Source organism: Dendrobates tinctorius, unplaced genomic scaffold (genome assembly GCF_039654945.1).
Source record: "Dendrobates tinctorius isolate UK_male_01 unplaced genomic scaffold, ASM3965494v1 ptg000308l, whole genome shotgun sequence".
Taxonomy (NCBI): Eukaryota; Metazoa; Chordata; class Amphibia; order Anura; family Dendrobatidae; genus Dendrobates; species Dendrobates tinctorius.
In genome coordinates, this window is record NW_027361975.1 from 939549 (window position 1) to 1083523 (window position 143975).

General features: G+C 45.0%; 2 protein-coding genes across 5 annotated transcripts; both read left to right on the top strand.

Annotated features, from left to right (window-relative positions):
- Positions 1 to 14623: 14623 nt before the first annotated feature.
- Positions 14624 to 106325, top strand: LOC141073605 (oocyte zinc finger protein XlCOF7.1-like). Of its 4 annotated transcripts, none has more exons than XM_073560899.1 (6): positions 14624 to 14793; positions 40059 to 40180; positions 40258 to 40440; positions 41502 to 41622; positions 56098 to 57252; positions 105501 to 106325. In XM_073560899.1, the coding sequence occupies exons 2-6, from the start codon at positions 40103 to 40105 to the stop codon at positions 105542 to 105544; spliced, it is 1581 nt and encodes a 526-aa protein (XP_073417000.1). In that variant the 5' UTR covers positions 14624 to 14793; positions 40059 to 40102; the 3' UTR covers positions 105545 to 106325. The 4 variants fall into 4 exon arrangements, 2 of the variants coding, with proteins under 2 accessions (XP_073417000.1, XP_073417001.1); XM_073560900.1 differs by lacking the exon at positions 105501 to 106325 and adding an exon at positions 81690 to 83207; XR_012227016.1 differs by lacking the exon at positions 105501 to 106325 and adding an exon at positions 81690 to 83207 and having other exon boundaries at positions 14625 to 14793; positions 56098 to 57812.
- A 9252-nt stretch (positions 106326 to 115577) lies between these two features.
- Positions 115578 to 122098, top strand: LOC141073607 (uncharacterized). Its single transcript, XM_073560902.1, has 2 exons — positions 115578 to 120884; positions 120997 to 122098. The coding sequence occupies exons 1-2, from the start codon at positions 120667 to 120669 to the stop codon at positions 121892 to 121894; spliced, it is 1116 nt and encodes a 371-aa protein (XP_073417003.1). The 5' UTR covers positions 115578 to 120666; the 3' UTR covers positions 121895 to 122098.
- The last annotated feature ends 21877 nt before the right edge of the window (positions 122099 to 143975 follow it).

Sequence of the window (143975 nt, forward strand, 5' to 3'; positions counted from 1 at the left end):
TTGCAACCACGGGGACACTAAGAGTTGCCCGGTCACCAGGGTAGTCTTTGAGACAGGCTGGGATATCGAGGACAGGATGTCGCGATAGTCCCGGATTTGTCCTGTTCAGTGGTTATAGGCCGGGATTCTAGACTGTTCTCTGGCTTGTGGGAGAGGGGTGTTCCTCTACAGCAAGGGGATGGAGACGTTCCGACTGTTGGGCTAGCAGACAGTGAAACGGTAACGCTTGCTAAAGTGGACAAGTCAGTCGTACAAGTGACCGGAAGAAGGGGTACATCTGCCCATCTTTCAGACCTGATGTCTCGTGACATTGTAGGATAGGCGAGGAGAGTGCTGATCCAAGGGAAATGGGGGTGACCCACTGCTTGCCGCCGATAGACACGAGACTGAGACAGGGGTATTATTCAACAGATCCGTTTTTATTGGCCGCCTCTCTGATGACCACCGCAATTCATCACAGGAATTTCACAGTCCTTTTGTTCACAGACCCGGGTACCTTCACTTCTTATTTTCTCCGTCGTGGCGTCCTTTGTGGCTCTTCCCACTGTGGCTGCCCTAGGCACATCCACCACAGCGCTTCACCATTCAAAGTACACCGTCCACTTGGTACCCCCAGACCGTCTCCGTCTGCGGCTACTGTCCTTTGGGCCACCCCCCGTGCCCGTCTCAACTGTCAGTTTCTCTCTGATGGCTTTTTAACGTCTTTCTTTCTACGGCAGATCCTCCTCACTAGTGAGCTCCCCTGGCTGACTGGACCTTCCAGAACCTTCCCTCAGCCTTTATACTCCCAGTCCTAGTAGCTCCACCCACTATCACCTGACAGTTACCTTGACCAATGGCAGTTACACAGTCACTCTCCTACACTCCCCACTGTCCTCTAATGGTCAAACTGCAACACGGCACCCCTTTCTCTTTATCTCAGCGCCCCTGTACCTACACTGCTCTGTCCCTCTGCCTCTCACCACAGGCAGACCTGTCCGTCAGTTCAACCTCCCCACAACATGATGGATGGTGGGCTGGGAGATGAGACGACTGGAGCGGACACACGGTCAGAGGGTAACTAGAGGGTTCACTCGGATGATCAGGGTGACTCAATCTCTGGGGGTGACTGTGGCTCTGAGAGAGAAAGGAAGCACAGACCAGAAGAGCTAGAGAACAAAGTCTCCGAGTTCAAAGGTCACCTGGCAACGTGGCAAGGTCTGAATAAGTCCTTCAGAGAAGAGGCACGAGTACTAACAGAAACGGTAAGAGGTCTTCTGTGGGAGAAGAATTGGGACGAAGGCTTAGAGGTCAGGCCAAAGTGGTGAACAGAGTGAAGATAAGAAGAAACTGAAAAGCCTGGAAGCAGAGATGATCCCAATGCAGGAGGAGCTTGCTGCTGCAGAGCATGCTAAGACGCAAGCACAGCAGGAAAGAGATGAACTGGCTGATGTAATTGCCAACAACAGTGGTAAAGATCCTCTGGCTTTGGAAGAAAAGAGGCGTTTAGAGTCTCGCATTGCTCAGCTTGAAGAACAAGTGGAGGAAGAACAAGGCAATGTTGAATTAGCCAATGACAGGCTGAGAAAGGCCACACTTCAGATTGAGCAGATGAATGCTGATCTAAAGGCGGAACAAAGTAATGCTCAGAAGAACGAGAATGCCCGTCAGCAGTTAGATTGCCAGAATAAGGAGTTAAAAGCAAAGGTTGCACAACTGGAGGAACAGCTGGAGGCTGAAACGAAAGAGCGACAATCTGCAAGCAAACAAATATGTCGTGTGGAGAAAAAACTGAAGGATGTACTAATGCAAATGAATGATGAAAGGCATAATTCTGAGGAGTACAAAGGCCAGGGGGAGAAAAATAATGTTCGGCTGAAACAGCTGAAGCGCCAGGTGGAAGAAGCGGAGAAAGAGGCTCAACATGCCAATGCGTTGCAACATAGATTACAGCGTGAACTGGAAGATGCAACAGAAACAGCAGATGCAATGAACCATTAGGTTAATGCACTGAAAAGTGAACTTAGATGTAGTGATGTGCCATTTGTTACCAGACGCATAGACAGAAAAGGTGGTGACGGAGTGCACTGGAGGAGTGTGATGACTAAACAGTGTCTGATGACGCAGACAGAATGTGACTGGAGGGCCAAAGATCAAGGCCGATATTCTGACAGCTGGGGGCGGGGGAGGCCTAACATAGAGATGAGGCCATATGACAGACAAAACAGACGGAGACGGTTCTCTCAACCTGTTGGGCAAGGTGACATGGGTGCCCGGTCTCGAGATCCCGGGGTGATGTTGTGTGTTCAACCCCACAAGCTTGAACAAAGGGGGGAGGTATGCGGTGTAGTGACCACTGTGTCCGCTAGGGGGTGCTGTGTGGGTGTCCCAGGACGGACGGATAGCCATGTCCAGAGTGGTAACAGGAGCAGGGTGCTAAAGGATCGTTATGTATCCCAAGGTGGGTGGCCTTGGGAAGAAGGCTTGACTATGTGCTGATCAGCAGAGCTGATCTTTCGTGCCAATGTGTTAGGGAGAAGCCTTCAGGTGATTGGTGAGACGGGTGGAAACAATCACCTACAAACCCACCTAGGGGCGGGTGTCTAGAATGCCATAGTAAAGTATATGTGTGTGTGAATGATTGAAGGACCTGTAATGAGGTCATAGCCATGTGATCCGGTGGTGGGCGTGGCTACAGACCATATAAGGTGGCCAGGGTAGGTCACATGAGTGAATGCTTGGACCCAGTTGGTCCATATGGAAGGTCTCGTCTGGGCTGATGTGGATGCCTTCCTGACAGCACGTGGAGAGGCTGTGTATAATGGCTGCATATGTCTGATAGTTCCCTGGAGGGAATGAACGTCTGCACTGAGAAGCAGCTATGAGAAGGTAACCCGAACAAGGGATGTAACTGTGAGGCTAGAGAGGCTGTGTATCGGACATAGCAAAGCCAGTGTGACCACAGGGTTAACAGAGGGGAGCTCTGTCATGGACGCTATGCTGATCTGATATGAACTTTATGTTGCTGTTGATGGTTTATGATGAATAATAAACCGCATGGACTGAGTTTATGTTTGAGAAACCTGTGCTGGACCTGATTTATCGGCTGCCTAGCGAGTATCCCCTACCCTAATGACAAGCGCTACCTTATATATATATATATACATATATACAGTACAGACCAAAAGTTTGGACACACCTTCTCATTCAAAGAGTTTTCTTTGTTTTCATGACTATGAAAATTGTAGATTCACTCTGAAGGCATCAAAACTATGAATTAACACATGTGGAATTATATAATTAACAAAAACATGTGAAACAACTGAAAATATGGCTTATATTCTAGGATCTTCAAAGTAGCCACCTTTTGCTTTGATTACTGCTTTGCACACTCTTGGCATTCTCTTGATGAGCTTTAAGAGGTAGTCACCGGAAATGGTTTTCACTTCACAGGGATGCCCTGTCAGGTTTAAAAAGTGGGATTTCTTGCCTTATAAATGGGGTTGGGACCATCAGTTGTGTTGTGCAGAAGTCTGGTGGATGCACAGCTGATAGTCCTACTGAATTGACTGTTAGCTAACATTTTCTTGCCATAATACAAATTCTAAGTAAAGAAAAACTAGTGGCCATCATTACTTTAAGAAATGAAGGTCAGTCAGTCTGAAAAATTGGGAAAACTTTGAAAGTGTCCCCAAGTACAGTGGCAAAAACCATCAAACGGTACAAAGAAACTGGCTCACATGAGGACCACCCCAGGAAAGGAAAACCAAGAGTCACCTCTGCTGCGGAGGATAAGTTCATCCGAGTCACCAGCCTCAGGAATCACAGGTTAACAGCAGCTCAGATTAGAGACCAGGTCAATGCCACACAGAGTTCTAGCAACAGACACATCTCTACAACTGTTAAGAGGAGACTTTGTGCAGCAGGCCTTCATGGTAAAATAGCTGCTAGTAAACCACTGCTTAGGACAGGCAACAAGCAGAAGAGGATTGTTTGGGCTAAAGAACACAAGAAATGGACATTAGACCAGTGGAAATCTGTGCTTTGGTCTGATGAGTCCAAATTTGAGATCTTTGGTTCCAACCACCGTGTCTTTGTGCGATGCAGAAAAGGTGAACGGATGGACTCTACACGCCTGGTTCCCACCGTGAAGCATGGAGGAGGAGGTTTGATGGTGTGGGGGTGCTTTTCTGGTGACACTGTTGGGGTGTTTTATTCAAAATTGAAGGCATACTGAACCAGCATGGCTATCTCAGCATCTTGCAGCGACATGCTATTCCATCCGGTTTGCGTTTAGTTGGACCATCATTTATTTTTCAACAGGACAGTGACCCCAAACACACCTCCAGGCTGTGTAAGGGCTATTTGACCAAGAGGGAGAGTGATGGGGTGCTACGCCAGATGACCTGGCCTCCACAGTCACCAGACCTGAACCCAATCGAGATGGTTTGGGGTGAGCTGGACCACAGAGTGAAGGCAAAAGGGCCAACAAGTGCTAAGCATCTCTGGGAACTCCTTCAAGACTGTTGGAAGACCATTTCTGGTGACTACCTCTTGAAGCTCATCAAGAGAATGCCAAGAGTGTTCAAAGCAGTAATCAAAGCAAAAGGTGGCTAATTTGAAAAACCTAGAATACAAGACATATTTTCAGCTGTTTCACACTTTTTTGTTAATTATATAATTCCACATGTGTTAATCCATAGTTTTGATGCCTTCAGAGTGAATCTACAATTTTTATAGTCATGAAAATAAAGAAAACTCTTTGAATGAGAAGGTGTGTCCAAGCTTTTGGTCTGTACTGTATATACAGTATATACATATATATATACTTTATATATTTTACTTTCTCTGCCTTTTTTCAGAGAATGTGAATGATAAGACCAAAACTTTTTGTCCACTCATGGTTAGTGGTTGGGTGGAGCCATTTATTGTCAAACTACTGTGTTTTCTCTTTTTAAATCACAGTAACATCCCCAAACATCCAAATGACCCTGGTGATTTTGGCCTGATAACATGCACAGAAGTTGACACAAATGGGTTTGACTGGCTACTAAAGGTGTTAGGAACGGCAGAACGCACTAAATAAAAATAATAAAGTGCATTCGCCGCTCGGGGTCCACCATGCAGTAGGTGATATAACCGCTGCTAAGTGGTGGCAGGAGCAATATGGCGGTAATGTGCACAGGGTTAAACGTCACCCAGGTGCGCAGAGCAATCTCTGTTAAGTCACTGAGATGCCAAATAAACACAAATACACAGACTGAGCCTGTTGAGGTCACAGTACTCAGTAACAATACACACACGGTATCAGGTCACAGGAGTAGCCCAAGACGGCGGCACTACGTCCATCTAGACGCTAAGGAGAGCTGCTACTGCAGCACGGCGTGGACACTGCCGCTAAATGACAAAGCTATGACGCAAGCGCAATGTCGGACGCTAGCAGCTGTGGATGTTGCAGCAGAGGAGCGCAGGCGCTGATTCTAACTCAGTCCCTAACCACATACGTAATATCAGAGGGAAGGGGTTTTATAATGAATCATTCACCAGAATCATACATCCGTCCTCATACACACAGCAGCAAGTAAGTCTATACTAGCGCATGGCGGAACAGCCATGCGTGCCTTTTATAGCAGCCGGGACCTTCTGCAAGCCTCCAGAGCTCTGAGATGGACCAATGAGATCTGGAGCAGGACCTGAGCACATGACTCCCGATCTCCAATGGGAGATCGTCCCATGAGCATGCTCAGTAGGAGGGCAGAAGGACTTAGCCTCAGGAGAGATTTGCTGCAAGGCAATCTCCTCTGCAGTAGATAAACAGCAGGAGACTGCAGAATGTGAGTGTCTGGATCCCTGCAGAGTAAACGCAGAAATCCGACGCCTAACAAAAGGTAACATCCTCACCTGTGCAAAAAAGAGGTGAACCGGCTTCCAAAAAAATTCCAAAATTTATTTGTTCACAGATAAAAACAAGATAAAGCAGGACATAGTTCACATGACCAAGTGTAGCAGCTACGTGTTTCAAACACGCTGTTTTTTTAGAAGCTGGTTCACCTCTTTTTTGGATCTGTCACATGTGAGGCTATGTGCACATGGGAATTCCGCAACTCCCTGCCGCGGGAAATACGCTACAATTCCGCATGCATAATTCCTGTGTATTTCCCGCAATAAACTAGCATTTTGCAAGCGTAATTTGCTTGCAGAATGCTAGCATTTTCCAAGCGATCTGTAGCATCGCTTGGAAAACTGAATGACAGGTTGGTCACACTTGTCAAACATAGTGTTTGACTAGTGTGACCAACTTTTTACTATGAGGCTGCATATGCAGCATAAGTAGAAAAAGATATAAAGTTTAAAAGAATAAAAAAAATTAAAAAATCATGTTATTCTCACCTTTCGGTGTCCCACGCAGTGTTCCCGATCCTCGCGAGCGAGACCGCTACGTCATCAAAGGTCATTGTCGCAAGGCATCGCTGGAAACGGGAGTTGGCGGGAGCATCACTGAGGCCTGGGGACGCTGCGGGGGACGCGAAAGGTAAGAATATCACCATTTTTTATTTTAATTCTTGTTTTTTACAGGGATATGATCTCCTCTCCTCCAGACCCTGGGTACCATCCGCACATTTTCTGCTTACTTTGCGCATGGTGGGCATAGCCACATGCGGAAAGTAAGCGGAACAATGCATTCCTATGTGTGCGGAATTCCCGCAATTCCGCACAAAGAATGAGCATGCTGCGCATTTTTCCGAGATGCGATTTTGCTGCGGAAAAATACGCAGCATTAGCACAGCATGTGCAGAATGCTATTGAATTCAATGGGTTGCTTATTTCATGCGATTTCGCGGCGAAAAAACGCGGCAAAAACGCATAAAATACGCGGGAATTCCGGACGTGTGCACATAGCCTGAAACTACACAAGTTTAGTGCTTAATCACAACACATGCTGCAGCAGGTGAGCTGGTTTTTTTCTTTTCACTTTGCATCCTCACCTGTGTGACCTGTGACAAATGGCAGGAAAATTGTTCAGGTTGCAAAGAAAAACCCACAAATAACATCAGCTGAAATACTGAAAACTAGTGGTCTGGCTGTTTCAAGATGCACAATAAGATGGCACTTGAAGAAAAATGGGCTGAATGGTTGATTCACCAGAAGAAAGCCATTACTGCGCAAATGCCACAAAGTATCTAGCCTACAATATGCAAAACAGCACAGAGCTACAAGACTCAAAACTTCTGGAACAAGGTAATTTGAAGTGATGAGACCAAAATTGAACTTTTTGTCCACAACCATAAATGTTACATTTGGAGAGGTCATCAAGGCCTATGATGTAAAGTATACCATATATATATATATATATATATATATATATATATATATATATATATATATATATATATACAGTCATGGCCAAATGTATTGACACCCCTGCAATTCTGTCAGATAATACTCAGTTTCTTCCTGAAAATGATTGCAAACACAAATTCTTTGGTATTATTATCTTCATTTAATTTGTCTTAAATGAAAAAACACAAAAAGAATTGTCCTAAAGCCAAATTGGATATAATTCCACACCAAACATAACAAAGAGGGTGGACAAAAGTATTGGCACTGTTCGAAAAATCATGTGATGCTTCTCTAATTTGTGTAATTAACAGCACCTATAACTTATCTGTGGCACCTAACAGGTGTTGGCAATAACTAAATCACACTTGCAGCCAGTTGACATGGATTAAAGTTGACTCAACCTCTGTCCTGTGTCCTTGTGCGTACCACATTGAGCATGGAGAAAAGAAAGAAGACCAAAGAACTGTCTGAGGACTTGAGAAACCAAATTGTGAGGAAGCATGAGCAATCTCAAGGCTACAAGTCCATCTCCAAAGACCTGAATGTTCCTGTGTCTACCGTGCGCAGTGTCATCAAGAAGTTTAAAGCCCATGGCACTGTGGCTAACCTCCCTAGATGTGGACAGAAAAGAAAAATTGACAAGAGATTTCAACGCAAGATTGTGCGGATGTTGGATAAAGAACCTCCACTAACATCCAAACAAGTTCAAACTGCCCTGCAGTCCGAGAGTACAACGGTGTCAACCCGTACTATCTGTCGGCATCTGAATGAAAAGGGACTGTATGGTAGGAGACCAAGGAAGACTTCACTTCTTACCCCGAGACATAAAAAAGCCAGGCTGGAGTTTGCCAAAACTTACCTGAAAAAGCCTAAAACATTTTGGAAGAATTTTCTCTGGTCAGATGAGACAAAAGTAAAGCTTTTAGGGCAAAAGCATCAACATAGAGTTTACAGGAGAAAAAAGAGGCATTCAAAGAAAAGTACACGGTCCCTACAGTCAAACATGGCGGAGGTTCCCTGATGTTTTGGGGTTGCTTTGCTGCCTCTGGCACTGGACTGCTTGACCGTGTGTATGGCATTATGAAGTCAGAAGACTACCAACAAATTTTGCAGCATAATTTAGGGCCCAGTGTGAGAAAGCTGGGTCTACCTCAGAGGTCATGGGTCTTCCAGCAGGACAATAACCCAAAACACACTTCAAAAAGCACTAGAAAATGGTTTGAGAGAAAGCACTGGAGACTTCTAAGGTGGCCAGCAATGAGTCCAGACCTGAATCCCATAGAACACCTGTGGAGAGATCTAAAAATGGCAGTTTGGAGAAGGCACCCTTCAAATATCAGGGACCTGGAGTAGTTTGCCAAAGAAGAATGGTCTAAAATTCCAGCAGAGCATTGTAAGAAACTCATTGATGGTTACCGGAAGCGGTTGGTCGCAGTTATTTTGGCTAAAGGTTGTGCAACCAAGTATTAGGCTGAGGGTGCCAATACTTTTTTCCGGCCCATTTTTTGAGTTTTGTGTGAAATGATCAATGTTTTGCTTTTTGCTTCATTCTCTTTTGTGTTTTTTCATTTAAGACATATTAATTGAAGATAATAATACCAAAGAATTTGTGTTTGCAATCATTTTCAGGAAGAAACTGAATATTATCTGACAGAATTGCAGGGGTGTCAATACTTTTGGCCATGACTGTATATATATATATACAGGGCCGTATTTAGAGTTTATGCTCTCCTAGACACTTTCAGTGCTGCCTCCCCCATTGGGGAGTACGACTAATGCAGACACTTTGGCAAACATCGCTGATGTGAAAGTAGCCTTTCTCCCTTGTGCAGCCATCTCCCTTGTGCAGCCATCTCCCCAGTGCAGCCATCTCCCCAGTGCAGCCATCTCCTCAGTGCACCCATCTCCCCAGTGCAGCCATCTCCTCAGTGCACCCATCTCCTCAGTGCACCCATCTCCTCAGTGCACCCATCTCCTCAGTGCACCCATCTCCTCAGTGCACCCATCTCCTCAGTGCACCCATCTCCCCAGTGCAGCCATCTCCTCAGTGCACCCATCTCCCCAGTGCAGCCATCTCCTCAGTGCACCCATCTCCCCAGCGCAGCCATCTCCTCAGTGCAGCCATCTCCTCAGTGCACCCATCTCCCTAGTGTACCCATCTCCTCAGAGCAGCCATCTCCTCAGTGCATCCATTTCCCCAGTGCAACCATCTCCTCAGTGCACCCATCTCCACAGTGCAGCCATCTCCCCCCTCCCTCTTCTGTGCTCATTCTCATCTCCCCCCTCCTTCCCTGCTGGGCTCATACTCATCCCCTCCTCCCACTCATACTCATCTCCCCCCCAGGCTCATTCTCATCTCCCCCCTCCCTCCCTGCTGGGCTCATACTTGTCCCCTCCCCCCTCCCTGCTGGGCTCATACTCGTCCCCTCCCCTCGCTCATACTCATCTCCCCCTCCCTCCCCTCTGGGCTCATACTCATCTTCATCTCCAATCCCCCCCACGCTCATACTCACCTCCCCCCCGGGCTCATACTCACCTCCCATCCCCCCCCCCCGCTTATACTCTTCCCCCCCCCGGGCTCACACTCATCTCCCCCTCCCTGTATGCATGGCTGGGCTCACCTTGCGCGGTCCCTGCATGTTTACAGCTCCAGGCGCTGGCAGTGGCATTCTTCCTGTATCACACAGGCTGTGTGTGTTAGCGGTCACGTGATACCGCTCATTAGGCCCCATGAATATGGACGCCACGCCTATGGAGAGGGGAGAGAAGTGGCGTCCATATTCATTACTGTAATGAGCGGTATAACGTGACCGCGCACACACACAGCCTGTGTGATACAGGAAGAATGCCGGCGGCGCCGGAGACCATCGTAGCCACAGGCACCGCTGGAGCCGAGGAGGTATGATTTCTTCAAGAGGGGAAGGGAGGAGAGGGGAGGATCCGAGCCGGACTTCCATTTAAAAAAAAAAACAAAAAAAAACCTTTGCCCAGGTGCCGCCCCACCGCATCGTCCCGCCCTAGGCACGTGCCCGCGGGTGCCTAGTGGAAAATATGGCCCTGTATATATATATATATATATATATATATATATATACAATACAGACCAAAAGTTTCGACACAGCTCATCAAGAGAATGCCAAGAGTGTGCAAAGCAGTAATCAAAGCAAAAGGTGGCTACTTTGAAGAACCTAGAATATAAGACATATTTTCAGTTGTTTCACACTTTTTTGTTAATTATATAATTCCACGTGTTAATTCATAGTTTTGATGCCTTCAGAGTGAATCTACAATTTTCTTAGTCATGAAAATAAAGAAAACTGTTTGAATGAAAAGGTGTGTCCAAACTTTTGGTCTGTACTGTGTATGTATATATATATATATATATATATATAAACACACACACACAGGGCAGAGCAAATTCCTGCAGTACTGCAAGCGCTGGGTGTCTCTGACCTTTCTCGGCGCCTGCGCACTGCAGTCCTTTGCTCTGCACTCAGCAGGGCAGATACGTACGCCTGCGCAGGAGCGTGATGCCGGGGAGCCTGTAAAGCAAGCAGGAGGGCGGTGGCACAAGAAGATGGGAGGAGCCGGACCCAGACCTGCGATTATAGAATACTGTAGATAAGCCCTGAAAGGCAGTGGCCGCATCTTATAGCTGCCAAAACTGCTGACAGGTTCGTTTTACACATATGCTACTCTAACAAAGAGAAAAAAAAAAAAAAATCGGAAAACCCTGCTAGCTTGGTTCTTCAACACAAATTTTGGTTTGTTTCACAAGTGTTTCTTTACTCCTTGTTTCCCATGTGTTCCCTTATAGTTTTGCAGCCTTCATTCTGAATCTACAATGTACACATTCATAGAACACCAAAGCATCAACAGATGTGACCAAACTTAACTGGTACTGTACTTCCTGTGAATCCATCTATCCATCCATAGCAATCTACAATAATTACACCCATCACTACTGACAAATTCCTTTTAATATAAATTAACAACATGTTATGGTGATTGAATTATTCCAGTCCCAGTCCTCTCTCTGATTTATTAACCCCTTAGTGACAGAGCCATCTTGCAGCTTAATGACCAGGCTAATTTTTACAATTCTGACCACAGTCACTGATTCTGAGATTGTTTTTTCGTGACATATTTTACTTCATGTTAGTGGTAAAATTTCTTCGATATGACTTGTCTTTAGTTATGAAAAAAACGGAAATATGGCAAAATTTTTATGTCCTTAAATTAGAGAGATATGTCACACAAATTTCTTAATAAATAACATTTCCAAAATGTCTACTTTACATCAGCACAATTTTAGAAACAAAGTTTTTTTTGTTAGGAAGTAATAAGGGTTAAAAGTTGACCAGAGATTTCTCATTTTTACAACGAAATTTACAAAACCATTTTTTTTAGGGACCACATCTACCCATATTTAAGTCATTTTGAGGAGTGTACATGACAAAAAAATACCCAAAAGTGACACCATTCTAAAAACTAGACCCCTCAAGATGCTCAAAACCACATTCAATAAGTTTATTAACCCTTTATGTGCTTCACAGGAACTGAAGCAATGTGGAAGGAAAAAATTAACATTTAACTTTTTTTTGAAAAAAACTTACTTCAGAACCAATTTTTTTTTAATTTCACAAGAGTTAAAAGAAAAAATGAACCAAGTGCTTCACAGAAGTTTAAAACGTAGAGCCGTGAAAATAAAAAATCATATTTTTCCACAAAAATTATCTTTTTGCCCCCAAATTTTTATTGTTACAAGGGTAACAGGAGAAATTAGACCACCAAAGTTGTTGTGCAATTTGTCCTGAGTACGCCCATACCCAATATGTGGGGGTAAACCACTGTTTGGGCACATGGCAGAGCTTGGAAGGGAAGGAGCACCGTTTGACTTTTTCAATGCAGAATTGTCTGGAATAGAGATTGGACGCCATGTCGCATTCGAGAGCCCCTGATGTGCCTAAACAGTGAAAAAAACCCACAAGTGACCCCATTTTGGAAACTAGACCCCTTAAGGAAGTTATCTAGGTGTGTGGTGAGCACTTTTACTTTTTTTTTTTATTTTGATCACTGTGATAGCTTATCACAGTGACCAAAATGAATGAATGGAATCTGCCAGCCGGCAGATTCGCGGTGGGCGCACTACGCATGTGCCCGCCATTTTCTTCCAGGACCAAGATGGCGGCGCCCACCGGAGGAGGCAGGAGGGACCCAGGACCACCGGGAGAGGACCCAGGACCACCGGGAGGTATCGGGGGGGGGGGGGGGGGAATCAGTGACTCTGTTTCTCTCTCCTCTGATGTGCGATCACATCAGAGGAGAGAGAAATGCAGAATTGTGGGGTTTTTTTGCGATCGCCATTATAGGGTTAATAACGGCGATCGCAAAAGCGGGGACAGTAAATTCAGACCCGAATCATGTTCTCTGGGGTCTCGGCTACCCACAGCAGCCAAGACCCCGGAGAAAATCCGACGCTGGGGGGCGCTGTGCTGTGGTTTAAGTACCCTTAACTACTGCCGTTAAAAGGCGTATCAGCAGTCGTTAAGGGGTTAATGTAGAAGGCAACTCATTTTCATAAACTCAGAATCCTACCTCTCTAATCACCAGGCAGATGATCAGCACAGTTCTCAGGTCATCTGGCTCATACGACATCTCTTTCCCTAATGCCACATATGATAGACATATGAGTTATAGACCCCAGAATGAGTAATTGTGTACCCCTCTGCATGATAGTATGCCTGCAAAGAAGTTCTGCAATTACTGTACATATTACAATTCTCCAGAAGTCTAAAGTGTTGTCAGTGAATACAAGTAATCACCTACAGGTGCATCTTACAAAATTCAAATATCAAAAAGTTAATTTATTTTAGTTCTTCAATACAAAACGTGAAACTCATATATTATATAGAGTCATTACAGACAGAGTGATCTATTTCACATGTTTATTTCTGTTAATGATTATGGCTTACAGCCATTGAAAACCCAAAAGTCATTATCTCAGTAAATTAGAATACTTTATAACACCAGCTTGAAAAATTTTAAAATCTGAAATGTTGGCCTACTGAAATGTATGTTCAGTAAATGCACTCAATACTTGGTCAGGGCTTCTTTGGCATCAATTATTGCCTCAATGCGGCGTGGCATGGAGGGGATCAGCCTGTGGCACTGCTGAGGGGTTATGGAAGCCCAGGTTGCTTTGATAGCAGCCTTCAGCTCGTCTGCATTGTTGGGTCTGGTGTCTCTCATTCTAGATATTCCAAGGGGTTAAGGTCAGGTGAGTTTGTTGGCCAATCAAGCACAGTGATACTGTTGTTCTTAAACCAGGTATTGGTACTTTTGGCAGTGTAGACAGGGGCCAAGTGCTGCTGGAGAATGACATGTCCATCTCCAAAAAGCTTGTCGGCAGAGGGAAGCATGAAGTGCTCTAAAATTTCCAGGTAGACGGCTGCGCTGACTTTGGTCTTGATAAAAACAGTACACCTACACCAGCACAGGACATGGCACCCCAAACTATCACTGATTGTGGAAACTTCACACTAGACCTCAAGCAGCTAGGATTGTCTGTCTTCTCCACTCTTCCTCCAGACTCTGGGAACTTGACTTCCAAGGTCTAGTGTGAAGTATCCACAATAACTTAATAAATTAACTTTTTGATGATAGTCTAATTTTGAGAGATGCACCTGTATCTGCAGGTGTCCAACTAAAGGGACTCTACAGATTGGCAGAAACTTTTATTTCGGTTACCGGATGGTACGGCAGGTCGGTCGCCAACTGTCGCTCCATTTATTCTCAATAGGACTGTAGTAAAAACCTGAGTGCAACGCTCGACAGTCCCATAGGGAATTAACTGACTGGCTGTCGAGCATGTGTATTGCTGTTCCATTCTAAAAGGGATAAAAGTTCCCTGATCTATTGATCAATGAGGGTCCGAGCGGTGGGATAAGCGCTGATCAGCAAGTGATCACCTACACTGTGGATGGGGCATACACTGCTTTTGATAAAGTTCCTGGTGTTGCCATGTCTGTTATATGGGTCCTGAGTATCAGAGAAAAAAAAGAGCAGATTCCAAAGGCTAGGAGCTTAGAGTTCTGCCCCATGTAACCCTGAAGTAAAGCTCCAGCAGCAAATTCCGTCCAAGAAAACAGAAGATAAATATACTCCAAGCCAGGGAGAATATATCAGAAGCTGGAAGATAAGGCAGTATAAGGACACGCTCCAGATAAGAATGTCAGCCTGGCTGTCTGACACCCCACAGCTAAGCACGACTGCTGCAGAGTAGGGCCGGAAGTCAGTGCCAGGAAGTCACGTGGTACTGAAAGGCCGGAAGCTAAGCGGGACTTACCTCAGATGGAACGCATCGGTGAGCTGCATAGTCCGGAAGTGATATGTGCCGCGACATAAACTTCCGGTCAGGAAGCATGCTGAGAGTGAGAGACGTCATTATTGATGGGACCGGAGTCGCGCTAGGTAATGGTGTTGTGTGTGTTCCGGCAGAGGGGGCGGATGGCACGGGGTGGTCTCCAGATGGTGTATGTGTACACATGTATTGCTTGGGCTCTTATTGCTGCAGAGTGCTCATGGTGGTCTTATTGGAGCAATTAGAATAGTTGTCATCTTTACCCCCAGGACTGGATGCAGTTTCTTGGTTTAGAGTGGCCATTGTTGGAGCAATTAGGGCGATGTGAGCTGATAAAGAAGTGTCTGTGCAGCCCCCAGCTTGCGCTGGCTGCATTAACCCCTTCACCCCCAAGGGTGGTTTGCACGTTCATGACCAGGCCAATTTTTACAATTCTGACCACTGTCCCTTTATGAGGTCATAACTCTGGAACGCTTCCATGGATCCCGGTGATTCTGACATTGTTTTCTCGTGACATATTGTACTTCATGTTAGTGGTAAAATTTCATTCAAATAACTTGCGTTTATTTGTGAAAAAAATGGAAATTTGGTGAAAGTTTTCAAAATTTCGCAATTTTCCAGCTTGGAATTTTTATGCCCTTAAATCACAGAGATACAGCACACAAAAAACTGAATAACTAACATTTCCCACATATTTACTTTACATCAGCACAATTTTGGAACCAAAATTTTTTTTTGTTAGGAAGTTATAAGGGTTAAAAATTGACCAGCGATTTCTCATTTTTCCAACACCATTTTATTTTTAGGACCACATCACATTTGAAGTCACTTTGAGGGGTCTATATGATAGAAAATACCCAAAAGTGACACCATTCTAAAAACTGCACCCCTTAAGGTGCTCAAAACCACATTCAAGAAGTTTATTAACCCTTTACTTGTGTCACAGGAATTTTTTGAATATTTAAAAAAAAATGAACATCTAACTTTTTTAAACAAAAAAAATACTTCAGGTTCAATTTTTTTAATTTTACCAAGGGTAACAGGAGAAATTGGACTGCAAAAGTTATTGTGCAATTTGTCCTGAGCACGCTGATACCTGATATGTGGGGGGGAACCACTGTTTCAGCGCATGGCAGAGCTCAGAAGGGAAGGAGCGCCGTTTGACTTTTTCAATGCAAAATTGGCTGGAATTCAGATCGGACGCCATGTCGCGTTTGGAGAGCCCCTGAAGTACCTAAACAGTGGAAACCCCCCACAAGTGACCCCATTTTGGAAAATAGACCCCCCAAGGAACTTATCTAGATATGTGGTGAGAACTTTGAACCCACAAGGGCTTCACAGAAGTTTATAACGTACAGCGGTACAATTAAAAAATCATATTTTTTCCACAAAAATGATCTCTTCAATTCTGATTTTTACAAGGGTAACAGGACCCTAAAAGTTATTGTGCAATTTGTCCTGAGTACGCTGATACCTCACATGTGAGGGTAAACCACTATTTGGGCGCATGGCAGAGCTCGGAATGGAAGCAACACCATTTGACTTTTTGGCTGAAATTGAGATCGGACACCATGTTGCGTTTGGAAAGCCCCTGATGTACCAAAACAGTGGAAACCCCCAACAAATGACACCTTTTTGGAAACTAGACCCCCTAAGGAACTTATCTAGATGTGTGGTGAGCACTTTGAGCCCCCAAGGGCTTCACAGAAGTTTATAATGCCCGGGCATGAAAATAAAAAAAATCGTATTTTTTTCCACAAACATGATCAATTAGTCCCCAATTTTTTTATTTTCCCAAGGGTACCAGGGAAATTGGACGCCAAAAGTTGTTGTCCAATTTGTCCTGAGTATGCTGATACCCCATATGTGGGAGAAAACTACTGTATGGGCACACGTCGGGGCTCGGAAGGGAAGTAGTGACGTTTTGAAATGCAGACTTTGATGGAATGGTCTGCGGGTGTCATGTGCGTTTGGAGAGCCCCTGATGTACCTAAACTATTGAAACACCCCACTGACCCCATTTTGGAAACTAGACCCCCTAAGGAACTTATCTAGATGTGTGGTGAGCACTTTGAACCCCCAAGTGATTCACAGAAGTTTATAACGCCCGGGCGTCAAAATAAAAAAATCATTTTTTTCCACAAAAATTATATTTTTGCCCCCAATTTTTTATTTTCCTTAGGGTAACAGGAGAAATTGGACCCCAAAAGTTGTTTTGCAATTTGTCCTGAGTAGGCTGATACCCTATATGTGGGGGTAAAACACTGTTTGGGCGCATGGCAGAGCTTGGAAGGGAAGGAGCACCATTTGACTTTTTCAACGCAGAATTGGCTGGAATTGAGATCAGACGCCATGTTGCCTTTGGAGAGCCCCTGATGTGCCCAAACAGTGGAAACCCCCCGACTATAACTCCAACCCTAACCCAAACACACCCCTAACCCTAATCTCAGTCCTAACCCTAGCCCTAACCCTAATGGGAAAATGGAAATAAATACATTTTCTTTTAATTTTATTATTTTTCCCTAACTAAGGGGGTGATAACGGGGGGTTTGATTTACTATTTATGGCGGTTTTTATTTTTGGCAGCTGTCACACGCTAAAAGACGCTTTTTATTGTAAAAATAGTTTTTGAATCACCACATATTGAGAGCTATAATTTTTTCCATATTTTGACCCACCGAGTCATGTGAGGTCTTATTTTTTGCGGGACGAGTTGACGTTTTTATTGGTATAATTTTTCGGGCACGTGACATTTTTTGATCGCTTTTTATTCCGATTTTTGGGATGCAGAACGAACAAAAACCAGCGTTTCATGAATTTCTTTTGGGGGGTGCGTTTACACCGTTCCGTGTGCGGTAAAATTGATAAAGCGGTTTTATTCTTCGGGTCGGTACGGTTACAGCGATACCTCATTTATGTCGTTTTTTTATGCTTTGGCGGTTTTATGCAATGAAAACTTTTATATAAAAAATAATTATTTCCAGGACGTCCACCTGACAGCACTATGGAGGACGTCCTCCTCCTCCTTACAGGGACAGGAAAGCACACGAGAGGTTAAAAGGCCATGTCCCACCCCCTTTCCCTCAGTGTTTTTTCCTGTCCCTGCACGGAGGGACACGCGAGAGCTTACCGGAGGGACCCAGGGGATCGTGCGGCCGGTCCAATCCTTCCCCTGTCAAGAGGTCCCGGGGCCGAAACTTCCCGGTGGGGAGTCCCTCGGCTCCAAAGGCCAGGAGCAGGACGGCGCTCCTGGAGGGAGCCGTTCCTCCCGGTGGGGGGGCTCTCGGCTCCAGGACGGGTCGGCTCCCCGCAGGCGGCTGGCCGTGCGGGCACCGACAGAAGTGGGCGCAATCGGCCGCGGCGGGCCGAGTACCCGCAGGACGACGCCGACGTCTGGGCAGTGGAGGCCGGAGCGCCATAGCAGGAATGGCTCCCTGCACGCGCCGAGCGCGGTCGCGCGCAGATGCCGGCAGGAAGTGGAGGCGCGGCTTACCAGCGTCACATCCGGTGACGTCAGACGCCGGTTTCAAATCCAGGGCGCGCGCGCTCCTGGACCAAAGCGTTCTCCAGAGTCGTCACAGGTTGTTCCAGGCTGTGTGACTGCATCGGACGCCAGGGGATGGAAGGCAACACTGCATCTGGTGGAGGGGTAAGTGCGCATAGCGCAGACCACCCTCCCCACCCGTCCCCACAGCCCAGATCTGATGAGGTGCCCCTTATGTTATCAGGAAAAGGGAACCCCGGCTGAGTCCCCCTCGGGGAAGGACCCGGCGAAAGCCACCGCCAAATCAGTCAGATGTCCGGTGTGCAGAGTAAAGCTGCCAGACACCTATAGCAAGACCCTATGCGGTCCCTGTACCTCCAGGGTCATAGGCGAGGAACAGCCATCTCTACTTTCCGAAATGAGGTCGCTGATAAGGGAAGAGATTCAGGCCTCTACATCCCGGCGTCGATCCCCCAGCCCTGGGCCAGGTCGCAAGCGTCCGAGGTGGGAACCAGTCCCAGTATCAGAGGCGAGCCCTAGCGAGGAATCCGATTTCCGGGACTCAGATCAGGAGGAAGAAGGCGAGATCCTGGGGGATAGTCAGGAGCAGAACAGAAAGTACCTATTCAGACTGGAGGATACGGACGAGCTGGTACACACGGTCAGAAATACCATGCAGATGGAAGAAGTCCCTAAGCCACAGTCCAGACAGGACTTAATGTTTGGAGGACTGGTGTCCCGCAAACAGGTGGTGTTCCCTGTGAGCGAGCACATCAAAGCAATGATCCGGGAGGAGTGGAAAGAAGCAGAGCGTCGGTTGACACTCTCCCGAAACTTTAAAAATAGACTGCCCTTCGATCCCGAGGAAACTCGGGCGTGGGAAGAAGTCCCTAAGATCGACGTCCCGGTCGCCAAGGTTACTAAGAAGTCGGCTATCCCAGCCGAGGACTCATCCGGTCTTCGAGACCCGATGGATAGAAAGGCGGACGTCTTGTTAAAAAGAGCATGGGAGACGTCGGCGGCCCTGATTAGAGCCAACATAGCAGCCACCTCGGTGGCCAGGTCTATGTTCCTGTGGTTGGGGCAGTTGGAGGAACACCTAACCAACAAGACCCCGAGGTCAGAGATACTAGCATCTCTTCCTCTCTTGAAATCAGCCACGGCGTTCCTGTCGGATACGTCGGCGGAATCAGTTAGGTTTGCGGCCAGAAACAGCTCCCTCTCTAATGCGGCCCGGAGAGCAGTCTGGCTTAGATCCTGGTCGGGGGATAACCCTTCTAAGGCCAAGTTATGTGCCATCCCTTTCTCGGGTCTGAGGGTGTTTGGTCCAGCCCTGGATAATATCCTTGAGCTGGTGTCCGATAAGAATAAGGGATTCCCTGAAGAAAAGCCCAGGCGGTCCCAGTCCTTTCGGAGAGGCTCCTTCAGAGGACAGTCAGAGTTTAGGGGCCGGGCGAGGTCTAATAGAAGGTCCTACAAAGGCTCTTTCAGCCAAAGTGGGAGGAACAGAGGTCCCCCATTTGCATCGACATCTAGATCGAGGAGACAATGACGCCATAGGCATTGGGGGGAGACTTCGCCACTTTGCAGCAAACTGGTCACGAGTCACCAACAATCAGTGGGTCCTCAGAACCATCAGAGAAGGTTACAGGATAGAGCTCTATTCTCCTCCCCCCGACAGATATATTGCCCCCACTGTCGTCCAGGAGGACTCCGCAATGTGGTCGGATCTTCAGGACATGTTAGACTCAGGGGTCATAATACCAGTTTCACCGTCAGAAAGAGGGAAAGGGCACTACTCTTCCCTGTTTGCAATCATAAAGAAATCCGGCGAGGCCCGCACCATCATAAACCTGAAGCCACTAAATGCTTGGGTCAGATACAGGAGGTTCCGGATGGAATCAATCCGATCCGCAATTCCTCTGATAGACAGGGACGCAGTTATGTGCACCCTAGACCTAAAAAAGGCATACTATCAGGTTCCTATTCATCCCTCATCCCAAGGCCTACTAAGGTTCGCGATCAGTTCACCAGCCCGGACCTGCCATTTCCAGTTCCAGGGTCTTCCATTCGGGCTGGCCTCAGCTCCCAGGATCTTTACAAAGCTGGTGGTAGAGGTGGTGGCCTACCTGAGAGATCAGGGTATTGTGATTGTGCCGTACCTGGACGACTTCTTACTGGTGGCAAGATCCAAAGAAGCGCTCATCCGAGACAGGATCCGAACAACTACTGTGATGGAGTTCCTGGGCTGGGTGATCAACTGGGAGAAGTCGGACCTCACACCAGACACCAGAAAGGTATTCCTGGGAGTCCTCCTAGACTCAGCCGACAGAATATCCTGGCTACCCGAGCAGAAGCAGAAGTCCATTCAGGCCAGAACCAGAGGCCTGTTGAGGCGTCAATGCTCCATAAGGGAAGCAATGGAGGTCCTGGGCCTCATGACGGCCTGCATCCAGTGTGTCCGTTGGGCCCAATTCCACTCGCGGTTGTTACAAAGAGAGATTCTCGCGAGATGGGACAGGAGTCAGGCGTCGCTAGACAAACCCCTAAGGCTCTCAGGACGAGTAAAGGAGTCCCTTCGCTTGTGGTTACAGGCCAGGAATCTTCAGGTGGGCGTGCATTGGACAACCTCTCCATACGTGGTAGTCACCACAGACGCAAGTGCGTGGGGATGGGGAGCCCACATAGAAGGGAAGATCTTCCAGGGGAAGTGGCCAGCAAGCATCAAGGCCAGATCCTCCAATTTCAAGGAACTCTTCGCGGTCTGGGAAGCGTTGCGGAGAAACCGGTCGGTACTAAAGAGTCGTCATGTCCGCATTTTATCCGACAATACAACGACAGTGGCATTCCTGAAACACCAAGGAGGAACCAGACATCAACCACTACAGGCACTTGCGGAAAAGATATTCACGTGGACAGAACGGACAGTTCGATCCGTGACCGCTGTACATCTAGAGGGTTCCCAAAACGAAGTGGCAGACTACCTGAGCAGACAACAGATCCACCCGACAGAGTGGGAATTGAACGTAGAGATCTTCGACCAGCTTTGTCAGCGCTGGGGGAACCCCAGTATAGATCTCTTCGCAAGCCGGAAGAACTCGAAGGTTCCCAGATTCTACTCCCTAAATCCGATGGACCATCCAGAGGGTGTAGACGCCCTGAGTCAGACTTGGGGAGAATCCCTCTCTTATGCGTTCCCACCCCTGGCCCTCATACCGGCAGTGCTCAGAAAGATACGCAAGGACCACGCAAGAGTGATATTGATAGTGCCATACTGGCCGAGGAGAAGCTGGTTTTCCCTTCTGGGAGCCTTGGCAGTAGAAGATCCAGTCGAGCTGCCCTTGTGGGAGAACATCATCCACCAGGGCCCGATCCACCACCCGGACCCAGCAAGACTCCATTTATCGGCTTGGATCCTGAGAGGGACATCCTGAAGGCAAAAGGATTGTCGGAGCAGGTCATATCCACCCTACAGGCCAGCAGGAAGCCGGTGACGTCGGCAATTTATCGGAAGATATGGAAGAGATTCTGTCTGGAGGGTGGCAGGTCCGAGCTCGTGGCAGGTACCCCTGATCTCCCTAACATACTAGGGTTCCTGCAGGCAGGTTTTAATAAAGGCCTCAAGCCCAGCACTCTAAAAGTCCAGGTTTCAGCTTTGAGCGCCTTCTTCGATTATCAGTTAGCTGCACATCCCTGGGTGATAAGGTTTATAAAAGCCACACAGCGCCTGCGCCCCACGATTAGGCAGCTCACCCCGCCATGGGACCTGGGCCTGGTACTTCGGTTCCTCTGCTCGGACACTTTCGCCCTTAGTGAGAAGATAGCCATCCCTGCTCTCACTCGTAAAACGGCCTTTCTAGTAGCCATTACCACGGCCAAAAGAATAGGGGAGATCCAGGCCCTATCCACTAAGGATCCATACCTCCAGATAAGAGAGGATAGTATAATCCTAAGGTTAGACCCGGCATTTACCCCGAAGGTAGCCTCTACAAGAAATCTGAACCAGGAGGTAGTGTTACCCTCTTTCTGCGATAATCCCCGAAATGAGAAGGAGCGGCGGCTCCACTCGCTAGACTTGAGGCGCGCAGTTATAGAATACCTAGAGGCCACCAATAGTTGGCGTGTCGACCCGAACCTGTTCGTTCTCTTTGGAGGTAGGAATAAAGGGAAGAAGGCCTCTAAGGCGTCCACAGCGCGTTGGATTACCTCAGTAATCTCGGACGCCTACCAGGCTGAAGGCGCCAGCCCGCCTGATTCCTTAAAAGCCCACTCTACAAGGGCGGTATCGGCCTCATGGGCCGAGCGGGCGGGGGCGTCAGTTGATCAAATTTGTCGAGCGGCAACCTGGGCTAGTCTTAATACATTCTGCAAACACTACAAACTAGATGTGTTAGCTGGCCAACAAACCGCATTTGGGAGAAAAGTTCTCCAAGCAGTAATCCCACCCTGAGGAGGTGCTTTGGTACTCTCCATAGTGCTGTCAGGTGGACGTCCTGGAAAATAGGTATTAGACCTACCGGTAATGATGTTTCCAGGAGTCCATCCTGACAGCACGGGTAGTTCCCTCCCTGTTATGTTATACTATGTTGTATTACGTTATGTCATATGCTGTAATATGATTGTTTCATTAAACCGTTACTAGCATCATCCACCTTGTGGTACTTGTCAAATCACTGAGGGAAAGGGGGTGGGACATGGCCTTTTAACCTCTCGTGTGCTTTCCTGTCCCTGTAAGGAGGAGGAGGACGTCCTCCATAGTGCTGTCAGGATGGACTCCTGGAAACATCATTACCGGTAGGTCTAATACCTATTTTTTGCATCGCTTTATTCTGCGAGCTATAACTTTTTTATTTTTTCGCTGATGACGCTGTATGGTGGCTCGTTTTTTGCGGGACAAGATGACGTTTTAAGCGGTACCATGGATATTTATATGCGTCTTTTTGATCGCGCGTTATTGCACTTTTTGTTCGGCGGTATGATAATAAATCATTATTTTTTGCTTCGTTTTTTATTTTTAATTTTTAAGGGGTTCGCTAAAGGGGTTAACTAATGGGACAGTTTTATAGGGCAGGTCGTTATGGACGCGGCGATACCAAATATGTGTACTTTTAGTTTGTTTTTGTTTTCATTTCCAAAAAATGAATTTATTTGGGATTTTTTTTTTCTAATTTATTTAGCAATTTTTTTAAAATTATTTTTACACTTTTTTTTTTTTAACTTTATTATGTTGTCCCAGGGGGGACAACACTGTCCTGTGACAGATCGCTGATCTGTCACATCACAGATCACTGTGACAGATCAGCAATCTGTCAGAGGCATAGACGCAGACTTCCTCATGCCTGCGCTTTGCAGGCACTGAGGAAGTTCGCTCCCTACAGGCCCCCGAAGGTCCCCGTCGCCATCTTGGCTCGGGGACCTGTAGGGAAAGAGACCCCCGCAGCAGCGCTGCACATTGCGCTGCTGTGGGGGGCTCAGGGAAGCACAGAGGGAGCCCCCTCCCTGCCGATGCTTCCCTTTAACCCCCGGTACACCGCGATCGTGTTTGATCGCGGTATGCAAGGGGTTAACGTGTCAGGGGCGGTCCGTGACTGCCCCTGACACCTGGCCGCGATCAGTGGCGCTCACCACGTGGGCGCTGCTGATCGCATTAGACGTAATATTCCGTCCATGGGACTTAGGGCCCAGGTCACATGGACAGAATATTACGTCCAATGTAGGAAAGGGGTTAAAGGGCTCCAGCTTACAAAGAAAAATCTCCAGGTGCAATTTAAAAGACTATCCTTTACTCGCTCTCCCCAGGTCCATTGTTGAGCCTTGGCTTCCGTTCCCGAAGTCTGACTGTCTTCAGCGCTGATGGCATGAAAGGAGCCAATCGGTGAGCCCGACTGCTGTTCCGGTGTAGACGGCACTCCCTGATTGGCTGCTAACGTAACGTCGGCGATGCAGACATTATCCGACTTCAGGAGCAGAGATGAAGACTCAATGCTGGACCTGTGGGCGGTAAATAAAGCTAGCTTGTTTTTATAACAAATTGTGCCCACCGACTTGGGTGTAATGACAGTGGCTAACACCTTTTGAGGTGCCCATACACCTTAGATAGCTGAGGCTGATATCTCCCATACACATGAATGCTCGACTCAGCCATGCATTCCTGTGTATGGGGTGTTGTGAGTAAGCAGGCGTTTCTCGCAGCCGGGAAGTATCTGGCATTGTAATTCACAATTCTAGTGATGTTCACAAAGCCCAGATCTAATAATGGGGCTAGGAACATTATAAAGCCACAGTATTTAACCCCTTCCCGACCTGTGACACAGCGTATGCGTCATGAAAGTCGGTGCCAATCCGACCTATGACGCATACCCTGTGTCATGAATTCAAAGCCCCCCTGCGGGTCGGGTGACCGGGGTCAATGAAAGGTCACCTGACCCGCAGATACAGGGGGATTTGTAATTCACCACAGGGGGCGTGGCTTCGCCCCCACGTGGCTACGATCGCTCTGATTGGCTGTTTCACTTTTAACAACCAATCAGAGCGATAGTAATATTTCATCAATGAAAATTGATGAAATATTACAATCCAGCCATGGCCGATGCTGCAGTAGCATCGGACATGGCTGGAGACACTGATTTGACCCCCCCCACCGGCGATCGCCCCCCCTGCCACTGAATGACAGCGGCGATCTGCCGCCGCTGTCATCATCTGCCCCCCCTCCCATTCTCTTCGCTCCCCGCCAGCTTCCGATCACCCCCTCTCCCTCCCCCGGCACCTTCCAAGTCCCCCCGTCGCTCCCGGTGTCCGGCGGCTCCGGTTCATGGGCGCCGCCATCTTAGAAAATGGCGGGCGCATGCGCAGTGCGCCCGCCCGAATCTGCCGGCTGCAGATTCCATTATTTCATTTTGATCACTCACAGAGTGATCAAAATGAAATAAAAAGTAAATGAACCCCCCGATTATCACCCCCATAGGTAGGCAGAACTAATAAAATAAAGAAAATATTTTTATTTTTATTTTTCCATCAGGGTTAGGGTTAGGGTTGGAAAGAGGGTTAGGGTTGGAAAGAGGGTTAGGGTTGGAAAGAGGGTTAGGGTTGGAAAGAGGGTTAGGGTTGGAAAGAGGGTTAGGGTTGGAAAGAGGGTTAGGGTTGGAAAGAGGGTTAGGGTTGGAAAGAGGGTTAGGGTTGGAAAGAGGGTTAGGGTTGGAAAGAGAGTTAGGGTTGGAAAGAGGGTTAGGGTTAGAATTAGGGTTAGGCTTGTGGTTAGTGTTATGGTTAGTGTTGGGGTTAGGGGTGTGTTGGGGTTAGGGTTAGGGTTGGGATTAGGGTTAGGGATGTGTTGGGGTTAGGGTTGTGGTTAGGGGTGTGTTGGGGTTAGGGTTGGAGTTAGAATTGAGGGGTTTCCACTGTTTAGCCACATCAGGGGGTCTCCAAACGCGACATGGTGCAACCTTTGATTCCAGCCAATTTTGCGTTCAAAAAGTCAAATGGTGCTCACTCCCTTCCAAGCCCCGACGTGTGCCCAAACAGTGGTTTACCCCCACATATGGGGTATCAGCGTACTCAGGAAAAATTGCACAACAACTTTTGGGGTCTAATTTCTCCTGTTACCCTTGGGAAAATAAAAAATTGGGGGCTAAAAAATTATTTTTGTGGGAAAAAAATGTTTTTTTCATGTCTCTGCATTATAAACTTCTGTGAAGCACTTGGGGGTTGAAAGTGCTCACCATACATCTACATAAGTTCCTTGGAAGGTCTAGTTTCCAAAATGGGGTCACTTGTGGGGGGTTTCCACTGTTTAGGCACATCAGGGGCTCTGCAAACGTAATGACGACTGCAGACTATTCCATCAAAGTCTGCATTTCAAAACGTCACTACTTCCATTCCGAGCCCTGACGTGTGCCCAAACAATGGTTCCCCCACACATATGGGGTATCAGCGTACTCAGAACAAACTGGACAACAAGTTTTGGGGTCCAATTTATCCTGTTACCCTTGTTTAAAAAAAAATTGCGGGCTAAAAATCTTTTTTTTTTGAGGGAAAAAAATGATTTTTTATTTTCACGGCTCTGCGTTATAAACTTCTGTGAAGCACTTGGGGGTTCAAGGTGCTCACCATACATCTAGATAAGTTCCCTGGGGGGTCTAGTTTCCAAAATGGGGTCACTTGTGGGAGGTTTCTACTGTTTAGGCACACAGGGGCTCAGCAAATGTAACATGACGCCCGCAGACCATTCCATCAAAGTCAGCATTTCAAAATGTCACTACTTCCCTGCTGAGACCCAACGTGTGCCCAAACAGTGGTTTCCCCCCACATATGGGGTACCAGCGTACTCAGGACAAACTGGACAACAACTTTTGGGGTCCAATTTCTCCTGTGACCCTTGTGAAAATAAAAAATTGCGAGCTAAAAATTCATTTTTTGAGGAAAAAAAAAGATTTTTTATTTTCATGGCTCTGCGTTACAATCTTCTGTGAAGCACTTCGGGGTTCAAGGTGCTCACCACACATCTAGGCAAGTTGCTTATGGGGTCTAGTTTCCAAAATGGGGTCACTTGTGGGGGATTTCCACAGTTTAGGAACATCAAGGGCTCTGCAAATGTAACATGATGCCCGCAGACCATTCCATCAAAGTCAGCATACCAAAACGTCACTACTTCCCTTCCGAGCCCTGACGTGTGCCCATACAGTGGTCATCCCCCACATATGGGGTATCAGCGTACTCAGGACAAACTAGACAACAACTTTTGGGGTCCAATTTCTCCTGTTACCCTTGTGAAAAAAAAAATTGCGGGCTAAAAATCATTTTTTTTGAGGGAAAAAAATGATTTTTTATTTTCACGGCTCTTTGTTACAATCTTCTGTGAAGCACTTGGGGGTTCAAGGTGCTCACCACACATCTAGATAAGTTCCTTGGGGGGTCTTGTTTCCAAAATGGGGTCCCTTGTGAGGGGTTTCTACTGTTTAGGCACACAGGGGCTCAGCAAATGTAACATGATGCCCGCAGACTATTCCATCAAAGTCAGCATTTCAAAATGTCACTACTTCCCTTCCGAGCCCCGACGTGTGCCCAAACAGTGGTCTCCCCCCACATATGGGGTACCAGCGTACTCAGGACAAACTGGAAAACAACTTTTGGGGTCCAATTTATCCTGGTACCCTTGTGAAAATAAAAAATTGCAGACTAAAAAAAAATTTTTTAGGAAAAAAAAAAGATTTTTTATTTTCACTGCTCTGCATTATAAACTTCTGTGAATCACCTGGGGGTTCAAAGTGCTCACTATGCATCTAGATAAGTTCCTTAGGGGGTCTAGTTTCCAAAATGGGGTCATTTGTGGGGGAGCTCCAAAGTTTAGGCACACAGGGGATCTCCAAACACGACATGGTGTCCGCTAACGATTGGAGCCAATTTTCATTTCAAAAAGTCAAATGGTGCTCCTTCCCTTCTGCGCCCTGCCGTGCACCCAAACAGTGCCCCCCCCCCCACATATGGGGTACCAGCGTACTCAGGACAATCTGGACAACAACTTTTGTGGTCCAATTTCTCCTGTTACCCTTGTGAAAATAAAAAATAGCGTGCTAAAAAATCATTTTTGAGGAAAAAAAAATGATTTTTTATTTTCACTGCTCTATGTTATAAACTTTTGTGAGGCACTTGGGGGTTCGAAGTGCTCACTACACATCTAGATAAGTTCCTTAAGGGGTCTAGTTACCAAAATGGGGTCACTCATGGGGGAGCTCTAATGTTTAGGCACACAGGGGCTCTCCAAACGCGACATGGTGTCCGATAACGATTGGAGCTAATTTTCCATTCAAAAAGTCAAATGGCGCTCCTTCCCTTCCGGGCCCTGCCCTGCACCCAAACAGTGGTTTATGACCACATATGAGGTATTGGTGTGCTCAGGAGAAATTGCCCAACAAATTTTAGGATCCATTTTATCCTGTTGCCCATGTGAAAATGAAAAAAACTGAGGCTAAAAGATAATTTTTGTGAAAAAAAAGTACTTTTTTTTTTTTTTTTTTTTACAGATCAATTTTAGAAACACCTGGTGGTTCAAAGTGATCACTATGCATCTAGATAAGTTCCTTGGGGGGTCTAGTTTCCAAAATGGGGTCACTTGTGGGGGAGCTCCAGTGTTTAGGCACACAGCGACTCTCCAAACGCGACATGGCAACCGCTAAATAGTCCAGCATATTTTCCATTCAAAAAGTCAAATGGTGCTCCTTCCCTTCTGAGCCCTGCCGTACGCCCAAACAGTGGTTTATGACCACATATGAGGTATTGGTGTACTCAGGGGAAATTGCCCAACAAATTTTAGGATCCATTTTATCCTGTTGCCCATGTGAAAATGAAAAAATTGATGCTGAAAGGAAATTTGTGTTGGAAAAATTAAAATGTCCATTTTTTCCTTCCACATTGCCTTAGCTGTTGTGAAACACCTGAAGGGTTAATAATCTTCTTGAATGTGGTTTTGAGTAGCTTGAGGGGTGCAGTTTTTAGAATGGTGTCACTTTTGGGTATTTTCTGCCATATAGACCCCTCAAAGTGACTTCAAATGTGAGGTGGTCCCTAAAAAAAATGGTTTTGTAAATTTTGTTGTAAAAATGAGAAATCGCTGGTCAACTTTTAACCCTTATAACTTCCTAACAAAAAAATATTTTGCTTCCAAAATTGTGCTGATGTAAAGTAGACATGTGGGAAATGTTATTTAGTAACTATTTTGTGTCACATAACTCTCTAGTTTAACAGAATAAAAATTCAAAATTTGAAAATTGCGAAATTTTCGACAAATTTCTGATTTTTTCACAAATAAACGCAAAAATTATCGACCTAAATTTACCACTAACATGAAGCCCAATATGTCACGAAAAAACAATCTCAGAATCGCTAGGATGCGTTGAAGCGTTCCAGAGTTATTACCTCATAAAGGGACACTGGTCAGAATTGCAAAAAATGGCCAGGTCATTAAGGTCAAAATAGGCTGGGTCATGAAGGGGTTAAAGGAGTTAACATATTTTCACCGGACATCTCCTAAGCATAGGATAGGTGACAACTTACTGACAAGTAGGGGTCCGATCAGCATGACTGAGGACTCTTACCCCAGCACATGCATAACTTGTGCTACAATCATTCCAGAAGCGGGGTCATAAATTTGTGCAACCATAAAGGAACCCAAGAGGTAAGGGGGCCCACTTACACCCCCAATGTAGTTGATATTGTACATTATAATGAGCTCCTTGATTGCAAAGGGCTCATATATTACTTTTGCACAGGGCCCCTGTTCTGTCTGTGGCTGCTGCTGATTTATTCCCTATGGGACTGGCCTGTGCGTTACTACTTTTTTTTTTTTTTTTTTTTCTTTGTTAGTAGAGAATGGAGAATGACCAGGTAAAGGTTGGGAGCTCGACCGGCTGCACAAATTTTGTAATAGGGATAAATGTGCACTCTTTCAATTTAGACCTTTTTTTTTTTTCACTGCTTGTGCACATGATACGACATTGGTGACAACAAGTGTAGATGGCATGAGGAACGTATTACAAAGTGTCAAGATGAAAACCTCGAACGTGGCACTGCTACTCAATACAAGGAAGGCAAAGATATTGACTTCTGCCAGGTACGACCGAGACACGCGAGATGGACAGCGACTGGAAGATGTGAAGGACTTCAGCCTACTTTGATCAATGATCACTCAAGATGCAGGGATGACACCAGAAGTCAATAGGAGTATAGCTGTGGGCAAATAATAAATGAAGTCACTGGACAAGGTCTTCAAAACACGGACCATTTCATTGGCGACGAAGACATGGCTCGCGCATAGTCTGGTCCTTTTTGTAGTAACATATGGATACAGAACCTGGACGATTAAGAAACAAGACTGAAGAAGAATCAACGCCTTTGAAATGTGGTGCTGGAGAAGGATGTTATCAATACCATGGATGGCAAGAACAAACAAATAGTGCTGAGCGCACATGCTTGGGTAAGGTGTTACCTGAGCATGTTCGTGTGCCAGTAGTGACTTCATCGCTCGAAAAATATGTTCGAGTCCTTGCGGCTGCATGTCTCACAAACGGGCTTTTCCTGCATGTGTTGCTTCTGTCGAACAGCTACGAGACATGCAGCCGCGGGGATATAACGTATTTTTTGAACACGCCGAAGATACTATTGGCACACGAGCATGCTCGGTTAACACGTTATCCAAGCACATTAGCTCATCACTATAAACGACTGAGAAGACCTTGGTGGACCTATCTAGATTTGCAGAAGATAAATCTTTCTACAGAGCGTTCATTCATCAAGTTGCCATGGCTCGAGATTGAGCTGAAGGCCATTAATTACTGCTTGTAATACATTTTTTTTTTTTAATTGATTAAAAAAAGGGTCTGTTTTTATTGATTTGGTAGTGTGTTTTCCATCTAGATGATGGGATTAAACATGCCTCGTGCTTCTTTTCCCCTACTTCCTGAGCCAGGAGGCACCCATATACATTGGATGGATGGTCCAGCTGGAATCTGCAGGCTCAGCTGACATTTATTGTGTCTGTGGAGCCTTTCCACTAACAGCTCACTGATTTCTTCTTTGATGCAGCAGTGGAATTTAACCCCCGGAGCTTTTTCCGGTTTTGCTTTTTCGTTTTTTGCTCCCCTCTCTCCCTGAGCCATAACTTTATTTTTCTTCAATATGGCTGTGTGAGGGCTTGTTTTTTGCGGGACGAGTTGTACTTTTGAACTGAAAAGAAAAAAAAAAAAACAGCTCACCTGCTGCAGCATGTGATGTGAGGAAGCACGGGACTCGTGTAGTTTCACATGTAACAGATCCAAAAAAGTAGTGAACCAGCTTCCAAACAAAAAATTCAAATGTATTTGTTCACAGATAAAAGTGCTACACTTGGTCGTGTGAACTATGTCCTGCCTTATCCTGTTTTTATTTGTGAACAAATAAATTTTGGTATTTTTTGGGGGAAGCTGGTTCACTTCTTTTTTTGTACTTTTGAACGACACCATTGGTTTTACGATGTCATGTACTAGAAAACGGGAAACAAATTCCAAGTGCAATTCCCACACTTGTTTTTTGTTTGGCTTTTTTGCTAGGGTCACTAAATGCTAAAGCTGACCTGCCATTATGATTCCCCAGGTCATTGCGAGTTCACAGACACCAAACTTGTCTAGGTTCTTTATTATCTAAGTGGTGAAAAAAAAATTGAAACTTTGCTAAAAAAAAAAAAAAAAAAAAAAAAAGTTTGCGCCATTTTCTGATACCCGTAGCATCTTCATTTTTCGTGATCTCGTGTCGGGTGAGGGCGTATTTTTTGCATGCCGCGCTGATGTTCTTAAGGATACCATTTTGGATACCATTTTGGTGCAGATAAGATCTATTTATCACCCGTTGTTGCATTTTAATGCTATGCCGCAGCGACCAAAAAAACGTAATTCTGGCGTTTTAACAAATGTGTGTTTTATTCTATTTTTGTTTTATTTTGAATGGGGTGAAAGGGGGGTGATTTGAACTCTTATATTTAAAAAACTTTTTTTTTTTTTTTTTTTTTTTACTTTTGCTATGCTCCAATAGTCTCCATAGGAGGCTAGAAGCTGGTACAACTCGATCGACTCAGCTACATAGAGACGATGAGCAGATCGCCTCTATGTAGCTGAATTACTGACTTGCTATGAGCGCCGACCACTGGGTGGCGCTCATAGCAATCCGGCACTGACAACCATAGAGGTTTCCAGGAGACCTCGGGTTGTCATGCCGACACATTGGTGACCCGTGATCACGTGACACGGGTCACCGGTGTGCGTATTTCCGGCCCGATGGCCAGAAGCGCCATTCGTACAATTCAGTATGTACTGTAAATGTTTTCATAATAATCTGGGAGAGTTATGAAATGTCCTAGAAATGTCTGTTATGTTCCTGATCTGAGCTCTTAGTTGAGATGAATCTGTGCTGCCCTTTATGTACATGCTCAGTAGTGATCAGTGCTGTGGGGTCAGGGAAATGTCCTATAAATGTCTGTTCTGTCCCTGATCTCGGCTCTTAGTTGAGATGAATCTGTGCTGCCCTTTATGTACATGCTCAGTAGTGATCAGTGCTGTGGAGTCAGGGAAATGTCCTATAAATCAGGGCTGTGGAGTCGGTAAGCCACAGTTGCGACTCCGACTCCTGGATTTTATCAGGCTCCGGCTCCTTCATAAATGGCCAATTCATAACAACAAATTTACTGTTGTAAAATATTAAACATCGTGCTTATTCAGTTTCTCACCATCATATAAGTAATCAGACCACTTAGAGCAAAAACTACATTTATTAGAATACAATTAGAATATAGCAAATACAGTTTAGAAAAGTTTATAAAAGTTAAGTAAATATGCAATAAACACTTTTATGCAGTTAATAAGAAGAAATCTATAAATTTGTCCTCAGAAAAAGTATTGACTCTGTCAGATCCTCCTTCATGGATGTCCTCAAATCTGATCTAATTATTTTGAGAGCAGAGAACAACCTCTCTACACTAACTTGTGTTGGTGGCAAAGCAGTAACCACTTGGGCAACATCTCTGACAATGTCAGGATACAGAGGAATCGCTTGTTGCACTGTTATTTTTGATGAACTGTCAAATTTCTCAATTTCTTTTAGTGCACATGAAAAATTCTGCTGAAATGTACTGGCTGTGTTTCTTGATGGGGATGACTCTTCTATGCGGGAACGCTTTGCACGGTCCTTGTGATCCAAATATTTTTCGAAATTAAATTCTTCATCAGTTGATGATGAGGGTGAAGATGTGGCAGGACGACCAAATTCTTCTTGTTCCTCCTGACTGTTCTGCAACCCTTTCATCCTTACTGCTATTTCAAGCAGAGCTTCTTTTCCTTTACTTAGCTGTTGATCATCTAGAAGAATCCGATGCATTGGGTCTGCATAAACAGCTGCCAAAAGAATGTTATTTTGTAATAGTAGCTCCTCTCTCCGTTTCATTGATGTAGCAATGCCACTTGCAATTAACCCTCCTCTTTGGGACAGGCAAAACATCAGGTTCTTCCACTCCTTTAAGAAAATACCTGGAGTTAAGTCCTCTGCTTGTAATTTTTTAGTCACTGTAAATGGGTGCTCTAGCAATTTTTTCAGCTCAGTCACCTGATTCCACTGACTTTCATTTAGCGTCAGTTGAGGTTTAGCCATGTCTACAAGAAAGGTTTTCAGTTCAACCAAGCGCTGAATCATTAAGTAAGTACTGCCCCATCGTGTGGCTTGATCAATAATTGCCCCTTTTCCAGCACGTCTCTTCAAAATTGAGTCAACTTTAGGGGTTCTGGCAACAGTAGCCAATTTTCTCACCTTGCCAATCAGTGCAGCAGCATGTCCTTCTTGCAGACTGTGTCTTATAGCCAGCTGTAGCATATGCACAACACAGTGCATGTGATGAATGAAAGAACATATTGACACAGTTTCAACAAGATCATCTAAACTATCATGTTGCTGTTCATCTGAAGCAACTTCAGTTTGCTCCTCAGTTACAATACTGTGTTCCTCTATTTCAAACATTTCTGTGTCTGTGGACCCAGAATGTTCTTCTAGCTGCTGGTCACCATCATTACTCTCATTCATTAGCTTAATAGTACTTATCATATTTGAAGCATTGTCAGTTACGACAGAAAGAACTTGCTCTTTTTTAAGTTCATAGTCTTGCAGAACCTTTTCCACCAAGACCTGGAGAAACTCACTGGTGTGATGAGCTTTGGTGTCTTTTACTGCCAATGTCTTGGTAAATATTTCATTTTTGTCACAAACAAATCGGACATTGATGGCAAAATAGTTCACTCTGTGACGTGTGCAGGCATCCATTTTAAGAAACAGAAAGCGTCTCTTGAGAGTTTTTTTAAGTTCTTCCTTTTGTTTAAAAGCTTCTTCGATTACTAATTTTCTAATACTCTCTCTCTCCAGAGAAACACCAAGCTTGCGGGCCATTTCCCCATTCAGACACACAAAAGCTGGTTGTGAAAATAATGAAATAGGCACACTATCCTTTACAACAAGCTCTATGATCTGTTTTTTAAATGTATCTACTGTCATTGTCACAGTAACTTTGTCACTGACAAAATATCTTGCAACTGATGGCTGCAAAGTTCTCTGCTCCTTTGTTTGGCTGGAAGAGCTGGGCACTGGTTCATTGGTTTGGATGCAGTCTTACTCATCCACTGCTTTCAGTACTTCTGGATGAAAGCGCTGTAAATGTCTCTTTAGATTAGAAGCTCTGGTAGGAGCATTTTTATCTTTGCCTGAATATGCACTCATCTTGGCTTCACAGCATTTGTTTTCCTCTGGATCATTTGTCATACACTGACAGACATAATGTTTTCTATCTTGAGTGATGGTGAAATGTTTAAATACAGCTGATTTAATGTGATGCTTCTTTGACATTTTCAGGTTTTTAATTCTGCATTCACAATCCAAATGACAATTGTTTTTCCTAAAAACAATTGTACAAAATTATTGCCAGGTCGTACAACTGATATAGTGGTCAGTAATACTGTTATTATTCCTCATGTACTCACAGTTAACTGATGCAAAGTTTGTTGAAAGGATAAAACTTCTTACAGTTTTCCTCTTCTGAGTAGCAGGCAGCTGTGAGATGCTTGGAAAACGCACACCTAGTATGATCTAGTCTAGAGGAGGAGCTTTACTACTAAGAATTTGCAACACATTTTCACTTTCAGTTTCATACATTGTAAGTAGGGGGGTTGGGGCAGCATGCGGTTAACCAAGTAAAAGATTAGATAAGGGCAGTGGAGAACAGTGACACACAAGAAGTAAGAAATGTCTCTATCTCCAGCAGAACTGCTTATCACTGTTGTTCATAGTTTGATAGAACATATATATTTGAGTAACATTTATAAAATTCATATGAAAGTTCAATTATGAAATATTAATACATTTTTTTTAAAGCTGGAGTCGGTACATTTCTACCGACTCCGACTCCAACCAAAACTAACTCCGACTCCACAGCCCTGCTATAAATGTCTGTTCTGTCCCTGATCTCGGCTCTTAGTTGAGATGAATCTGTGCTGCCCTTTATGTACATGCTCAGTAGTGATCAGTGCTGTGGAGTCAGGGAAATGTCCTATAAATGTCTGTTCTGTCCCTGATCTCGGCTCTTAGTTGAGATGAATCTGTGCTGCCCTTTATGTACATTCTCAGTAGTGATCAGTGCTGTGGAGTCAGGGAAATGTCCTATAAATGTCTGTTCTGTCCAGGGCTGTGGAGTCGGAGTTAGTTTTGGTCGGAGTCGGTAGAAATGTACCGACTCCGATTCCAGCTTTAAAAAAAATGTATTAATATTTCATAATTGAACTTTCATATGAATTTTATAAATGTTACTCAAATATATATGTTCTATCAAACTATGAACAACAGTGATAAGCAGTTCTGCTGGAGATAGAGACATTTCTTACTTCTTGTGTGTCACTGTTCTCCACTGCCCTTATCTAATCTTATACTTGGTTAACCTCATGCTGCCCCAACCCCCCTACTTACAATGTATGAAACTGAAAGTGAAAATGTGTTGCAAATTCTTAGTAGTAAAGCTCCTCCTCTAGACTAGATCATACTAGGTGTGCATCTTCCAAGCATCTCACAGCTGCCTGCTACTCAGAAGAGGAAGACTGTAAGAAGTATTATCCTTTCAACAAACTTTGCATCAGTTAACTGTGAGTACATGAGGAATAATAACAGTATTACTGACCACTATATCAGTTGTACGACCTGGCAATAATTTTGTACAATTGTTTTTAGGAAAAACAATTGTCATTTGGATTGTGAATGCAGAATTAAAAACCTGAGAATGTCAAAGAAGCATCACATTAAATCAGCTGTATTTGAACATTTCACCATCACTCAAGATAGAAAACATTATGTCTGTCAGTGTATGACAAATGATCCAGACGAAAACAAATGCTGTGAAGCCAAGATGAGTGCATATTCAGGCAAAGATAAAAATGCTCCTACCAGAGCTTCTAATCTAAAGAGACATTTACAGCGCTTTCATCCAGAAGTACTGAAAGCAGTGGATGAGAAAGACTGCATCCAAACCAGTGCCCAGCTCTTCCAGCCAAACAAAGGAGCAGAGAACTTTGCAGCCATCAGTTGCAAGATATTTTGTCAGTGACAAAGTCACTGTGACAATGACAGTAGATACATTTAAAAAACAGATCATAGAGCTTGTTGTAAAGGATAGTGTGCCTATTTCATTATTTTCACGACCAGCTTTTATGTGTCTGAATGGGGAAATGGCCTGCAAGCTTGGTGTTTCTCTGGAGAGAGAGAGTATTAGAAAATTAGTAATCGAAGAAGCTTTTAAACAAAAGGAAGAATTTAAAAAAACTCTCAAGGGACGCTTTCTGTTTCTTAAAATGGATGCCTGCACACGTCACAGAGTGAACTATTTTGCCATCAATGTCCGATTTGTTTGTGACAAAAATGAAATAGTTACCAAGACATTGGCAGTAAAAGACACCAAAGCTCATCACACCAGTGAGTTTCTCCAGGTCTTGGTGGAAAAGGTTCTGCAAGACTATGAACTTAAAAAAGAGCAAGTTCTTTCTGTCGTAACTGACAATGCTTCAAATATGATAAGTACTATTAAGCTAATGAATGAGAGTAATGATGGTGACCAGCAGCTAGAAGAACATTCTGGGTCCACAAGACACAGAAATGTTTGAAATAGAGGAACACAGTATTGTAACTGAGGAGCAAACTGAAGTTGCTTCAGATGAACAGCAACATGATAGTTTAGATGATCTTGTTGAAACTGTGTCAATATGTTCTTTCATTCATCACATGCGCTGTGTTGTGCATACGCTACAGCTGGTTATAAGAGACAGTCTGCAAGAAGGACATGCTGCTGCACTGATTGGCAAGGTGAGAAAATTGGCTACTGTTGCCAGAACCCCTAAAGTTGACTCAATTTTGAAGAGACGTGCTGGAAAAGGGGCAATTATTGATCAAGCCACACGATGGGGCAGTACTTAATGATTCAGCGCTTGGTTGAACTGAAAACCTTTCTTGTAGACATGGCTAACCCTCAACTGACGCTAAATGAAAGTCAGTGGAATCGGGTGACTGAGCTGGAAAAATTGCTAGAGCACCCATTTACAGTGACTAAAAAATTACAAGCAGAGGACTTAACTCCAGGTATTTTCTTAAAGGAGTGGAAGAACCTGATGTTTTGCCTGTCCCAAAGAGGAGGGTTAATTGCAAGTGGCATTGCTACATCAATGAAACGGAGAGAGGAGCTACTATTACAAAATAACATTCTTTTGGCAGCTGTTTATGTAGACCCAATGCATCGGATTCTTCTAGATGATCAACAGCTAAGTAAAGGAAAAGAAGCTCTGCTTGAAATAGCAGTAAGGATGAAAGGGTTGCAGAACAGTCAGGAGGAACAAGAAGAATTTGGTCATCCTGCCACATCTTCACCCTCATCATCAACTGATGAAGAATTTAATTTCGAAAAATATTTGGATCACAAGGACCGTGCAAAGCGTTCCCGCATAGAAGAAGAGTCATCCCCATCAAGGAACACAGCCAGTACATTTCAGCAGAATTTTTCATGTGCACTAAAAGAAATTGAGAAATTTGACAGTTCATCAAAAATAACAGTGCAACAAGCGATTCCTCTGTATCCTGACATTGTCAGAGATGTTGCCCAAGTGGTTACTGCTTTGCCACCAACACAAGTTAGTGTAGAGAGGTTGTTCTCTGCTCTCAAAATAATTAGATCAGATTTGAGGACATCCATGAAGGAGGATCTAACAGAGGCAATACTTTTTCTGAGGACAAATTTATAGATTTCTTCTTATTAACTGCATAAAAGTGTTTATTGCATATTTACTTAACTTTTATAAACTTTTCTAAACTGTATTTGCTATATTCTAATTGTATTCTAATAAATGTAGTTTTTGCTCTAAGTGGTCTGATTACTTATATTATGGTGAGAAACTGAATAAGCACGATGTTTAATATTTTACAACAGTAAATTTGTTGTTATGAATTGGCCATTTATGAAGGAGCCGGAGCCTGATAAAATCCAGGAGTCGGAGTTGCAACTGTGGCTTACCGACTCCACAGCCCTGGTTCTGTCCCTGATCTCGGCTTTTAGTTGAGATGAATCTGTGCTGCCCTTTATGTACATGCTCAGTAGTGATCAGTGCTGTGGGGTCAGGGAAATGTCCTATAAATGTCTGTTCTGTCCCTGATCTCGGCTCTTAGTTGAGATCAATCTGTGCTGCCCTTTATGTACATGCTCAGTAGTGATCAGTGCTGTGGAGTCAGGGAAATGTCCTATAAATGTCTGTTCTGTCCCTGATCTCGGCTTTTAGTTGAGATAAATCTGTGCTGTCCTTTATGTACATGCTCAGTAGTGAGTCAGGGAAATGTCCTTTAAATGTCTGTTCTGTTCCTGATCTCAGCTTTTAGTTGAGATCAATCTGTGCTGCCCTTTATGTAGTGATCAGTGCTGTGGGGTCAGGGAAATGTCCTATAAATGTCTGTTCTGTCCCTGATCTCGGCTCTTAGTTGAGATCAATCTGTGCTGCCCTTTATGTACATGCTCAGTAGTGATCAGTGCTGTGGGGTCAGGGAAATGTCCTATAAATGTCTGTTCTGTCCCTGATCTCGGCTTTTAGTTGAGATCAATCTGTGCTGTCCTTTATGTACATGCTCAGTGGTGAGGTAGTGCTTGGAAGTCGGGATCAGGAAAATTGAGGAGTTGGAGGGTTGTCTTACTGACTCCACATCCCTGGTCAAGGCAACAAGACATTTTATCTATTTGTTTTTTTTCTCTTTTAAAGTACCCTTTGGCTAAAGGAGATCAAAAGTGGCACAACCCCCTCTAAACGTTTACCACAAAATGACAACTAGTGTTTAATAATTGTGTCTGCACAATTACACCTGGGGTGTTGCTGTAAGAAACAAATCACACCTAGCAGTGAAGGCTATAATGCAAAAAAAAAAAAAATCCCCAAAAAACATGCTTTGAGAATTGCGTCGTTTTTGAAATCTGAAGCATGGCAATTCTTTCAGTGTTTTTCTCCTATAGAAAGCAATGTAAGAAGCAAAAATGTAATAGTGTATTTCTTTGCGTTTTGGTGTATAAAACTAACTTTGTTTTGTACACAGCCTTTTTAGTGCCAAGAGAGCAGTCTAACAGTTAATGGTGAGGGACATCTGGGGAGATACTTTTGTGGCCTTTGTCTGACTGCAGCTAAATTGCTACTTTTGTATTAGAGGAAACCTGGCACCAGTTTTATACCTTTTATAAACCATGCACATCACATTTTAAAAGCATGTAAACGGGGTTGCTGTATCCCCTTCATATCTTCATAGGTGCCCTTGCATACCTCTTGAAAAAGTGTTTAATTCATATCCTAGCTGCATGCAGACTGCGCAGTTCAGTCCAATGGGTGACTCCCAAATGCGATCAGCGCCACCCCAGTCCCTTCAAATGCTGCCTCTTCTATCTGGATGGAAGTGGATAATGTCTCAGTCATCCACACAGTGCTAGTAGGTTTGCAGCTGTGGAGTGGAATTTGAGGCCAGCAGAGTTAAAGGGGTTGTGCATTACTAGGACAACCCCTTGTTGATCAAAATGTTTGACCCTGTATAAATAATTAGATATTGAGAAGAAATGGTATAGCGCATGCAAAATCTATAATAAGGCATGTAAGATGGGAGTGATGGATGCTAAAGTGTAGTTAGTCATGGCTGTGATGTCTTCTCCAGGACCATGGTTTAATATGAATTAGCTTTCTAGAAGAGGAGGCCATTAACAGCCACTATTGGGATATTAGTGTTTGAATTGTGCATCTTTGTAGATTTTACTGAAAGGTCATCTAAACGTTAAATTTACAGTCAACGTGAAAAGGGTGCCGAAAATCTTTTGATGACATTTGAAGATGGACAAAGGCAGAAGCCACTTGACTAAAAAAATCTTAAATCTCACTTTGGAGATCATCTACTTTCTGACTGGAGAGGTGAGGAATCTACATCTTGCAATAATTATCACAGTAAAGGAACCCCTAACAACTCTGATGTTTGTCCTCTTATTTAGGATTATGGACCTTTGAAGAAGTCTGGTCTCTGCACAACACCCAAAAACTCTCCCAGTACATCGGGATGTGGCGACACTCAAAACCCTTCCATGATGCCATTACCTCATTCAAAGTTTCGAAAAGAGCAGGAGAACGTGATTCTAGACCTCACAAATCAAATCATTGAACTTCTGACTGGAGAGGTGAGCGCTCCTGGAAATATTGGTCAAATAATACATACCGTATATATTCGTGTATAAGCCGCCCCCCCTAATTTTGCCACAAAAAAACTGGGAAAACTTATTGACTCTTATAAGCCTAGGGTGGAAAATGCAGAAGCTACTGGTAAATTTAAAAAATAAAAATAGATATCTATAAAAGTAAAATTAATTGAGGCATCAGTAGGTTAAATGTTTTTGAATATCCATATTGAATCAGGCGCCCCATAAGATGATACATACAAAATACACTCCATATAAGGCTGCAGAAAGGTTAATAATAGCCCCATAAGATGCTCCATAGAATAATACGCCGCATATGCTGCTCCATATAGGTTATGGCCCCATAAGATGCTCCATAGATTATGCCCCATATGCTGCCCCATAAGATGCTCCATAGAATAGGCCCCATATGCTGCTGCCGCTGCAAATAAAAAAAAAAATGACATACTCACCTCTTGTCGCTGGGGGCCAGGTGCCGGTGTCCTGAGCAGGCGGGGACACTGGCGCACTATAGGGGGCAGGTGCTGGTGTCACTGCTGGCTCAGGGCCCCGGCACCTGAGATATTCACCTGTCCACGGTCCACCGCTGTGCACCGCTCTGTCTTCCGGGTCCCTCTGTCAGTGACTGTTCAGGCAGAGGGCGCAGCGCTCACTAACCACGTCATCGCGCCCTCAGACCTGAACATCACAGCCAGAGGATGCGAAGGACAGAGCGGCGCGCAGTGGTGGAGCCGGGGATAGGTGAATATCGCATATACTTACCCCCTTCTGGCACGGTCTCTGCAGCCCCCCAGCTTCTCCCACAGTCTTGGCATATATGTGCATATTCATGACTTTAATGAGCGGTACCACGTGACCGCTGAAGGAAAGAGCCTGAGACTGTGGGAGGGGGGCGGCTGCAGAGACATATATGACTCGCGTATAAACCGAGAGGGGGACTTTCAGCCCCCAAAAATTGGCTGAAAATCTCGGCTTATATCTGAGTCTATACGGTAAATCCCCAATAGAAACTGTATGGATGTTAATGTATCCCTGTTTGTCAGATTCCTGCAAGGTGTCAGGACGTCGCTGTCTATTTCTCCATGGAGGAGTGGGAGTATTTGGAAAACCATAAGGATCTTTACAAGGATGTTATGGAGAATCATCAGCCCATCACAACACTTGGTAAGACAAAGTTCCACCATCATCCTGGGCATGGCGTTAGGAAATCATTTGTGTACAGTGTTGGGGTGAATTTTCTGTAGCTGTTTGATTTCTTTTATCATTATCTCATTGTAAATCAATTGGAATTGATTGATTTGCAACAACACATTTAGCTTGAGAAAGGCCAAGATAAAATTGGGTTTGACAGCACAACAGAATAATTGTTTATGGTCGACCCAGATTGTTGGGATTTAGATGACTGTTAGTTTTGCTGGAAATGTTTATTAAGAGTTGGCTTGACAGTAGTATGACTAGAAACTGTTTAATTCAGGATTAAAGCCTATCAAAATTAAAGTGAACATGTTACCAGGTTTTCCAAGTATAAAACATGGCCATCACCTTATGGCTCATTTTACAGTATTCTAAGTAAGCTGTATGTAAGTCCCCAACCACCTCTGCATAGTAATAAAAAAAATTACCCCCATATTGTGAGGTCCGGCGTCTTCGGCGCCTCCTCCTACCGATCATGTGGATGACACACTCCACGTCATCCACTTAGTGTCCACCAATCGCACTCCTGGACAGGCGTACTTTGCTTTACCCTCAGCGGGGCAGAACAAAGTACTGTAATGCGCCAGATTTATATCTCGGTCATTGGCGCCATTTCACCTCTCCCGGTTCGTGCACACTACAGTACTTTGATCTGCCCTCACTAGGAACGAAGTACACGTGTAGGAGTGTGATTGGGGGACATTGGAATTACGTAGGACCCTTCATCCACATGCAGCAGGGTAGTAGGACTGCACTTGAGACAAGGAAGGAGGTGCCGAAGCAAGGACTGTACATTGGACTGGACCGCATTGTAGGGGGGTACAATAAAAGGTATTTTTTGTGCTATGCACAGGGGTTTGGAGACTTGTATACAGCTTACTAGAATACTGTAAAAGAGACTTTAAAGGTGGTGGCTGTACTTTTTATAGGGAAATCCTAATGACAGGTTCCCTTTAATCCTTTAATACACTGACTTTTGTATACCCTATTAAAGGGGTTGTCCACTACTTGGACAATCTCTTCTTAAATGCTTTAGTCCCCTGAGTAAAACCAGAAAAGATTATACTCTGCTCCAGCACCCACGCCATTATAACATTGTTGAAGCCTGGTCTGCCAACGCACATCATAGGCTATGACGCTCACGTGACATAACAATTAGTGGCCACTAATGGATTCTGCTTTATTCACGCTACCCTCAGATCATGCTCAGATGTCAGGGGGAATTGTGAGCAATAACGCTTGTTAGCAGCCATTGACATGCTGCTGCACTTGCATGAAATACCATCATGATGTGAGCACCATGATGACCTTTTAGTTTATTTGGGGGACCACAGCATTTAAAGAGTTTTCCAAGTAGTGGTCAACCTTTTTTTTTTTTTCCTTAATTATTGCCTGGCTCAGTGCCAACCTGCATCTTCATAAAGATGGGAAAATATCTTAATTCAGCTTTTTTTTTTTTTTTTTTTATCAAAGTTTTAAAGAGCAAAAAAAAATTCAGACCCTTGTTTACAAAAGTGTGACGTGTGTTTTTCCCTTTTTTTTTTTTTTTTTTATGTATACTATATTTCTATAAAAGCATAGCCTCAATTTTTGGGAATTGAGGCATTTTCTTTTGATGTTACACAAGGGATTACATTAAGGATAGCAGTTACACACTTAGGAAAAGGAAAAACAGAGAACCTGAGTTTATGCTAGTTTATAAAGGTAATAAATTTTATTCAGCATATTAAAAAACCGTCATAAACATGCAAAAAACACTTATTTAGAATTTATATGGCAGAGACAAATATAGAAAATCTAAACATCAATAAGTGACTTTTTTTACCCTAGATCATGAGTACCCTGCTTCCATATTCATACATGTGGGGTATAAGAAAAATATATAAATAGCGCTTGTAACGTGATTCCCAATTATTGGCTGCTAAAGTAAAACAAAAAGCCAGCATACTTTTTACACTGGTCCTATGCAGTAATCAGGGCAAACCAAAAAAGTAGGGATCCATCGAGTTAATAAGGGCCAAAGGTAGCATTGAGGTAAATAGCAAGTGGCATTTCTCAATAATTACCCGTCATGTCTGAGTGGTCGGCGCAGGAGACCCGGTCCCCGACGTACGTTTCGCTACAGATTTCCTTCCTCGGGGGCGTGGCTTAACAGATCCCGTGTCCCATGTATATATCCGGTTCAACTAATCATGTGGCCAATTATGCGTCACCAGTTTTTACGTTTTGTCAACTAAAAACTATCACCTTATTCAGCGCCTGTGCGGCGTTCCATAAATGGTTATTTATCCCCCTGTACACCCACCAAAAATCTTTTAGTTCTCCCGTGCTGTATGTTGATATTATCGGTCCGTTCTGGGCTGTCTATCACTCATCCTGGCTGCTGCTTGCATCCTCCTACTTTGACAGGTGAAGTCCCACGCCTGTGCAAAGAAATTGCCGGCTCCCGCTTACTCAGAATGCTCGGTCCTACTGTGGGTAGAGCCGAAAACATCAGTGCACATGCGCCAGCACTTGTCTTTCTGGCTCATGTACCGGAACTATTTTGCTGCCATTGTTCGCATGCGCACTGATGTTTTCGGCTCTGCCCACAGTGGGGAAGAGTCGGCGATTTCGTCTGGCTATGTGGATGACGCAGGAGGCTTTATTCACGTCCATCAAAGCAGGAGGACGGCGAGCAGTACATGAGAGATGGGATAGAGAGCCCAGAATGGACGCCTCTCAAACAGGACCGACAGGATTAAGATACAGCGTGGGAGAACTTTAAAAGGTTTTTGGGTGGTATACAGGGGAACTTAGGGGGTTATATAAACCATTTATGGAATGCAGCACAGTTGCTGAATAAGGTGATTGTTTTTGTTGGCACATGGCAAAACTGATGATAGGTTCCATTTAAACAGAATCTGTCTGTAGGATCAATCCTCCTAAGCCGCCTGTATGGGCATGTAGGTCATAGAAAGCTGAATAAAACTACCTTGATATCTGCAATGCAGTGTCTTATTCAGGAGAGATCCATGTTTTTTACGTGTAAATGAGCTGTTCAGGACTGTGGGCCCGACACTGATCTGCATGAGAATCTGCCGCCAGAAGTTTTTTTTTAATTAAGAGAGCATTACATAAGTGAGAATCCTAGAATGTTAGAGTTGGAAGGGACCTCCCAGGATCATCGTGTCCAGCCCCGTCCTCAATGCGGGATTCACTAATCCATCTCGGACAGATGTCTTTTCAGCCTCTGTTTGACGAATTCCATTGAAGGAAAACTCGCCACTCATAACTAAGACAGAACAGTAGAACTGAACTTTGTCTCATATCAAACATGTTAGCAGCAGGGCTGTGGAGGTGGAGTCGGTATAAAATGGACCAACTTCTACAATATATAATAAATTGGGTACAGTAGAACAATGCAGGATGTGCTGTAAATGTTTTCATAAGAATTCTGGAAAGTTCTATAATCCTATAAATGTTTGTTCTATTCCTGATCTAAGGATCTCATCTTTTAGTTGAGATGAATCTGTGCTGCATGTTATGTACATGCTCAGTAGTGATCAGTGCTGTGGGGTCAGGAGTCAGGGAAATGTCCTATAAATGTCTGTTCTGTCCCTGATCTCGGCTTTTAGCTGAGATGAATCTATGCTGCCCTTTATGTACATGCTCAGTAGTGATCAGTGCTGTGGAGTCAGGGAAATGTCCTATAAATGTCTGTTCTGTCCCTGATCTCGGCTCTTAGTTGAGATGAATCTGTGCTGCCCTTTATGTACATGCTCAGTAGTGATCAGTGCTGTGGAGTCAGGGAAATGTCCTATAAATGTCTGTTCTGTCCCTGATCTCGGCTTTTAGCTGAGATGAATCTGTGCTGCCCTTTATGTACATGCTCAGTAGTGATCAGTGCTGTGGAGTCAGGGAAATGTCCTATAAATGTCTGTTCTGTCCCTGATCTCGGCTCTTAGTTGAGATGAATCTGTGCTGCCCTTTATGTACATGCTCAGTAGTGATCAGTGCTGTGGAGTCAGGGAAATGTCCTATAAATGTCTGTTCTGTCCCTGATCTCGGCTTTTAGTTGAGATGAATCTGTGCTGCCCTTTATGTACATGCACAGTAGTGATCAGTGCTGTGGAGTCAGGGAAATGTCTGTTCTGTTCCTGATCTGGGCTCTTAGTTGAGATGAATCTGCTACCCTTTATGTTCATGCTCAGTAGTGAGGCAGTGCTGTGGAGTCAGGGAAATCTTTATACATAAAACTGAATGTATCACCAACCAATCACGAAGCATCTTTCATTTCACCAGAGCTGTTCAAAAGAAGCTGAGTTGTGATTGGTTGCTATGAGCAAGTTTTCCCACTTGACAACACCTCAGCAGACACTGACATGGTGGGAGAAATCTAGCATCCCTGGGAACATAAGCTCCCAGCCATTGTCTTCACTCCAGAAAGGAGCAGCGAGCACGTGACAGAAATGAATCCGCCCTCCCGTGCCCATATACCCATCACACATCCTCCATACCAAACCGTCAAAGTGTGAAAAAATGGATCCGTTCCAGATTTGCAAAAAACTGATGCATCGGATCCGGTTTTTGGATGGATCCGTCGCAGCAGCCAGTGTATGAGATTTAAAGGAACAGAACTCTTGAAAAGGGGGGAGAGAGAGACCCCAGGGTCTCATTGGTATGGAAGTTAGGGCAAATCCACACTGCGCTTTGATACTGACCCCAGCCCTTTCTTAAAGGGATCTCCGGTATGGAAGTCAGGGCATTTGCCTTCAAATTCTCTGGTACTGACCCCAGGCTCTTAAAGGGATCTCCTGTATGGAAGATGGGGCAAATCCCTCAGCGCTCTGATTCTGACCCCAGAGTTCTATTAAAGGGATCCTTGGTATGCAAGTAAGGGCAAATCCACTCAGCGCTCTGGTCCTGATCCCAGGCCTCTCTTAAAGGGATCCCCGGTATGGAAGTTAGGACCGTTCCACTCAGCATTCTGGTCCTCAGACTGACGGGATGATGTGGGATATTAGGGGTAGTAGTCCGGTGGTTCTGGTTGACTGGGTGATGTGGGATATTAGTGCTAGTAGTCTGGTGGTTCTGGCGGACGGGATGATGTGGGATATTAGGGGTAGTAGTCCGGTGGCTGTGACGGGATGATGTGTGGGATATTAGTGGTAATTGTCCGGTGGCTCTGGTTGATGGGATGATGTGGGATATTAGTGCTAGTAGTCTGGTGGCTCTGGTTGATGGGATGATGTGGGATATTAGGGGTAGTAGTCCGGTGGCTGTGACGGGATGATGTGTGGGATATTAGTGGTAATTGTCCGGTGGCTCTGGTTGATGGGATGATGTGGGATATTAGTGCTAGTAGTCTGGTGGCTCTGGTTGATGGGATGATGTGGGATATTAGGGGTAGTAGTCCGGTGGCTTTGACGGGATGATGTGGGATATTGGGGGTAGTAGTCCGGTGGCAATGGCTGACGAGATGATGTGGGATATTATGGTGAATATGGCTATACGGAGTGGGTGGGGCTCTACACTCAGCTTTATAGATATAATCATTATAATTTGTTATAACTAACCGTAGTTAGTTACTGTGCCCAGGCAATGCCGGGATCTTCAGCTAGTGTCCAATAAACATCTGTTCTGTTCCTGATCTCGACTCTTAGTTGAGATGAATCTGTGCTGCCCTTTATATACATGCTCAGTAGTGACCAGTGCTGTGGGGTCAGGGAAATGTCCTATAAATGTCTGTTCTGTCCCTGATCTCGGCTCTTAGTTGAGATGAATCTGTGCTGCCCTTTATGTACATGCTCAGTAGTGATCAGTGCTGTGGAGTCAGGGAAATGTCCTATAAATGTCTGTTCTGTCCCTGATCTCGGCTTTTAGTTGAGATGAATCTGTGCTGCCCTTTATGTACATGCTCAGTAGTGACCAGTGCTGTGGGGTCAGGAGTCAGGGAAATGTTCTATAAGGTGTGTGCCCACGATGCGATTTTTAAGCGTTTTTGCCGCGATTTTCGGCGCGAAAGCGCGGCAAAAACGTTTAAAAATCGTGTACAGAATGCACCCCATGCATTCCGCACATGCTGTGCTAATGCGCTTTTTTCCGCGGCGGAAACGCATCACGGAAAAAAATCGCAGCATGCTCATTCTTTTGTGCAGAATTGCAAAGAATTGCCGCGATTCCACACCCATAGGAATGCATGAGAATCGCTTACTTCCCGCATGTGGCTATGCCCACCATGCGGGAAGTTAAGCGTCTCATGTGCGGTTGGTACCCACGGTGTGGAGGAGAGGAGACTGTCCTCCAGGCCCTGGGTACCATACCCCTGTGAAAAAAAGAATAAAAAATAAAAAATTGGGGTATATTTACCTTCCGACGTCCCGCGCTGCATTCCCAGACTAAGCATTCCCAGTAATGCCTTGCGGCAAGGTCCTGTGATGATGTAGTCTCGCGTGACTCTAGCGGTCTCGCAAGATCGCTATAGTAACGCGAGACCAACGTCATCACAGGTCTCGCAAGGCATTACTGGGAACGCTGAGGCCCGGGATGGCAGCGCGGGACTTCGGAAGATAAATATACCCCAATTTTTTTTATTTTTTTAGCATTTTATCTTTTACTATTGATGCCGCATAGGCGGCCTCAATAGTAAAAAGCTGGTCACACTTGTCAAACACTATGTTTGACGAGTGTGACCAACCTGTCAATCACTTTCCAACAGAATCGCGGTGAAATCGCATGGAAAAAATCGCGCGATTTCTGGGAAGGAGTCCGGTTTTCAGTGTGCGTTTTAACACGCAACGTGGGCACATAGCCTCAATGTCTGTTCTGTCCCTGATCTCGGCTTTTAGCTGAGATGAATCTGTGCTGCACTTTATGTACATGCTCAGTAGTGATCAGTAGAGTTGAGCGACTTTGGTCGGATCGGGTTTCGTGAAACCCGAATGAAACAAAATAAGTTTCAGATGAAACTCGTCCGACTAGAGCAAAACAAAGTCGGAGTTTCGTCCGACTTTTATTTCCCATTGACTTGCATTGGGGTCGGGTTTCGGACGAAACTCCGACTTTGTTTTGCTCTAGTCGGACGAGTTTCATCTGAAACTTATTTTGTTTCATTCGGGTTTCACGAAACCCGATCCGACCAAAGTCGCTCAACTCTAGTGATCAGTGCTGTGGGGTCAGGGAAATATTCTATAAATGTCTGTTCTGCCCCTGATCTCGGCTCTTAGCTGAGATGAATCTGTGCTGCACTTTATGTACATGCTCAGTAGTGATCAGTGCTGTGGAGTCAGGGAAATGTCCTATAAATGTCTGTCCTGTTCCTGATCTCGGCTTTTAGTTGAGATGAATCTGTGCTGCACTTTATGTACATGCTCAGTAGTGAGGCAGTGCTGTGGAGTCAGGGAAATGTCCTATAAATGTCTGTTCTGTTCCTGATCTCGCCTCTTAGTTGAGATGAATCTGTGCTGCCCTTTATGTACATGCTCAGTAGTGAGGCAGTGCTGTGGGGTCAGGGAAGTGTCCTATAAATGTCTGTTCTGTCCCTGATCTGGGCTCTTAGTTGAGATGAATCTGTGCTGCCCTTTATGTACATGCTCAGTAGTGACCAGTGCTGTGGAGTCAGGGAAATGTCCTATAAATGTCTGTTCTGTTCCTGATCTTGGCTTTTAGTTGAGATGAATCTGTGCTGCCCTTTATGTACATGCTCAGTAGTGAGGCAGGGAAATGTCCTATAAATGTTTGTTCTGTCCCTGATCTCGGCTTTTAGCTGAGATGAATCTGTGCTGCACTTTATGTACATGCTCAGTAGTGATCAGTGCTGTGGGGTCATGGAAATATTCTATAAATGTCTGTTCTGTCCCTGATCTCGGCTTTTAGCTGAGATTAATCTGTACTGCCCTTTATGTACATGCTCAGTAGTGATCAGTGCTGTGGGGTCAGGGAAATATTCTATAAATGTCTGTTCTGTCCCTGATCTCGGCTTTTAGCTGAGATGAATCTGTACTGCCCTTTATGTACATGCTCAGTAGTGATCAGTGCTGTGGAGTCAGGGAAATGTCCTATAAATGTCTGTTCTGTCCCTGATCTCGGCTCTTAGCTGAGATGAATCTGTGCTGCCCTTTATGTACATGCTCAGTAGTGAGGCAGGGAAATGTCCTATAAATGTTTGTTCTGTCCCTGATCTCGGCTTTTAGCTGAGATGAATCTGTGCTGCACTTTATGTACATGCTCAGTAGTGATCAGTGCTGTGGGGTCATGGAAATATTCTATAAATGTCTGTTCTGTCCCTGATCTCGGCTTTTAGCTGAGATGAATCTGTACTGCCCTTTATGTACATGCTCAGTAGTGATCAGTGCTGTGGGGTCAGGGAAATATTCTATAAATGTCTGTTCTGTCCCTGATCTCGGCTTTTAGCTGAGATGAATCTGTGCTGCACTTTATGTACATGCTCAGTAGTGAGGCAGTGCTGTGGAGTCAGGGAAATGTCCTATAAATGTCTGTTCTGTTCCTGATCTCGGCTCTTAGTTGAGATGAATCTGTGCTGCCCTTTATGTACATGCTCAGTAGTGAGGCAGTGCTGTGGGGTCAGGGAAGTGTCCTATAAATGTCTGTTCTGTCCCTGATCTGGGCTCTTAGTTGAGATGAATCTGTGCTGCCCTTTATGTACATGCTCAGTAGTGACCAGTGCTGTGGAGTCAGGGAAATGTCCTATAAATGTCTGTTCTGTTCCTGATCTTGGCTTTTAGTTGAGATGAATCTGTGCTGCTGTTACTGTTATTGTGAAAAGTTAAGCAAGTTAAAGATGAAATGATCTCTAAAAGGCCTAAAGTTATTTAAGATAACTTTGAAGATTACACATTTCCTTTTGCATTTTAAAAATTACAAAAAGGAAAATGTACTGATGCAAAAGTTTTGGTACCCTGCATGGTTATTACCTAGTAACACCCCGTTTTGAAAGTATCATGGCTTGTAAAGGCTTTTTTTTAGCTATCCAAGAGTCTTTAAATTCTTGTTTGAGGGATTTTCATCCATTCTTTCAGTTCTGTGAGATTCCTGGGTCGTCCTGCATGCACTGCTATTTTGAGGTTTTGACACAGATTTTCAATGATGGTCAGATCAGGGGACTGTGAGGATCATTGTAAAACCTTCAGCTTGTGACTTTTTGAGGTAGTCTATTGTGGATTTTCACGTGTGTTTATGATCATTATCCATTTGTAGAATTCACATCCTCTTTTCAACTTCAGCTTTTTTACAGATGGTATTATGTTTTCATCAAGAATTTGTATAAATTTCACTGAATCCATTCTTCCCTCTACCCATGAAATATTCCCTGAGCCAAAGCGCGATTGATTCAGCCCCACACTTCTTCTTTCCTTCTAGTTCTTTTATCCAGCCTCATGCTTAATGGTTAGTGAGATGTTCTTTTCCTGAAATTGAGTTCCCTTTTTTCTCCACACATACCTTTTGATGATTGTGGTTCTACCATTGCTCCCCAGCAACATGCCCGCTGTCTTGGGGTTATACTTGATTTAGAGCTTTTATTCACCTCCTATATCCAAGCACTCGCTCACTCTTCTTATCTGCACCTCAAAATCATTTCTAGAATTTGACCTTTTCTTACTTTTGATTCTGCAAAAACTCTTACTATTGCCCTTATTCATTATCGTTTGGACTATTGTAAATCTCCCCTCTCCAATCTGTTTTGAATGCTGCAGCCAGGAACATGTTCCTCACCAACCGTTTCACCGATGCCTCTAGCTTGTGCCAGTCATTGCACTGATTGCCCATCCACTGCAGAATTCAATATAAACTGATCGCTCTCACCCACAAAACACTCCACTGTTCAGCACCACCCTACATCTCCTCCCTCGTCTCAGTCTACCACCCTACTCGTGCCCTCTGTTCTGCTAATGACCTGAGGTTAACATCCTCAATCCTCCAAGACTTACGTGCTGTGCCACTACCCAGGATAATTCGATTAATCCCCAATACCCACAGTTTTAAGCGTGCCCTAGAAACACATTTCTTCAGACTGGCCTACCGCCTCAACACATTAAACTAACTATCTCTGTGTTGCATATATATATATATATATATATACACTCACTGGCCACTTTATTAGGTACACCTGTCCAACTGTGTGTTAAGACTTAATTTCTAATCAGCCAATCACATGGCGGCAACTCAGTGCATTTAGGCATGTAGACATGGTCAAGACAATCTCCTGCAGTTCAAACCGAGCATCAGTATGGGGAAGAAAGGTGATTTGAGTGCCTTTGAACGTGGCATGATTGTTGGTGCCAGAAGGGCTGGTCTGAGAATTTCAGAAACTGCTGATCTACTGGGATTTTCACGCACAACCATCTCTAGGGTTTACAGAGAATGGTCCGAAAAAGAAAAAAAATCCAGTGAGCGGCAGTTCTGTGGCCGGAAATGCCATGTTGATGCCAGAGGTCAGAGGAGAATGGGCAGACTGGTTCGAGCTGATAGAAAGGCAACAGTGACTCAAATTGCCACCCGTTACAACCAAGGTAGGCAGAAGAGCATCTCTGAACGCACAGTGCGTCGAACTTTGAGGCAGATGGGCTACAGCAGCAGAAGACCACACTGGGTACCACTCCTCTCAGCTAAGAACAGGAAACTGAGGCTACAATTTGCACAAGCTCATCGAAATTGGACAGTAGAAGATTGGAAAAACGTTGCCTGGTCTGATGAGTCTCGATTTCTGCTGCGACATTCGGATGGTAGGGTCAGAATTTGGCGTAAACAACATGAAAGCATGGATCCATCCTGCCTTGTATCAACGGTTCAGGCTGGTGGTGGTGGTGTCATGGTGTGGGGAATTTTTTCTGGGCACTCTTTGGGCCCCTTGGTACCAATTGAGCATCGTTGCAATGCCACAGCCTACCTGAGTATTGTTGCTGACCATGTCCATCCCTTTATGACCACAATGTACCCAACATCTGATGGCTACTTTCAGCAGGATAATGCGCCATGTCATAAAGCTCGAATCATCTCAGATTGGTTTCTTGAACATGACAATGAGTTTACTGTACTCAAATGGCCTCCTCAGTCACCAGATCTCAATCCAATAGAGCATCTTTGGGATGTGGTGGAACGGGAGATTCGCATCAGGGATGTGCAGCCGACAAATCTGCGCCAACTGTGTGATGCCATCATGTCAATATGGTCCAAAATCTCTGAGGAATGCTTCCAGCACCTTGTTGAATCTCTGCCACGAAGAATTGAGGCAGTTCTGAAGGCAAAAGGGGGTCCAACCCCTTACTAGCATGGTGTACCTAATAAAGTGGCCAGTGAGTGTGTATATATATATATATATATATATATATATATATATATATATATATATATATATATATATATATATATATATATATTATATGCGCCTTATCGTGTCTGTCTGTAACCGAAATCGACGTCATCAGCGGTCTAAGCCGCAAAGCATTACTGGCAATGCGAGGCCGGGCGCGTGGAAAGAAGACAGGAGGCCGTCGGAAGTTGAGAATATCTTTTTTTTTATTTTTTAATATTTTTGTACAGGGCCGTGGCAGTGATTGGTCGCGGCTACAGGGCCGCGTTGCTGATTGGTCGCGGCTACACGGAAAGGGGGTTGAGGGGACCATGCATACCAGGATTGGGGGGTGAGGGGACCATGCATACCAGGATTGGGGGGTGAGGGGACCATGCATACCAGGATTGGGGGGTGAGGGGACCATGCATACCAGGATTGGGGGGTGAGGGGACCATGCATACCAGGATTGGAGGGTGAGGGGACCATACATACCAGGATTGGGGGGTGAGGATACCATGCATACCAGGATTGGGGGGTGAGGGGAACATACATACCAGGATAGGGGGGTGAGGGGACCATGCATACCAGGATAGGGGGGTGAGGGGACCATGCATACCACAAAAAGGGGGTGAGGGGACCATGCATACCAGGATAGGGGGGTGAGGGGACCATGCATACCACGAAAATGGGGTGAGGGGACCATGCATACCCCAAAAGGGGGGTGAGAGGACCATGCATACCAGGAAAGAGGGGTGAGAGGACCATGCATACCAGGATTGTGGGGTGAGAGGACCATGCATTCCAGGATTGGGGGGTCAGGGGACCATGCATACCAGGATAGGGGGGTGAGAGAACCATACATATCAGGATTGGGGGGTGCATTATTGCATTATTATTAAATCTTCAAAAATAAACTGCATATATTCTAGAATACTCGATGCGTTAGAATCGGGCCACCATCTAGTTTAATATGTTTATCATAACCAGCTGAAACAAAATAAGAATCTTGTGGGTATGATACCTTTTAATGGCTAACAAATAATAGTGAATGTTGTTACAAAGCAAGCAAAGCAAAGCAGTCCCGAAAGCTTGCTTTGTAACAACATTCACTATTATTTGTTAGCCATTAAAAGGTATCATACCCACAAGATTCTTATTTTGTTTCTCTCACTGAGAGCACTTTATATATTTTTTTTCTACTGGCTAACACGGTACCAAACCACTTTTTTCGTTTTATCATAACCAGGTTCCCAGTTTCATGTTTTAACACGCTTTATACCTTTAATAACCCTGTGTGTCTGTACTTTTACATATTCTGGCTCTCGTTGCTGAGCTCTCAATCTGCGCCTGAGAAATCAATCTGGCCTCCAAGAAAATGGCCTCCGGCGGCCATTTTCCCAGTGGCCACAGCATTGAGGCAATAAAAGTGCGAAGGCTTCAGGCTTTCACAAACTGTCAAAGTAGCCCCCGCATCACCGAGCACAGCCGAACCTGCAGCACCAGACTGAGATGGGATTTCCCAGAGACCACCGCATCGCAGCAATGGATGTGCGTGGGGCTCTGGGCTTTCAAAAAATGTCGCCGTAGCCCCCCCACACCTCCAAGCATTGCCGAACCTGCGCACCAGTGTGTATCATATCATCGCTGGACCACCAAACACCCCCTGTGACTCTGCTCCACCAGTGCTGCCGATTCCCCCCAACCCCCCCCTCCCTCGGGTAAGCTGAATTCAGGACTGAAAGACGGACCCCCATTTTACGCATTAATTTTTATCCCCCATTGTCCTTCTGAAAATTTGGGGTGCGTCTTGTGGTCTGGTGCGTCTTATAGTCCGAAAAATACGGTACATTTCGAACTGAGGAAAGAGCAACTTAAAAACGCTTTGCTTCCTTCTTACAGCCTTCTCCTCCTTTGGGGGCCTCCATCATTTTTAGTGTGCTAGTCAGCTGCTTACCAAAACTTATGGCTGCTGTTTTTTTGACACTGTTGGAGGAGGCTGGGATTTTATAAAGCTGGGAATTTTGCATCACCTGGCCTTTCCTAACGATAACAGTGAACAAGCCATAATGCTAACAGGATAATTAAGGTCTGAAACCTTGGTCAAAGTTATCTGAGCATACAAATCTCCAAGGGTGCCCAAACTTTAGCATCGGCCCATTTTCCTTTTTGTAATTTTTAAAATGTAAAAAATGAAGAAATATATTTTTTTGCCAAAGGAAATGTGTCATCTTTGACTTGAGCACTTTTAGAGATTATTCAACTTGCTTAATGAGGTTGTCCACTACAATGTGTAGTGGGCAGATCGATGTAAACCTTGGAAATAAGGCTTTCTTCATATACCTTGCATTTCCAAATGTACTTGTGTGCGGTGCTATCGCTGTCCGCTCATCCCGCGTGACCCCTGAGTACAGCTGCCTCTGATGTCCGGTGATGACTCGTCAACTTCCGGAACTGGAAGCTGATCCAACACCACCGGGGCAGGACCAAATCTCCCTGAGTGACTCGGCGGAGTTTCACTGCACTTCACAGCCCAGCATCGCGCGCGCTTTCTCCTGCACTGCTTTCGTTTACATAGCACAGCAAACCCGCCGCGATTCCGGGCTGTGACGTGCGATGAAGCTCTGTCCAAAGCCCAGTCAATCGGGGACAGCAATAGCGTTGCACACAAGTACATTTGGAAATGCAAAGAAAAATGTGAATTTCTCTAGAATAAGACATTGGATTGCATATATCAAAGCATCATATTATTCTCTGTCCTATGACCTATATGTCCATATAAACCACTTAGGAGGGTTCTTCCTACTCACAGATTCCCTTTAATGAATCTGGTCCTATTTCTTTACTTACCTAAGGTCCTGCAATGCCTGCACATTTGGAAATGGACATAGCGAATCAGAAAAACTATACTATGTTTCTAATTGGAGGTATTTGCTAATAATATTATTATTATTATACCTACTACATATTGGGATAGGATCTTGGAGATGGGAAATACCCCTTTAAGGAGCAGGATGAAAATTGTTACTTCTGTGATTCTTTGGATGAGGAATTGCTAACTGATAAATAAGGTAGCAAATATCTAGAGTCTTCAGCCACCTTTCAACTTTAGTATGTAGACTTTAATCTATTAAGTATTTTATTTCTCCCAACAGAATTATCTGAGTCTGTGAACATATCTCAAGGGGTACCAAGTCCATCATGTGAAATGAGTATTATTGACACAAATTCTACACCGCATTATCCAGTTGTCAGCATTAAAGAAGAACCTCTCCCATTTGATGAAGGAAAGCTTAAAGTGTCTTATTCTAAAACAGCATTGGAAAGTACACAAGACCCAACTACTCCTATTAATAAGGACTCCTTACAAGAAGGGCACTCCTTAGACTCTTACTCTGTTAAAACGTGTAAAGAACAATTAGTATCTTTTACAAAGTTGCCAGCCTTCTGGGCGAAAGAAGATGTCACAAACGCTTCCACCGGTCCAAATGAAGCTCAGACACCATACAAGTCGTCTTGCATGAAGAAGGGCACTCTGTGTTTGGATAGAGGAAATCTTACAGTCAAGAACATTTTTAGTGCCACAAATCCTACCCAGCAATTATCTCTAAATCTGAAGGGCTCATGTGGAGTGCACCCATCTGCGGCTTTTTACAATGAACATCTTCCTGATCCAATCGAGGAACATAAAGTAAAGGAGAAACCACATTTGTGCATAACGTGTGGAAAATATTTTAGATGTTTTTCCGAACTCCTTTCACATCAGAGATGCCACACAGGGGAGAAACCTTATATGTGCTTTCTGTGTGGGAAGGCATTCTCCCTAAAACGTAATCTCTTAAGCCACATAAGGTTTCACAGTGGAGACAAACCATTTAGTTGCTCGCAGTGTGGAAAGAGTTTTATAAGCAATTCCCATCTTATTGAACATCAGAGAATTCATACAGGTGAAAAGCCGTTTTCTTGTACTGAATGTGGAAAATGTTTTATCACCAAGTCCGATCTTATCCGACATCACAAAATTCACGTGGTAGATAGACCTTATCCGTGCTCGGAATGTGGGAAGAGTTTTAAGCGTAACTCTGATCTTATTCGGCACTTGAGAATTCACACGGGAGAAAAGCCGTATTCGTGCTTAGAATGTGGCAGGGCCTTTACTCTTAAATCAAATCTTTCAGTTCATAAAAGGGTCCACACAGGGGAGAAACCTTATTCCTGTTCAGAGTGTAGGAAGTCATTTGTCAGCAAATCCCAGCTTCTTATCCATCAGAAAAGCCACACAGAAGACAACCCTAGCTCTTTATCTGAAGGTGGGTCAAACCCCATTGTGGTCATACATCCAAACGGTTATACAGAAGATCATGTTCCGTTGTACTGAAGACAGTATATGCAGATCATATTTCAAAGGCTTAAAACATAATGCTATACTATGGGACATGCAATGTTTCACCAGACTGGGTGATCTGCTGCGTTTTATTATGCTACCTTCTTTTAATTTGATATGTGGGTAGAAAATAATGGAAGTATCTTCTGTAACAACAATACTACACCATTATGTGTAATTGGGGGGGCTTCCATTCTGAAGCATACTCCTCCAAATGAAACCCCACCCAAATCCAGGGGCCGTGTGATTTTGCTCATAATACCTAAGTTTTTCTCTTGAAATTGTGCAGCCGTTGGCAACTACCATGCAGATGCAACAGTGTGGATATTCATTCTTTGTGCTTACTGACATAAAACTGTATAGCAGCTTTATTTTCTGGTCTGTTACAATTCCCTGCCCAGTGGTGGATCTCCTGACCTGAACTGACTCATAGGCATATATGAGGCTGTTTGCTTCAAGAAACCCGCAGCGTTGCAGTGTACAATCGTGAGTAAGCAGTTAAGCTTCGCCTCTAAATTGACTATTTGAATATCTTTAAAAATATTTAAGTTGAATGATCCCAGCAAAGAGCAAACAGATGAACGGCATTCTAGGGCACACAAATCACCACATTAACAGACGGAGCTATTTATCTGAAGTATTGCGGTATACAGTCATATGTTAAAGTTTGGGCACCCCTATTAATGTTATCCTTTTTTCTTTTATAACAATTTTGGTTTTTGCAACAGCTATTTCAGTTTCATATATCTAATAACTGATGGACTCAGTTATATTTCTGGATTCAAATGAGGTTTATTGTACTAACAGAAAATGTGCAATCTGCATTTTAACAAAATTTGACCGGTGCAAAAGTATGGGCACCTCAACATAAAAGTGACATTAATATTTCGTAGATCCTTCTTTTGCAAAAATAACAGCCTCTAGTCGCTTCCTGTAGCTATTAATGAGTTCCTGGATCCTGGATGAAGGTATTTGTGACTATTCCTGTTTACAAAACAATTCCATTTCAGTTAAGTTTGATGGTCGCCGAGCATGGACAGCCCGCTTTACATCATCCCACAGATGTTCAATGATATTCAGGTCTGGGGACTGGGATGGCCATTCCAGAACATTGTAATTGTTCCTCTGCATGAATGCCTGAGTAGATTTGGAGTGGTGTTTTGGATCATTGTCTTGCTGAAATATCCATCCCCTACGTAACTTCAACGTCGTCACTGATTCTTGCACATTATTGTCAAGAATCTGCTGATACTGAGTTGAATCCATGCGACCCTCAACTTTAACAAGATTCCAGGTGCCGGCATTGGCCACACAGCTCCAAAGCATGATGGAACCTCCACCAAATTTTACTGTGGGTAGCAAGTGTTTTTCTTGGAATGCTGTGTTTTTTTAGCCTCCATGCATAACGCCTTTTTGTATGACCAAACAACTCAATCTTTGTTTCATCAGTCCACAGGACCTTCTTCCAAAATGTAACTGGCTTGTCCAAATGTGCTCTGTTTGTGGCGTGCTTGCAGAAACGGCTTCTTTCGCATCACTCTCCCACACAGCTTCTCCTTGTGCAAAGTGCGCTGTATTGTTGACCGATGCACAGTGACACCGTCTGCAGCAAGATGATGCTGCAGGTCTTTGGAGGTGGTCTGTGGATTGTCCTTGACTGTTCTCACCATTCTTCTCTGCCTTTCTGATATTTTTCTTGGCCTGCCACTTCTGGGCTTAACAAGAACTGTACCTGTGTTCTTCCATTTCCTTACTATGTTCCTCACAGTGGAAACTGACAGGTTAAATCTCTGAGACAACTTTTTGTATGCTTCCCCTGAAAAGCTATGTTAAATAATCTTTGTTTTCAGATCATTTGAGAGTTGTTTTGAGGAGCCCATGATGCCACTCTTCATAGGAGAATCAAATAGGAGAACTACTTGCAAGTGGCCACCTTAAATACCTTTTCTCATGATTTGATACACCTGGCTATGAAGTTCAAAGCTCACTGAGGTTGCAAAACCAACTTGGTGCTTCAGGAAGTCAGTAAAAAGTAGTTAGGAGTGTTCAAATCAAGAAAATGATAAGGGTGCCCATACTTTAGCACCGGTCAAATTTTGTTTAAATGCAGATTGCACATTTTCTGTTAGTACAATAAACCTCATTTGAATCCAGAAATATAACTGAGTCCATCAGTTATTAGATATGTGAAACTGAAATAGCTGTTGCAAAAACCAAAATTGTTATAAAGAAAAAAGGTTAACATTAACAGGGGTGCCCAAACTTTAACATATGACTGTATATTTCAGTCAAAAAACGGAGGTGCTTGGATGAAAAAACATGAATATTTCAATGTTAACTGAAAAAAGGAGAAATATGCAGCACTCGCCAATATAGCTGAAAAACTGTGCGTCTTTATTTCACATGAATTCCATCAATAAATATGTGGACATGCAGGACGTTGGAGGAATGCTAGGGGAGGGAGGTGCCGGACAACGGCCGTTTCGCGATTACTCGCTTCTACGGGTCTCACCTGGACCCGTAGAAGCGAGTAATCGCGAAATGGTCATTGTCTGGCACCTCCCTCCCCTAGCATTCCTCTAACGTCCTGCATGTCCACATATCTATTGATGGAATTCATGTGAAATAAAGACGCACCGTTCTTCAGCTATATTGGTGAGTGCTGCATATTTCTCATTTTTTCGCTTCACATTAAAAATATTTAAAAGCGACCTGACCACTGTATAGATATTTCACAATTGTTTGCATTGCTAGAGGTGCATTTGTAGTAATATGTTAGTAATAAAAGTCTATGTTAATATACAGTTAAAGTAGATATAGAACCAGAAAATGTCTTCACGTTGGCTTCAATGTTTAAAATTATCAAGCCATGTGACAAGGCTTGTTAAAGGGTCGATATTTACTTTTAGGATGGCTACATCCAATAGGTGGAACTAGAGACCAAGTCTTCTCTCTCTCTGAAGAGGGTATTTGCACATTTAAATTCCCAGAGGAGCATTGCATGGTCTTTCTCATTAGACTGGCTTGGCACTCTCCATAAGGAGAAACTTTCCTCTTTAGACCCCCTGTCAGAGGCCTCTCGCCCAGCCAAATCGGATTTCCTACTTTGCACTGATGAGGGGCAAACACCCCGGCACATGTCTGCAAATGGAGTGTCTTCTTTGGCTTGTGGCAAGTCTTTTTAAAGGGTCAATATTGATTCTTAGGATTGTTACATCCAATATGTGGCACTAGAACATTTCTCTAAAATGCCCAGCTTTCTTAAAACTAAAAAATAGACCATGGATAAGATTAATGTATACCAGATAAGATGTAAATGTTTAGAACCGGGTGCACAACCTTTTCTGGCCCGAAGGACACATTGTCATGTGGAACCACTCTCAAGGCTGCTGAAAACCTTAGAGAGGTATTACCAGCTGAGACCCTTCTGTCATATCAAAATTATGCCTGATATATGGTAATTCACAAAGTGGAACCTGTACCTCTGGGAATAATAATGGTCCCTGTTACCTACAGTTAGCACTAATGAGAGGGAAAGGCCATGTGTGAATGTGGCTCTTCCCTTTGTTATCTTAAATGCCATAAACTACTACTACTAAGTATAGGGCAGCACGGTGGCTCAGTGGTTAGCCAAGGACAACATCTGCACGTAGTTTGTATGTTCTCCCCGTGTTTGCGTGGGTTTCCTCCGGGTACTCCGGTTTCCTCCCACATTCCAAAGACATCAGTATGGGGAATTTAGATTGTGAGACCCATCGGGGACAGTGATGATAATGTGTGCAAACTAAAGCGCTGCGGAATATGTTAGCGCTATATAAAAAATAAAGATTATTATAGCGCCACAAGTGTAGATAACCAGGTGTAAACTCAAAATTTTCTGGAGTAACAAGGCGTGGTAAAGGGCCTCCATTCTAAAATTCATGGGCGACATAGATGATGTGCCACCCCACTTTCCTTTTTTATGTAAACTATATGCAAACAGTCAGGCATGGGCCTCAGGTTGTCCACCTCTGGTTTAGAACACTTATGAACTTGGGAGAACCTGTTTTCAATCTCTGTTTACCAATCATGTTTGTTTTGTTTCTTTGCCATGTGTTGCACAAAACTGCTTTTGTGAAAATCACAATAACAGCGTAGACATGTTAAAGGGGTTGTCCCGTCTAAATCGATAAGTCAACAGTCACTCTGTGTGACTGCAAACTTATGAATTACCCCCCCAGTGTACATAATGTGCACTGTGGGGATTCGCAGGTTTGTGACCGGAGGACTGCAGGGTATGGTATGAGTTATACATACTCCTGTTAGGGCCCATCCCAAGGGGGCATGGCCTTGCTCAATATACACGCGGACATCCAGTCTGCGTGGACGACCTAGAGTGCGCAGCTTCGCTCCATACAAGTGTATGGAAGCAAGGCCGAACCCACTGGCCAGGAGTAAGTATAACTTGTACATACCCTCTGATTCCGGGTCACAAACCAGCGAATCCCTCCAGCACACAGTGCGTGCGATGGGGGGGGATTCATAAGTGATGAAGAATTATCGATTTAGACCGGACAACCCCGTTAACATTATGTGAACATACACTCCCTGACAGAAGTTATGTCGCTTATCCATGTTATGTAAATAAAAGCTTATAACCTGACGTTAAATTCATCCATTAGTTGTATAAATTATTCTTTTGAAAGCTGAAACCCTCCGAAATGTGGTTTAGGTTAAGAAAATAAATTGGCATCAATGCAGAAATATTGATCATTTAATGGACACAGAATGGTCAGATTTTGGCAAGACAAAAGTTTTGCCGCCTGGTCATATAATGCACCCAATCCTAGTTTACATCCTCACCTGTGCTCAGTAAATGATCGGTTAATTAGTGGGTGTGTATAAAAAGAAACCCAGCACCCCAAACCTTCACTTGAGCTGCAACTTGAGCTCTGACAACATGCCAAAAATCCACCCTGCGGCCAAAGCCTGGGTTATCAAGAGGCTGAAGACCAGATCCACTGCAGAGGTGGCTGGCACCTTTAATGGGTCGCAGTGTCAAGTACAAAGAATTAAAAACAGATTTGAAGAGACTGGAGATGTGTTTGACAAGCCCAGGTCCAGCAGACCCCGCAAGACAACTGCTCAGGAGGAGCGCATGTTGGTTAGAAAATCCAAAGCAAACCCCTCTTCCACTGCAGCAGAGCTCCAACAGGCCTGGTCACCTTAAGTCCCTGTGTCAACTAGAACAGTTTGTAGGATTCTGTCTCGAAATGGCCTCCATGGTCGAATCAGTGCCCAGAAGGCAGCACTAAACAAAAGGCAAATAAGAAACCGTGTGGCATTTGCAAAGTCCCACAGCCTGCTAAACAGATGGACGCGGAAAAGTGGTAGAAGGTGGATTTCTCTGATGAATCTTCAGTAGAATTACACCACAAATACTGCAGGAGACCTACTGGAGCCCATATGGATCCAAAATACACCCAGAAAACAGTTAAATTTGGTGGTGGAAAGATCATGGTCTGGGGTTACATTCAGTATGGGGGTGTGCGAAACATTTGCAAGGTGGAAGACTATCAATAGCCTAAAATATCAAGAAATATTAGCTACCTCTTATATTCCAAATCATAAAAGGGGTCAAATTCTGCAGCAGGATGGTGCTCCATCTCATACATCCATCTCTACAACAAAGTTCCTCCAGGGAAAAAAGATCAAGGTGCTCAAGGACTGGCCAGCCCAGTCACCAGACATGAACATCATTGAGCATGTTTGGGGTAGGATGAAAGAGGAAGCTTGGAAGACAAAGCCAAAGAATCTTGATTAACTCTGGGAGGCATGTAAAGGCCCCTTTACATTTAGCGATGCACCAGCGATCCGACCCGGTCAGGATCGCTGGTGCATCGCTAAATGATCGCTAGTGAGCTGTCACACAGGCAGACCTCACAGCGATGCAGCAGCGACGCAGCGCACGATACTCACCTTTCACACAGCGATCCTGACGTCCTCCCGCCTCCACGCGTCGCTCATCGGCGCCACAGGAAGCCCAGCAGGAAGCGCCCGACGAGAAATGGAGCCGGACATTCTCGCGCGATCAGCGATGGACAGCGGGGGAGCCAGTCGGAGGTAAGTATCACACATAGCGATATCGCTAGCGATATCAGTATAACGTCACAAAATTGGTGACGTTATAGCGATATCGCTAGCGATATCGCTATGTGTAAAACCCCCTTAAGACTGCATTCTTTGCTATTCCTGATGACTTCATTAATAAATTGTATGAATCATTGTTGAACCGCATGGATGCAGTCCTTCAAGCTCATGGAAGTCACACAAAATATTAAATATGACTCTGATAGCACCACAACTTCATTCACCAATGTTATGCAACATATATTTGTATTTTAAGTTAATTATTTGTTTGAATATCACATTACTTTCTGTGGCCCACAAAACTTTTGTCTTGCCAAAATCTGACCATTCTGTGTCCATTAAATGATCAATATTTCTGCATTGATGGCAATTTATTTTCTTAACCTAAACCACATTTCGGAGGGTTTCAGCTTTCAAAAGAATAATTTATACAACCAATGAATGAATTTAACGTCCGGTTACAAGCTTTTATTTACATAACATGGATAAGCGACATAACTTCTGTCAGGGAGTGTAGGTTTAGACTGACATTTGGTACGGTTTGATTTTTTTTCTTGTTCAAAGGTGTGGTACCTCCATGTCTAGATCCAAAGAGTTCTCTTTCACTGACAATGAGATTGTGTTTGATGTTTGGGACTTATTGTACTTTGTGAGTGCTACATTTAGGTTGATATGTGAAAATATCTGAAATTGTATTCAAATTTTTGAAAATTGGCAATTTCCAAATTTTGATTGCTTAGATCTTTAAACCAGATAGTCACACACACAATAGTTAATAACATTTCCATTTGTCTACTCTGTGAAAGCAATTTTTCAAATGTTTTATTTAGTTACAATGCTAAAAGGGTTATAACTTGGCAGCAATTTTTAATTTTTGTCTATTAAATTTCCAAATCCTATTTTTTATAGACCTATTTCATTTTCAAGTGAATTTAAGGGTTCTATATATTAAACCCCCTCCCCAGAAGTGATACCATTTTAAAAACTACACCTCTCCAAATTATTCTAATCTGCTGTCACAAAACGTGTCATCCCTTCTGGTACTACACAGGAATTAAGCCAAAGTGAAATGAAAAATTAAATTTTTTTTTCAACACAAATTGTTGCTTTATGTGCAAACTTTTCATTTCCTCAAGTAGTAACGTGAACATTTGGGCTACAAAATGCATTATACATTTTCTCCCAATTGTGGCAAATTCCTATATGTGGTCAAATACTGCTGTTTAAGGATATGGCAGGGCTCTGAACGAAAGAAGCGGTATTTGAAGTGTAAATTTGACTGGAATAGATTGGGGACACCGTGTCACATTTTGCAGTACCCCTCATGTGCCTAAACAGCATAAACCCACACAAGTGACACTATTATAAGGACCAGACCCCTCAAGAAACTTTTCTAGGGGTCTAGTGACTTCTGTACCCATAGGTGCTTCATGAAACATGATAAAAATTTAATTTAAAAATATTTTTTTCCAATAAAATGCTGTTTTGCCCTAAATTTGTAACTTTTATAAGGGGTAATGAGAAAACAATGTATCCCATAATTTGTTAGGCAATTTCTCCCGAATGTAGTGTTGGGTAATGACCACTGTGTCCACTAGGGGGCGCTGTGTGGATGTCCCAAGAGAGAGGATGAGTGGCAGGATGCTGAGTGGCCGTGGTGTGTCTCAAAGTGGGTGGCTTTGAGATGAAGGCTTGGTTATGTGCTGATCAGCAGAGCTGATCTTTCGTGCCTATGTGTTAGGGAGAAGCCTTCAGGCAGCTGGAGAGATGGGCGGGTTCTAGCTGCCCACAAACCCACCCAGGGGTGTGTCTGATAACACCTATAGTAAAAGGCTATGTGAGTAGGTGAAGGACCTGTGATGAGGTCATAGCCATGTGACCCAGTGGGCGTGGCTATGGACCATATAACGTAGCCAGGATAGGTCACAAGGGGGTGAATGCTGGGACCAGGTTGATCCAGTTTGGAAGGTCCCGTGAGGAGAAGGATCTCCTCACTAACAGCCTGTGGAGCGGCTGGGCGTGTGCAAGGGCGATGTGTGCCTGAGAGCTCCCTGGAGGGAACTAACATAAAATGTCCTGATAAGCCGCATAAGGAACCCTGACGGGTGAGAACACTGGGGCTGAATAGCCTATTTAATGGACGCTATGCTGGTGATATGAAGCTGTTGTACATTGCTGCTGTGGTGAATAAACCGCATGAACTGCTATGTTTTTATGGAAAACCTGGTGCCGGATGTGTTTTGTTCGCTGCCAAGCGAGTGATCCCCTACTAGATGACAGCGCTACCTCACAGTAGTGACATTCCATATGTAGTCAAAAGCTAATGTTTGGCCAAGTGGAAGGACTCAAAGAAAAGAGAGCACTATTTCAATTGTGAGCACAAAGTTGGCTGAGATAGATTGTAGATGCCATGTTAGTATTTGCAGAGCCCCTGAAATGCTAAAACACCAGAAACGCCTCATAAGTGAACCCATTTTAGAAGCTGGACCCTTCAAGAAATTCATCTAGGGGTGTGTTGAGAATTTAATCCCACGGGTGCTTTGTAGAATGAAACATTTTAATGTGCAAATAATTACATTTTCTTATCAGTAAAATGTTTTTTTAGCCCCAATTTTGTAATTTTCACAAGAGGTCATAGGAGAACACTGACACTAATTTCTTACGAAAACCTCATCTAATATATAAAGCTCAATGTGTGTGTGTATGTCCGGGATTGGCATCCGCACCGTCGTAGCTACAGCCACAAAATTTTGCACAGTCACACGTCTGGACCCCGAGAGCGTCATAGGCTATGTTGTGAGGCGAAATTTTAACCTCGTGCGTTCCAATTCACCAAACAATTTTGCCTGTTATTCTTATCATTTCTGTGGTGTTATCATCCTTCTGCCCAGCAGACAGTATCACACAGAATAGGATTAGATACACTGCTCTACAGTCAGTATCACACAGGATAGGATTAGCAACACGGCTGAGCAGTCAGTAACACACAATAGGATTAGATACACAGCTCAGCAGAAAGTATCACACAGGATAGGGTAAGGCTAGTTTCACACTAGTGTTTATGAGCGCAACGACGGCCTGCGCACGGCCGCCACTAAGCCCCGCCCCCTGCCGCGCCTCCGCCGGTAGCTCCGCCCACCGGTGCTTGACGCTGCATGCGCCCTGCGTCCCCTATCTTTATCACTGGGGGCGCAGGCCGTGCGCAGTATGCGTTTGGCGGCGCATGCGTCCTTTTGACGGTGCGCCGACCTGCGCGAAACGCAACCTGCTGCAGTTTGGTTGAGTCGGCGCACTGTCAAAAAGGTGCATGCGCCGCCAAACGCATACTGCGCACGGCCTGCGCCCCCAGTGATAAAGATAGGGGACGCAGGGCGCATGCAGCGTCATGCGCCGGTGGGCGGAGCTACCACAGGGGGCGGGGCTTAGCGGCGGCCGTGCGCATAAACGCTAGTGTGAAACTAGCCTTAGATACACAGATACACATGTTTATCAAAAGGCTCTTGAATGAGTTGAAAATAAAATACTATCAATACTTGGGTAATCGTTTAGTTAATTTGTGTTGCAAATCTGTAGTGTTGAATATGTGATGTGAAATGTTTTTATGTGCAATATAATCATTATAATTTGTTATAACTAACCACAGTTGGTTACTATGCCCAGGCAACGCCGGGCTCTTCAGCTAGTTTGTATTAAAACTGGGCACATGTGAGAGCTTGGAAAGCAAAGGGCGCTATTTGACTTCTGGAACACAAATTTGGTTGCCGTGTTGCATTGGCAGAGCCTCTGAGGTGCCAAAAACTTTCCTCTTTGGAAATTAAACCCCCAAAAGATTTAGGCTGGGTTCACACGTAACGGAACTCTCGCGGAAATTACCGCGAGAATTCCGGAATTCCATTAAAACGCTTGCAAAATGCTAGTTTTTCCGCGGGAAAATAGCAGGAATTTAAAATGCGATTTTCCCGCGGAAAAACTAGCATTTTGCAAGTGTAATTAGCTTGCAGAATTGCTTTCGTTTTCCAAGCGATCTGGAGCATCGCTTGGAGAACTGATTGACAGGCTGGTCACACTCGTCAAACTTCTTACTATTGAGGCCGCCTATGCGGCATCAATAGTAAAAGATAGAATGTAAAAAATAATAATAAAAAAAAATATTGTTATTCTCACCTTCCGACGTACCACGCAGCCTTCCCGCCTCTCAAAAAGCGCTCCCGGTCCCAGTAATCCTTTGCGACAATTACCGCGATGACGTCTGTTCTCGCGGGATTGCGACGTCTCGCGATCCCGTGAGAATGGACGTTATCGCTCGCAAAGGCTTACTGGGACCGGGAGCGTGGAGAGAGGCAGGAAGGCTGCGCGGGATGTCGGAAGGTGAGAATAACAACATTTTTTATTTTAAATTCTATTTTTTACAGGGATATGGTACCCAAAGCCCGAAGGACAGTCTCCTCTCCTCTGGACCGTGGGTACCATCCGCAAATGTTTTGCTTACTTTTCGCATGGTGTGCACAGCCACATGCGGAAAGTAAGCAGAACAATGCATTCCTATGGGTGCGGGATCGCCGCGATTCCGCAAAATTAATGAGCATGCTGCGTTTTTTACCGCAAAGCGATTCCGCCGCGGTAAAAACCGCAGCATTAGCACGGCATTGCGGAATCCCATAGGAATGCATGGGATGCTTATTTTTCGCGGCAAAATTGCGCGGTTAAAACCACCGCGGAAACGCGAAAAAAACGCCACGCGTGAACTCGGCCTTAATCTAGGGGAGTGTTGTGCATTTTTAATGCATAAACATCTGAGAATTTTTATAATATTGTGCACAGAGAAAATGTAAGGTTTTTCTGCTAAACTATTGCCTTAGCTTCAATGTTTAATTTACACAAGGGGGAATAGGAGAAAATGTACACCACAATTTATGGGGTATTGCCACGTTCGGTAACAATTGCATAAGTGGTTGCACACTACTGTTTGAGCAGATGGCGGTGACTGGAAGGAGCACTGTTGTCTTTTGGAACTTCGATTCTGTTTGACTAGAATATGTGCCCTATTAGCAGATCCCCTGAGGTGCCAGAGCAGCAGAAACCCCCAGAGTGACTGCATTTTGGAAAGTTTACTGCTTAGGGTTTTGAACTTTATACAGGGGTGTAGTGAGTATTTTGAATCCACAGGTGCCTCACAGAATTTTATAACATTGAGCAATGGAAATAAAACATTTTAATATAAAAAAGGTATTTTTTTACTGCACATTTTTCATTTACAGAAAGATAATTGATGAAACTGGACTTCATAATTTGTTGTGCAATTTCTTCCAAATGTAGTAATGGCCCATATGTCCTCAGAAACTACTGTTAGATTGCACTGTAATGCTTAATAGGAAGGAGCTTTATTTTGCTTTTAGAGCACAGATTTTAAATTTGCAAGTGACAGTTGCAGAGCCTCTAAGATGCCACACAGCAGAAAAAAAAACAAAGTAACCCAATTTTAGAAATTGCACCTCTTGATGAATTCATCTATGGCTGCTGTGATTAGTTTGGCCTCACAGGTGTTTCACACTGCAACATTCACTCAATGTTTTTGTTTCTGGAGAATTGTAAATATCTTAGTGCCCATACGTTGTGCCACAACTAGTGCTCCTGTGAGCAATCAACATTGTAAATACAATGTGCTCTCCCTACTACTGCAATGCCATGTGTTAATGATAACTGCGGTTTAGGCACATCAGGGATGGGGCATTTGCTAGATTTTATTTTGGACTGTGGAAACTAGTAATGTGGAGAAACCCTATATTTCTAATGACAGATGCAATACTTTTGTTGGAACCTCTATGTTCTAGTTGTAATTTTTTGGGGGGGTAAAATTTTGAAAACAAAACTTCTTTTTTTTAAACGTTATTTTGACTCTGTTCACATTTATCCTGTGCTGTACTTTTATGTACATTTATGCTGTACTTTGAGCACTTACATCCAGGTTTCCTTCTAAAACCCCCCAAAAAGTGATTCAGACAACACCTCCGATGGCATCACTTTTGATTCCGCCTTGCCTCTATCCGTCTTTTTAGGCGTGCACAAAAAACTGTCAGTCACACTTTTTTATTATTAAAAAGATGCCTAAAATGATGGGACACTGTGGGAACAGAAGCCAGGCTGAGTCCAAAGTGACTCTAACTGCCTTGTTAATATGAAGGGTTCTGTTAGGGGTTTCATCTGGATTAAGTTTTTGGGGGATTTAAGCGGAAACCCCGATGTAACTACTGAGGACAAATATCTGTGTCTATATGTATGTGTTACTGTTGCAAAAATCATTTTTTTTATATTCGGACAGCCATAACAGATTTATTTTTTGGTCAGACAGACCTTTATGACAACCTTTATATTTTTGTGGGCCGAGTTTTTATCGGTACCGTCTTGGGGTACATAAACTTTTTTTTTTTTATTCAGATTTTTCAGATACGGAATTAACAAAAAACAGCAATTCAATTATTTCTTCTTTTTATGCGTTGTTACTTTTGCGCACTAAAAAAACAATATTTTGCAACTATAATTAGTCTTTGCATCTCCTTATTCTGAGAGCTGTAATTTTTTCCCTTTTTTTTTTTTTTTTAAGCTGACACAAGTATGAGGTCTTGCATTTTTGCAGAACAAGATGACGTTTTCATGTATATGTACATGTGAGTGTGTGTGTGTATATATATATTATACGGTTTTTGTGTCAGTATTGTGAGGTGGCGCTGTTATTCAGATAGGGAATCCTCGCTAGGCAGCGAATAAAACATCCGGCACCGGGTTTTCCATACAACATAACATAGTCCATGCGGTTTATTCCGGCATCATAAACCACAGCAGCAACATAAACTTCACATTACAGCATAGCGTCCATTATAGAGCTTCACTCTGGTTATCCTTATATCCCACAGGTTAAGCAAATGTCCATTACACAGGCTCTTCAGCCTCAGTGTTATCTCACCCACGTCAAGGTCACTCATGGTTCCTTCACCATCATGCGGCAGACGTCCATTCCCTCCAGGGAATCACCAGGCACGTGCAGCCATTACCACACAGCGTTCACTTGCTGTCAGAAGGCAGCCCCCATCTCTCTCTCAGACAGGGCCTTCCACACTGGACCAACCAGGTCCCAGCATTCACCTCATGTGACTCACCCTGGCCACATTATATGGTCCATAGCCACGCCCACCGGGTCACATGACTGACCTCATCACAGGTCCTTCACACACACATATACACTTTACAATAGCGTTATTAAACACACCCCCTGGGTGTGTTTGTAGGTAACTAGTCCCTGACACATTGAACCAGTACCTCAGCAGTATCACTGCTGATTAACACACACACAAATCTCCATCTCAAGGCCACCCACCTTGAGATACAGAACGGTCATTCAGTATCTTGCCATTCATCCTCTCCTGGGACATCCATACAGCGCCCCCTAGTGGACACAGTGGTCACTACACCACAGTATGTCGAAAAAGCTAAATTTTAGACATAACTTTTCATAGTGTTCATCATATGGATAAATAACATAAGAATTTTATAGTTCGTGTCGTTCTGGACTTGGCGATACTGTGTGCGATGGTACTCCCCCCCTCTGTGCCTTTTTGTGGGGAAAAGCAGGGGTTTGGAAGCCACTTGCATGGATTTTCTTTGTGCAATATTGAAGACATATCCCCTAATAAAGTGATTTTCAAAGTTTGATTGCTCTATGCTGGTTAAAATTCTAAAGAAAAAAAAAAATGTAAACAAGCATAGTAACTCTGTAAGGAATCTACTGTAGGCTCTTTCCACTGTTTGTCACAGTACTTTAATGTAGTACTGGAAAAAGGCTGATATTTTAGCATATGTATTAGGAAATGTTTGTGATTCAAAAAGAACAAAAAAAAAACTGGCTATGGGCACCTAAGAAGAATAATTTTTTGATCACTGACCTTTAAGCAGATGCAGGAAAGGGTTATTAGGTTTCCCAAGTACTTACTGTAAATCACATAGGTGGAAATGTTAGGGTTTAGGCATCAACTTCCTTATTAGGGTCCACTATTTTTGGTTGTACCAGAGTGTGCTTGAGGATTACGCCCTTTGTGGGTGAGACTTATAAAATAGGATCTGTTGCAAGAAACCTTTTTAAAGGGGTTGTCACCTTTTTGATAATTTTCAGGTTGGTATTTAACCCCTTAGGCCTGTTTCACACTTCAGTTTTTTGCCATCAGTCAAGATCCGCCGTTTTCGTAAAAAAACGGATCCGCCAAACATTTTTCCCATTGACTTGCATTACTGGCGGATCTTGACGGATGGCCATCCATCGGATCCGTTTTTTTGCGGATCCGCCAATTCTTTTGCGTCCGCCGACATGCCCGGACGAAGCTTGTAACTTTTTTTTGGCTGAAGGATCCGCATTTCTGTACTGCGCATGCCCGGAGGAATGATCTCAGCCGGAAATTTAACCCTGAAATCATTTCTGGCGGACGGTAAAAATTCTCTCTCTCTCTCTCTCTCTCTCTCTCTCTTTCCCCCCCCCTGCGGTTCCTTTAAAATTCTTCTACCAACAGATCCGTCAAAAAAACCGGACCACTGCCATCCGTTCACTTCAGTTGGCAACGGATCCGCTTTCCGCCATTTTGGCGGATTTTAACTGACGAGAAAAAACTGAAGTGTGAAACAGGACTTACCGACATCTGTCATACATGTGCTGCGCAAGTCAGCAGCAGGAGTATGGAGCTGCCTTGCAGGATGAGCTGGCCCCATACCCGGCAGGTAATGGCTGTTTGTTACAGCCAGGACCTGCCTCTAAAAGTTGCGGCTGGAGGTGGGTTCCACGTTCTATACTGTTAATCTGTTTATATACCGAAGTGAAACTCGACAGCTGAACTAACCACGCACTGGCATAGGGATGCATCATTCTATGCTCCCGTGATGCGATCGCAGGGCTTCAATGAGTTCCTATGACAGCAGGGGGGCTGCTGAAGGCCTCAGTTCCTGTAGTTATGAAGCTTTTTAGAAGCCCTGCCTGTGGCCAGGCTTCCAAGGATTTTTGATATACAGTGGGGCAAAAAAGTAGTCAGTCAGCAATAGTGCAAGTTCCACCACTTAAAAAGATGAGTGGCGTCTGTAATTTACATCATAGGTAGACCTCAACTATGGGAGACAAACTGAGAAAAAAAAATCCAGAAAATCACATTGTCTGGGTTTTTTTTCATTTTATTTGCATATTATGGTGGAAAATAAGTATTTGGTCAGAAACAAAATTTCATCTCAATACTTTGTGATATATCCTTTGTTGGCAATGACAGCGGTCAAATGTTTTCTGTAAGTCTTCACAAGGTTGCCACACACTGTTGTTGGTATGTTGGCCCATTCCTCCATGCAGATCTCCTCTAGAGCAGTGATGTTTTTGGCTTTTCGCTTGGCAACACGGACTTTCAACTCCCTCCAAAGGTTTTCTATAGGGTTGAGATCTGGAGACTGGCTAGGCCACTCCAGGACCTTGAAATGCTTCTTACGAAGCCACTCCTTCGTTGCCCTGGTGGTGTGCTTTGGATCATTGTCATGTTGAAAGACCCAGCCACGTTTCATATTCAATGCCCTTGCTGATGGAAGGAGGTTTGCACTCAAAATCTCACGATACATGGCCCCATTCATTCTTTCATGTACCCGGATCAGTCGTCCTGGCCCCTTTGCAGAGAAACAGCCCCAAAGCATGATGTTTCCACCACCATGCTTTACAGTAGGTATGGTGTATTCTTTTTCCTCCAAACACGACAAGTTGTGTTTCTACCAAACAGTTCCAGTTTGGTTTCATCAGACCATAGGACATTCTCCCAAAACTCCTCTGGATCATCCAAATGCTCTCTAGCAAACTTCAGACGGGCCCGGACATGTACAGGCTTAAGCAGTGGGACACGTCTGGCACTGCAGGATCTGAGTCCATGGTGGCGTAGTGTGTTACTTATGGTAGGCCTTGTTACATTGGTCCCAGCTCTCTGCAGTTCATTCACTAGGTCCCCCCGCGTGGTTCTGGGATTTTTGCTCACCGTTCTTGTGATCATTCTGACCCCACGGGGTGGGATTTTGCGTGGAGCACCAGATCGAAGGAGATTATCAGTGGTCTTGTATGTCTTCCATTTTCTAATTATTGCTCCCACAGTTGATTTCTTCACTCCAAGCTGGTTGGCTATTGCAGATTCAGTCTTCCCAGCCTGGTGTAGGGCTACAATTTTGTTTCTGGTGTCCTTTGACAGCTCTTTGGTCTTCACCATAGTGGAGTTTGGAGTCAGACTGTTTGAGGGTGTGCACAGGTGTCTTTTTATACTGATAACAAGTTTAAACAGGTGCCATTACTACAGGTAATGAGTGGAGGAAAGAGGAGACTCTTAAAGAAGAAGTTACAGGTCTGTGAGAGCCAGAAATCTTGATTGCTTGTTTCTGACCAAATACTTATTTTCCACCATAATATGCAAATAAAATGAAAAAAAACCAGACAATGTGATTTTCTGGATTTTTTTTCTCAGTTTGTCTCCCATAGTTGAGGTCTACCTATCATGTAAATTACAGACGCCTCTCATCTTTTTAAGTGGTGGAACTTGCACTATTGCTGACTGACTAAATACTTTTTTGCCCCACTGTATATAACAATACTATGCTATTGCTGTATATAGCACCAGCGATCAAGACGATCACAGGTTCTAGTCCTCTAAAGAAACTAATACATACAGTGCAAAGCAAAAAAGAAAAGTTTTAAAAAAAACATAAGTTCAAATCGCCCTCCTTTTCCCTTATTAAAGATAGAGATGATAAAAATATACATGTCGTATCATGTTCAGAAATGGCAAATCTATAAAAATATAAAATAATTAACCACTTAACAACCAGAGCTATTTTTAGTTTTGCATTTTCAATTTCCATTCTTCCCAGAGCCATAACTGTTTTTTGATCAAAGTGGCCATGTGAGGGCTTGTTTTTTGTGGGACGAGTTGTGCTTTTGAACTACACCATTGGTTTTTCCATGTCGTGTACTCGAAAACAAGAAAAAAAATTCCAAGTGCGGTGAAATTGCAAAAAAAGTGCAATCCCAAAGTTTGGGTTTTTTTTCACCATGTTTACTAAATGCTAAAACTGACCTGCCATTATGATTTTGCAGGTTTTTACGAGTTCATAGACTCCAAACGTGCCTAGGTTCTTTATTTAAGTGATGGAAAATAATTCCAAAGTTTGTTTTTAAAAAAAAAAAAAAGTGCCATTATTCCGATACCCGTAGCGTCTCCATTTTTCATGATCTTGGGTTGGGTGAGGACTAATCTTTTGCTTGCCAAGCTGACGTTTTTTAATTATACCATTTTGGTGCAGATACAATCTTTTGATGGCCCGTTATTGCATTTTTTTTAATGAAATGTTGCGGTGACTAAAAAAAACCCTAATTCTGTCATTTTGACTTTTTTCTCGCTACGCCGTTTAGTGATTGGGTTAATTTATTTTTTATATTGATTCAGCAGTTCTGAACACGGCAATACAAAATGTGTGTTTTGATTTTTTTTTTTTTGTATTGTATTGAATGGGGCCAAAGAAGGGTGGTTTGAACTTTTATATATTTTTTTTTTTTTAAAAAAACATTTGGCATGCTTCAATAATCTCCATGGGAGACTAGAAGCTGCCATAACCCAATCGTCTCTGCTACATACAGGCGATGATCAGATCACCTGTATGTAGCAGAATTGCTGACTTGCTATGAGCGCCGACAACCGGGTGACGCTCATAGCAATCTGGCATTGACAACCATAGAGGTATGCAGTAGACCTCTTGTTGTCATGCCAACCCATCGGTGACCCGCGATCACATGTGACGGGTGTCACCAATGGGCGGATTTCCGGCGCGATTGAAGGCGATCAGTTTGACAGCGGCATTTATCGGGTTAATAGCCGCGGGTGGATTGCGATTCCACAAGCGGCTGTTCTAGGCCCATGTCAGCTGTTCAAAACAGCTTACATGTGCCAGGAAAGATGTGGCCTCACCGCCGGAGCCCACAGCAAAGGGAGGGAGTCCGACATCAGTGTAAATTTATGCCCGATCGGTAAACACAAAAGGTTGAGGTTTTTTTGTTGTCACAATAGCGCAGAAAATGCTGTAAGAAGCGATCAAAATGTCATATCCATCTCAAAATGGTATCAATTTAAAATGTCCTCTCACCCCGCCAAAAAATAAGCCCTCACACAGCCCCGTCAAAATAAAGATGAAAACGTTATGTGTTTCAGAAAATGATGACACAATCGAAAATGTGTTTAAAAGAAAAATCACACTAAAATAATAATTAAAAAAAAAAAATGTTAGATGTCGCTGTAATCGTACTAATGAGGAGAATCATATTGCCTAGTCAACTTTACCATACAATATACGCTGTAAAAACAATTCCCAAAAAACGTCAGATTTTTTGTTTTACAATTTCACTGTACTGGGATTTTTTTTCCCGTTGTCTAGTACACTATGTGGTAGGTGAATGGTATTGTTCAAAAGTGCAACTCATCCTTCAAAAAACAATCTCCCATATTTCCATGTAAAAATGTTATGGCTCTGGGAAGAAGGAAAAAATGGAAGTTAGCTGTGGTAAGAAGGGATTTAAAAAAAAAAAAAATTAAAACTATACTGATTGTTTCCAGGTTAATTGATGAGTCTCCGCCACTGCTTGCAGTGTCTTTGGCTACTGTCGACATGATATTGGCACCAGTTGGTGAGCTCAGCAGCTCTGCGCGGGCCGTTTCGTCTACACTGACAGAACCGTTCAATTGGGACAGTGAGCACAGCGTGGTTGGGCCTCTGGCAATGAAGATTTCCTGAAAGGGAGCAACCTCTTTAAGGCTATGTGCCCACGTTGGTGTTTTTAAACGCTCAGAAAACCGGACTCCTTCCCAGAAACAGCGCGTTTTATTTCTGCGCGATTTTTGCACAAAAAACGCGCGTTTTTCCGCGCGGTTTCTGGAAACATCTAAAAACGAGGACCTATGCAGAAAATAATGAGCATGCTGCGTTTTTAGCCGCTAAGCGTTTTCTGAGCGGAAAAAAACGCATGGATTGGCACAAAAAGCCAAAAATGCATTAAATTGAATGGGAAGCTTATTTTAAGCGTTTCTGAAGCGTCTGGTCCAGCACAAACGCGTCAAATGCTTAAAAAAAAAAAAAAAAAACGCAACGTAGGCACACAACCTAAACGTTACAAAATTCTCTGTAGACTTGGCAAAAAAAAAATGCCTTTCACAGAGGAAAATGGCATATTTGAATTTTTTTTTTTGTGTTAAATGATTGCAATGTTGTATTTGTGTACTATTCACAGAAAAAATAACTTGAAATATTTCATTTGTCATGCAAGCAACTCTAAGCAGACTTTTTGTAGCTTTTTTTGTGTCGCTTGAAACAAGTAAAGTCCTATCGTTCTAGGGAGGGTGATTTAATGATGACTTTACTACTGGTGGCTGTATCTCGTGTTGCGCACTGCATGAGAAGGCGGTCTTCTATTAAATTGTGTGATCTATCAATTGTCCTCTATTATATAAAATACTGGCATTAGGCTAGTTTCACACTAGCGTTACCAAGCGCAGGGCCGCCGCTAAGCTCTGCCCCCGGCCACGCCCCCTACGGTCAGCTCCTCCTATGGCCGCGTGACGCTGCATGCGATCAGCGTACCCTATATCTAGTGTTGGGTACGCTGGCTGTGCGCTGGCATGGTTTTGCCGGTGCATGCACCCTTTTTGCGCTGCGCCGAGCGAACAAAAATGCAAGAGTGCGTTTGGCGCACGTTGGCGTAGTGCAAAGGGCGCATGCGCCGGCAAAACCATACCAGTGCACGGCAAGTGTACCCAATGCTAAATATAGGTACGCTGATCGCATGCAGCGTCATGCGGCCATAGGAGGAGCTGACCGGAGGGGGCGGAGCTTAGCGGCGACGCTGCGCCTGGTAATGCTAGTGTGAAACTAGCCTAGCAATGTACTGGGGGCCCCTCCAAACTATTAGAATATCTATGAAGAAGGGAAGCTCACGCCTAATCAGGTTGATATGAAAGATTCTTTATTGGTACAAAAACATAAGGGGAATCATATACAAAGAATACTATACATCTCAGGAGCGTAACAGGCCCAACCTGTATCAAGACGTGCCTGAGAATATACAGTAGGCTGTGTGCACACGGTGCGTATTCTGCTTAGGAATTTTCCGCGCAGAATTCACTAAATCCGCAGGTCAAATGACCTGCATTTTTCCTGCGGATTTAGTGCATTTTTGTGCGGTTTTCCACCTGTGGATTTCTAGTATGGAGCAGGTGGAAAACTGCAGCAAAAGCGCACAAAAGAAGTGACATGCTGCTTTTTTCATTCCACATCAACTCTGCGTGGAAAAAACGCAGCATGTGCACTGCGGATTTTGTTTTACATAGAAAAGAATGGTACTGTACATCACATGCAGTTCTGCTGCGGATCCGCAGCAGAATCCGCACCGTGTGCACATACCCTAAAATGATTTGTACTTTTTAACAAAGGACACAGTCTGATGATGATGATGTATACATACACATGTGTTGTGAGTTCATTTTCCGGTCCACCAGTTGTGAGTTCTCCCTCCAGGCTCCCTCTGGTGGTAACTGGAGGTAGTGAGGCTGATTTAATCAGTAGAGATCTGCCACCTGATAATGAGGATGACGATTGGACCTCAGGAATCTCAGACTGGTTTTAAGACAGCTGACGCCCTATTCTGGTGCTGGTGATTCCTTCTGGCTTTTCAGGTTCTGGTTTTCAGCTCTGTTCCAGTCATTTCAAGCTAAGTTTTTCTGCTAATGTTCACACTTGATTTTGTTGGTCTATTCAGTTTTTTTGTGTGGTCAGCCAGCCCCGGCTGGGGCTGTGCTGAATTTCCACTTTTATTTATCTGTATTTGCCAATTTGCTTTTTGTCCCTTATTAGATTGGCCTCTTTTTGCTCTGTATCAGAATATTTCAGAGTGCTGATATAGTGGGAGAAGTCTAGTTACTTCAGGGTTAATTTTGCTATCAGAAGAGTTGGACATTACTTTTGTAGGGTTTTTGGCAGATTGCAGACAGTGTCTTTCCTTTCCTATCCTTTCTAGTTAGTTTGGGCCCCATCATTTGCTCAGCCTATTTTCCTGCCTGTGTTTGTGCTTTCATCTTGTTTCACCGTCAATACATGTGAGGGGGCTGTCTTTCCTTTGGGGTCTGCTCTGGGGCAGTTAGTTTTCCCCTTTTCTTGCTTTAGGCTTATTTAGTCCTCCGGCTGTGACGAAGCGTCTAGGACCATCGTAGGTACGCTCCACGGCTGCTGCTAGTTGTGTGGTTAGGATCAGGGGTCTGCAATTTGCATAGTTACCAACCTCTCTGGTTTTCTGTGACTTAGCTTGTTTAGTCTTTTTCTCCTCGGTGACCAATTCATAACACACATATAACACACATGGTTCGTTGAGAAAACAGTAAGGATACCATGTTAGATACAAGTTTTAAACATCATTGTTTAGCTCTAGTAGAATACTGGATAGAAAACCTAAATACAGAGCAAGCCCATGCTCATTAAAGTATAGATTCATTAAAATAGAAAATCATTTCTTATTAGAGTATTTGCCACATGTTGTTAATAGAGTTCCATAGTGCAAGACATATCTAAAATATGGTGTTACACTTAAATAGTGCGCACAAACAGTTTATGCAGGGCATCATATAGTTAAACACATCAGACTTCTAAAATAAAAAACGGCTTACATTTAGTGCATGTTAGGCAGTTTGATGCAACCTGAATGGTAGTACTGACCCCAAGGCGTGTTTCGCTCCTAGCCTCTTCCTGGGCGAAACGTATACCACTCAGGTTGTATCAAACTGCCTATCTAACATGAACTATGTTTATGCCCTGTTGTTTATTTTGAGTCTGATGTGTTTAACTATTTGATGCCCTGCATAAACTGTGCGCACTGTTTTAAGTGTAATTTTCTGCACAGCACTTTGATACATCTTGCACTATGGCACTTTATTAACATGTGGCAAATACTCTAGAAAGAAATACGGTTTTCTATTTTAATGAAATGCATATGTTAATGAGCATGGACTTGCTCTGTATTTGGGTTTTCTATCCAGTATTCTACAATGCTGTTTGAAACTTGTACCGAACATGGCAGAATTTTAGCAGTACAAAAAATGCAACTCTCTTATAAACCTTCCCACAAGTACAAGAGTTTCAGCAGGGCAAGGAAAATTTATGAATTATAACTTTTAATTATTACCATAAAAGGTTTGTAGCCAAACTACATACAAGTAACATAGTTAGCAAGGCCGAAAATATACATTTGTACGTCTAGTTCAGCCTATATTCCATCAGAATAAATCCCCAGATCTATGTCCTTCTAAAGAACCTAATAACTGCAAGATAAAATATAGTGCTTCTCACTAAATTAGAATATCAAAAAGTTAATTTATTTCAGTTCTTCAATACAAAAAGTGAAACTCATATAGAGTCATTACAGAGTGATCAATTTCAAGTGTTTATTTCTGTTAATGTTGATGATTATGGCTTACAGCCAATGAAAACCCGAGTCATTCTCAGTAAATTAGAATAATTAACAAAAAAAAAAACACCTGCAAAGGCTTCCTAAGCATTTAAAAAGGTCCTTTAGTCTGTTTCAGTAGGCTCCACAATCGTGGGGAAGACTGCTGACTTGACAGATGTTCAGAATGCAGTCATTGACAGACTCCACAAGAAGAGTAAGCCACAAACGGTCATTGCTAAAGAAGCTGGCTGTTCAGAGTGATGTATCCAAGCATATTAATGGAAAATTGAGTGGAAGGAAAAGTGCACAAGCAATAGGGATAACTGCAGCCTTGAAAGGATTGTTAAGAAAAGGCCACTCAAAAATTTGAAGGAAATTCACAAGGAGTGGACTGCGGCTGGAGTCATAGCTTCAAGAGCCACCACACACAGACGTATCCAGGACACGGGCTGCAAGTATCGCATTCCTTGTGTCAAGCCACTCATGACCAATAGACAATGCCAGAAGTGTCTTTCCTGGGCCAAGGAGAAAAAGAACTGGACTGTTGCTCAGTGGTCCAAGGTGGTGTTTTCGGATGAAAGTCAATTTTGCATTTCATTTGGAAATCAATGTCCCAGAGTCTGGAGGAAGAGTGGAGAGACAGACAATCCACACTGGTTGTAGTCTAGTTTGAAGCTTCCACAATCGGTGATGATTAGGGGAGCCATGTCATCTGCTGGTGTAGGTCCACTGTGTTTTATCAAGACCAAAGTCAGTGCAGCCGTTTACCAGGAAATTTTAGAACACTTCATTCTTCCCTCTGCTGGCAAGCTTTTTGGAGATGGAAATTTAATTCTCCAGCATGACTTGGTACCTGCCAAAAGTACCAATACCTGGTTTAAAAACAACAGTATCATTGTGCTTGGCCAGCAAACTCACCTGACCCTAACCCCATAGAGAATCTATAGGGTATTGTCAAGAGGAAGATGAGACCCAACAATGAAGACGAGCTGAAGGCTGCTATCAAAGCAATCTGGGCTTCCATATCACCTCAGCAGTGCCACAGGCTGATCGCTTCCATACCGCATTGATGCAGTAATTGATGCATAAGGAGCCCCAACCAAGTATTGAGTGCATTTACTGAACATACATTTCAGTAGGCCAACATTTCGGATTTTAAAATAATTAAAGATTTCGCCGACGCCATTTTGGATCCCGACGTCGTCCACGCCAGCGACCTGTTCTTGCGGCGACGCCATTTTGAGTATCGCGGGATTTCACGATACTCAAGATGGCGTCGCCGGCGTGGACAACGTCTGGATCCAGGATGGCGCCGGCGGAAGAAGATGTCGGGGATCATGGAGCAGCGACGATGACGGCGTGAGTATGAGAGACGGAGTGAGAGAAAGGGTCGTATGTGGAGTGAAAGAGTGAGTGGAGATGGTGAAAGGTGAGAAGAGTGTGTGTTGAGGGTTATCATGGCAAGAGGTGTGCTGTGACGTCACCAGTTACAACTGGACGGAAGTTGTTACAACCCGGAAGCTGCTTAGCGCATTTATTATATAAATAGATGAGTTTCACGTTTTGTATTGAAGACCTGAAATTAACTTTTTGATATTCTAATTTTGTTAGAAGCACTATTGTATATAAAGTATTAGTGCTCAAAATAACCAGTGCTCATGTAAAAATCAGTTTGATCTTGCCAATCTTGTTGCTTTCTCTCACAGGTTCACAGAATAGGAGCAGGAGAGGGCATTGGAAATTGTAGAGGTGTAGAGTATCCATGGCAACTGCAACAACACTGATGCAAGGAGTTACCCTACATAAGTAAAGTTGGCGCAGCATAACTACTCCCCCCATCTTTTCTGTTTCACTCATTCCACAATGGTTCCAGAGTAGAACATTTATAAAATGAGGAGGACAAAAGAAACTGGATTTTTATTGAGACATACAGTCCAGTATATTCAAAGGAGGTCATGGTGTCCCTATGGAAATCTGTTTCCGACATTATAGTTCTCCATTCTCTTGTATCTGAATAGCAATATCTTATCTGTGTATTTGTGCAGGGGATTTGGAACTCTGTCTTGAGATACATGTCCTGAAGAAAATAATTTGCACAGAATTTGCATACTAATGTCTCAAAAAAATTGAGGGTGGAAATATAGATATATGTTCAGTACGACAACGCAAGTTTGTCAAAAAAACTGTACAGCATCCTAGATATCTCTTGCCCTTTTGTGTGAAAACACATGCTCCATTTTTAGGTGCCCTTTGGTATTTTTGTATGCTGAAGCAGTAGAGAAGCCTAAACCAATGATGATGGACCACCTGGTAACTTTGTTGTGTTTTTTCTTTCTTTTTGAGATCAAATTGACTTGTTAGATTTTGGTTGAGAGCTCAATAAATGTCTGATTGAAGAGTGGATCAAATGTTATTAGATGAGGATGGATTTGCTCCAATCATTCTAACGTAAATCATTCTGTCCTAAAGAAGCTGTATTAGAAATCCGCCTTGAAGTGGGACATCTGCAGCAACGTGAATCAGGGTCATATTATTACCATTGGTGATTTACAGATCCTCCCATCCACTAGAGTTTCTTAATTTTGTTACATAGTGATTACATTTATCTGTGCCGTGCCTGTGGCATGCTTATGATTTACTAGATGGTGGCGCGATTCTAACGCATCGGGTATTCTAGAATATGTATGTAGTTTATTTATGAAGATTTAAGAATAAAACCACGGCAGGTTGCTGCTAGCGCCGCGGATCTCCCGACAGTGGCGTGTGTCGTTCGAATTCTGCACCAATTCGCGGCCAGACTGCGCCTGTCGCTGAATGGTCGCACCCAATCAACAACACGGGATTTCTGTTACAAACAGAGGGACAGACAGAATTAGATGATTATATAGTAGATGTGGCAGTGAGGGTTTAGCCCCAAATGTGTTACTGTATTTATGTGCTCTGCTACGTATCAAAGAGTGGGCTCAGAAGGTGCGGCATTAATGCGGACAAAGCTCTGCCCATCCTTGGTGGACCAATGGCCTCCCACTTGTGAAACAAAATCGTGTATCAATTGGCCATCACGGTTGGTAGGCGGTATTTTGGCCACATCGTTTGGCCCCTACTTTAACTTGTATCTTTTATTGGCTTATTGTACACAGCCTTTGTATCCCTGCATTTTTATTGGTCTGTATTTTGTGCTCGTTAATTGTTTTTTGCATAATAAAGTTTTCTATTTTTCTGTACCAACAGGTATATGAGTATTTATATATTTGTATCAATGTTGTCTATGGGTCAGATGATTATACAGTAGTGTTCAAAATAATAGCTGTCCAATATGACTAGATTAATCACTGTTTTGGGTATTAATTATATTACCACATGTCAAACAATTCACCAGTTGGTGCAGTAGATTCTAAGAAACCCACCAGACTCAGCATTCATAATCTACAGGTTTTTGAGTTTGTGTATTAGAATTAATTTAAAGGAGGTGTGCTCAAAATAATAGCAGTGTGGAGATCAAATAGTGAGGTCAATCCTTCTGTGAAGACACAGGTGTGAACCAAGTGGCCCGTATTTCAGGGTGAAGCCAGGACATGTTATACATGCATTTTTCCTTGAAAGCCTGAGAAATATGGGTCATTGGAGACATTGTTCAGAAGATCAGCGTACTTTGATTAAAACGTTGATTGGAGAGGGTATAGCTTATAAGGAAGTGTAGACAACTATAGGCTGTTCAGCTAAAGTGATCTCCAATGTTTTAAAATGGAAAGTCAAACCAGAGAGATGTGGAAGAAAATGGAAGACTACCATTCGAATGGATTTAATAGTAGACAAAATGTCAAAGGCTTAGCCAATGATCAGCTCCAGAATGACTAAAGACAGTCTCAAGTTATCTGTGAGTACTGTGACAGTTAGAAGATGCCTGTGTGAAGCTAGTCTCTTAGCAAAAAGTCCCTGATAAGTCACACTGTTAAAAAATGTTAAAAAAAGACATGTACTGAAACGGATACAATTTGCCAAAGAACTCGATCTGACCTGTAGAGGAATTTTTTTTTTTTTTTTTTTGTTCAAAAATCAGTCAAGTCCAGCCACAGGACTAGAGCATAAAATCTTCTTTATTGAATAAAAATACTTTGTAGTAGAGTAACAACATACAAATGAGCTACAGAGCCTACACATTTTGAGTGGTTAGCAGCTATTCATTATTGCATCCAATGTTCACCTAAAAAACTAACTTAAAAGGGGTTGTCTGGTCATACTTGCATATAACTGCCATTTTCGGCGTTGAAAGTCAAGGGAGAAGAGGGGGTCCCTTGTCAATAATGAAACCTCATGTCTCTGTATAAATTGATAACCTTCTGAGTTCTAGTATCCAAGCAGAAAATCTAGAATGCTTCTCTGGTAAGTAATTGGTATTGTCAGTCACCTCCTCTAGGATAATTAACTTGCATTTTATTAAATATTTGATACGGGAAGAAAACAGAACTTAATATTTGGTACATAATACTTTGTTTGCAATTAGAGTTTAGACATTTCCTGTAGTTCTTGAGTTCTTGACCAAGTTTGCACACTCCCAGCAGGGATTTTGGCCCACTTCTCCACACAGATGTTCTTCAGATCTGTGAGGTTTCGGGGCTGCCACTGGGCAACTTTGAGTTTCCGCTCCCTCCAAAGATTTTTTTATTGGGTTCAGGCCTGGAGACTCCAGGACCTTGAAATACTTGTTACGGAGCCACTCCTTGGTTTCCCTGGCTGTGTGTTTTGGGTCATTGTCATGCTGGAAGACCCAGCCACGACCCATCTTCAATGCTCTTGTTGAGGAAAGGAGGTTCTTGGCCAAAATCTTGCGATACATGAACCCCATCCTTCCTTCAATACGGTGCAGTTGTCCTGTCCCCTTTGCATAAAAGCACCCCCAAAGTATGATGTTTCCCCCACCATGCTTCATGGTTGCAATGGTATTCTTGGGGTTGTACTCATCCTTCTTCCAAACATGGCGAGTGGAGTTAATACCAAAAAGTTCTATTTTTGTCTCATCTGACCACGTGCCACATAACCTTCTCCCATTCCTCCTCTGGATCATCCAGATGGTCATTGGCAAACTTCAAATGGGCCTGGACATGTGCTAGTGTGAGCAGGGGAACATTGCGTGCCCTGCAGGATTTTAATCCATGACGTCAAAGTATGATCTGGTAATGTTTGAGAATGCGGTCCTAGCTCGCTTCACGTCATTGACCAGATCCTCCTATGTAATTCTGAACTGATTCCTGACCTTTCTTATTATCATCCTTTCCCCATGAGGCGAGATCTTGCATAGAGCCCCAGACTGAGGAAAATTGACAGTCATCGTTTTTCTCCCATTTACTAATAATTGTGCCAACAGTTGTTGTCTTCTCGCCAAGCTACTTGCCTCTTGTCCTGTAACCTATCCCAGCCTTGTGCAGATCTACAATTTTGGCTCTGGTGTCCTTTGACAGCTGTTTGGTCTTGGTCATCGTGGAGAGTTTGGAGTGTGATTGAGTGTGTAGACAAGTGTCTTTTATACAGGTAACGAGTTCAAACAGGTGCAGTTAATACAGATAATCCGTGCAGAGTAGGAGGGCTTCTTATAGAAAAACTAACAGGTCTGAGAGTCTGAATTATTACTGCTTGGTAGGTGATCAAATACTTATTTCATGCAATAAAATGCAATTTAACTATGTAAAAATCATAGTGTAATTTTCTGGTTTTTATTTTTAGATTGTCTCTCACAGTTGAAGTGTACCTACGATAAAAATTACAGACCTCTCCATTCTTTGAAGGTGGTAAACCATTTAAAATTGGCAGTGTATCAAATACATATTTTCCCCACTGTATGTCTGTTTAGTGGTCTGGTTGTGCACCTACATACATTATCTTATACTCTGTACAGCTGATCAAATAGACAACATGGTCTGTGTCATAATTAACCCCTTCACTACCAAGGGTGGTTTGCACGTTAACTACCGGGCCAATTTTTACAATTCTGACCACTGTCCCTTTATGAGGTAATAACTCTGAATTCTGACATTGTTTTCTCGTGACATATTGTACTTCATGTTAGTGGTAAAATTTCATTCATATAACTTGCGTTTATTTGTGAGAAAAACGGAAATTTGGCGAAAATTTTGAAAATTCCGCAATTTTCCAACTTTGAATTTTTATGCCCTTAAATCACAGAGATATGGCACACAAAAAAGTTAATAAGTAACATTTGCCACATGTTTACTTTACATCAGCACAATTTTGGAACCAAAATTTTTATTTGTTAGTAAGATATAAGGGTTAAAAGTTGACCAGCGATCTCTCATTTTTGCAACACCATTTTATTTTTACGGACCACATCACATTTGAAGCCACTTTGAGGGGTCTATATGATAGAAAATACCCAAAAGTGACACCATTCTAAAAACTGCACCCCTTAAGGTGCTTAAAACCACATTCAAGGAGTTTATTAACCCTTCAGGTGCGTCACAGGAATTTTTTGAATATTTAAAAAAAAAATTAACATTTAACTTTTTTTCACAAAAAAAATTACTTCAGGTTCAATTTTTTTTATTTTACCAAGTGTAACAGGAGAAATTGGACTGCAAAAATTATTGTGCAATTTGTCCTGAGCACACTGATACCTGATATGTGGGGGGGAACCACTGTTTCCGCGCATGGCAGAGCTCAGAAGGGAAGGAGCGCCGTTTGACTTTTTCAATGCAAAATTGGCTGGAATTCTGATCGGACGCCATGTCGCGTTTGGAGAGCCCCTGATGTACCTAAACAGTGGAAACCCCACAAGTGACCCCATTTTTGAAACTAGACCCCCTAAGGAACTTATCTAGATATGTGGTGAGAACTTTGAACCCACAAGGGCTTCACAGAAGTTTATAATGTACAGCGGTACAATTAAAAAATCGTATTTTTTCCACAAAATGATCTTTTCACCCCCAATTTTTATTTCCCCAAGGGTAACAGGACCCTAAAAGTTATTGTGCAATTTGTCCTGAGTACGCTGATACCCCATATGTGGGTGTAAATGACTATTTGGGCACATGGAAGAGCTCGGAAGGCAAGCGGCGCAATTTGACTTTTTTGGCTGGAATTAAGATCGGACACCATGTCGCGTTTGGAAAGCCCCTGATGTACCAAAACAGTGGAAACCCCCCACATATGACCCCATTTTGGAAACTAGACCCCCCAAGGAACTTATCTAGATGTGTGGTGAGAACTTTGAACCCCCAAGTGCTTCACAGAAGTTTATAACGCCCAGGCGTGAAAATAACAAAAACATTTTTTTCCACAAAAATGATATTTTTGCCCCAAAATTTTTATTTTCCTAAGGGCAACAGAAGAAATAGGACCCCAAAAGTTGTTTTGCAAATTGTCCTGAGTAGGCTGGTACCCCATATGAGGGGGTAAAACACTGTTTGGGTGCATGGCAGAGCTTGGAAGGGAAGGAGCACCATTTGACTTTTTCAACGCAGAATAGGCTGGAATTGAAATCAGACGCCATGTTGCATTTGGAGAGCACCTGATGTGCGCAAATAGTGGAAACCCCCAATTCTAGCCCTAACCCTATCCCTAACCCTAGCCCTAACCCTAATGTGAAAATGGAAATAAATACATTTTTTTAATTTTATTATTTTTCCCTAACTAAGGGGGTGATAACGGGGGGTTTGATCTACTATTTATGGCGGTTTTTATGTTTGGCAGCTGTCGCTGCCGTAATAAAGACGCTTTTTATTGTAAAAATAGTTTTTGCATCACCACATATTGAGAGCTATAATTTTTCCATATTTTGACCCACCGAGTCGTCTTATTTTTTGCGGGACGAGTTTATGCTTTTATTGGTATCATGTTCGGGCATGTGACATTTTTTGATCGCTTTTTATTTCGTTTTTTGGGACGCAGAATGAACAAAAACCAGCGTTTCATGAATTTCTTTTGGGTGGTGCGTTTACGCCGTTCCGGGTGCTGTAAAATTTATAAGGCGGTTTTATTCTTCGAGTCAGTACGGTTACAGCGATACCTCATTTAGGTCGTTTTTTTATGTTTTGGCGCTTTTATGCAATGAAAACAATTTTATATAAAAAATAATACATTTTGCATCACTTTATTCTGCGAGCTATAACTTTTTTATTTTTTCGCTGATGATGCTGTATGGCAGCTCGTTTTTTGCGGGACAAGATGACGTTTTCAGCGGTACCATGGATATTTATATGCGTCTTTTTGATCGCGCGTTATTGCACTTTTTGTTCGGCGGTATGATAAATCATTTTTTTTGCTTTGTTTTTTATTTTTTAAGGGATTCGCTTAAGGGGTTAACTATTGGGACAGTTTTATAGGGCGGGTCGTTATGGACGCGGCGATACCAAATATGTGTACTTTTATTGTTGTGTTTTTTTTATTTCCAAAAAATGAATTTATTGGGGAATATTTATTTTTTTTTAAATTTATTTAGCGATTTTTTTTTTTTTTTTTAATTTTTTTTTTTATTATTTTTACTTTTTTTTTTTTTAATTTTTTTTTTACTTTATTACAATGTCCCAGGGGGGACATAACTGTCCTGTGACAGATCGCTGATCTGTCACATCACAGATCACTGTGACAGATCAGCGATCTGTCACAGGCACTGCACAGGCTTCCTCATGCCTGCGCTTTGCAGGCACTGAGGAAGCCAGCTTCCTGCAGGCCCCCGGAGGTCTCCGTCGCAATATTGGATCCGGGGACCTGCAGGAAGGGAGCCCTCCGCAGCAGCGCTGCACATTGTGCTGCCGTGGGGGGCTCAGGGAAGCAAGGAGGGAGCCCCCTCCCTGCCGATGCTTCCCTTTAACCCCCGGTACACCGCGATCGTGTTTGATCGCGGTGTGCAAGGGGTTAACGTGTCGGGGGCGGTCCTTGACCGCCCCTGACACATTGTGCCGGTTGTCAGCTATGATAATTAGCTGACACTCGGCCGCGATCAGCGGCGCTCACCACGTGGGCGCCGCTGATCGCGATGACGTAATATTCCGTCCATGGTAATTAGGTCCATGGTCACATGGACGGAATATTACGTCAATTGTAGGTAAGGGGTTAATGTAACTACAGGCTTCTCTCATCTTTTTAAGTGGGAGAACTTGCACAATTGGTGGCTGACTAAATACTTTTTTCCCTACCATACAGGCATACAAGGACAGGATAAAAATCTAACTTTAACTAGATGGGAAGAGGGACATGACAGCATACAGTTGTACACACACAATTCACAATGTAGGGAAACTAAAGGGGTTGCTCAGGGACCTTCCTAATTGGGAGGGTGCCTTTTATACTAAATGCCTCCCAGCTATTGGCTGGGGACGTTTTCTAAGAACATGAGTGCACGCATTAGGTGTGCCACCAGAAGCCTGTGCAGCGTGCACAGGAGATAAGAAGCGAGGACGCTACTGGGGTGGTGAGTATGTCTGCACCCCTGCCGCAGAGAGGGAATGGGGACCACGCAGGGATGTCGACCTAGTGCTATAGCTTGGTATATCTACATGCTGTACATGGATGTTTGCCGCAAAAAAAAAATTTGTGTAACCATGTTGTTTAACCCCTTAAGCCCCAAGGGTGGTTTGCACGTTAATGACCGGGCCATTTTTTACAATTCTGACTACTGTCCCTTTATGAGATAATAACTCGGGAACGCTTCAACGGATCTAGGCGATTCTGAGAAAGTTTTCTCGTGACATATTGTACTTCATGTTAGTGGTAAAATATCATTGATATAACTTGCGTTTAATTGTGAAAAAAAAGGAAATATGGAAACATTTTTGAAAATATTGCAATTTTCAAACTTTGAATTTTTATGCCCTTAAAATGGAGAAATATGTGACACAAAGTAATTACTAAATCACATTTCCCACATGTCTACTTTACATCAGCACAATTTTGGAAACAAAATTTTTTTTTATTAGGAAGTTATAAGGGTTAAAAGTTGACCAGCGATTTCTCATTTTTACAACAAAATTTACAATACCATTTTTTTTTTTTTTTTAGGGACCACCTCACATTCAAAGTCACTTTGAGGGGTCTATATGGCAGAAAATACCCAAAAGTGTCACCATTCTAAAAACTGCACCCCTCAAGCTACTCAAAACTACATTCAAGAAGATTATTAACCCTTCAGGTGTTTCACAGGAGCAGAAGCAACGTGGAAGGAAAAAATGAGCATTTAACTTTTTTAGTCACAAAAATGATCTTTTAGCAACATTTTTTTTTTCCCAAGGGTAAGAGGAGAAATTGGACCCCAAAAGTTGTTGTCCAATTTGTCCTGAGTACGCTGATACCCCATATGTGGGGAGGAACCACAGTTTCGGCGCATGGCAGGGCTCAGAAGGGAAAGAGCGCCGTTTGACATTTTCAACCTAAAATTGGCTGAAATTGAAATCGGATGCCATGTTCCGTTTCGAGAGCCCATGATATGCCTAAACAGTGGAAACCCCCCTCAAGTGACCCCATTTTGGAAACTAGACCCCCTAAGGAACTTATCTAGATGTGTGGTGAGCACTTTGAACCCCCAAGTGTTTCGCTATAGCTTATAATGCCCGGGCGTGGAAAAAAAGTAATCATTTTTTTTTTCCACAAAAATGATCTCTTAGTCCCCAATTTGTTATTTTCCCAAGAGTATCAGGAGAAATTGGACCCCAAAAGTTGTTGTCCAATTTGTCCTGTGTGCGCTAATACCCCATATGTGGGGGAGAAACACTGTTTGGGCACACGGCAGGGCTCGAAAGGGAAGTAATGACGTTTTGGAATGCAGACTTTGATGAAATGGGGTGCGGGTGTCATGTTCCGTTTGCAGAGCCCCTGATGTACCTAAACAGTGGAAACCCCCCACAAGTGACCCCATTTTGGAAACTAGACCCCCTAAGGAACTTATCTAGATGTGTGGTGAGCACTTTGAACCCCCAAGTGTTTCGCTAAAGCTTATAATGCCCGGGCGTGAAAATATAAAATCCTATTTTGTTTCCACATAAATGATTTTGCCCCCAATTTTTATTTTTCTCGAGAGTAACAGGAGAAATTGGACCACAAAAGACGTTGTCCAATTTGACCTGAGTACGCTGGTACCCCACATGTGGGGAAAAAACTGTTTAGGCACATGTCGGGGCTCGAAAGGGAAGTAGTGACGTTTTGGAATGCAGACTTTGATGGGTCTGCTGGCGTCATGTTCCGTTTGCAGAGCCCCTGATGTGCCTAAACAGGAAAAAACCCCACATGTGACATCATTTTGTATACTAGACCCCCAAAGAACAAATCTAGATGTGCCCCCAACTAAACTAATGTAAATTAGTAGTGCATGGAGGTGTGGTACAATTTGAAGCAATCCTTCATACACAGGCCAGGTTTTTCGGGGCAGGTGTCACACTGGTAAATGGTGTCCTTGCGTATTCCCTTTTTTGTAACACACTTGGCACCTTTTTTGCGGCTTACCTTTTCTACCAGTTGGCGGGACCACCCCCCGGAAAATGCTGACCTGGTACGATACGAGCACCTTCAGTTCCGGAAGTACTGGGACCCGCTCGTTCCTGAGCGCCAAACATCAGGGCCATAACCACTACCTCCTGGCTGGAAATGAAGGTACGACGTATCAGTGTGAGTGACATGCACATTGTGACAGCAGGAATGCGTTGAGCATTGCCATTTGTACGATGTGCACGGCCAGCTTTTTGTACCAGCCCTGGCCTTTCTGAGAGCATTGTGCAGTTGGAGGTATTGATCGGAGAGATCAACGCCCCCCATATTTTTGTTGTACCCCACAACACAGGTCGGTTTGCTGACCTGTGTGGAGGTACCCCGTACAGTGCAGAGGGTGCTGCCATCACCGTGTATGGTGGTCAAGAGATGGACATCCCTCTTGTCCTTGTACTTGACCACAAGTAGGTGGTCGCTACATTGGGCTCTGCTCTCACCTTTTATGAGCATCTGCCCAAGTAGTGTCTTCGGAAGGCCTCTCTGATTTTTGCGGACAGTACCGCAGGCTGCGGTACCTCGTGCAGAGAGGGATTTGTAGAGTGGGATGCTGGTATAAAAGTTATCCGTGTAGAGGTGATAACCTTTATCCAGCAGTGGGTGAACCAAATCCCACACAATTTTCCCACTCACTCCCAGGACAGGAGGACACTCAGGGGGTTCAATCCTGGTGTCCTTTCCTTCGTAGACTCTAAACCTGTGAGTGTACCCTGAGGTACTCTCACAAAGTTTGTAGAGTTTGATTCCGTACCTGGCCCTCTTGCTGGGCAGGTATTGACGGAATCCGAACCTTCCCTTGAAATGGACCAAGGACTCATCCACGCTGATCTCCCTTTGGGGCACATACACTTCAGCAAACTTTTTGTTTGAAGTGTTCGATGACTGGCCGAACTTTGAACAGACGGTCAAAGTTGGGGTCATCTTGTGCGGGACACTGTGCATTATCGGTATAATGCAGAAACTTGTGGATGGCCTCAAAACGCGTCCGGACCATGACCATTCGGAACACTGGAGTGTTGTATAAAATATCAACACTCCAATATTGCAGAATTTCCGGCTTCTTCAATATCCCCATGTGGAGGACCAGGCCCCAAAACTGCATCATTTCAACTGCGTCAACAGGAGACCAGTTGGAATATGATGAACGTGGGTTTTCCGCCAAAAATTAGTTTGCTCCACCATGAGGTTAACAAAATCCTCAGAAAAAAGACTTTGAAAACGTCTATTTCTGTGAGGCCGGTGGTGTCAAACTTGATTCCTGATTCTGCCACAAAATCAGGAATCAGTGGCTCGTAATTTTCGAGGGGCGAAGTCCATACAGGGTCTACTGAATCCGCTTCGGGCATGGTGGGCGCTGCCTTATCTTCTGTCCTGGAGCGTCTGCGTGGCGGTTCCGCAGGACCCAAGGAGGAAGATGAGGAGGAGGAGGAGGAAGAGGATGAAGAATCCGAAAAATAAAAGTCGGATCCTCGTCCTCTCTATCAGTGTCGGAGGCAAGGTAAGAATATGCCTCCTCCATTGAATAGCGCTGTTGGGACGAACGCGATGGGCGGGACATTTTTTGTGAAAGTGGTGCTTGGGTGTACTTTATTTATAACTGTGTATGTGTGGGGGGCTAGTGATTGGTGCACACTATCCTGTAAAGAAAAAGCTAAAAGGAAATGGGGAGAAAAATACCTGTGAAAGAAAAGTCTAAAACAGCAGGCCCTAGCTCTGATAAGTGAACGGCGTCACTTATCAAAGTTCAGTGGCAGCTGCTGGGTGTGCGTACAGGTGTGGTGCAAGGGGGGGTGAAAAAAAGGAAATCAGCAGGCACAAGCTCTGATAAGTGAACTATGTCACTTATCACAGTTTGACGGCTGTGGATGCGAATAAGGAGTTGGCGCTAAGGGGGCTACTAAATGTGCGCACAGAGGCGGCGCAAAGGGGGATGGAGGGGGTAAAAAGAGGGGGAAGGGGGGATGAAGAGAGATCGGACAGGGATCAGGGATTAGCACTTACGCTTGTAGTTAGGTGACGCAAAGGGGGGTGAAAAAAAAGGAAATCAGCAGGCACAAGCTATGATAAGTGAACTATGTCACTTATCACAGTTTGGCGGCTGTGGGATGCGAATACGGAGTGGCGTAAAGGGGGCTGCTAAATGTGCGCACAGAGGCGGCGCAAAGGGGGATTGAGGGGGGTAAAAAGGGGGAAGGGTGGGGATGAAGAGAGATCGGACAGGGCACTTACGCTTGTAGTCAGGTGGCGCAAAGGGGGGGTGGAAAAAAAGGAAATCAGCATGCACAAGCTATGATAAGTGAACTATGTCAGTTATCAAAGTTTGGCGGCTGTAGGATGCGAATATGGAGCTGGCGCAAAGGGGGCTTAGGGAAAAAAAGCAACTGCGTCACCAATCAACGCTCGGCGGCTACTAAATGTGCGCACGGAGGTGGCGCAAAGGGGGGGGTGGAGGGGGTAAAAAGAGGGGGAAGGGGGGATTGGGGAGATGAAGCTAGATTGGGGGGTGAAGCTAGATGGGGCAGGGATCGGGGATCAGGCAATAGTTGTAGGGTTTTCTTTCTTCTTTCTTTAGCAGGTATTGTGATGCTACAAGCTGCTGTGGTACCACAATACCCAGCACACCAGGAGATCCAGACATATGACCGCTCTCTAGGGAATCCTCAGCTAGTGTGAGGACCCCCTGCAGAGCTGTCATACAGGTCACAGGCAGGTCAGGGACAGGTCACAAAGCGGTCACCGCTGCTGTGACCTGTCATTGGTGGGATTGAATGATAACATCGATCCACCAATCCCTGCACTGCCTGGTCACCATGACAACCGCCTAGGATCGGAGCTCACAGCTCCAATTCAAAGGCAGGTCATGCCCAGTTCATCAGCAGGGCACAGAGCGGTCACAGAGTGACCACAGCTGTGCCCTGTGGTTGGCGCGATCACCGATCTAATCGATCGTGCCAACCAGTCCTGCAGGCCCTGCTGGGCCTGTATCAGGTCCCTGCCTAGGATCGGTGCTAATACAGCACCGATCTGGACCGATACTGGCAGGGCAGAGCGGCGCTATAGCGCCGCTGTGACCTGCGATTAGTACGATCGGCGATCGCGCCAATCCGGGGGGGTTTTGCCGGTGCCTGGCAACATCAGTACTCGATCGTAGCCTAGGACATCATTGTTTCAGCTGCGCCGATTGGCTGAAACAATAAGAAGCGCTGTGATTGGCTATTTCGATTTCAACAGCCAATCACAGCACTTGGGAGGAAGGGAGGGCGGCGACAGATCCCAGGATGCCGAGGCCATCTACAATAAGGTACGATGGCGTCGGAATTGTAAGGCGATCATCGCGACTTAAGTCGCGATGTCGCATTAAATGCCATGACGTACTATCCCGTCCCTGGGAAATTAAGTACCAGGGCACATGGACGGGATAGTACGTCTCATGGCAGAAAGGGGTTAATGACTGTTAGGCTATGTGCCCACGTAGCGATTCTGAAGCAGAATAAACCTGAGCAGAATCGCACATCCTGCTCCCGGGAAAATGCATGCGTTTTTTTTACGCGCTTTTGTAAGCGTTTGTCAAGCGTTTTTGCATGCGTTTTCCTAAGCGTTTTTGCCCATATAATTGATGGTATGTGGACTCGCGTGCGATTCCGCAAAATTAATGAACATGCTGCGTTTTTAATCGCTAAGCGTTTCCGCAGCGGTTTAAAACGCACCATTGGCACAACATGTGCGTTTTTCATTAATAAGCAATTTGATGCTTTTCTTAAGCGTTTCTGCAGCAGAATCGCTTGTCTAAAAGCGCTGCAGAAACGCTTAAACGCTACGTGGGCACACAGCCTTAGGTGTCCAGTAAAAACTTTCAGACAATTTACTTGCCATTGTGGGTGCTTTTTGTGCAACCACTTGGCACTATCAAAGCTGTCTGCGTAACATCCGTACCGTACCTCTGCTGAGTCCCCACTCTTACTCGGGCCCCCTGCTGCTCAACCTTGGCTCCTGATATCTCTCCTGCTTCCTGGCACGCGGCCAGCAGATCTCCAGGGATGACGCTGAGGATGTGCACGCTCTCCCGGTCTCTTAAAGAGACCACGCATTTTTTGAATATGCTTCTATCCAATGGTTTTATAGTGTGTACTATTTCTGGCCCCTCTGCCATAGAGAGGGCGCTGGAGCAACAAGTGTTTCCTGTTGCTAATTTCCAGTTTAGTGTTCTGTAGTACCTGTGTTCGGTTGTGCACTGCTAGTGTTCTGCCAGTTTGTCTTCTAGGCATAAGAAAGGTCCAACAGGGCCTGGCTAGGCTTAAAGCAGGTGCCTCTGGGTGGGCTAGGCATAAGCCTCCAGCTCCTGTGTCAAGTTGGTATGTAGTGTATCCACCCCCTGTGTGTTGATGTGCGGTCTCCAGGCTATGGGTGTTGGTGTATTGCCTCCAGCCCCCATTTGTTGATGTGTTCCATCCAGCCCATGTATGTTGCAACATGTGTTCCTTCCAGCCCCTGTGTGGTGTTGTGTGTGGCCCAGTTGGGTGTGCTGTAGAGTGGCCTCCAGCCCATGTGTGTTGGCATGTGGCCACCTGCCCCTGTATGTTGGTGTTTCATCCAGCCCCTGTGCATTGGTGTGTGGCCTCCAGCCCCTGTATGTGTTGGTGTGTTCCAGCCCTGTGTGTTGGTGTGTGGTCTCTAGCCCTTGTGTGTTGGTTGGTGTGTAGCTTTATATTGGTGTGTTGACTCTAGCCCCTGTGTGTTGTTGTGTGGCTTCCAGCACTTGTGTGTTCTCAAGGTCAGCCCCTATGTGTTGGTTGGTGTGGTCTTTAGCCTCTGTGTGTTGGCGTGTTGCCTCCAGTCCCTGTGTATTGTTGTGTAGCCTCCAGCCCTTCTGTGTTTTCCAGGCCAGCCCCTGTGTAAATTGGTGTGTGGTCTCCAGCCCTTGTGTCTTGGTGGGTTGGCTCAAGGCCCCCCTGTATGTTGGTTTGTGGGCTCCAGGCCATGTGTGTCAGTATGTGGCTTCCAGCCTCTGTATGTTGATATGTGACTTCCAGTCCAGTTCGGTGTGCTGTTGAGTGGCCTTCAGCCTGTGTGTGTTGGTGTGTGGTCACCAGCCCAGTTGGTGTGAGGCCACCAACTCCTTTGTGATGGTGTGTGGTATCCAGTCCCTGTGGTATGTAGCCTCTCCAGCCCCTGTGTGTTGGTGTGTGGCCTCCAACCCATGTGTGTTGGTGTGTGGCTTCCAGTCCTTGTATGTTGATGTGTTCCATACAGCCTGTGTGCTGGTGTGTGGTCTCCAGTCCCTGTGTCTTGGTGTGTTGCCTCCAGCCTCTGTATGTTGGTGTGTGGCCTTTAGTTCCTGTGTAATGGTGTGTTCCATCCAGCCTCTGTGTGCTGGTGTGTGATCTAGGCCAGCCCCTGTTAGGGCTTGTGGATCGCACCAAATATAAATTATGAAAGGGTGCGATCACAACCCAGGGTCCACCATGCAGAGATGGTATAGTGTTGTGAATTCTCTTTCTGGCCTCCCTCTGGTTATTACTGAAGGTAGTGGAGCTGGTCAGATGGGTTGCGAGTTCTCTTTCTGGGCTCCCTCTGGTGGTTACTGGAGGTGGTGGAGCTGATCTGATTGACAGAGGCTGGCCACCTGATAATGAGGATGACGATTGGAGATCTGGGGTTTCAGATTGGGATTTAAGACAGCCGACTCCCTCTATCCCTGCTGGTGACTTTCTTCCTGTGCCTTCTGATGTCTCCTGCTCTGTCCCTGCATGGTTCAGCTAAGTGGTTCATTTGCTATTCTGTTTGCATTTGATCTGGTTTTGTCTATCTCTGCTTTGTGCGGGTCAGCCAGGTCCGGCTGGGGCTGTGCTGAATCACCGGCCATATGTTACTTCATGTGCCAGTTTGTTTTGTCCCCTGTTATATTGGTCTCTTTTTGCTTTGCTTTCAGAATATACCAGAGTGCTGATATAGTGGGGGCGAAGTCGTGCGACTTCAGTGTTTTTTGTGCATCAGAGGTGTTGGACTTTTTGCAGGGTTTTTTGCGTGATTGCAGACAGTGTCTTAACTTTCCTGTCCTGTCTGGTCAGTGTGGGCCCCATCATTTGCTCAGTCTATTTTCCTGCCTGCGTTTGTGTTTTCATCTTGTCTCGCCGACAATATATGTTTGGGGGCTATCTATTCCTTTGGGGTCTGCTCTGGGGCAGTTTAGATTTCCCCTTTCTTGCTTTAGGCTTAGTTAGCTCTCCGGCTGTGCCGAGGCGTCTAGGATCATCGTAGATACGCTCCACGGCTACTGCTAGTTGTGTGGATAGGATCAGGGGTCTGCAATCGGCTTAGTTACCAACCTCTCTGGTTTTCTGTGGCTTTGCCTGGGCCTGCTATCCTCCTTGGTGACCCATTCATAACAGTATACTGCTGCTATACAACAATGGACGGCGAGTAGTAAAGTGCTCGTTTGACACCCGCGGGGAACCACTGAGCCGGTGTGATAGGAAACGGGCTCTGTTACTGCACAGTCCGCAGAAACCTATGCTGAAGCCTGTTAAACCTCACAGGCTACGACTAGAGGAGCACAGGACACTGCTTCTGAGACACGAGAAGCGTGCCCCTCTAGACCCGCTAGCGCCTGGAACCGCTACTGCGTAGCCAGGGAAAGTTCCCTCAGGAACGCTGTACCCTGTTAAACGTCACAGGGTGCAGCAAGCATTAGCTTACCGCTCTGAGCAGGCTCCACTGCTGCCGGAGAAGAATTGGAGACCGCCGAAGGCAAAGCTCGGGATTCCTGCTGTGCAGCGGCAGGAACCCGACGCCTAACATTACCCCCCTCCTAAGGCGCCCTCCTCTCTGAGCCTCGCTACGCTCAAATGCTGCAATAAGGAGCGGAGCGTGGATGTTCTCCACTGGCTCCCAGGTACGAGCCTCTGGACCATGACCCTTCCAGTCCACCAAATAAAACTTTTTACCACGCACCACCCTGCATCCCACGATGGCATTGACCTCAAACTCATCCGAATAGAGGTCTGATGTCCTGGCAGATGACTCGGACAACCGGGACATGTGAACAGGCTTAAGGAGGGACACATGGAAGGTGTCAGAGATAGCAAAGTGTGGCGGTAGACCACTGGATTGATCTGCTCAAGGACATTGAAGGGGCCAATGTAGGGAGGTGCAAACTTGGTGGACTCAACCCGCAGTCAGATATTACGGGCGGAGAGCCACACTAAGTCGCCAGGAGCAAAAGTTGGAGCAGGGCGCCGGTGCGTGTCGGCAGAAGCCCTCATTCTCTGAGGCCCGGATGGCATCCTGAGTGCGGTCCCAAATGTCACGCGCTTCCACCGCCCTGTCTGCCACCCTGGAATCATTGGACAACACGGGAATCGGGACAGGGACACGCGGATGCTGGCCGTAGTTAAGGAGGAATGGAGTCTGACCGGTGGAATCGGCCACTGCATTGTTCAAGGCAAATTCCACCCATGGTAGCAAGGATGCCCAGTCATCCTGCCTGGCCGAGACAAAACGTAGCAGGTATGTGACCAGGGTCTGGTTAGCTCTCTCAACCAATCTGTTTGTCTCGGGGTGATAGGCCGAAGAGAAATTTAGCTCAATGCTGAGCAGACTGCAGAGCTCCCTCCAAAACCGAGATGCAAACTGGGGACCCCGGTCACTGACTATCTTGTCTGGCATACCATGCAAGCGAAATACGTGTTTTATGAACAACGCTGCCAGGCCCCGTGCAGAAGGTAGCCACGAGAGTGGCACCAGGTGCACCATTTTAGAAAAATGATCGGTGACAACCCAGATGACCGTGCTGCCACTGGACTTGGGCAGACCGACCACAAAGTCCATGCCGACCATCTCCCAAGGTCTGTCCACCACCGGCAGAGGGTAAAGTAGCCCGGCAGGCCTCTGACGAGAAGGCCTGTTCTGGGCGCAGGAGACGCATGCCCGAATGTAATCTCCCACATCCCGGGCCATATGTGGCCACCAATATGTTCTCGCCAAGAGTTTGGTTTTCCGCTTCGTCCCAAAGTGGCTTCCCACCCTAGACATGTGGGCCCAAAAGAGAACTTCTGGTTGCAGATGGGCGGGGACAAAGGTCTTGCCCGGGGGCACCGATTCAAGAGCGACCAGAGCCACAGTCCTCAAGCTCTCCGATGGGATGATTAGCTGAGGCTCAGTCTCCTCCAACGACACCACGGAGCGAGAGAGCATCGGCCTGGATGTTCCTCTCACAGGACAGATAATGCAGGGTGAAACGGAAGCGGGTGAAAAACAGCGACCATCTGGCCTGGCCAGAATTCAGTCGCTGGGCCGTTTGGAGATATACCAGGTTTTTATGGTCCGTGTACACCTGGAAGGGAAACCGCGCTCCCTCCAGGAGATGTCTCCACTCAGAAAAGGTCAACTTCATTGCCAGCAACTCCCTGTCCCTGATGGAATAGTTCCTCTCCACCAGTGAAAAGGTCTTAGAGAAAAAGAAGCAGGGATGCTTCCGACCTTGAGCGTCCTTCTGATAAAGGACTGCTCCGGCACCGACGGACGAGGCATCTACCTCCAGGATAAATGGTTTATCCACATCGGGACGATGGGGGATGGGAGCGCCAGCAAAATGGGTCTTGATGGTGGAGAAGGCCTTGGAGACCTGTTCCGGCCAAACCTTAGGATTGGCTCCCTTCTTGGTGAGGACGACTAAGGGAGCCACCAAGGTGGAAAAGTGAGGAATGAACTGGCGATAATAATAGTTAACGAACCCCAAAAAGCGCTGCACCGCCTTAAGGGAGTGGGGTTCTCGCCAGTCCATCACCGCCTGCAATTTGGCAGAATCCATAGCCAATCCCTGGGCCGAGATGATATAGCCCAGGAAAGGCAAGGACTCCTGCTCAAACTGGCACTTCTCCAACTTGGCGTAGAGGGAATTCGCTCGCAAGCGGTCCAAGACCTTGCAAACGTCTCTCTGGTGGGAGTCCAAATCTGGAGAGAAGACAAGGATGTCGTCCAGATAGCCCACCACTGAGGTGGAGAGCGTATCTCAGAAGACATCATTACAAAGTCTTGGAAGACGGCTGGGGCATGACCAGATACTCATAGTGGCCATCCCTGCTGTTAAAGGCCATCTTCCATTCGTCCCCAGCACGAATACGTATCAGGTTATAGGCCCCTCGTAGATCTAATTTGGAGAAAATCCTTGCTCCACGCAACCTATCAAACAGCTCAGATATCAGGGGCAGAGGGTATTTGTTCTTAACAGTTATGGCGTTAAGACCCCTGTAATCAATACAAGGACGAAGTTCTCCATTCTTCTTCTGCACGAAGAAGAATCCCACCCCTGCTGGCGACACCGACTTCCTTATAAACCCTCTTGCCAGATTCTCCCTGATGTATTGTGACATGGCCTCCGTCTCCGGGAGAGACAGGGGGTACACACGACCCCGAGGAGGCTCCGCATCCGGCAAGAGGTCTATAGGACAGTCATAGTAGCGATGCGGCAGAAGAGTCTCCGCCGCCTTTTTGGAGAATACGTCTGCGTACTGCCGATGGAGCGAGGAAAGATCCACGGGGACCTCAGTGGAAGCTACCTGTATGCATTCCCTCACGCATCTACCCTCATAGGACTTGCTCCAGTCTAGAATTCTCCTCCAATTACCACTAGACGAGGCGTTTCCGGACCGCAGTGGGCATATGTTAGCCAAGTGACCAGGCTGTCAACACTGGAAACAGAGCACGGGGATGCACACCGAGCGGGACTTGGAGCCCGTGCGAGACACCTCCATGGCCTCAGGAGGCTCGATCACCCATTCGGGAGGTTCCAGAGGTTTAGCGAAAGTGGGAGCCAATCTAACACTCGATCTGGACTGGGAGTGCTCCAACCCATGCTCCGTGAAACGGAGGTCTATGCTGGTGGAGATGGTAATAAGCTCCTCCAGAGTAACGGGAACCTCCCTGGTGGCCAGAGCGACCTTGACGTGCTCCGCCAAACCCCTCCAGAGCACTGGTATAATCACCTTGTCTGGCCATTCCAACTCGGAAGCCAGTGTCCGGAAACGGATGGCTTAATTGCTGACCGAGAAGGTTCCCTGTACCAGTGCCAACAATAGAAGTGCGGTATAATGTGTGACCCGTGGCCCCAGAAAGACCTGTTTTAGAGATACCAGAAACTGGGAGGCACGCTGTATCACGGGGTCACCACGCTCCCACAGTGGAGTGGCCCATTCCAGAGCCCTGCCCAACAGGAGGGAGATAATGAATCCCACCTTAGCCCATTCTGAAGGGAATCTCGTAGCCAGCAACTCCAAGCTGAATAGAGCACTGGCTCACGAAACCCCTGCAGGAGGCGCTGTCACCTGAGAACTTATCAGGCAGTGGGAGACGGGACATCGGGGCAGGAATGGACGTGGAGGCGCAGGTAACAGCCTCTGCAGCTGCCTGTACAGCGACTGCAGTGACATCCGCAGCTGAGGCTGACCGCTTGAGAGCTGACAATCTGCCCTCCTGCTGCTGGACATATCTCTGCAGACGCTGTTCGTCCGTCATGCTAGCCAGACCCTGGCGCTATGATAATGTTAGGGCTTGTGGATCGCACCAAGTATAAATTATGAAAGGGTGCGATCACTACCCGGGGTCCACTGTGCAGAGATGGTATACTGCTGCTATACAACAACGGACGGCGAGTAGTAAAGTGCTTGTTTGACACCGGTGGGTCACCACTGAGGCAGTGTGATAGGAAACGGGCTGTTACTGCACAGAGTCCGCAGAAACCTATGCTGAAACCAGTTAAACCTCACAGGCTACGGCTAGATGAGCGCTAGCATGAGGTCACAGGACATTGCTTCTGAGACACAAGAAGCGTGCCCCTCTAGCGCCTGGAACTGCTACTACGGAGCCAGGGAAAGTTCGCTCAGGAACGCTGTACCCTGTGTGAGAATCATGGAGGAATAGTGGATGAGGGCAGGTATATCTCGCCCAGATACCTTTCATATGTGGCCTAGTCTGGTCAGTATCTCACCTGGTGACTGAGTAATGGGAAGCGGATATAAAAGGATGCCAGATGGTGTGTTAGTTAGTGCCGGGCAGGCAAGGATTTGTTTTATTTCCTGTATGTTTTGCTTTTACCTGAAATAAACCTGATCCAGCTTCACTTATGACAGAATCCCGGCAGTGCACCTGGGTTTCATGCTAAACCCTCGATCGCTTCTCCAGCAGGTGGCGCAGCGCCTGGCGACCTTACCTGAGGTTAACCCGGAAGCTGAGTCGAGAGTGATTCACGTGAGTTGGTACTGGCAGAAGATGACCGAAGATGACGTCGAGGCATACCTGACCACGTTTGAACGGATGGCGGTGCGGGAAAAATGGCCGAAGGCCCGCTGGGCCGGCCTGATTGCCCCGTTTCTTTCCGGTGAGGCCCAAAAGGCTGCTTATGACTTAGAACCTGAAGCCGCGCAGGACTTTGACAAACTGAAAGCTGAGATCTTGGCCCGGCTGGGGGTGACGACCGCTGTCCCTGCACAAAGAGTGCATCAATGGACTTATCAGCTGGATAAACCACCGCGGTCACAGATGTTCGACCTGATTCACCTGACGAAAAAGTGGCTGCAACCTGAGGTGCTGACGGCGCCAGAGATCATCCAGAGAGTCGTCCTGGACAAGTACCTGAGAGCTCTACCGCCGGCCCTGAGGAAGTGGGTAAGCCATGGAAATCCTACGACGGCAGATCAACTGGTGGATATGGTTAAGCATTACTCCGTGGCGGAAGGACTCAGAGACTACGCTACCCCACCTCCGTCTTCATCATCTCCACGTGGAACTGGTAAGACTGTTCCCAGGAGTAGGGGAGAAGGAAAAATCCCTAAGACAATGGGGGAGGAAAACGGGACTGCTCGCACGGTGAGGCCAAGAGTAACGAACTTTGGTCTAGGCAAGGGGCCCGTTAGGTGTTTTCGCTGCCAAGAGATGGGCCACATCGCTGCGAACTGTCCGGTCACTACTGAACCCATGCAGTGCGACGTCACAGACTCTAAAAAACGCATGTCTATGGTTGCCCAGATAGTGAGTGTGAATGCCGGTCAAAGTAAGGTGGAAAAACACGTGTGATGTATCGGTGGATGGGGAAAAGGTGGTGGCATTGGTGGACTCGGGAAGTGTGGTGACTCTGGTGAAGGCCAGTCTGGTGTCAGCCCCGACTGGACCATTAGACAGATTTTCTGTAACATGTGTGCATGGAGACACCTGTTCGTACCTCACCGCGGTCGTATGCATTTCTACTTCCTATGGGACGGTGCAACATAAAGTGGGACTCGTCGCCACATTGTTGCGTGATGTGATCTTGGGCCGGGATTTCCCCCACTTGTGGCAATTGTGGGAGAATCAATTGATGCCCCAGGGGAACAGTGTACGTGATTCCTCTCCCATGGCGCGGGTGAGTCCCGAACCCCTGGAGGGGGTTCCCCAGGAAGACTCTTGTGACGAGTCTACTGGAAATGACCTTCAGTTCCCGTTTTCGGTCATGGCAGGGGATACGGAGGGGGCAGGCAGCTGTCCACCTCCCCGTTTGCCGGATTTGGAAGTCCAGAAAGATGACTTCCAAAGCGAGCAAATAAAGGATCCTACCCTTTCTCAGGCTAGGACAAATGTAAAAGTGATAAATGGGGTACCCGTAGAACCTGGCACTAGGCTGGCATATCCTTATATGGTCCTGGAGAATGATTTGGTTGTTATATCAGATAGAGAAAAAGGGGGAAGACACGGTGCAACGATTAGTCGTGTCAAAACCCTACCGGCGGAAAGTGCTGGACCTGGCTCACGGACATGTGATGGGAGGTCACTTGGGAGTCCAGAAAACCACCGAAAGGATCTTACACTGTTTTGTTTGGCCAGGCATGCATCATGATGTTCGTGTATATTGTGAGTCTTGTCCTAACTGCCAAGCCTCTGCGCCTAAACCCCGGTTCTGTAGCCCTATGGTACCCCTACCTATTATTGATGTCCCGTTTGAGAGGATTGGGATGGATTTAGTGGGGCCCCTTCCACGGTCTGCAGGTGGACACCAACATATCCTGGTAATCATGGATTATGCCACTCGTTACTCGGAGGCCATCCCTTTGCGTAACACGGTCACCAAGACGATTGCCAAGGAACTGGTGCATGTGTTTAGTCGGGTCGGTATTCCAAAACAGATACTTACCGACCAGGGGACTCCCTTTATGTCAAGGGTAATGAGGGAGCTCTGCAGGCTACTACAAATTGAACCGTTACGCACGTCCGTATATCACCCTCAAACAGACGGGCTGGTTGAACGGTTCAATAAAACTTTGAAGCAGATGCTGAGAAAAGCGATAGACAAGGATGGGAAAAACTGGGACTATCTGTATTTGCTTTTTGCCATCAGGGAAGTGCCCCAGTCTTCCACCGGGTTCTCGCCTTTCGAGTTATTGTACGCCCAACGTCCCCGCGGACTGTTAGACATCACAAAAGAAACCTGGGAGGGTCAGGTCACTCTGTTTAAAACAGTGATAGATCATGTAACACAAATGCAGGACCGTATTGCGGCCATTATGCCCATCGTAAAAGAGCACATGATGCAGGCTCAGGGAGCCCAGAAAATAATCTATGACAGGGGTGCCAAGATCCGTACATTCAAAGAGAAGGCTGGTAGTGCAATAAGAGACTGCGCTGCTGTGGTAGAATTCAAGGTATCTTTATTGCCAACGCGTCTCCTGAGCCAGTCCCAGCTCACTTCATCAGGGCATGTTACAGAAGATCATTTCAGGGGTAATAAAACTTTATTACAACCATATTAAAAATTATGTTTAAAATGCCATAAAAAGAGTGTTGGTATAAAAAACGTAATTAAAAAATAAAAAGACACGGGGGGGATCACGAGGTAAAAGATTAAAAAAATGGCTCTCGAGCCCTGGGGTGGATTAGAACTTGCCTCAGAGGATATAACTCATGGTATTAGTCCACTATGCTACATGTGAAACTGGAAAGTAAGGAGAAAATGGTTAAAATCATGTGTAAATAGCTAAAACAAGTCTCAAATATCTTTTTTCTAGGTGGAGAAAAGAGAAGAACAACAAGAAGAAACTCTCTGGAATAGGTGATATAAAAATGGTTAAAAATTAAGTGTTAATAAAAAAATAAAAAAATGCATAAAAAATTTTTTTTCTTTAAAAACGAAGATGATGATATAAAGGAATTAAAACACAAGGTCAAAATAAAATCAATAAAAAACATCATTGATGATATTAAGACCATTGGGCTCAATAGATTTGAGTTTGTAGATCCAAAAAGCTTCCTTTCTGCATAGTGATTGAAACCTATTGGGGATGTGGTCTGGTATGTGATCAATGGGATAAATGGTGGCTTTACTGAAATCTCTGGAATGTGTGGTGTCAAAGTGTCGTGAAAGTCCATGTTTTTGGAAGCCTATTTTGATATTGTGACAGTGTGAATTCATGCGACAATGTAGTGCTTGTGTAGTGCGACCTACATACAATCTGGGACAAGGACAGGAAATGACATATATAACATGAGAGGAATGACAAGTGAGGTGGAATTTGAGGGGAAATTTTTCAAGTGTAATGGGGTGGACAAACACAGACGTGCAGTGTGAAATGGTATGACAGCAAACACAATTAGGACGGTGACACTTATAAATCCCTGGTGATGAAATGGTATGGGTAGTAGGCTTCTGGGGTAGAAGTCTACCTGGAGCCAGAATATTCTTTAATGACCTGGCCTTTCGGAAGATGATAGCAGGTTTGTCTGGAAGGACCCCATTAAGTATCGGGTTCTTCTTAATGATGGGCCATAAATTATTTAGAACATCTCTTATCCTGTTCTGTTGTGAACTGAATGTTGTAATAAAATTTGTTCTAAAAAGTTCAGCATCATCTTTCTTTTGTTTAGTCAGAGATTTGCTGAGGAGAATATTCTGGTTAAAATTTTTAAAACATTATCACATGTAGAACTAATGAGTTTTTTGGGATACCTCTGAGCAAGGAACCTTTCCCTCAGGACCTCGGATTGTGTGTTAAAATCCTCATCATTAGTGCAGTTCTTTCTTATCCTTTGGAACTGATTGTGAGGAATATTAAAAAGCCATTTTTTGTAGTGTCCACTCTTAAATTGTACATAACTATTAGAATCCACCTCTTTAAAAAACGTTTTACTGTAAATCTTGGAATCCCTGATGAAAAATGTGATGTCTAAAAAATCCATGGACTGATTATTAACATGTGGGGTAAAAGTCAAGCCCCATGGATTATTTTGGATGGAACAAATAAGAGCACCCACATCTAAAACGTCATTGTCCCAGATTAAGAACAGGTCATCAATGTATCTTCTGTATAAAATGATGCCTTTATTAAAAGTCTCATTGGTGATAAAATTTTGTTCAAAGACCCCCATAAAAAGATTTGCATACGTAGGTGCTACTCGTGATCCCATTGCGGTCCCACGTGTCTGGTGATAAAATTCCCCCAGAAAAGTAAAAAAGTTATTATGCAAAATAAAATCCATCCCTTTGTAGATAAAAGCTTTTTGTGCAACAGATAAACGAATGTCTGATAAAAGGAACCTGTTAAAACATTCAAGACCCAACTCATGTTCAATGTTTGTATATAAAGCAGATACATCAAATGAAATAAAATAATAAGAGTCTTTCCATAACACATCATGAACCAGATTAATCAATTCAGTGGAGTCCTTCAGGTGGCTGGGTAACAAGAGAACATGATGTTGCATTATTCGGTCAATAAAAAAGGACAAGTTACTTGTAAGGGACCCTATGCCAGAAATTATGGGTCTACCTGGGGGGTTGGTTGTAGATTTATGTATTTTAGGAAGATGATAAATGAAGGGAGTGGATGGATTTTTATTGACCAGAAATTTCTTCTCTTGATCATTGATGGTTCCTTCAGTAAAAGCTTCATTGATTAAAAGGTTATAAGCAATGGTGGCAGAAGGGATGGGATTATGGGGGAGTTTTGCATAAAAATTGGTGTCAGATAAAATCCTATAGGATTCCTGTACATAGTCTTTCCTGTCCTGTATTACAATACCACCGCCTTTATCAGCAGATTTGATGATAATATTGCAGTTTTTCTCAAGCTTAGTCAATGCTGCCTGCTCCCTATTAGTGAGATTTTTGTTGATAGAGGTATGCTCCTTATCTAGATCTTTCAACTGGTCTAGAAGTAGATCAGAGAAAGTTTCTAGATGGTGGCCTTTACTTTCCACAGGGTAAAAGGTGGATTTGCCTTTCACATCCAAGTGGAAGGAGGAATCAGTAGAATTAACCCCATCAGTGGGAGGAAGAGATTTTTTTTATCTCAAAGTGTCTGAGGAGTGTGATTTTCCTGATAAATCTTTGGGTGTCCAAAAACAAATCAAATCCATCACTCCTGGACGTGGGGCAAAAAGACAAACCTTTATTCAGTAGACTGATTTCTTCAGAGGAAAGAACATGGGAGGAAAGGTTGAAGATATTAGATTTAGGTTGTGTTAATGATCATTTTTGCCTTTTTTTCTCAATTCCCTTTCCTCTGCATCCTCTAAAGGATTTTTTCGTTTTTGTTGGAACTTTTGAAAAAAATGGGTTATGTTGTTCTTTTTGGGTGTTTTCTGTGCAGGATTTAGTGCTGCAGGTAAAAAAGAGACAGCAACTGAATAGCCTGCAGTCGAGTTGTCTATTACAATTTTTTCAGGAATGGTAGAAGGTAAGGTCTCATCAGTGGGATGGATAGAGAGATCCAAGAGGTCTGGAGTGTCAGGAAAAACTTCAGGTTCCTGACAATCAAGGACTGTTAGAGCAGATGTGGTAGGGGTAGGAGAGGAACAGGGAGAATTAAAGAAGGGGAGTGGGAAGGAAGCAGAATTCCTTCTATCATTGATAAGGTTCACCACTTCAGTAGTGCTGGTTAGATCCATAGTTGGAAAAAAAACATTATTAGAGGCAGTTTCTTGAAAGGAACTGATATTTGCACTCATTAATTCAGACAGAGTGGGTTTGGATTTGGGAGCAGGTTTGGCATTTTGATTTAGTAGTGCAGGGGGTTCTCTGGATCTGTTCCTATGCTGAGGAACATTCCTCCCTCTGTTACTATTAGTGAATACCCTCCCAGAGCCTCTATCAGAGGGTCCCCTGTGTGAGGTGGGGTAGGAGTTTGGTTTTCTAAGCTGTCTTGGAGCTTGGGGGATGGTAGGGGAATCCCTATCATCCTCAGGATCTTCAGGTGGAGAGCAGGGATCCTCCCTGTCCCTATTGAGTTTTTTAGATTTCTTCAAAACAAGTTCATGTTCTAGTTTTAGAGCAGATGTAGAGATGCTAGAGTTGATCTTCCTGAATAAGGGATGACTGTCAAAATTCTGGAGTTGAGAATCTATCTCCAAAACATTCTGGGCAGCAGCCTCAGCTAAGAGAGCTCTTTTTTTGCATAAGCAGGCTAAGGCTGTGTTCACACACAGCGTTTTTTTAGCGGTTTTCACTATAAAACCGCTATAAATAAGCTTCCCATTCATTTCTATGTATTTTGCCCTTTCTGTGCACATTGATGCGTTTTTTTACCGCGAAAAAACCGCATCGCGGTAAAACGCAGCATGCACATTAATTTTGCGTTTTTTTCCGCGGTTTAGGCTTCTCCCATGCTTTTAGAAACCGCTGCGGTAAAAACGCATCAAAAACTCATCAAAACGCGCAAAAAACGCAGCGGAAAAATAGGTGCGGTTTCTGGGAAGGGATTCAGGTTTTTGTGCAGAAATTTTCTGCAACGTGTGCACATACCCTAAAAGTCTCTGCATACAGTCTTTTTGTATGTTGTTCCAGGTTACTGAAAATTCAGGATCTTTTGGGAAAGGGGTCTGCAGAGAAATCCTTAAACCCTGAGGGCATAATTGTAGGTATATATTGAGAAACCTAGCATGTAAGCTATGTACAATTTCGTCCTTGATATGGTTCTCAAGGGTATGGAACAGACCTTTCATTGTCTCCGTTTCTTCCTCTGTATAAGAACAGAAAATGGGATCCTCATGGCTGGATGATGCTGGAATTTGGCCGACGGTTTGAAGAATCAATCTCTCCCGAGATAATAATCTGTGTTGGAAGTAATCCATGATGGACAAACGCCTGGAGCTGCACCTGTAAGTGGATCACCAACTGCTGTACCCCCGCCAAGGGGTCCGAGTGAGCTGTGAAAAGAAAAGGGGGAGACAGGGCGCTTCCAATGCGTAGGTCTGTATGGAAAGTAGATGAGTGCACAGCAAGTGTTAGGCTCACCTGATAGGGTTGTGAGAGTCACAACACCTATAATCGCATAAAACAGCTGCAGCAGTCTGCACAAGGTCCAAGGACTTGGTACAAAGAGAAGGCTGGTAGTGCAATAAGAGACTGCGCTGCTGTGGTAGAATTCAAGGTATCTTTATTTCCAACGCGTTTCCTGAGCCAGTCCCAGCTCACTTCATCAGGGCAGTTACAGAAGATCATTTCAGGGGTATATATACACAAAAAAAAAAAGAAGGGGGAGGAGCCAAGAATAGTGGGGTGACACGTCAGCATGGATACATATACAGATCCGTACGTTTGCACCCGGAGATAGGGTGTTGATCCTGGTCCCCACGGCCGACAGTATGTTCCTGGCAAAGTGGCAGGGCCCCTTTTGAAATTAAGGAAAGAGTTGGTGAAGTAAACTACAAAGTGTATCAGGCAGGTAAAAGGAAACCTGAACAGATTTATCATGTGAATCTGATAAGGCCGACCAATCTTTCCAGGGTTTTATCAGCGGATCTGGCCCGGCCCGTCTGCTCACATACCGTACCGGCGGTACGGATTGCAGAGACCCTCTCGGAGCAGCAAAAGACAGGTCAGGCAGTTTTTACTTCACAACCAAAAGTTTTTCTCGGAAAAACCCGGGCAGACTATACTAATGAAACATGACAGCATAACGGAACCTGGGGTCACTGTCCATGTGAAACCCTACAGAATCCCGGAAGCACGCCGTGAGGCCGTCTCCCAAGAAGTCAAGGCAATGTTAGATTTAGGGGTCATTGAGGAGTCGCAAAGTGCTTGGTCCAGCCCGATTGTGTTCATTCCTAAACTGGACGGCACCATCTGGTTCTGCAATGATTTCAGGAAACTGAATGCGGTCTCAAAATTTGATGCCTACCCTATGTCCCGGGTCGAGGAGTTAATAGACCGGTTAGGGAAAGCCCGGTATATTACGACCCTAGATTTAACAAAGGGATATTGGCAGATCCCTCTGGTGGAGGCGGCCAGAGAGAAAACGGCATTTGCTTCACCGGAAGGGTTATTTCAGTATGTGTATATGCCGTTTGGACTGCACGGAGCGCCGGCGACGTTCCAGAGACTGATGGATCGAGTCCTGAGGCAACAGGCAGTACGCTTCTGCCTATTTGGATGACATTGTCATTTACAGCTTTGAGTGGGAGACTCACCTCGGGAAAGTGCAAGCTGTAATTGAGGACCTGGGGGAGGCAGGTCTAACTGCGAATCCCAAGAAATGTCACATCGGGCTAGAAGAAGCCCGGTATTTGGTTATGTAATTGGGAGGGGTATGGTTAAACCCCAGGTCGATAAAGTTCAAGTGGTTCAGGACTGGCCGCAACCAGTTAACAAGAAGCAGGTGCAAGCCTTTCTGGGGATCGCCGGCTATTATCGCCGGTTCATTCCCAATTTTGCAGCCATTGCTACCCCCCTGACGGATCTTACCAAAGGGAAAGATTCCATCATGGTTAAATGGAACTTAGCGGCTGAAGAAGCCTTCCATAGCCTAAAACAGGCACTTTACTCTCAGCCCGTATTGGTGACTCCGGATTTCCGCAGCGAGTTTGTGGTACAAACTGATGCCTCTGAGACCGGTATAGGGGCCGTACTGTCACAAGAGAGGGACGGAGTGGAACACCTGGTCCTCTATCTCAGCAGGAAGCTGAATAAACATGAGCAAAAGTATGCGGTAGTAGAAAAAGAGTGCTTAGCCATTAAGTGGGCTATAGAGTCCCTCAAATATTACCTGAAAGAAAGTTCAGGCTGATCACTGACCATGCCCCTCTCAAGTGGATGCACTTACACAAGGAACGGAATAGCCGAGTGACCCGGTGGTTCCTTGCCCTGCAGGCCTACACTTTTACGGTGGAGCACCACCCGGGTGTACAGATGGGGAATGCGGATGCCCTGTCCCGAGTGCACTGTTTGGCGGATGTCATTGCTCGACGGGAGTGGTCTGAGCAGAGGGGGGGGATATGTGAGAATCATGGGGGAATAGTGGATGAGGGCAGGTATATCTCGCCCAGATACCTTTCCTATGTGGCCTAGTCTGGTCAGTATCTCACCTGGTGACTAATGAGTAATGGGAAGCGGATATAAAAGGATGCCAGGTGGTGTGTTAGTTGCTCAGCCTGGAGAACACAGAGAGCATGTCTGTGTGAGCAACACTTGTGAGTGAAAGCTGTGCTTACGGTAACGCTGGTTTGGCTGGCTGGGAGAAGCCCTCCAGTTGGTAGTTAGTACGGAACCTGTTTAGTTAGTGCCGGACAGGCAAGAATTTGTTTTATGTTTTATTTCCTGTATGTTTTGCTTTCACCTGAAATAAACCTGACCCAGCGTCAGTTATGACCGAATCCCAGCTGTGCACCTGAGTTTCATGCTAAACCCACGTGGCCTTTGGCCCCAGCAAAGGTGATCCTGGAGTGTTTTATCACACCTGTTAAACGTCACAAGGTGCAGCAAGCATTAGCTTACCGCTCTGAGCTTGTACTGACTGGCGCTGACGGATGAGAGAGCTGAATGTACTGCGGCGCTAGGCAGTGCCAGTACTAAGTGCTGACTCTAACCTCTAAACCCTACTACCACACGTATCATAGGGAAGGGGTTTCTTAATGAGTCATTCACCTGTCATACATCCATGATCACACACAACAGTATAAACATAAGAACTAATGTCTATCATAGCGCATGGCGAGGCGGCCATGCAAACTTTTTATAGCAGCGTCCTTCTGGGACCTTCCAGATGGTCTAATCCGAGCTGGAGAAGGACCTGAACATGTGACCTCCGATCTCCAATGAGAAATTGTCCCACGGGCATGCTCAGTTGACCAAAAGGAGGACTTAGTCCCTGGAGTAGTACGCTGTTGACCAACATGCGTTGCTATAGCTGGACCAGAGGTGGCAGCAGCAACCAAACCCACAATGCTGGTGTGAGCAGAGCGCCGGGATCAACGAGTTTGCTAAGCAGGCTCTGTTGCGGCCGGAGAGGAATGGGAGACCGCTGAAGGCAAAGCTTGGGATTTCTGCTGTACAGCGGCAGGAACCTGATGCCTAACAGCCCTTGTGTGTTGGTGTGTGGCCTCCAGCCCAGTTAGTGTGAAACCTGCAGATCCTGTGTGATGGTGTGTGGCCTCCAGCCCAGTTAGTGTGAAACCTGCAGATCCTGTGTGATGGTGTGTGGCCTCCAGCCTCTGTGTGTTGGTGTGTAGCCTCCAGTCCAGCCGCTGTGTTGGTTTGACACCTCCAGACCCAGTGAGTTGGTTTGTAGCCTCCAGTCCCTATATATTGATATGGTCTCTCCAGCCCCTGTGTGGTTGGTGTGTGGCCTCCAGTCCATGTGTCAAGTTGGTGTATGGCCTTTAGCCATGTTTATGGGTTCCATCCAGCCCCTATGTTCTGGTGTGTGTTGTCCCTGTGTGTGTTCTCCAGGCCAGTCCCTGTGTGTTAGTGTTTTCTATCCATCCCCTGTGTCTTTGTGTGTGAGCTTCAGCCCATGTGTGTTGGTGTGTAGCCTCCAGCCCAGCCTCTGTGTTTGATGCCTCCAGACCCTGTAAGTTGATGTGTTCTCCCAAGCCCTTGTGTGTTTGGTGTGTGGCCTCCATGTATGTTGGTGTGTGGTCTCCAGTCCATGTGTCTACATAGGTGTGCGGCCTCCAGCCCCTTTATGTTGGTGTGTTCTATCCAGCCTCTGTGTGCTGGTGTGTGGTCTCCAACCCTTGTGTTCCCCAACCAGCCCCTAGGGGTATGTAGTGTGTGTCCTCTGTGTGTGTTTGTATGTGGCCTACAGCCCAGTTGGTGTGAGACCTGCAGCTCCTGTGTGATGGTGTGTGGCCTCCAGCCCCTGTGTGTTGGTATGTAGCCTTCAGCCCAGTCACTGTGTGTTGGTTTGACACCTCCAAACTCTGTGAATTGGTTTGTAACCTCCAGCCAGGGTTGATGTGTTCTCTCCAGCCCCTATGTGTTGGCCTTTATCCCAGCCCATGTGTGTCATCCAAGCCAACCCCTGTGTGCGGTCTCCAGCCCCTGTGTGTTGGTATGTAGCCTTTAGCTGAGCCATTGTGTGTTGATTTGACGCCTCCAGACTTTGTGTGGCCTCTAGTTCCTGTGTGATGGTGTGTTCCGTCCAGCCTCTGTGTGCTTGTGTGTGTGGTCTACAGCCCATGTGTGTTCTCCAAGCCCTGTGTGTTGATGTGTTGCCTCCAGCCCCTTTGTGTTGTGTGGGCTCCAGTCCAGCCACTGTGTTGGTTTGACACGTACAGACCCTGTGAGTTGGTTTGTAGCCACCAGCCCCTTTATATTGATGTGTTCTCTCCGGCCCCTATGTGTTGACGTGTGGCCTTCAGTCCATGTGTAAAGTTAGTGTGTGGCCTTTAGCTCCTGTATGTTGGTGGGTTCCATCCAGCCCCTATGTTCTGGTGTGTGGTCCCCATGTGTGTTCTCCAGGCCAGTGTGTTAGTGTGTTCTCTCCAGCCCCTGCGTCTTTGTGTGTGAGCTTCAGCCCATGTATGCTGGTGTGTGGCCTCCAGCTCCTGTGTGTTGGTATGTGGCCTCCAAGCCAACCTGTGTGTTGCGTTGTGTTAAAGAAGTGGTTAATTTCTATTCTGAATAAAATACAAAAAAATAGTTTGATGCTGGAATAACTTATGATCCAATTATCATATGTCTATGTGCTAACATTTTTAACATTTTTATGGCTAGTGGTCAGTTCCTACAATTCCCAGAAATTGTGAAGGACATTTATTGTTTCCAAATTTAAGTGAAATGGTCTTTAAACACCCAAAAATGTCTGTTTAGCCAGATTTTCTTGAGAACTTGAACTGTTGAACTAGAACACTGACACTAGGGAAGCACCCCGTATTCTGTCTTGTAATTTATCTTGTGTCTCAGGATGTTTGACAACCCATTGTATAACTCGTATTTCTGCCAGATTATTGTGTAATGCCTCATTTCCCTTTGATCTTGTACTATAAAAGATCATCCTGTCAATAAACTTTAGAGACCATTTAGAAAGACAACGAACAGTCTGTCTCTCTGATTATGCTTCATTGCATGGGTACCCATAAGATAGAAAATACCTGAGGAGAAATAGAAATTCCTGCTCTAACAGTTGTCATGTGACCTTCAGCCCCTATTGGTATGTAGCCTCCAACCCAGCCGCTGTGTGTTGGTTTGATGCCCAAAGACCCTGTGAGTTGGTGTGTTCTCTCCAGCCCGTGTGTTGGTGTGTGGCCTCCAGTCCATGTGTGTGCGGCCTCCAGCACCTGTATGTTGGTGAGTGGGCCTTCAGCCCATGTGTGATGGTTGGTGTGTGGCCTTTAGCTCCTGTATCAACTGGTGTGTTCCATTCTGCCCCTGTGTTCTGGGGTGCAGTCTCCAGCTCGTGTGTGTACTCCACCGCTGTGTGTTGGTTGGATGCTTACAGACCTTGAGTTGGTTTGTGGCCTCCAGCCCCAATATGTGCCCTCTCTTCAGTCCGTGTGTTGGTGTGTGGCCTTCAGCCCGTGTGTTGGTGTGTGGCCTCCAGCCCATGTGTCAAGTTGGGGTGTGGCCTTTAGCCCCTGTATGCTGGTGTGTTCCATCCAGGACCTGTGTTCTAGTGTGCGGTCTCCAGCTTGTGTGTGTACTCCAGGCCAGCCCCTGTGTCTTGGTTTGTTGTCTCCAGCCTCTGTGTGTTGGTGTGTGGCCTCCAGCCCCTGTGTATTGGTGTGATGGGTGTGTGGGCTCCTGAGCCCATGTGTCATTGGTATGTGACTTACAGCCCTGCCCCTGTTTGTTGGTGTGCGGCCTTCAGTCCCTGTGTACTGTCGTGTGGTTTCCAGCCCAGCCCCTCTGTTTTGGGGCTGGGCTGGAAACCACTACCAGCCCCTGTATGTTGCTGTCAGGCTCTGAGCCCAGGCCCTGTATGTGTATGGCCTCCAATCCCTGTGTGCTGATGTGTGGTCTACAGCCCTTTTGTGTTGGTGTGTGGCCTCCAGCTAATTTGTGTTGGTCTGTGGCCTCCAGCTCAGGCCAGCCTGTGTGTTCCTTTGTGGCCTCCAGTCCCATTGTGTTGGTGTGTGGCCTCCTGCCACTGTGTTGATGTGTGGTCTCCAGTCCCTGTGTGTTGGTGTGTTTCCTACAAATCATCCCCTGTGTGTTGGGTTGTGACCTCCAGCCTCTGTGTGTTAGTGTATCTGTAAGGGGGTGAAGTACAGGAAGAGCCGAGGGAGAGTTGCCTCCTCTGCTCCGTGCCCGGAACCATTGAGCAGGGCAGCAGGTTCCCCGGGGAAGACAAAAGCAGCCTGTTCAGCAGCCAGGAACAGGAAGGGGGGAGAGAGCGAGAAAACAGCGCGTGCTTTCCTCAGAGCGGCACAGACAGCAGAGAGGGAAGGACGCTGACACAGACCGGAGGAGACACAGATCTCTGATACAGAAGCCAGAGACAGAGTGTTGTGAGTTCATTTTCCCCTTCACCATTGAGGTCTGATGAACTCCCTCTTCTGGTGAAGGAAGGTAGTGAGGCTGATTACAAAGAACCTGAGCAGAATGATGATGACTGGGTGACTGAAATTGCTGACTGGATGTAAGGCAGCCGACACCCTTCTGCCTTGCGGGTGATTTCTCTGAGGGATTCTTGGCGACCAGTCTGATTCCTGCTCCTCAAAAGCTAAGTTTTCTGCTCTTCTTTTTGCATTTGTGTTTTGGTTTTGTTTTGCCTTGTTTTTCTGGATTTCTGCTTTTCCCTGCTAGGTGAGCTGAATTCCTTTTTGCTCTGTCTTCAGAAAATACCTGAGTACTGATATAGTCTTTTTGAAGCCTAGCGTCTTCAGGGCTTTTTTCCCTATCAGTCTGTTGGCTCTTGTTTTTGAGAGGGTTTTGGTGGATTGCAGACAGCAGCTTTCCTGTCCTGTCCTATTTAGTTAGCTTGGGCCCCATCATTTGCTCAGCCTATCTTTCTATCTGTGTGAGTGTTTTTTCATCTTGCTTCACTGTCATTATATGTTGGGGGCTGTCTATTACTTTGGGGTCTGCTCTGGGGCAGTTTAGATTTCCCTTTCTGTCTTTAGGCTATGTAGTTCTCCGGCTGTGATCGAGGGGTCTAGGGCACCGTAGGAACCCCCCACGGCTACTGCTAGTTGTTGTTGTTAGGTTCAGGGGTCTGCAATCCGATAGCTGCCAACTTCTCTGGTTTTCTGGACTTAGCTAGTATTTCTGTTTTTGCCTCCTACGGTGACTCATTCATAACACAGAGGGACCATGTGTAAAGATTGCGGACCGTGAGTACGTGAAGCCGGGTACCGCAGTGACATTAAGGTTGCGTGCTCACCTCTGTTACAAGACGCTTCCCTCCAGAGAGACTGTGTGCAGTGACAAGACGCTCTCCTGCAGAGAGACTTTGTGCAGTGACAAGACGCTCCCCCGCAGAGAGACTGTGTGCAGTGACAAGACGCTTCCCTGCAAAGAGACGTTGTGCTGCGTAAAGACTTATTCCTGCAAAGAGACTGCGCCCGATGACAGGGCTGTGACGTGCTTAGAGAGACTATACCACGTACAAAGTTCCGGTGACCCTTGTGTTAATGCAGAGCCCCTGATTCCGGTGGGGAAGCACTGCTGTGGCGTTAAACAGGAGAACTTGGAGCATAGGGGATATCGTTTGTCTCATGCCCCTCTGGCTCCTGCAGTAACCCCACATATTTCGGCTGGACATTGTTAACGGCACAGGATACAGAGTACTTCGGACTACAAGCGCTGCTGGTGATTCGGTGCTAACGTTGGAGAAGAGTAACCCCTTCAATCAAGACCCCTGCAGACTGATAAGTTCCCCATAGGAAAATTACCTTATTTCTGTTCAATACCGTTTATGCTTTTGGACTGCTTGCCTAACTTGTTTGCATATTACTTTCATACCTGCGCTGTTAATTCCACCAGTGTTATTCCCTGTAAATAAACCTCCCTTTAACTGTTGGTCCGTCTGTTCCGTGGTGACATACTTTTCTGCACTTTATTACATATTGCCTCCAGCCCAGGCCCTGTGTGATCACGGATGGTTTGCAACCCCTGTTTGTTGGTGTGTGGCCTCCAGCCCCTGTGTGTTGGGTGTGTGGGCTCCAGCCCGTGTGTGCTGGTGTGTGGTCTACAGCTCTTATGTGTTGGTGTGTGGCCTCCAGCACATTTGTGCTGGTGTGTGACCTCCAGCCCAGGCCAACCCGTGTGCTGTTTTGTGGCCTCCAGCCCCTGTGTGTTGGCTCCAGCTCAGCCCATTTGTTATTGTGTTGCTTTATGGCCGCCATCCCCTGTATGTTGTTGTGTGGCCTTCAGCCCACCCCTTGTGTGAACCATGGTGTGTGGTCTCCAGCCAAAGTCCTGTGTCCAGGACAGATTCTGCATGTGGCCTCTATTCCCTGTGCTACACACATGACACTGCTGGAGGCCACACACCAAAACACATGGGGTGGGCGCCAAACACAAACATAAATGGCCAGGGGCTGGAGGCCACACACCAGCACCCAGAATCTGGGCTGAAGGCCACACACAACATATCAGAGACCCACACAAAGACCCTGGAGGCCCACACCAACATACAGTTGGAATGTGGCCTCCAGTCCAGCCCCTGTGTGTTGGTTTGTGGCCTTCAGCTCCGGTGTATTTAAATATGGCCTCCAGCTCAGCCCTTGTGTGTTGGAGAGTGGTCTGCAGCCCAGAGTGTTGGAATGTGGCCTCCAGCCCCAGCCCCTGTGTTTAGATGTGTGTGAGCTCCAGCCCCTGTGTATTGCTGTGTGGCCTCCAGTCCTCCAGCGCAGCCACTGTGTTGAGGTGTGATCTCCTGCCACAGTATTTTAGTGTTGGCCTCCAGCCTAGATTCTGTACGTTGGTGTGTGGCCTCCAACCCCTGTGTGTTGTTGCGTGGTATTCAGCCCCTGTGTGTTGCAACGTGTGTGGCCTCCAGCCCGTTTATTTTTGCTTGGCATCCAGCAGTGTCACGTGTGTAGCACAGGGAATGGAGGCCACATACAGAATTTTTATGTTGGTGGCCTTCAGCCTAGCTCTTGTTTTGGTGTGTGGTCTCCAACCCCTGTGTGTTGGAATGTGGCCTCCAGTCCCAGTCCGTGTGTGCTATTGTGTGTCCTCAAAGACGTGTGGTGTTGTGTGGCCTCCAGCCCCTGCGAGTTGGTATGTGTGACTACCAGTCCTTATACATTGATTTGTGTGGAATCTGTCTATCCCCCTGTGTGATGGTGCCCTCCAGCCCAGCCCCTGTGAGTGTGTGCCGCCCAGCCCCAGTGTGTTGGTACCATCCAGCCCAGCCAATATGTGAAAGTGTGTAGCATCCAGCTCCTTTGTGTTGGTGTATGGCCTCCAGCCCAGTTGATGTGTGGCTAACAGTCCCTGTAAGGCCTCTTTCACACATCAGGTTTTCGCCGTCAGGCGCGATCCGGCGCTTTTGACAAAAACCGGATCCGGCGAAATGCAATGCCGGATCCGGTTTCCCCCCCATTGACTTGCATTTGCGCCGGATCGCGCCGGATGGCCATGCGTTTCATCCGGTTTTCGCCGGATCCGGCATTGTGTCTCAATCCGGCGTCTGGAAAAAACGGCTACTGTAACGTTTTTTGTCTCCGGCGAAAAAGCCGGACACGCCGGATCCGGCGCGTCCGGCTTTTTCACACAATGAAAGCCTATGAGCGCCGCAATGCGCCGGATCCGGTATTTTTGGTCTGAGCATGCTCAGTAGCTCTGCCCACAAGACACATATATAAAAGCAAGACAGTGGGACCCTCAGCCACACCCAACATGCCACCCAAGACAGCAACCAGGCGCAGGAGAAGGCAGGAGACCACTGCAGCACCATCAGCACCACCACCACGCCAATTGGAGCAGCAAATGGAACATGCTGAGGAGGGGAGTCCAGCAGCAGATGAGAGACGGTAATTATCAAATCCCCCATTCCTCCAAACTAGGGCCATGGAATATCAAGATATTCATTGGCCCTTTGTTTCTCTTTATTCAACAGCCGCCCAAGAGATGCAGCAGCAGCAGAAATGGCATCACTGGCAGCAGCAACAGCAGCAGCAATACCCACAGCCATGGAGTCTGGCCATCAACAGGACAGCACATCTTCTTCTGGGAGCCCTCCCTCGCATCGTCAGCGTTTGACGGTAAGTTTTTATTTCCAAAATCCATCATCTCTGTAATATATGTCTATTCATTGCCTTTTATTTCAAAACAGGAATCACAAGATGAAGAGGAGCTCCCAGAAGAAGAAGGAAGGGGTGGACAGACACCTGGAGTGGGCTCACAATTGGTAAGTTTTTGGCATCAAACGCAGAAACACAACATCACACTACACACAACACATAGAAAACAATGTTCTGCAGACCACACACAGCAAACAAGTGCCTACATCCAAAGACATAACATTTTTTGTTTTCTTCTCTAGTCTTCCCAATCTGGTGCTCGGCCAAGAGGTCCTCGCAGTGCCTCCCAGGGTCGTCGGCGACAGCAACGCGGCGGTCACCAGCGTGTAAGTATAAATATTTTTGCTTTGTTTTTTTGCACTTTTTATTTCATTTCTTTTGTGGAGGCTAATTATGTTATTTTTGTCTTTTTCTTTAACAGCCTTCACAGCGTGCTCCCGACTCTGACGGTGAGGATGGAGGAATCGATGTGGACCACCTCATCGATCTCGTCAGAGAAAGGGAGCCGCTCTGGAATATGGCTGACCGCCGCCACGCTGACCTGATCGTTACCCGACGACTCTGGGAGGAAATCTGTTCGCTCCTTGTGGGCCGCTGGGAGGACCTCGATGCTCGGGCCCAGATTAAAGAGCGTAAGTATATACAGTACCGGTTGCTTGATGTAAACCAGTGTTTCCCGAACTCCAGTCCTCGTGGTCCCCACGGATCATGTGTTCAGGATTTCTATTTACTATGGAAATCCTGAAAACATGACCCCTGGGGACCATGTGGACTGGAGTTTGGGAAACACTGATGTTGTATACTAACCACTCCTTTCTCGTTTCAGGGAACAGAATTGTGAATCGGTGGCGGTCTGTGAGGGATCGTTTCAAGAAGGAGTTCAATAAAGAGATGCGGGCCCCGAGTGGATCTGGAGGACGCAGGAGCAAGTACAAGTACGCACAAGCCCTGTTGTTCCTCCGGGAAACAATGGTCACTAGAAGGTAAATATTACACACCACATGTGAAAAAAAATGTTAGATGTAACTTTTTTTTTTCAGCCAGGGCCATACCATGTCACTATTTTAATTGTTTTTTTTTCTCTTTATTCCACAGCACGGTGAGCAGCACTCGGGAGCCTGCACGATTGGACCCTTCTGAGGCGATCCCTGAGGAGACCGGCACCGAGGAACACTTCGACCGCCCCGGTACATCTGCACCTTCCCAGCCTTCCCACACATTCGACCCATCTGTCCCATCCACCAGCACAGGAGCATCGTGGCCGCCTACATTACATGAAGCTGCTGGTGAGGAGATCGCTTTCCCTTTACCCCACCCTTCTGCCCCTGCCACCTCTAGTACACCTGCGGGTACTGGGCGGCAGCGGCAGAGGGGTCAGGAAAAGACTTATGCGCCAGAGTTCTTGCATCTGAATGCATCTTTCCAGAACTGTCTAAAAGTCTTGTCAGAGCAAATCTCCGCAGGCTTTCAGCAGATCAACTCCAGCATTCTGAAGGTGAAGACGCTTCTGCAAACCATGCATTCAGAAGCAAGATCTTCGCCAAACCACACCTTTTTCAGGTCTGTTGTGGAGCGCATGGAAACGCTATCTCCTACCCAGCAGATGCATGTAATGCATTCATGCCACGGTGCTCTCCAGCACGTTACCTCCCAACCTCCTCCTCCCACCACAGTAGTTCCTCCACCTGCACCCCTTCCAGCCACTTTCCATCCTCCCCCTCCTATTACATCTGCACCCCCTCCAGCCACTTTCCATCCTCCCCCTCCTATTACATACCAGCAACCTCCCCAGTACCAGCAACCTCCCCACTTCCAGCAACCTGCCCCGTACCAAACTCCTTCCCCATACAACTTGCCATCAACATCATCTGCTCCTACAGTCCCTGCCCAACCCTCCACTCCACCGCCCACCACCTCTTCTGCCTCCCACATGTCCACCCATTCTGTAGCTTTTTCCACACCATCACCTCTAACTGTTCCTTCCCCACCATGATCCCAATCCTCTCTCCACACTCCCAGTGTCGAAGTGTCCCGCAGCCCCTCCAGCAGTATTTCCACCCCACACTACACAGATTTATGATGTGTTTTGTAATAAAAATGCCCAGTTGGTTTCAAACCTTTATTAAAAAAGTTTTTTTAACTTTAAAAACAGTTTACAAAAAAAAAATATTTTATATAAAAGTTAAATTATTGTTTACACTGGTTGTCTGTCATTTCTTTCTGCGGCGAAATATGTTTTAAAAAAAGGTTAAATACAGGGTATTTAAAAGGTAAAAAGGTATTCAAAACCAGGTATATAACTGTGGGTAAATTTTTAGCTTTTTGCCACAGTTGTGTTCCTGGTTGTGTTTGAAGCAAAGTATTTCACCTAAAAAGTTGTGTTTATTGTTGGTGATTTCCTAACAATGTACACAACTTTTGTTAAAAGGTGAAATACTTTGCATAAAACACAACCAGGTACACACCTGTGGGCTAAAGCTAAAAATAGAGACCATGACAAGATAGCCAACTTTGGTTGGCAAAGGTATATACTGTTGGTACAGAAGGTACACAAGTTTGGTTGGGCACAAATCTTTCACACTCTGTCATCCTGCCAGTGTACTCTGCCTTGAGGTGACATAAAGTATAGTGCAAAATTGTCCCTCATTACTGAAACCGTCACAGAACTTCTAGTGGTAATGTCATGGTAATCTTGCAAGGTGGTTTCTTCAGAGGTGTCCTCAATGGAAATGGGTTCCTTGCAGATAACAAAATTGTGGAGTACCACGCAAGCTTTGATCACCTCGTCCACAGTTTCTGTCTTGAGGTTGATCGCAGTCAATAGGACCCGCCATTTGGCTGTCAGAATACCAAAGGTACATTCAACCATTCTTCTTGCTCTTGTGAGGCGGTAATTAAAAATGCGTTTTGGTCTTGTCAATCCTCTGCTAGAGTACGGTTTCAAAAGGTGTTCTGACAGCTGAAAGGCTTCATCCCCTACACAGACAAATGGCATAGGTGGACCAGATGTTTGCGGCAGCGGTCTAGGGGGTGGGAACTGGAAGGTGTTTCCATACAGTTTACGCCCCATGGCAGACAGTTTGAAAACTTGAGAGTCATTGGAGCGGCCATAGGACCCAATATCAACAGCAATAAATTTGTATTACGCGTCAGCGATGGCCATGAGGACAATTGAAAAATATTTCTTGTAATTGAAATATTCCTATCCCGGTCCGGCTGGCTTTACAATGCGGATATGTTTCCCGTCCACAGCGCCCAAGCAGTTGGGAAACTGACATATCTGTTGAAACTTTTCTGAAATTTCAATCCACCTCTCTGTTGTGGGCTCTGGTAAAAACTCTTCAGCTAAGGAGTCCCACAGTGCACGGCATGTGTACTTCACTATTCCAGATATGGTGGAAATCCCGAGTCTGTACTGGAAATGCAGTGATGAAAGGGATTCTCCAGTTGCAAGAAATCTGTGGGGAATTAAAAAACAATCAATTAGTTTTAAATCACAGCATTACATACCAAAACTCAGCTATAACACTTGGAGATACAAACTACCACCAACAAGATTGCAGTGAAAGTGTGCTCTGATGCGAGCACATCCAATAAATGTGGCTTACCTTAAAGTCACCATCAGACGCTCTGCGGGTGAAACAGAGAAGCGGCAATAGGTGTCTGCTTTTCTTATGAGGTGTGCAATGCGCTCCACCAAGTAATCAAAATTCTCCATTTTCATCCGAACATATCCAAAAAATTTATCCGGGTTTCGTCGAAGGTCCATGCAGAGTGTAGAATAGACACCACGCGTCATTCTCTTGGCTGTGATGGGGTGGATCCACAAACGTCGTCTACGATGCCTGATGCGCTGCTGTCTCGCTCTCTCCTTCTCCAGAACAATCACCCTCAAACGATTCGCCTCCGCTGTAAAATCCGCCAAATTCTTCAAAATATTTCCAATGACAACATCCATCTTCGCCAGTAACTTGCTCTTCTCTCCAACCTGCACTTTCTCCTCTACAACCTGTCAAAGAAGGGCTGTAGGAACACGCTATATATAGTTTTCCAGTAGCCAATCCCGTTCGGAAGGCCACAAGGGGTGTTTTTAAAAACCGGATCCGGCGTAATCCGTCGAAAAACGGATAGAAAAACGGATGAACCGGATGAGACGGATCCGGTTTTGTCTGTCAAGAACAAGACGGATCCGGCAGAAAACTGGATCCGTCACATCCGGTTTTACAAAACATTTGCCGGATCCGGCGTTCCGGCACGACGCCGGATCGCGCCTGACGCCGAAAACCTGATGTGTGAAAGTAGCCTAAGTTGATGTCTAGCCTCCAGCCCGTGTGTTGGTGTGCGGCCTCCAGTCCAGCCAGCCAGGGGTGTGATGGTGTCCTAGTCACTGTGTTTTGGTGTGTGGCCTCCAACCCAGCCACTGAGTTGGTGGCCTCCAGCCCAGCCACTGTGGTCTCCATTCCCTGTGTGTTGGAATGTGGCCTCCAGCCAAACCCTTGTGTGTTATTTGGTGTGTGGCTTCCAGGCCTTGTATATTGATGTGTGGTCTCCAGCCATGTGGAATGTGGCCTCCAGCCACAGTGTTGGTCTGTTGTCTCCATCCCAGCCCCTGTATTTTGGTGTCAAGCAGACCTGTGTGTTGTGTGGCCTCCAGTCCCTGGGTTTGGGTATGTGACCTTCAGCCACTGGGTGTTGGTGCTTGCCCTATAGCCCTTGTATCAACACACGCTTGTGGCCTCCATCTCCGGTGTATTGGCACATGGCCTCCAGCTCAGCCTGTGTATTGTTTTGTGGCCTCCAGCCCCTATGTGTTCGGAGTGTGTCCTCCAGCTCCTGTTGTTTGTCCAGCCCAGCTCCCCTGTGTTTTGGTGTATGGCCTCCAGCCCAGGGCCTCTGTGTGACTTCCTGCCCATCCCATGTGTGTTGAATGTGGCCTCCAGTCCAGCCCCTGTGTACACACGTTGGTGTGTGTCCTCCAGCTCCTGTGTATTGCAATGTGTGATACTTCCAGCCCAGACCCTGTGTGAACCAGGACCTGTTGGTTTGTGACCTTCAGCTTTGGTGTATTGAAATATGCAACCCGGTGTGTTGGAGTGTGGCCTCCAACCCAGCTGCCCTGTGTTTTGGTGTGTGGCCTCCAGCCCAGCCCTTGTATGTTGGTGGCCTCCAGCCTAGTTCGTGTTTTGGTGTGTGGTCTCCAGCCCCTGTGTGTTGGATTGTGGCCTCCAACCCAGCCCAAGTGTGTGGCCTCCAGGCCATGGGTGTTGGTGTGTGGCCTCCAGGCTATGTGTGCTGTGTGTCCTCAAAGAAATGTGTGTTGGTGTATGATCTCAAGGCCCTGTGTTGGTGTGTGGCCTCCAGCCAACCCATGTGTTTTGGTGTCAAGCAACTGTTTGTTGTTGTGTGGCCTCCAGCAATATAAGGGTGCCGTCATGCCTCATGAAAAAAAACACATTACCAGGTATGTAATACCCGTGTTTTTCTATCATACATGACGGCATCATGAGAGAGTTACAGAGATTTGTATTCTCTTAGGGAGGGATCACTGCTTGTAACACTCTTCTCCGGAATGTGAGATCAGAGGTAGCAGATAGGTCTAACCTATAATGTTTAAAAAAGGTAGACGGAGAGGACCAAGTGGCCGCCTTACAGATGTGGTCGATGGAAGCGTCTGCTCTCCGCCCATGACGTCGCCATGGCCCTTGTGGAGTGGGCTTTTAGGCCCTCTGGAACAGCCCTGCCTGCACTACTATATGCTAGCATAATGGCCTCTCTCACTCATCTATCTTTAGTTTGTTTAGAAGCTTTAAGGCCCTTCCTTGCCCCCTGGTATGAGACAAATAAGGCCCTCTGTTTTCTCCAGGGTCTTGTTACCGCTAAATATTGCAGGATACATCTTCTAACGTCTAGGCAATGGAGCCTCTCTTCCTTCTGATTACTAGGGTTAGGACAAAAGGATAGTAAGACTATCTCCTGAGCCCTATGATATTTTGATACCACTTTGGGAAGGTATGCTGGAACTAATTTTAACACAACTCTATTGTCCATGACCTGAGTGTAGGGAGGATCTGCGTGTAAATCCCCAACCCTACGGGTCGATGTGAGCGCCACTAATAAGGCTGTTTTTAGCATTAGAACTTTATCTGATGTTGTGTCGAGTGGTTCAAATGGACTCTGTCAGAGATGATAGGACTAAATTTAGATCCCAAGGAGGAGGAGTAGGGGATGGAACAGAGTCAGCTCTAGTACAGGCCCGGATAAACCTGGCCACCCACCTATTGTTTGCCAGGTCGCAATTGCATAAGGCTGCCAGGGCTGAGACGTGTACTTTGAGGGTAATGACAGCTAACCCCAACTCTAAACCTTTCTGCAGAAATTCCTGTACTGTCACTATCGGGACTTCTCCTTCCCGTATTGGGCCTGAGGTAGATAAGAATTCTTTCCATATCCTTCCATAAATTTTTGTAGTCACTGTTTTTCTGCTACTGAGTAAGGTGGATATTAACCCTGCTGAGAATCCCTTTTTCTCTAGTAGTGACCTTTCAAATTCCAGGCTGTCAAATGCAGCCCGTACTTCCGAGGGTGATTGAAGGGACCCTGTGTTAGAAGGTCGTTGTCCTCTGAGAGTACCCATGGGTCCATCACTGACATCACTCTCAGCCAGTAGAACCATGGTCTTTTCAGCCAAAAGGGAGCTATCATAATCACCCTGGCTCTGTCCTCCCTGATCTTCCTCAGAACCGTTGGTATGAGGCATATTGGAGGGAAGGCGTACAGGAGACCTGATGTCCACTCTATCCTGAAGGCGTCTACTGCCAGTGGCCTGTCTGCTGGACTTAGGGAGCAGAATTTCTGAACCTTCCTGTTGACTTTTGAGGCGAAGAGATCTATACTGGGTTGCTCCACATGTACACTATCCGTTGAAAAATGAACTCTTTTAGGCACCATTCTCCATGCCTCAAGTGGTTCCTTTTTCCCATTCCCTTTTTATGAGCCCTTCCAGCTGTTCGTTAATAGGGAACGCTCTACGTTTCTTCTTTTGTAACTGCTAAACATGAGTTCCTGAGCTGTCTTTGTTGCTCGCTCATCTACCAGCCCCATGGTAGATCAGATTGCTTTTATAAGCTTATGTAAGAAGAGAAGGAAGATCCGGCACTGAAGACTTGATAAAATCCACAGGAAACTTTATTCACATATTTTCATAATAAAAACAGAAAGGGGAAGAAGACCCCCACGCCTTACGCATTTCGAACCCCACAACAGGTTCTTCAGAGGCATAAAACAAAATAAATTGCAAACTAGTTATAAATATTCTCAACCAAGCAAGAGACTCCACACATGTGTATAATCAAGGAGGCAGGCAATTAAGCCCTCAGATTACCGGTGAAGTCACTCCCTTGCTTGAAAAGACACCTGAACACCAATAAACACATAAAATGTACAAAAATATGTATGCATTACGTACGTATGAATATGCAAATACATGACAAATTACAAATAACACATTAATCTTATTCATAATATATAGAAATCTACAATCCTCAAAAGAGAAAGAGAGAAAAAAAAAACCTCAGTGCTCAATAAAAATACATGAGATCATTCCTATAATTTAAACCTTGCGGGTATCGTGCATCAAGCGCAAGTATCCAAAACGCTTCCCGACAATGTAGTAAATATTCCCAGTCACCCCTCTGGGGGGTTTCACTACCCGTTCTATTCCCTTTACTTTGAGACTACATAAATTGCCCCCATGTTTTTCTAGAAAATGCTTAGATAAACCAGACACATTTTTATAAGCTTATCTGTAGCTTCCACTGGGAATGCGTCTTCCTCATCGGAACTATCTGAATAGCAGGATTTATCAGAGTCCTCCTCTGATCCTGTGGAGTCCTCCTGAGAGACTACCGAGGGGCTGGACCTATCTCTCGCTTTATCAGTATCTGCTGATGGTAAAGCCCTCACTGATTTACAGACCTCCTACTGAATCAGGGATTTCAGATTATCAGCGAAAGAGGGTGTCTCTTCCGCTACTGTTTTATTAATACAGTCCTGGCACAATCTTTTATTCCAGGATGCTCCTAAGGGACTATTGCATAAGGGACATTCCTTATTCTTAGATTTTGATCTACTCTTCTTAGGGGCCTCCTACACTCCACCCCATCAATGTATGAAAAAAGAGGGGAGAGAGGAGACAAAAGAGAGAGAGAGAACAGACATTAGCGTGCTGGACTTTCTCAAAGCTCACTCACCATTTAGATGCTTCATAGAATGGGTACCGGATCTGGAGGCTGACTGGTCTTTTTACTGTCTCCCAGAGAGACTAAGGACCCCTCCTTTTTGGAACGGTGACGATCCGCCCGTGCGGCTCCCACTGCTGCTGAGGCGCATCTGGCTCTTCTCATTTTAGCGAGACCGCCTCTCCTGCACCTCCTGGTGCGGCTGCAAGTGCTCTGGCGAAGGACTCTCCATCCCTCAAGCTGCTTAGCTGCTGCTTCCTGACGAGAGCAGTCACATATAACCAGGTAACGGCTTGGTGACGCCCGCCAGCACTTCTGCTGAGTTTAAATACCAGCATGCTCCTTTTTTTTTTTTTTTTTTTTAATTAAACACCTGGTTGATCCTGCACCTGCCGGCCGCTTGCGCTACTTGTCACGCTTGCTTGCTGCCATGCCTCTGGCAATCAGTGCGTGCCCCTTCATCCCTGCAGCTGCCCAAGCTCCTGGGTGTGCAGGATTCTATTTCCGGTGCTCGCTCCCAGCCTGCAGATCACTGGCACTTGCCCCAAGTTTCCAGGTGTACACGCCGCTGCGTGCACCCGGATTCCACTTCCGGTGCGCGCTCCCGCTCATGTACCAGATAACTACCTGTGCTAGGGTGTCCCCATCAGCTGCACGTACCCGGCTTTCCCTTCCGGTGCGTGCCCAGGCCTATTGCGGCGTTCCCCTGCCATTGGCCGCCATGACACCTGCTGCTGCTGCCCTCCCACCTGTGGCCCCCATGGACCTTGTCTCAGGAAGAAGCCACCACGCTGCCCTGGCCACCACTGTTTGCAGGCACTATCTCCTAGGGCAGTCCACAGTGTCCTGGCTTGTACTCAACAGGGAGGGACCTTTAAAAGGAGGCCTCCGAGGAGTTTTAATTCTGCCCGGGCTCTGATGTGTCTCACGGGCTGCATGGCCACCTGCTGTGCTGTTCTGTGGGAGCACAGAAAGACGCCTCCGTTGACTTCTATGGGGCATGTCGGCATCAGGGAGGGTACACGCCATGTGGCCTCCGAGGCTCGAAACTTCACCCGGGAATTTGCCTCACGGGCTGTGGCCATGCATTTGCTCGGGGGGGGGGCATGGAAATACATGGCCCCTGAGGCGACTACAGGTACCTGGTGATGGATGTAGCAGACCGGTGCCTGCCAGTAACCATCCGACCTAGGCATCCTCTTTCTTCAAGAATCTTCATCTTGAGTGTTCCCCATTAAGGACAGGAAACCAACTGATGTGGAGAGATGAGCCGCCCCTTTTATCTTGAAGGTTTCCTGTTCTTGTTTGGCGGATCCCCTCTCTCGTGGTGCAGTCATGTATGATGGAAAAAGGTGCATTCCTTTCTCTGCCCTAACCCTCCAAACATCACATCTGCTATGAATTTATCAGTCTTCTTCTTCAAGCCTATTGTTTACCTAAAGGCTTTAAGTAGCTTATATGTATCCTCCACTGGTAAACATGGTCTGCCAACCACATCACCTTCTGCTGTCATCTGGCGATCGCGCGGGGGGAGCTCTCTCCTGGACGCCGGGCGCGCCAAGGGAGACCACGGAGCTTGCTGCGGCCTATACATCCGGCGGAGCCACGACCTGGATTGGGCGGACGACCCACGGCGTGAGCGGTGATAGATCCTGAGGTGACACCGGGAATGCTGTGAGGACGAGGCTAGCAGCGTGCTGTGCCCTGGAGGTGGGTGACTGGCTGGGGCTGCGGGACCACTCATTATTGCAGGAGGACAGCAGGAGTCATACTGTGGCACACTAGTGGGACCCTCTCTGAGTAGCAGAGTGCATGAAAAGATTGCGGGAACCCTGCTGTATCCCGACCCTGGCTATCAGAGGGTTATACAGTATGTTCAACCTAGCCCCCAAATGAAGGAGAATAGTTCATATAATCTCCAGTGATACCCTGTCTTTAGGTATAAAGGCTTGGGACTCCACCTGCTGGCTTCTTGATGCAATTGCACATACTTAAAAAAAAAAAAAAAAAGGAAGAGAGAATATTTTCTTCTCTTTTACCAATTCTCTTTTCTGTTTTCCTATTTTGGGCTGTTACTCTGACCAACAGGCTCATACGCCCCCTTGCTCCTGTAAAATAAAAGGGGTATTGCAGCAGAACTGCACCAGAGGCATACTCTGTTCTATAAAATTCACCCCATGTCTTGCTAAAATCCAACACGGAGGGCATGGACGATACTGGTGGACTATAATTATGGAACACTAGATCTGTCACCACAGGCACAAGTATGCACCCACCCATGTAAGAATTTGTCATGCGATAACTTTCAGAACGCAGGAGGTCTCTGAGCAATGCGTCCCAAAAAATCTGCTACATCAGAAAGCAATACCCGTCCGATCACACAACTGATGTCTCAACGTACAAAACCAGCTAATCGGACTATGTCAGCGTCACAATCAACCTCATTGAACACCGGGATCTCCCCCCAGAGCTCACAGCAAACTAACTTGACTACTCCAACAAACATGATTCCAATGACAATGGCTACCATTCAGAAAACTTTCAGAGCTGAGTTATCTTCTGCTGTAAGCAATTTCACGCAGCAGATCCAGGATATTGAATCATAGAATCGTAGAGTTGGAAGGGACCTCCTGGGCCATCTGGTCCAACCCCCTGCTCAAAGCAGGATTCGCTAAATCATCCCAGTCAGATGTCTGTCCAGCCTGTTTGAAGACTTCCATTGAAGGAGAACTCACCACTTCTCGTGGCAGCTTGTTCCACTCATTGATCACTCTGTCAAAAAGTTTTTTCTAATATCTAATCTGTGTCTCCTCCCATTCAGTTTCATCCCATTGCTTCTTTCCTTGTGCAAATGAGAATAAAGTTGATCCTTCTACAATGTGACAGCCCTTTAGATATTTGTAGACAGCTATTAAGTCTCCTCTCAGTCTTCTCTTTTGCAAACTAAACTCCCAAATCCTGCAACCTTTCCTCATAAGACAGGGTTTGCAGACCGGTCACCATTCTGGTTGCTCTTTTCTGAACTTTCTCCAGTTTATTGATGTCTTTTTTAAAATGTGGTGCCCAAAACTGGACACAATATTCCAGATGAGGTCTGACCCAAGAGGAGTAGAGGGAAATAATGACTTCACATGATCTAGACTGTATGCTTCTGTTAATACATCCTAGAATTGCATTTGCCTTTTTTGCTGCTGCATCACACTGTTGACTCATATTCAGTCTGTGATCTATTAGTATACCCAAATCTTTTTCACATGTGCTGTTGCTTAGGCCTATTCCCTCCATTCTGTATATGCTTTTTTCATTTTTATTGCCCAGATGTAGTACTTTGCATTTTTCCCTGTTAAAAACCATTCTGTTAGTTGCTGCCCACTTCTCCAGTTTATTTATATCTTTTTGAATCCTCTCTCTCTCTTCTCTAGTATTAGCTATCCCTCCTAGCTTTGTGTCATCAGCAAATTTAATCAGTTTACCCTCAATTCCTTCATCTAAATCGTTGATAAAGATGTTGAACAATACAGGGCCCAGGACAGAGCCCTGTGGTACCCCACTTGAGACATTCTTCCAACTGGATGTGCAGCCATTTACGACCACTCTTTGGGTCCGATCACTAAGCCAGTTATGAATCCACCTAACAGTTGCCTTGTCCATTCCATACTTGGTCATTTTTTTCAATAAGGATTGTATGAGATACTTTGTCAAATGCTTTGCTGAAGTCAAGATATACTATATCTACAGCATTTCCTTGATCCACCCAATCAGTGATTCTGTCATAGAAGGAAATTAAGTTAGTCTGACATGGCTTATTAGTTACAAACCCATGCTGACTCTGTTTAATCACTTCATTCTTATCCAGGTACTGACATACATGTTGTTTTAATAATTTGTTCAAAGATCTTTCCTGGTATAGAAGTCAGACTCACCGGCCTATAGTTGCCTGGGTCCACCTTCTTCCCCTTTTTGAAGATAGGAACAACATTTGCTCTTCTCCAGTCTTCTGGGACTTCTCCTGTTCTCCAAGAATTTTCAAAGATTATGGAGAGGGGTTCAAAAATTTCTTCTGCTATCTCCTTCAGTACTCTGGGGTGTAATTCATCTGGACCTGGAGACTTGAATTAATTTAGGTTAGCTAAGTGTTTCCTCACTATCTTTCTGTTTATAGATATCCTGGATTCTTCTATTGCCTTAATAGGACAGTGAAGAACAGTTGATGTTACATTTCCTTTCTGAGAGAAAACAGATGCAAAATAGGAATTTAAAAGTTCGGCCTTCTCAACATCCTGTCTTACCATTTCATCATTTTCATCCTGTAAGAATCCTATAGCATCTTTGACTTTTCTTTTACTTTTGACATATCCCCAAAAGCCTTTATTATTGCTTTTGACATCTCTTGCAAGCCTCAATTCATTGTCAGCTTTAGATAATCTGATTTGTGCCCTGCAGGTTCTGCAGACAGCATTATATTCTTCTTTAGATATGCCTCCCTCTTTCCATTTTATAAACTTTTTTTCTTCCTTTTTAGCATGTGCTTAAGTTCTGTGTTCATCCATCTTGGCTTCCTTAAATGCTTCCTATTCTTCCCTCTTTTTGGAATTGTTAACAATTGTGCTTGGAGAATTTCATTTTTCAAGATTTACCATCATTCCTGGACATTTTTGTCTTTAAGGATATCCAGCCATTGGATCCCTCCAATTCTCTTTCTGAATCCCTTAAAATCTGCCTTGCTGAAATCTAACCTTGACGTCTGAGTCTTCAAAGGTCTTCCTCCTCTAGTTATCCAAAATTCTAAAATAGCATGGTCGCTACCGCCTAGGGTCCCAGACACTTTTACCTCCTCAACCATTTCCTCCCTGTTTATAAGGATTAGATCCAGGGTAGCAGTTCCCCTTTTTTTTCCCCTACCTTTTGGAAGATAAAGTTGTCAGCAAGAGAGGATAAGAATTTCCTTGACCTGTTAGTTTTGCCTGAGAGAGATTCCCAACAAATGTCTGGATAGTTGAAATCTCCCATGACAACTATGTCATATTTTTTGGAGAACTTGGCCATTTGCTCAAAGAACCAATGATTTGGAAAGAAGAATGGATGATACAGCAGATGCCACTGAACATATTAGAGAGCAACTACAGGAACAAGATGCTAGGCTCGAGTTCCTAGAGCTAAAGTGTGAGGATTTGGAAAATCGATCTCGCCGAGGCAATATCAGAATTAAAAGACTGCCGGAAAGTAGCTCCAATCTAATGGAGGTTGCCTCAAATCTCTTCTGCACCCTCCTGCCCCAAGCAGACCCTAATTCTTTAAAAATAACCAGGATCCACAGGGCCTTGGGAAGTCCCAAATCTGATGCCTCACCTAGGGATGTTGTCCATAAAATGCACCATGAAGAATCCAGAGACCTGATTCTATCCGCTGCTCGAAAACTGAACAACTTACCAGGTGTCCCAGATACCGTATCTCTGTTTCCTGATATTTGCCCGGCAACTCTAATAAGGAGAAAAGCCATGAAAGATTTAACTCTAGCCTTAATAAAACCAAGGATTCAATACAGGTGGGGATTTCCACATGCTTTAATTTTCTCCTACGGCAACTCCACCTATTCTCCAAGAAATTACGAGGAAGGGAGAAAAGCGCTGGAGAAAGCAGGCATCCCGATTTCTGATTCGGGAGCCTTACCACAGAGACCGAGACTGTGCAGAGAGTGGAGGGAAGTTCGTCATGCTAGACTCAGTAAATCACAGCACAACAAATAGTCTAATTCTTGAGTCCACTATTTACAAATGTGCTGGAATATTCTCAAAGAGCGGCCAAAATGCGGAGATATCGTTCTGATAGTATTACTATTTGATGCTTTTTATAACAACTTATGAATAATATTGTTTCCTTTTCCAATTAGTGGAGTGTTGTGCCCCTGGAGTAAATATGCCACTCCATTTTGGGCTGTTACTGCCTATGGTAGTGGGCCGGCGCACTATAGCCCACAAACTGGTCATTTGTTGTGACCATTTCTCTTGTTGTTGTATTTTTTGTTACCCTTCCTTCCCTCCCTTTTCTAAAAGAGTGTTGATGAGATGTCGTCAAAATATTTTTGGATTTGTGATTAAGGTGAAAATGCCTGTTCCGGGTCGTAGTTTAGTTAGAAATTTCATTAGAATCTCTCTATGCATACTTAATGTATAAGGTACTATCGCCCAAGGTTACGGGGTTCAACTCCCCGATAAAAAGAAACGCGCCTTTATTGATTACCAGAAACATTCCCCTGATGTGCTTTTCCTACAGGAAACTCATTTCTCTAATAACTCATCTCCCAAATTTTTTCATAAGCTTTACTCAAGTTTTTTTCTTGCTACCCATGATAAGAAAACGAGGTGTCGCTATATTGCTACATAATTCCTTCCCATTCATACAGGAGGGTTTGGTCGTGGACACAGAGGGTAGATATATAATCCTTTGGGGCACGGTCCAGGAGAGGCGAATCTGTCTTGTGAATGCACCCCCTACATTTCAAATGAAAATAATTAAATCTATTGCAAGATCTTTAACCCCTTCCTGACATCCGACGTACTATCCCGTCCACGGTACCCGGGCCCGTATGACCGTGGACGGGATAGTACGTCTACCGCGATCAGCGGCGCCCACGTGGTGAGCGCCGCTGATCGCGGCCGGGTGTCAGCTGATTATCACAGCTGACACCCGGCACTATGTGTCAGGGGCGGTCACGGACCGCCCCCGACACGTTAACCCCTTGCACACCGCGATCAAACATGATCGCGGTGTACCGGGAGTTAAAGGGAAGCATCGGCAGGGAGGGGGCTCCCTCCGTGCTTCCCTGAGCCCCCCACGGCAGCGCAATGTGCAACGCTGCTGCGGGGGGCTCCTATCCTCCAGGCCCCCGAATCCAAGATGGCGACGGGGGCCTTCGGGGAAAGCGCAGGCAAGAGGAAGTCTTCTTCAATGCCTGTGACAGATCGCTGATCTGTCACAGTGATCTGTGATGTGACAGATCAGCGATCTGTCACAGGACAGTGATGTCCCACCTGGGACTATGTAATAAAGTAAAAAAAAAAAATAAAAAAAAATGTAAAAATTAAAAAAAATCGCCAAATAAATTAGAAAAAAAAAATATATATATTCCCTCAATAAATCCATTTTTTGGAAATAATAAAAAAAAAACAATAAAAGTACACATATTAGGTATCGCCGCGTCCGTAATGACCCGCCCTATAAAACCGTCCCATTAGTTAACCCTTTTAGAGAACCCCTTAAAAAATAAAAATAAAAAACGAAGCAAAAAATAATGATTTATTATCATACCGCCAAACATAAAGTGTAATAACGCGCGATCAAAAAGACGCATATAAATATCCATGGTACCGCTGAAAACGTCATCTTGTCCCGCAAAAAACGAGCCGCCACACAGCATCATCAGCGAAAAAATAAAAAAGTTATAGCTCACAGAATAAAGCGATACAAAAATAATTATTTTTTATATAAAATAGTTTTCATTGCATAAAACCGACAAAAACATAAAAAAACAACCTAAATGAGGTATCGCTGTAACCGTACTGACCCGAAGAATAAAACCGCTTTATCAATTTTACCGCACGCGGAACGGTGTAAACGCACCCCCCCAAAAGAAATTCATGAAACGCTGGTTTTTGTTCATTCTGCGTCCCAAAAATAGGAATAAAAAGCGATCAAAAAATGTCACGTGCCCGAAAATGGTACCAATAAAAACGTCAACTCGTCCCGCAAAAAATAAGACCTCACATGACTCAGTGGGTCAAAATACGGAAAAATTATAGCTCTCAAAATGTGGTGATGCAAAAACTATTTTACAATAAAAAGCGTCTTTTAGCGTGTGACAGCTGCCAAACATAAAAACCGCCATAAATAGTAAATCAAACCCCCCGTTATCACCCCCTTAGTTAGGGAAAAATAATAAAACTAAAAAAAAAGTATTTATCTCCATTTTCCCGTTAGGGTAAGGCTGTGTGCACACGCTGCGGATTAGTTGCGGATTCATCCGTGCGGATTTTGTAAAATCCGCAGGTGAAACCGCAGGTCAGAAGACCTGCGGTTTTACCTGCGGATTGCTCTGCGGTTTTGTCCTGCGGTTTTTCATCTCCTCAATAGAGGAGATGGCAAACCGCAGGAGAATCCGCAGAAAGAATTGACATGTCAATTCTTTCTGCGGATTGAAAACCGCAGATAATCCGCGCGGAAAATTCTGCACCGTCTGCACTGCGGTTTTTGATTCCCATAGGGAATCATGGTACTGTACACCGCAGCAGAAACTGCTGCGGGTCCGCAGCAGCCAAAACCGCTGCGGAACCGCAGCAAAATCCGCAGCGTGTGCACACAGCCTTAGGGTTAGGGCTAGGGTTAGGGCTCAGATTAGGGTTAGGGGTGTGTTGGGGTTAGGGTTGGAGTTATAATTGGGGGTTTCCACTGTTTGGGCACATCAGGGGCTCTCCAAATGCAACATGGCGTCTGATCTCAATTCCAGCCAATTCTGAGTTGAAAAAGTCAAATGGTGCTCCTTCCCTTCCAAGCTCTGCCATGCGCCCAAACAGTGTTTTACCCCCACATGTAGGGTATCAGCCTACTCAGGACAAATTGCAAAACAATTTTTGGGGTCCAATTTCTCCTGTTACCCTTAGGAAAATAAAAAATTGGGGGCAAAAATATCATTTTTGTGGAAAAAAATTATTTTTTTATTTTCACGTCCGAGTGTTATAAACTTCTGTGAAACACTTGGGGTTTCAAAGTGCTCACCACACATCTAGATAAGTTCCGTGGGGGGTCTAGTGTCCAAAATGGGGTCACTTGTGGGGAGCTTCAATAGTTTAGGTACATCAGGGGCTCTCCAAACGCACATGACACCCGCAGACCATTCCATCAAAGTCTGCATTCCAAAACATCACTGCTTCCCTTCCGAGCCCCGACGTGTGTCCATACAGTAGTTTTCTCCCACATATGGGGTGTCAGCGTACTCAGGCCAAATTGGACAACAACTTTTGGGGGTCCAATTTCTCCTGTTACCCTTGGGAAAATGAAAAAATTGGGGACTAATTGATCATGTTTCTGGAAAAAATACGATTTTTTTATTTTCATGCCCTGGCATTATAAACTTCAGTGAAGCCCTTGGGGGTTCAAAGTGCTCACCTCACATCTAGATAAGTTCCTTAGTGGGTCTAGTTTTCAAAATGGGGTCATTTGTGGGGGGTTTCCACTGTTTAGGTACATTAGTTGCTCTCCAAAGGCAACATGACACCCGCAGACCATTCCATCAAAGTCTGCATTCCAAAACGTCACTACTTCCCTTCCGAGCCCGACGTGTGCCCATACAGTAGTTTTCTCCCACATATGGGGTATCAGCATACTCAGGACAAATTGGACAACAACTTTTGGGGTCCAATTTCTCCTGGTACCCTTGGGAAAATAAAAAAATGGTGACTAAAAGATCATGTTTGTGGAAAAAATACGAATTATTTATTTTCTCGCCCGGGCATTATAAACTTCTGTGAAGCACTGGGGGGGGTCAAAGTGCTCACCACACATCTAGATAAGTTCCTTAGGGGGTCTAGTTTCCAAAATGGTGTCATTTGTGGGGGGTTTCCACTGTTTTGGTACATCAGGAGTTTTCCAAACGCGACATGGTGTCCGATCTCAATTCCAGCCAAAAACGTCAAATGGCGCTGCTTCCCTTCCGAGCTCTGCCATGCGCCCAAATAGTGGTTTACCCCCACATGTGGGGTATCAGCGTACTCAGAACAAATTGCACAATAACTTTTACGGTCCTGTTACCCTTGGAAAAATAAGAATTGAGGGTGAAAAGATCATTTTTGAGGAAAAAATATGATTTTTTAATTGTATGGCTTTATGTTATAAACTTCTGTGAAGCCCATGGGGGTTCAAAGTTCTCACCACACATCTAGATAAGTTCCTTAGGGGGTCTAGTTTCCAAAATGGTGTCATTTGTGGGGGGTTTCCACTGTTTTGGTACATCAGGGGTTTTCCAAACGCGACATGGTGTTCGATCTCAATTCCAGCCAAAAACGTCAAATGGCACTGCTTCCCTTCCGAGCTCTGCCATGCGCCCAAATAGTGGTTTACCCCCACATGTGGGGTATCAGCGTACTCAGGACAAATTGCACAATAACTTTTAGGGTCCTGTTACCCTTGGGAAAATAAAAATTGGGGTGAAAAGATCATTTTTGTGGAAAAAATATGATTTTTTAATTGTACCGCTGTACGTTATAAACTTCTGTAAAGCCCTTGTGGGTTCAAAGTTCTCACCACATATCTAGATAAGTTCCTTGGGGGGTCTAGTTTCCAAAATGGGGTCACTTGTAGGGGGTTTCCACTGTTTAGGTACATCAGGGACTCTCCAAACGTGACATGGCGTCCGATCTGAATTCCAGCCAATTTTGCATTGAAAAAGTCAAACGGCGCTCCTTCCATTCTGAGCTCTGCCATGCGCCGAAACAGTCGTTCCCCCCCACAAATCAGGTATCAGTGTACTCAGGACAAATTGCACAATAACTTTTGCAGTCCAATTTCTCCTGTTACCCTTGGTAAAATTAAAAAAAATTGAACCTGAAGTATTTTTTTTGTGAAAAAAAGTTAGATGTTCATTTCTTTTTAAATATTCAAAAAAATTCCTGTGACGCACCTAATGGGTTAATAAACTTCTTGAATGTGGTTTTGAGCACCGTAAGGGGTTCAGTTTTTAGAATGGTGTCACTTTTAGGTATTTTCTATCATATAGACCCCTCAAAGTGGCTTCAAATGTGATGTGGTCCTAAAAATAAAATGGTGTTGTAAAAATGAGAAATCGCTGGTCAACTTTTAACCCTTATAACTTCCTAACAAAAAAAAATTTTGGTTCCAAAATTGTGCTGATGTAAAGTAAACATGTGGGAAATGTTACTTATCAAGTTTTTTGTGTCTGTGATTTAAGGGCATAAAAATTCAAAGTTGGAAAATTGCGAAATTTTCAAAATTTTTGCCAAATTTCCATTTTTTTCACAAATAAACGCAAGTTATTTGAATGAAATTTTACCACTAACATGAAGTACAATATGTCACGAGAAAACAATGTCAGAATCACCAGGATCAATGGAATCGTTCCAGAGTTATGACCTCATAAAGGTACAGTGGTCAGAATTGTAAAAATTGGCCCGGTCATGAACGTGCAAACCACCCTTGGGGGTGAAGGGGTTAAAGTCCATATCCTATGACACTATCATATGGGGGGGGCGATTTTAACCTGACTATGAACCCAACCTTTGATAGCTCTAATAAGGGGAGACCTGACATGTCAAAGAGGGAAAAAACTATCTTTGATGGTATCTTGCAAGCTCATCATCTGGTTGATACATGGAGAGAATCTCATGGACAATCCAGAGGTTATACCTATTTTTCTAGAGTTTTCCATTCATACTCCAGGATTGACTGGATTCTAACTAATTCAGAAAACATACCGTCATTGATATATTCCAGACATGTGCCCTCCTCTTGGTCCAACCATGATAGTGTACTCTCTGTATTTAAATTAAGTGTGGAAACTGCACGCCTGTATACGTGGAGACTGAATCTTTGCTTTCTGATCCTCAAACGCGAATAATGGTCGAACATGAGCTCAATGCCTTCTTCCTTTCTAATATCACCCCTGACACCTCTATGGGTAATATATGGATGACCCATAAAAAATACACTCACTGGCCACTTTATTAGGTACACCTGTCCAACTGTGTGTTAAGACTTAATTTCTAATCAGCCAATCACATGGCGGCAACTCAGTGCATTTAGGCATGTAGACATGGTCAAGACAATCTCCTGCAGTTCAAACCGAGCATCAGTATGGGGAAGAAAGGTGATTTGAGTGCCTTTGAACGTGGCATGATTGTTGGTGCCAGAAGGGCTGGTCTGAGTATTTCAGAAACTGCTGATCTACTGGGATTTTCACGCACAACCATCTCTAGGGTTTACAGAGAATGGTCCGAAAAAGAAAAAAAATCCAGTGAGCGGCAGTTCTGTGGCCGGAAATGCCTTGTTGATGCCAGAGGTCAGAGGAGAATGGGCATACTGGTTCGAGCTGATAGAAAGGCAACAGTGACTCAAATTGCCACCCGTTACAACCAAGGTAGGCAGAAGAGCATCTCTGAACGCACAGTGCGTCGAACTTTGAGGCAGATGGGCTACAGCAGCAGAAGACCACACTGGGTACCACTCCTCTCAGCTAAGAACAGGAAACTGAGGCTACAATTTGCACAAGCTCATCGAAATTGGACAGTAGAAGATTGGAAAAACGTTGCCTGGTCTGATGAGTCTCGATTTCTGCTGCGACATTCGGATGGTAGGGTCAGAATTTGGCGTAAACAACATGAAAGCATGGATCCATCCTGCCTTGTATCAACGGTTCAGGCTGGTGGTGGTGGTGTCATGGTGTGGGGAATTTTTTCTTGGCACTCTTTGGGCCCCTTGGTACCAATTGAGCATCGTTGCAACGCCACAGCCTACCTGAGTATTGTTGCTGACCATGTCCATCCCTTTATGACCACAATGTACCCAACATCTGATGGCTACTTTCAGCAGGATAATGCGCCATGTCATAAAGCTCGAATCATCTCAGATTGGTTTCTTGAACATGACAATGAGTTCACTGTACTCAAATGGCCTCCTCAGTCACCAGATCTCAATCCAATAGAGCATCTTTGGGATGTGGTGGAACGGGAGATTCGCATCAGGGATGTGCAGCCGACAAATCTGCGCCAACTGTGTGATGCCATCATGTCAATATGGTCCAAAATCTCTGAGGAATGCTTCCAGCACCTTGTTGAATCTCTGCCACGAAGAATTGAGGCAGTTCTGAAGGCAAAAGGGGGTCCAACCCCTTACTAGCATGGTGTACCTAATAAAGTGGCCAGTGAGTGTATATCACTGGTGTACTCATTAGGATAGCATCCCAAAAAAAGAGGAATCGTCTTAAGGAGCAATTGACTCTCGAGAATGAACTTTGGCAGTTTCTAATTTATAATCAGTCACACCCCTCTCTATACTTAACTAAGCGAATCTATGACTTAAAACTTCAGCTAAACACTTTGCTAACGACTCGTACGGAAAGAGCAATCAGGTGGACGCATGCGGCATTCTATCGGTTCTCTAATAAAATGGACCGAATGCTTGCTCGAAAATTAAAAGAGAAAGAGCGATTAAACTCTATTTTCTCTATAAAAGATGAACAATCCCAAACTACTTTAACCCGAACAAAATTTACAAAATATTCCAAACTTATTATCAAAAACTATACACTGATAGCACGAATTTTTCATTGCTCAAATTGGATGATTTTCTAGCTAATGTACCACTACCTTCTCTAACTCCGACCTGCGCTGCTACATTGCATTCTCCTATCACTGAAGAGGAAATCACATCTACTATAAACCATCTTAAAACTGGGAAGGCTCCGGGCCCCAATGGGTTGACCGCATTATATTATAAAAAAAATTCAAATATTTTATTAAAACATACAAAAATACTGCAATAATATGCTAACAGGCCAAACAATGCCGCCGGAATTCTATACGGCGCATATCGCTGTCATCCCAAAACAAGGGAGAGACCCATTGCTCACAAAAAATTACAGGCCAATATCCCTTTTGAACGTGGATCTTAAGGTTTTCTCCTCCATAATAGCCAATAGAATTAATAAATGCCTACGTAGTCTTAATCACAAAGATCAGGTTGGATTCATCCCAACTAGACAAGCCCCGGATAATATTCGTAAAAACCTAAACCTTATATATAACGCCAGCAAAAGTAAAACCCCCTTAACCTTGCTAGCTTTAGATATAGAGAAAGCTTTTGACACCGTTACTTGGTCATATATGTTTAATATCTTGCACAAAATGGGGGTTTCACAACAATTAATCGACTCACTTAAACTTCTATACAATACTCCGGTTGCCTATTTAAAATTACCCTCGACCACTCCAGAACCAATAATTATCGTTAGGGGGCACCCTTGCCTGGTTCCTCTATCTCCAGCCCTATTCGCGCTAGTGATGGAACCGCTAGCGCAGAAGATCCGTTTACACCCCGATATCACAGGCCAAACTATAGGTAGACATGAATACAAGGTCAGTTTGTTTCCCGACGACCTACTTCTGACCATGACAAATCCCCATATATCCCTGCCGAATCTCTTAAATACACTTAATTCTTTTGAGGAAATCTCAAGCTTAAAGGTCAATATCGATAAATCAGAGATTGTTTTTGAACACTCCTCCTGCCGAACAAGCTTCAATAGTAGAGAACTTCCACTTCCGACATGCAAAGCATTACATTACATATCTAGGAATTAACCTTACTTTATCTAAGTCCACGCTAGTTAAATATAATTACGCTCCCCTTCTCCAAAAACTAATGCAGTCAAAATGGTCATCCCCATCTCTTTCCTTTTTGGGAAGGGTGCACTTGATTAAAATGGTTACCTTGCCTCAATTTCTATATCTGTTCCGATCCTTGCCTATTTCAATACCCCTAATGACATTCAAAATGATACATATACTACGTTTTGTCTGGAACAATAAAAAGCCCTGTATTTCCCAGCAAATTCTGTTTAGACACAAAAGACAGGGAGGAGTCTCGCTACCAAACTTTACTCTTTATTATAGGGCGGCTCAGATCGCCCAGCTGGCAGGGGTAAATGCGCAACACACACCTATATGGCTGCAAATAGAAAATTCTCAAATAGCACCTTACTCCTTAGAGAGCCTAATTTGGGCTACGGGGCCTTTACCGAAAGATTTGGCTTTACATTCGCCATATACCTTTCACTCCCTGCGAATCTGGAGAGCGAATAGGTTACAATTTGCGTTGCAATCTCATCCCTCTCCTGAACCTGTTTAATAATCCCATGTTCCCACCAGGAGTTACATCCCAAACCCACATATGGTGGCAGCAGAATAAGCTAACTAGGCTACAAAATTTAACTACCCACTTCAAACTAATGTCAAAACAAGAGTTCATCGCAAAATATCAGGTCCCGAGGTCTGAGACTTTCTGACTTGAACAAATTTTTCATTTCCTGCAAAACCTAACAGTTGGCTCCTCAAACGTACAACCTACGAACTAAAATGTCTATATGACCCACTTGGCAATGGCCTTATCCCATCTTTATTCTATATTTAACAAACCAAGAAATGGCCTGAAATTGAAGACTATGGAGCAGTGGGAGGCAGATCTACGAATCTCCCTCACACCTCAAAGGTGGTTCAGAGGTTATGAAAATATGAGGGGCAGTAATCAAGTTTCACTTACTGAGACTTCTCTTAAATTGTTTTTTAGAATACACTATGTACCTAGCTTCCTGCACAATATTTATCATTCGGTTCCTGGTAGTTGTTTTAAAGGGTGCACTGACGAAGGAGATACTCTCCATATTTGGTGGACATGTCCGATAGTGAAGTCTCTGTGGAAAGATGTAGTGAAAGATGTAGTAAAATTAATTGATACTATCTTGGGTAGGAAACTACCTCTGTCACCGTCGGTTCTTCTGCTGGGGGACAGACCAATCAATGCTAACAATAGGACTTGCTGTCTCGTTGACTTTATTGCCATGGCAACAAGAAATCACATTGCCAGCAGATGGAAAACTAGTACGCTCTCAATTACGCGGGTGAGGAGAAGGGTCAATCTGGTAATGTTATATGAGAAAATAGAAGCCATCAGATCTGATTCTTTCGAAAACTTTCGAGGTATCTGGGATCCTTGGATTCAGGCACATAAAGATATCATTTTGGAAAGGTCATCTCTATCTATATAATATACTGG

Coding starts and splice junctions, on each gene's coding strand:
- LOC141073605 (XM_073560899.1), top strand. CDS start 40,103: ATGGACAAAGGCAGAAGCCACTTGACTAAAAAAATCTTAAATCTCACT. Junction 40,181..40,257: donor TCTACTTTCTGACTGGAGAG/GTGAGGAATCTA, acceptor CCTCTTATTTAG/GATTATGGACCTTTGAAGAA. Junction 57,253..105,500: donor CCCTAGCTCTTTATCTGAAG/GTGGGTCAAACC, acceptor TCTTTTTTCTAG/GTGGAGAAAAGAGAAGAACA.
- LOC141073607 (XM_073560902.1), top strand. CDS start 120,667: ATGTGGACTGGAGTTTGGGAAACACTGATGTTGTATACTAACCACTCC. Junction 120,885..120,996: donor GAAACAATGGTCACTAGAAG/GTAAATATTACA, acceptor TTTATTCCACAG/CACGGTGAGCAGCACTCGGG.